This window comes from Balaenoptera musculus, chromosome 12 (genome assembly GCF_009873245.2).
Source record: "Balaenoptera musculus isolate JJ_BM4_2016_0621 chromosome 12, mBalMus1.pri.v3, whole genome shotgun sequence".
Classification (NCBI taxonomy): Eukaryota; Metazoa; Chordata; class Mammalia; order Artiodactyla; family Balaenopteridae; genus Balaenoptera; species Balaenoptera musculus.
In genome coordinates this window covers 31,047,398-31,169,293 of record NC_045796.1, presented here as the reverse complement: position 1 = coordinate 31,169,293, position 121,896 = coordinate 31,047,398, and the positions used below count along the sequence as shown (strand labels likewise).

The 121,896-nt window shown below is 38.1% G+C and overlaps 3 protein-coding genes, 1 non-coding gene and 1 pseudogene across 4 annotated transcripts; 1 reads left to right on the top strand and 4 right to left on the bottom strand.

The window, feature by feature from the left end:
- Window positions 1-15,911: 15,911 nt before the first annotated feature.
- On the bottom strand, window positions 15,912-62,156 carry STX7 (syntaxin 7). The gene is made up of 10 exons (XM_036871153.1): window positions 62,043-62,156; window positions 56,833-56,983; window positions 29,909-29,978; window positions 27,821-27,914; window positions 26,988-27,125; window positions 26,165-26,217; window positions 25,522-25,618; window positions 24,211-24,283; window positions 20,150-20,232; window positions 15,912-17,255 (listed from the first exon to the last, which is right to left on the bottom strand). Exons 2-10 carry the CDS (start codon window positions 56,915-56,917, stop codon window positions 17,163-17,165), a joined length of 786 nt encoding a protein of 261 aa, XP_036727048.1. The 5' UTR covers window positions 56,918-56,983; window positions 62,043-62,156; the 3' UTR covers window positions 15,912-17,162.
- On the bottom strand, window positions 45,692-45,798 carry LOC118905561. Its single transcript, XR_005022266.1, has one exon. It is a non-coding gene; the product is annotated as a U6 spliceosomal RNA (small nuclear RNA).
- A 24,144-nt stretch (window positions 62,157-86,300) lies between the features above and the next one.
- Window positions 86,301-87,352, top strand: TAAR9 (trace amine associated receptor 9). The gene is given in 3 exon segments (XM_036871205.1): window positions 86,301-86,897; window positions 86,899-86,946; window positions 86,948-87,352. Coding segments are annotated over 3 exon segments (1,050 nt in total).
- An 18,375-nt stretch (window positions 87,353-105,727) lies between these two features.
- Window positions 105,728-106,755, bottom strand: LOC118904980 (annotated as a pseudogene).
- An 8,247-nt stretch (window positions 106,756-115,002) lies between these two features.
- LOC118904979 (trace amine-associated receptor 2-like) lies at window positions 115,003-117,175 on the bottom strand. The gene is given in 3 exon segments (XM_036871204.1): window positions 115,003-115,625; window positions 115,628-115,965; window positions 117,117-117,175. Coding segments are annotated over 3 exon segments (1,020 nt in total).
- Window positions 117,176-121,896: the final 4,721 nt, after the last annotated feature.

Here is a 121,896-nt window from a genome sequence, read left to right as displayed (position 1 = left end):
TCCTCTTAACGTCTATAGCACTATTCTAGCTCTTTATCATTAAATTTTTTGGCTAGTGAAATTCCCTGAGTTTCCCATTTTTCTAGAAATAGTTTGTTTTGGCCCAAGTTTTATCTCATATTTACTTCTTAAATCTTATTTTGATAGAAAAAATCCTCCATATTGGAACTAACACTTTTCAGGTCTTTGAAACCAGAAAAGGGGTATAAATTTCACAACTTCACCCATTTATTTGGGCTCAGCATTTCCGCCATCACCTCACCTAATTTTTAAACTTAGGCATTGTAAATCCTGTTCCTTATAAAGTTAAATTTGAAAATACAGACTCCTACACCTAGTAACATTAGAAAACTCCAAAAAGAAAACTAAATACAAGGCTTTAAAAGTTTTTATTCCTCCTTGCATATTTAGCCAAAATGGTCTTTTAATGTTAAAGTTCCACAAAAAGATTATGTTTATTTGGCTATTCTTCATTAAAAAAAGTTGTGTTTGTTATTATAAGTATTAAAGTGGAGAAGAATGCTCATTTCCAAAAAGCAAGAATGTGACCTAATTAGACTTATTCCTTGCTTTCGTCTTACAGATTTTTCTTGTGCCAGAGAACACCAATTAAAGCATGTCCATTTATTGTGTTAAAAAGAATACAAGGAACAGTTGGTTTTTCACTTAAGCAATATTGCCCTGAGAAATGCTACCAGGAAATATTTACTTGAACAGAGTATGGAGAAGAAGGTTATTTCTATCCCTGGAGCATATGGATGTTTTAAATATGTCATGAGACTGTTATTTGGCTGACTAAAGTCAGATCTCCACATGGCAAATGCACCAAGCCAATTGCACTAGAAAATGTTTGCTGGTTTTAGATTAATTCAGCTGTCAGGGTGGTGGACAGATACAACAGAGAATCAAAAATCACTTAGAATCAACAGTATGCCTATCAAAATAGAATAAATTTTTAGTTCTCCAGGGTTTTTTTATGATAATACAGAAAATATAAAAAGAAAATATGAACCCATTGCCCACAGTATATTCTAATGATGAGGATACTATTATTGTTATTGTCACTTTCAGTGGAACAGTTAATATAATTCATAATTACATATAAAATATCCAAAATTCTCCTTTCCTTGAGATAGTCATATGTTGTTTTATTAAAACCAACTCACCCCCTCTGAAATTTTAAACTGTTTTCAGTTCACTAGAGAGGTTTTTCAGGTGCACACAGGGGCAAATGGAAACGTGTGTAAACATACATGGAGGGAAGGGGGAGGAGGGAGAGTAGATCAGCGCACCTTTCATTCCTCTGTCTACCTGCAGCCCGGAGATCAGGCTGTCATGTGTGTATCTTTTCAGCACATGGAAGAGCTTTCACTGAGTTGGTACAAAACCTAAGTGTATGTAATTTTCCTGGAGGAAAGTTCCCCAGCGTACCTGTGCCTGCAGATGCCATTCCAGTAGGTTTTCAGGCTACTGACCTCCAGGAACTATGAACTAAATTAATTTTAGATGAGCTAATGTAAGACTTATACAGAAACTAGAGCAATCAGCAATGTTTTGGGGGCCAGTAGGGTCAACAGCCACTGAGAAGACAGAGACTTCCAGGTCTCAGTGGAAGTTGAGGAGGGAAAGTCTGTGTTGATCTTTAGAGAATCCCTAAACTTGAAGGAGGAAGATGAACTCGGGTTGGTTTTCTTTACTTATTCATTTTATATATACTATACATAGGTATGTATAGTATATAATGAGATATAGCAAGGTTATTGAAGGAATGGATTATTGCAGCTGAAAAGGGAAAAAGGTCATAAGACAAGGCCAGGGACACAATAGGACCGTAAACCCTTTTACTGAGATATCCGAACACTTAGGTCCCTGGGCTCCTGCCTCCACCAAGCATAAGCCTGAGGGCATCGCAAGACGTTTTTTTCTTAGGGTATCTTTTGACACACAAGAGAAAGGGGTTAATTTCCTGATCCAAGGGGTATAGTCCCTTACCCCTACTCATATTTGTGTCCAACAAATCTTTCTCGTAGCTCTGTCTCCCCTTTTAAACTGGGAGTCCTGGAACATGAGTGCCCGTTGAAAACACTTCTTCACTAATTATACTCACTCAGCTGCTATCTTCAACCTGAAAATGATAAATATGTATCAACTGACTACATACTGGTCACTCAATAAATGTTTTGGGGATGAAGAGTAAAGGGTGAAGGATAAAAATACAAACATGAAACTCAATCCCTAACTGAACAAACTCATTCTGTTTGGAATTTTTTAAATTCCAAATGTTTTTGACTGGTAAAACATCTATATCCATAATGTGTGCTATTGTGTACAGGATTTAATACCATATTCTGTATCAGAAAGCCAACAGATAACTGGATAAAATTTTTTGTGTGTTTCTTTTGTTTCTTTTTTTCTTTCTTCTTTTTTGTATGTTCTGGATACAAATTCACAATCATTAGTTGCTCTATTCATAACTTGTTTTCCAATTATGAACCTACCAACTCTTTCACCTTTTGTTAGCTTTTAAATCATTTGTAACTGGGGAAATGTCTTGAACTCAAGTATAATATAAAAGAATTATAATCAGTGCCTGCTCTGAACATGTGGCTTCATTTAGAGTGTTTACAGTTATTAAACTTTATGAAAAATATAATTGAAGGAAAGTAATATGAACATAGAATAAAGTTTATATGAGTGTTTGTAAATCTCTTTAAATTTATTAAAAACAACTTATAGTGATTTTCTCAAATGTAAACAATGTTGATTTTCAAATGTCAAAAGTTGCTCTTACAATCATGTTCTTTCTTCAAATGGAGCCAAATGGTGTAGTAATCAACACTGTGCAATATTATTTTAAACAAAATCTAAGGCTGCAAACAGAAAATATCTTATTATTTCTGTTCTTCTTTAAAGGTTAAACGTCTCTTAACTCTGTCATTTATTGGTTTAAGGTATGCGTTTCAATATTTAGATATATTATTTCTTGGACTAGTTAACTGATTTTTTTCCCTGTGAAATCTCTTCTTTACACATCATCAACTGAATCAAATTAGATATCAAATAATGTGGCCTACAAAATTTAAAAAAGATATAATTCTGAGGGTTTTTTTACTAGGAATAAATAAGCACATCATTTAATGTTTGGGGTTCTGCTTTGGAGAAAAAGCATGTTATTACATTTGAAACTAAAATATGTATTAATTCTGTGCCAAGCTTATTCCATTTATCCTATATAAGCTTGATTTTTAAACATAAATATATTTAAGAACAATAATACCAACAAATATCCTCAAAATTATAAACCACTTAAAACAAGTTTTCTAATCTACCAATGCTAAGATTTAAATGAATCTCTGTAAGCATGGCCAAATGTACCCATAGGCACATACTTCTACAGGAGTCAAAAAGCATAGCTCAAAGGGATTTAAAATGAAGGCGGGCATCATGGCACATAGGCTGTTGAACTGATGTCAGCAGGCAGGTCTTAGGACTGAATAAGTCATTCTACTCGCTGAAGCTTTCCACTGAAACAATCACCTGTTTTCCTGAGAGATCCTTTACTGAATTTAAGAGAAAGCAATCCCTTTCTCTGCTGGACACATTGGGGAAAGCATGGTCCACAGAAGAAATTCCTGTTTTGAAGTTTTGGAGCCAAGAGAACCAGAGAAAAGCTGGAGCAGTCAGCAGGTGTAAAGAGGAGGCAACACAAAGCAATAAGCAATTGAATTCAGAATAGGATCCAGAGCAAGAGGAATACGCAACCACTGTATTAGCATCTTCCTCAGGAATCACTGAAACAACTGAAGAAAATGCTAGATTCCCCAAACGACCTAGGATGGGGACTCAAACTATTTTATTTAGAAAACATTCTGGAAGGGTGTAAACCAAACTGTTAAACACTTTTTATTGGGAAGGGGGATACTGTTTTTTACCTTCTATATTGTTACATCATTTAAAAATAAGCATGAATCATCTTTATAAACATGAAAATCAGTAAAGATATTTTCATGATCATTATTTTTATGTATTGGTTTAAAATCATAACATAGTGAAAACTTAGCTGATGGTGTTGTTTAGAAGGTATAAACTTTGTCATTCTCACTCCCTCTGCTGGCTGGCCAACAGGACCAATGAAGCAACCATCATCCCTGCCACATATTCTGGGAGACTCTGGTGGGGAGCAGAACAAGAGCATCTCTTCATTAGAGACTGTCAATTGCAGAGGAAGGACCATATTGCTGGTCATTTCTGGGTCTGGAGGGAATCAGGTGACTCTTGGTAAAGACGGTTCTTCCTGGAGAATTCTTAGTGTGAAGGCACTCAGAATATGTCACCCAATGTTCTCCTGAGGCCCATCAGTGGTATCTCATGTATGGTTGTTTTGAACCTTAAATTTTTTTTTTAAACATCTTTATTGAAGTATCATTGCTTTACAATGGTGTGTTAGTTTCTGCTTTATAACAAAGTGAATCAGTTATACATATACATATGTTCCCATATCTCTTCCCTCTTCCATCTCCCTCCCTCCCACCCTCCCCATCCCACCCCTCTAGGTGGTCACAAAGCACCGAGCTGATCTCCCTGTGCTATGTGGTTGCTTCCCACTAGCTAGCTATTTTACGTTTGGTAGTGTATATATGTCCATGCCACTCTCTCATTTTGTCACAGCTTACCCTTCCCCCTCCCCATATCCTCAAGTCCATTCTCTAGTAGGTCTGTGTCTTTATTCCCATCTTACCACTAGGTTCTTCATGACCTTTTTTTTTTTTTCCTTAGATTCCATATATATGTGTTAGCATACTGTATTGGTTTTTCTCTTTCTGACTTACTTCACTCTGTATGACAGACTCTAACTCCATCCACCTCATTACAAATACCTCCATTTCATTTCTTTTTATGGCTGAGTAATATTCCATTGTATATATGTGCCACATCTTCTTTATCCATTCATCCGATGATGGACACTTATTGAACCTTAAATTTGATAAATGGATTAAGAGCCTCAATTTACCAAGTGACAAAGTCTCAGGTCTTCCCTTGTGTCTGTCTGGAATTTTCCAGGAAACAGAAAGAGTGTGTTATGTGTAGTCAGAGCCAGCTCATTGGACACTTAATACCAGCAAATGCTTTGCCTTCAGGAAAGGCATCTGCCCACAGCCATGCTAGGAGACACACGGGGTGATACTGACTCCAGTGTGATCTTCTCGGGGCCCACTCTCCCCTGCAGATGCCAGAGCTCTTCTTTCCTGCCTCTTGGTCCATGGAGTTTCAGTGGTGCTGGCTGCCTCAGCTAAGGGATGCCCACAGCTGTGTGAATCAGAACCTGGCTTCTGCTAACCTGGGACAGATTTCTTGCTCCCATTTCTGCCATCTCCTGTCTGAGATCTTCACTCCCTGCAATATGCCTCCTGATACCCAGTGTTGACCGCTTTCTCTGCCATTTGGAAAGCACTGTCCTCTCCCTGTGTCCAGCTCTTTCAAAGAGAAGTTCTCACAGTCGAGAAATAGCCCCAGTGGCAATTCATACTGTTCTTCTCTTTTGTCCCTATGGCAGCCCCACGTTGTAAAATAAACCAGTCAAGCACTGTTACTGAGTCTCACTGCCACACAGTTTACTACTGGATATTTTCCCCCAAAGGCTCCTCTTGTGCTTTCCTGCCATCTGTCTCCACTTCTACACTCACCATCCCCCTCACCGTACTCCATCTGTCCATTGGCATATCTCCACTTGACTAAACCCAAATTCTGAACTAATTTTAAGGTCTTTGGTAGGGGGGGTGTTATGTAAATGAAAGCATGTGGCTAATTGCCTTCTAACGTTCCGTGACAGAGAAGCTTTGAGGATCTGTTTGGTGATGTACAAACACACCCTCCAGAAAGATGTCAGCTGTGGTCAGAGGTAGATTTATAGATTTACCATGTTGTTAATGAATCTTAATCTTTAGGGCCTCTCACTGTACCCGTTCTAAGGCTTGCTGTGTTCTCTGGATGACTAGAGAAGAAGGAGTGGCCCTAGCCATTGGCAGGAAGCAGGAAGTACTGGTCAGCCTGGTGGTCACCCTCTACAACCTGATGGTGGTATTGGGTCTGCAGTGGTACTAGCGGCTACCAGGAATACTACTGTATCATCCTGGGACTCCAGATATAACCTCAGGCCTCCGGACCCTATCTTTGATCCCAAGGAGATGTCTCCCTGCTTATGGGCAACTATGACTGAGAGTTCAGGAATATTTTCTGTCCATCATTTCAGATACTGCCCACTGGGAAGAGGGAGCAGCAAAGACCTAATAAAAGTGAACCATCTTCTGTGGCAGGGGTTATCAGGGTCCATATCCAGTGATATTGGAGTTTTCTTACAATTTTCTTGACCAATGCCTGAGAAAGAAACTCAGATGTGGTATTACCGGTAATGAATGAAGAAATTGCAAGAAAGCTTTCTGATCACTCAATTTCCAACAATCATGATAGAGGGAAGAATGAACTATATTTCTAGTCTTTCTAGAAAAAGTATTACAAAAAATTTTCACGTGAAGAGATAATCAAAGTGTATGCAGCCTGAAAATGCAGGAAAAAAATAGTTATAAAAGTGTTAGGCAGATTATTGTCATCATAATCATCATCACTTATTTTGTTGTGCTATTTGTTTTTTAAAAAATAGTAATTTGTTGTGATTTATTTTCTCATTCTAAATACTCACATTCACAGCTTATTTTTGTATTCATAGTTTTGTGTTCTTGTTCTTAAAGAAGGCCTATCCACCTGGCACTAGTCTGTTCAACACAAGCTGTTATCTGGTTCCCATTCAGGCTGTGACTTAGCAAGGGCTGACCCTGCAGGAACAGATGCAGAAGACAGAAATGTTTTTAATTTTGATGAAGTCTAAATTAATTAAGTCAATTGACCACAAATGTAATAATTTATATTGGGACTCTCAAGTCTCTTCCACTGATCTATATGTCCATTCTTGAGCCAATATCCCATTGTCTTGATTACTGTGCCTTTGTAGTAAGCTTTGAAATCAGGTAGAAGTCCACCAATGTTATTTTTCTTTTTCAAAATGTTTTGGCTACTCCATGACTTCTGCATTTTCATATAAATTTTAGGGTCAGCTTGTCAATTTCTACAAAAATTCCAATTGGTATTTTGACTGAGATTGCATTGAGTTTATAGATATATTTGGAGATAACTGCCATCTTGCAATATTGAGCTTTCAACCAATCAACACAAACTATATGTCCATTTATTTAGATATCTTTAATTTCTCTCAGCAATATTTTATAGTTTTCAGTGTACAAGTCTTTTATATTGTTTGTTAAATTAATTCCTAAGCATTTTACTCTTTTTGATGCTAATGTGAAATTATTTTCTTAATTTGTAGAATGTTCACTGGTAGTATATAGAAATACAATTGATTTTGTACATTGACCTTATCCTCCAACTTTGCAAAGCTCACTTAGTAGTTCTAGTAGCTTTTTTTTAAGATTCCATTTAACTTGCTACATAAACGGTCACATCATCTGAAAGTAATGACAATTTCACTGCTTCATTTCCCATCCAGATGCCTTTTAAAATAATTTTTTTCCTGATTGCAATGGCTATTAACACCAGTACAATATTAAATAGAAGTGATAAGTATAGGCATCTTTGTCTTATTCTCAATCTCAGGGGCAAAGCATTTAATCTTTTACCATTTTAGATGGTGTTAGCTTTTTTCGAAGATGTCTTTAGCAGGTTGAAGAAGTTTCTTTCTCTTCCTAGTTTGTTGAGAGTTTTACCATGAATGAGTATTGAATTTTGCCAAATGAATTTTCTGAATCTACTAAGATGATCATGTTGGTTTTTTGCTTTATTCAATTAATATGGTATGTAATATTAATTGTTTTTAGATGTAAACCAACCTTGCCTTCCAATGTTATATTTTTAATACCAAGAATGTCTTTCTCAAGGACCTGGGAGCCATCCCATTAAAACATAATCATCTAGAAAGACTGCACCTTTATCTCCTAGTCTCTGTGAAAAGGTAGGGAACTAACCTCAATAAGCACCAATTAGCAAACAGAGATGGCCTAATGGCATTGACCAACCTCCCCAATAATGCCCAACAGTACTTTCCACCACCTCACTTCAGTGCTTAAAAATTCTCTTACCTTTTGTTTCAGTGGAGGTAAGTTCAATCTCTCTCTCCTTAATTACAATAGTCTTTAATAAAGTCTCCCTTGCCTGTTTAATCTGCTCAGTGCAGTTTTCTTACATTATGATGGCTTTCATAAGGAGAAAGGAGCATGGGTTCTCCCTTTGGTGGTTTTAGCTGGGGAACTGAAGTCACTATCCACTGAAGAGAGTCTTAATAAAAGGAAACTATCTCTTTGCTGGTTAAAAGGTAGAGACCTACAGAATGGGTGATAGAAGGTTGATGTAAACTAAGAAGTACTGTGATTCAATTATAGTGTTCTCATTCTTTTTGAGAGTCTCTAGTTGCATATTATAATTTAAATGAAAACAACTACCTAGCTTTATCCCCTTAAAATATTGCTATTGATAGAAAGGCCATTTCCCCCTCTCCCTGTTAACGGCTTTCCCAACAATACCCCCATAGTTTTAAAGGAATTACAAGGGCAAAGAAGCTAAGAGTCTGAGATAACTTGGTATAATTGATGACCCAAAGGAAAACACCACATATTAGTGATTTAAATGCTATTCAACCGATAAAATTGTGCCACTGTAGTATGTGCTTGCCTGTGTGTATCCCTGTTTCTCCTCAATAATTATGCTTCAATAAAAAAGAATACTGTCTTCCAAATAGTACTGTCATTATATAAAAAACAATCACATCATTAAATTTAGATAATTTGGAATTATGGAAATAGTTGGAAACAGTCATAAGCAGAGAAATAAAAGTTAAATTAAAAGTATTGAAGGATAATGTAACTGGGGTTTTTTTGGTTTCCTCAGTGAGGGCAATATTTATTCTTGCTCTAAGATCTTGATATGACAAATGTTTTCCAGTTAATTATTCACTCAACAAAAAGCAGTCAATTTCTCTTTGCTCTGTTCCATAGAGCTTGAGGGGGTTTTTAGATGAAAAAAAAAAAAAAAAGAATACAAATGTCATATTGAAATCATTAGGTGGGAGATTTTGGTCTTTCGTTTTCTCTTAATACAATGATTTTTTTTTTAAAAGGTTAAATCATACTACTTTACAAATCATAAATAGCTTTGAGGATTAGGAAAAAGTAGACCTTTAAGCAGTCTTCTTTGTTTAGTCAAAAATGACTGGCTAACCTCACCCTAGTTCTCTGAGGCACATTACTACCAAGTCTTAGAAAAGCAAATCAGCAAAAGGCCTGACCCATGAATCTCAGTGATCCTTACATACCTAAGTGTCCCCTCCAACCATGTTTAATCTAAACCAAACATTGCACAGTACCAAAATAAGACCTACTTTGTTTTTCTAAAACCCATATTACTTTGTCAGTGTGTAATATATTTGGGATTAAAGGTTGTTCCTTATTAGAACTATTCAGGAAAAAAGTCTAGACTACCCCCAAATCAAAGGATACTGTTTGCTGTGAGTGATCAAATCCCTCTCTGAAATAATACTCTTCCCCTCCGTCTGCATTTTGAAAATTACAGAAAAATTAATAATGTAAAATGCAATCGATGCTGAATTATTACCCAACAGACTAAGTTAAGTGCTTAAGATACCAGCAAAGCAGATGAACCAGAAATTACTAAGAAATTTTAACTGTGATGAATTTATGCAGCATTTCAAAATAAGAAAATCTACAAAAAGTCATTTTAATTTCAGTATTTAGGTGTTTTATGACCTTCTGAAAAAATAAATTTTCTTTTGAATTACATATGGGGTTGTCATCACAATCTTTTTAGTATTGGGAGGTTCTAAAATTCTCAATCCAGCCCTGGACACAAAAACTCTAAACACAGAGGGTTAAGGCATCAAAGATGAAAGCTAGTACACTCACAACTATTTATATTGCAAAAGCTTTGCTCTTCTGCAAGAACATGCAGTTTCCCAAACACTAACCTCTCTTTACAAGGTTATGCTTATTAGCTAGGATTTGAAGCTCAATAGCAACACTGTTCATCCATGGTTCAATTCAGATTGTAATTTCTTTTTAAACTACCTGACCCTTATAATCATATGGTGAGTAGGTCTGATCATTCATCTTCCTGAGGCCAAGTACTTGGTCTGAACACAGAGTCACTTGTGTTTCTGAAGCCTCTCAGCATCATGATGATTGGGGTAGAAACTGCTGATTGAGAAAAGTTTGAAAGAAACCTTTCATACAATGTTTTCATTGTCTTGTTCTTTTTCTGGAACTAAAATTCCTGATTGGAAAAGCAAAAGTCTTCCTAGATACAAGGATGAAGTTTTAAGAGATGTGTCTAATTATTGTGGAAGCTATAAACAATTTCATTGCCCCCAATGTCAGAATTTGCTAAATAAGATTTTGCTTTTCCTAGGGCCCAGTATTTATTAAGCACTCAGCAAATTCTTATTGAATAAATGAATGACTCTACCCAACTTCACATCCTTGTCTTGAAGCTGTATCATCCCTCATAGTATTAAAATATTGCACTAGTGTCCAGCTTCATATCCAGTGCACCACAACCCACATGCTGTCCAGATTGGATTATAGTTTGGAGGAGAGCAATCTTTGAGCTGATTGTTTAGACTGGGTTTCTGCCCATCCCTGAACCAATCACTAAGGCAAAAGGAATGGGATGGGCTGATTTATCTAAAGTAGTGCCCACCATCTCTGGAGTTAGGTTGGAGTCAATTCCACCCAAAGCATGTGGCTGTTACCCAAGAGAGGAGAAAAAATATTCCAAAGGAAAGTCTGAGACCATTAAGAATTGGCAAGAGTTGCATGGCTTCTGGGTAGGCAACTAACACGTACTGACAATGTAATTTCTATTTTCAATATGACTCAATGAAAAACTGATGAATATATGTTAGAAATCATTCCTTCTCTCTTAAGATTAAAAAAAAAGCTCCTTTAAATTGGTTTGGAAGAAAAAAAATTAGTTACATTTGACGCCATGCTCTTGTTTTTAGGAAGGGACCCTAAGACAGGACACCATCTATTGTATAGTGGAGTTTTAGACTTTAACTAGACATTGATTAGGTGACTGGCCTTGAGGGTTTCTTAAACAGTTAACAGTGCTATTTCCAAAGAGGTTTTAAATAAAAAAGTTGTTTCTAAGAAAATTTTCCCTAATTAGAGGTTATAAAAACATTCTTTAACATTTTCCTTCTTAGCACGTCATTCCTTCTTGCATCTCAGACCTTCCTTCTAGTCATTTTTCTTAAATTCATCCTTATTCTTTAAATGAAAGTTTATTGGTCACAAATTCTCCTTTAAAAAAAAAAACCACCTAAATATGTCTTTATTTTGCCCTTGTTCTTGAAAGATAATTTCACTGGGCACTCATTCTAGATTGACAGTTATTGTCACTTAGCACCTTGAAGATGTTCTTCTACTGTCTTTTGGCTTCAATTTTTGGCACTGAAAATTCGACTGTCAATTTGTCATTCCTTTGCATGTGGATATTTAGTTATTCTGGCTGCTTTTAAGATCTCTTTGTCTTTGCTGTTCTTCAGTTTCCTTTTACTTATCTTGCTTGATATACATTTTATTTCTTGTATATGTGGATTCATGTTTCTGATTAGTTCTGGAAATTTCTCAGCAATCATCTATCTCTTCCACTTTTTTCTATTCTCCATCTTTGGGACTCTGATTAGACACATATTAGATCTTCTCATTCAATCCTTCAGGTCTCATCACCTGTCATTCATATTTTCTATCTCCTTATCTGTCCTTACTACAGTATGTCTTATTTTCTCAGTTAACTAAACTACTCATGAAAGCTTTTCATGATTAGGTCTTCAGCTATGCAAGTTACTAAAAGCTTGTATCTTACTCCTGGGCTAAATCTCTAGTTTCTAGAGATGTAAACTTGGTTTCTTTGATCCTGGTCTGACTTTAGCATTTCAGATGTACCATTTAACAGTTGATATGAAACTTCCAGAAGGCACTCACTAGAAACTGAAACTAGTATCAGTAAATCTTTGTTGAGGGTAAATAACTGCATTTCTAAGTTTCCACCAATGCTAAGAGATTTTGGAGTTAGTAACTACTGTCTAACGGTACTTAACAGTAAACACTTAAAAATTTGTACTTTGGGTTTGCCAAAGTGGGAATTAATGCCCTTTCAAGTTTATTTAAAGACTCAGTTCAGTTCTAGCAGACTCCCTCTAAAACAAGTAAGGGTGTTATGCATGTAACAACTGCACAGGAAATCTGGTTTTGCCTTCCACCACTTACATTTTAAGCAGGAATGCCATCACTACACAAAACCTACAAGAATCCCACTCTGAGTAATTAAATGACCAACCTCTTAAAAACCTGCCAGAAGCAACAGGGTCTATAAAAATCTATTTAGTGTGTCAGTTATTTAGTTCTACTTCTGCTTTTAAAATTAGAATTATTTGGAGAAAAATAAGGTTTCCTAATATTTATGATTTTCATGTTAACCGAAGGATTGCGAAAACAAAGGATTAAAATTGACAAATTGAAACAGTATTTAAATTATGAGAAAATGGGTTAATGTGAGCCATTGAGGGTGTTCTTTATTCCCTTTTGATACCAAAGAAAAAAATAATAAAAATTGCCAAGGGATAGGGCAGGGTTAAATTAAAAATGTTTTAAGGGACATTTTACTAGGAGCATGCATAATGCATTGGCTTTGAGTGCATTCTGAAGAAACATGGATTCCAAAATTCCCTTAGCTCTTTCCTCTCTTTCCAGTGCTCCTCCCTCTATTGGGAGTAATAATTTTGCAAAAGTCCTATAAATGTCAGTCCTGACTATCAGGACGCCCTAGCTCTGAATCCAGATGCTGCCACCAAAAGATGGAAGGTTCTTTCCTGGAGACAATACATACAGATCAACTTTCAAATTAGTAGCTACTTTTTAGAAAACTATCACTTTTCTAGTAGTCTGTTAACTGAGGAGAATGAAATTCAGTTACTTGGTAATGAGGTAACAGGATAAACAGGAAGCCAGTCCTTAAGAATGAGCAGTCCCCAGGTGTAGGTGGTCCAAAGAATGATGAATCCATATTCATTCATTGTTTTTCCCTTACCTCCTTCCTCTCCCACCCACCATTTTCTTCCTAACATCAAGTGTTTTTTACGTGCTTAATACCAAAATGTAAGCTCCTTGAGGGAAGGGACCACATTCTTTTGGTTCACTCTAATACCCTCTGTGCCTGGGCACGTGGCAGCCGGGCACAAAATAAATGCCAAATTAAGTACACAAATATTTATTGGGCAACAAAGGAGGGAGAGAGGGAGGAAACAGCTAGCTGCTGGGGTCCCAGAGTATATATAATACAGAGACTTTGTTCTGGTTGGGAAAATTGACTTATTTACCATTTAAAATCAGTGTTATTTTTTTCCCCCACCAAAGAACCCCTAATGGAAGAGAATTCTGTGAGGCTTTCTGCTTCACATTGTTTGTGCTCTTTCCATCTATCAGCGTTTCCCCATCATGATGGGCTGTCTGCTGTCACCTCCGCATCATTGTCCCATCCTTCCGTAGTGTTCTTTGCACTGGAGGGAAGCCAGAAACTACATTTTCCAGAACCTCCTTTGCTTTCTGGTTCTAAGTCAGCGTGGCCCAATGAGAAGCATTTCCAGAGGATTGAGGAGGCAGAGAACGGAGAGGCCACCCTCCCTTGGAGGCCATCCAGGCAGAAGTGTGCACAGGCCCGTGGGCACAGGAGTCGCAGCAGCTTCAAGATCTCTCACAGGTCACCTGCTTTGGTGCTGTCAACAGCCTAGATAGCTGGTGACAGTTCCTTGAGACTCACTGCGTTGGTGCTGCAGGCTGAGGTGACAGGAGCTTCCTGGATGCTTCCAGATTCTCACGGGCTCCTGGGCCAGCTCCCGAGATCCGCCCAGGGCGGTACTGCAGATGCACCTTCCCTCACCTGCCCTTCTGATGCTTGGTGGAAGCTTCTGACTCCCCACATCGAAACCCTTTATGCTTACATCATCAGGTGGTTGTTTTCCTGACTGAACCCAGATAGAAAGGTTAAAATACTTGAATTTAGCATGAAGAGAAAAACAGGTTTCCTACATGTCTTAACTTAGTGAAAGAGATAATGCTTCACTGAGTCTACTGACTTTGTTAAACCCAGCTGAAGTGAAGAAAGATGAACCTGCAGGTTTACATCAGGCAATTTCTTTATTTCCTGTGTGACAGTATTTTGAGGACACAGATTCCTAAAAAAGTGGGGGAAATGCTTTTATCTTCACTGATTGATGAACTATGTCTGGACAGTTGTTAAGCAGAAATGTGATGCATTCTGTCAAGGAAGTGGTCCATTGTAACACTTTCAGGCTCCTGTGCGTGCCAATCTCGCTAACCGTGTCTTCTTGCTGAGAAATACAAGGTCAAGTTGCTCAAATCTTATGGTGTACTGAAGAGGTCTGGGAGCCAGAGGTCAGTTTTTTGTTTTCCTAAGTGAATTATGAAAATACGCAAACAATTTTTTTTTCCAGGAAAGAAGGATGCCTAATGATGTTCTTTCCCACTAATGAGAAATTTTCATCATATTTAAATGAACTAAAAATGTCATTTAACTCATAACTTACCCAAACAACTCTCATCTCCTTCTGAAATTTAATTTTTTATTGTAGTAACTGATCATGTGTAAAAAATAGTCAGTTTTGCTTTTCAAAAAATAAATGCTGAATAAGTTACCCGTGTGAATTGCTCTTCACTATAAAGGCGCACAATGACCTTTTTTTCCTTTATATAGCTTTTATCTTTTATTGTGACATTCCTTTTACTACACGAAGAAACAAATGAAAATCACACCAACTAGAGAAACTACTCTGCATTTTCCTTGCTTAAACCACAGATTAATTTTTGTGGAACAAACTTTCAAAAGTCATTTCTTTTTTCATTATAAATTTGTCTAGATCGGTATTCAAAACACGATTTTTTGTGTGCAAGATTTTACTATTTTTTAACAAAAGCAGTGAAGACCCTGAAGAAGGATCCAGTGGCAACCTCTTCCAGGTGCAGTGTTCTCAGTGAGCGACACAGATACAGCTGCTGGGCACCCAGTGTACTCAGTGGGCCTGACTCCAGAGGCTGCCTCCATGGTTTGCTGTCTCAGATCAAGCTCCATCTGTGTCCATATCTGTATTTTTTTAGGGTTGATCCCATGCCTAGTAAAACAAGCTGCATTATGTTGAAACGGCACCAGTTATTTTTCTACCACTAAGCATTGTGCAAAACCAAAACATTTTCATAATATTTAATGACCAGTACAACAGCCAAACCCTTCATGCCACACTGTCATTCAGTTTAAGCAAAGAGGCTGGTTAATCTCCATCTGCGTCATTCAAGTATGTCTTCAGAACACACTAAAATGAACAATATGTGTCCCTTCATAAGGAAAGTTCTTCAGTTTGAGACTCAGTTCAACTCAAACAGATCCAGATATGTTGACAGTCATGAAAGTAAGCATCACCCTTTCAAAGAGATTCTAAAACTCACCTAAAGAAAAACTTTGTTAAGAACTTAAAAAATTTGGCTACTGTATTGTTTTTCATTTTATTTTTTCTATTCAAGACTACTCTTTTGTGGAAAAAATTGAGTTCTGATGACAAGCAAAGCAGCTTCTACCTATTAGCGGCAAAACCTTTTAAGATTGCCAAAATAAAAACTTTGAGTACGCCGGTACTCCAGCAAGATGCAGAATGGTGGCCATGTGGTTACATCTCCTCTGTTGAGATTGCGGTGGCAAAAGTGTGAGGTAAGTATCAAGTCCCACGGAAGCAGAGTTCTCCTGAAATAAAACTATCCAGACACTTTTTAAAATCATCTTTATTTTGGTTGCAAAGATACAATTTACTTAGTTACTTAATATTTTATTTGTTCCCATTTGAAGTCTCATAGCTTGCCATGTAAAACATTGCCTTCACTATCAAACTGCTATATAAGAACATTATAAAATACAAACTATAAACTAAGATAATCTTCTTTACAGTATTCAGATTAGTGCATTAAAACAACATTGATTTAAAAAGGCAAGTGAGTTAAGTGGCGAACATCCAATTCCCTTTCTAATGAAGGATGGTACAAAATGGTATGAAGGGAAACAGAATTTTAAGTGTTAGGTGCTCAAAAATGGTAACTGTGGGAAAGTTACTTCCCAAAAGTAATCTTTATTATTCTGTAGGACATAAGAGAAGGTAATTAATTTTCCATCATAACAGCTGTGGAAATACACAGCCGAATACAAGTTGGGATCTTTAGTATTCTAACACAATAGGTATTGATCTGTCATACTCTTCCTCCAAACCACATTAAACATTTATAGTGACCACACAATCCCCTGCAAACGAACGTCAGACTTAAACAGAATCTATATAAAAACAATAAAAACAATCTATCCTTAGTATTTTACTAGCCAATCTACAGCAAATGTTTACTATATACACATCAGGAGTAAGAGATATACTAGGAAGTTATTCACTGATTTCATTCAGAATAAACAAGGGTCTTAAGAGAAAAATAACAGTAAAAGTTAAATAGACAATTTGTGTTGCTGTGAACTAGATAAAAACAAAACTCCAAACACAAACATATATGTTAATTTTTAAAGTTATTGACAATACTTCCTCTGCTGGCCCAAATCAAAATTAAATTTAAGAATTGTAATTGAAGTAACACAAACATGGGTGCATGTTACACTGTGACAGAGAGGTGCACACAGAACACACACACACCTCTGAATTTACTAATTCCAAAAACTAAGTCAACAGGATAAATAAATTATAAATGAAAGGCATATACAATGTGGGCAAAAACCTAACAGTTACTAGGTCGAAAAGCATGAAGCTATGCCAGCAGTGATATTTAGAAAAACTTCCAGTATTAGAAAATATCAGATTTAATCCAAAGAAAACTTCCCCCCAAATAAAAATAACAAAGTATGGGAACCATCCTTTAAGCAACAGTTTTAAAATAATAACAATAAAAAAAACCTACCATGATTTAAGGAATCTTCCTACATAATTTACATAATGTAGTGCAATAGTGTGCTCCTTTACAATCTTAGCCTTTCACTCCCCATATGATGAGACCGATAATTACAACTCCGATAACAAGGATAAAAATGATGATGCACAGGGTTTTCCTGGATTTGCGCTGCAGATGCGAAAAAACAAAAAGCACATTTACAGATGTAGTGGAGCACCTCTATAGCAAGTGAAGATCATTTGGTTCATTTCTAGAGTAAAACCAATAGTAATTTATTGCCCTCATTTGGGCTATATTTTTTTGCTTTTCAATACATATAGCACTATGCTTTCAAGAAATATTCTTCTTGAATTAATGGCATAATTCAGGGGGTAATTATTCAACTTCTGTTGGTATTTTTTCTAGATGTGTGGTTGGGCTTAATTTAAAAAAGATACAGACAAATAAAAATTAATAACTTGAGCAACAGAGTTTACCTATGTGTGAAAACAAAAAACATCTTAAAACCATCCATTTTTAAACTTTTATCAAAAAATTGCTCTTCAAAATGAGTTCTCTGACAATATCAGCAAATGCAAATGTTTGGCAATGTTTCTTAAAGTAGACTTATTAATTTCCCAAATCATTCCCATCCTTGAATATGAACGGAAACTGCATTCAAAATCTCTCAACATTCAAATAAAATATAAAACACAAAGAGCTAGAAAAAATTCTAATACTGTCATTTAAAATATAAAGGGGTTTCCCTGGTGGCGCAGTGGTTAAGAATCCGCCTGCCAATGCAGGGGACACGGGTTCGAGCCCTGGTCCAGGAGGATCCCACATGCCACGGAGCAACTAGGCCCATGTGCCACAGCTACTGAGCCTGTGCTCTAGAGCCCATGAGCCACAACTACTGAGCCCATGTGCCACAACTACTGAAGCCCGTGCACCTAGGGCCTGTGCTCTGCAACAAGAGAAGCCACCGCAGTGAGAGGCCCATGCACCGCAACGAAGAGTAGCCCCTGCTCGCCGCAACTAGAGAAAGCCCACACGCAGCAACGAAGACCCAACGCAGCCAAAAATAAAAAATAAATAAAATAAAATAAATAAATTTATTTAAAAAAATAAATAAATAAAATATAAAGGTTAAGAGTTTTGCTCCATTATTCATTCCTGGCCCAGCTGTAGCTTTCTATATTTCTCCAATGGCTTGTATATCTCACAGCTACATGCAGGAATCCTTTTTCTTACAAAGTAGAAAAATTTGTAAATTTACTTTGTGTCAACTAGAAGTAGCATAAAATTTACAAAAAGAATATGTTCCTGACTCTGAAATTATCCTGAAAACTACTTATACTTTTCAGTATTCCAAATGGCCATCTAATTTTTCAACAGAATATACTCTTCATATATTAAACACAGTTCAAGTTTCAAACTAATCATGCCTACGTATTTTCCCCAGATTCCACCTGGTTACCGCAGACCCATATGTAACATGCCTTCATCAACAATGACAGCTGTTCCACTAGAGTATCTTTTTTCCTGGGGCAACCTCTCCAGCGTGCGGTGGTGAGTCCTGGGGTGCCGTGGTGATGAAAGCATTTCCCACCTTCCTTTATGTTCATGGTTCATCCAAACTATTTAGAAGCACTGCACCGTATTTTGCAGAGGCATGAGTTTAATATCAGGGCTGCCAAGTGGGACTACTGGGAAGCTGCTCTCCTTCCAGCCCTTGTGTTGCATGGCTCTTTCCTCATCCCTCCAGGGCCTGTGGGATTAAGGATGGGGGCAGCTCTTGCTCTGGAGGTACAACTTGGGAAGATGTGTTCCTTTTCCCCAGGGTGGCTATAGGCCTTCCCTTCCACAAGGAAGAGTAAAAGTAAAACTTGGGGATATATCTATATCCCCCCTGAAGTCCAAAAGGAAAATGAAATTACATGGAATCCCAGTCACTGATGAATCCTGCTAAACACTCTGAGCAGCTTTAACTGTTGGTATTTACAGATTACTGTGTGTGTGTGTGTGTGTGTGTGTGTGTGTGTGTGTGTGTGTTCAAGTATTCATGAATGACACCTACATTCTAGGACATGGTGACATTAGCTATCCTGAGCTGCATATCTGAATCTCATGCACAAAGAAAGTAAACATGAGTTACTCTGTCGGTGAGCACAATTGCTCGCATTAACTCAGCATCCTCTATATGCACTGATTTGTCCAGTGAAAAAAATGGCATTGAAACTAAAGGGAACTTCTAAGATCAGTGAGAAAAGTGAAAAGCAATTAAAAAATACCTAGGATGGTGATAATATCTTAGAAATTTTATAAGAAGGTAATAAGTTTCTGAGAAAATAATTATGCACAACTACATCAACAAAAAAAAATGAAGTTTTAAAAGGGAAATCAAATGCTAGAGTGGTATTTAGGGGTTCCCAAAAAGCCTGGGCTTATCTTTGTTAAATGTCAAAGATTTACATATTAAGTGATATATTAATAGTTCATGGTGCTAATATTTGTAGTCCTTTATATATATTTATATTTGACTCATACCTATGGATTCCCAATACTAACCTGATTCACTTAAGAAATCAGTTCATTCCTGGTGAAGTCTGCTGAATGCTGACAGAATACCCACTGGTCAAGGACACTCTAAGCTAATATAATTTCCACAGGACCTGAAGAGATCTTTCTGGGACAAGGATCTCTGCCTCTTTAGTCCATAGTATCATTGACAAAAAAGAAAGGTAGAAGGGAACAGCAAGAAACAGAGGGAAATCGCTATCAAAGAGGTTTCTGGGTTGAAATGTCAAAATGACATCGGAGACCAAAAGTTGTAAGAAAAGACTGGAGTTGTGTACTGCTCCCCTCAAGACTCTAAACTTCCCATCCCTGTGGGCACAACACCGGTTCAACCCTGAGAACAGACAGGCTACACGCAGTTTGAACTGATTGGCATATTTCTAGCCTGTCTTCCATGGCATTTTGAATTTTAACATCTCCAGCCACTGTAAACCTGATTTTACACACACACACAAACGTTTAAAAGTCTGAGTTATAAGACAATTTAGCACAGTTAATATTACCTGATAGTCTGCCGCCCTTGACAGCTGCTGGTTTGCTTGCTGGACGTGCACCTCAGCATTTTCCACATTGGCTTCTATGCTATCTTTAAAACAAAACATACACACAAAACAGGTGCTGATGCTCTAGTAACAGAGCTGTACCAATCACCAGATTTTATTCAAGGTAAGATTAAACATGTTCACTATTCAAAGGTTAATATTAATAGTATATGGGTAAGGCTGAGTTTTTTTTTTTTTCAGTGATACTACTTCCCAGGTGATCCAAACAATACAGAAGAATCTGAAGGAAAGAAACTTTATTATTTTCATTATAGTGCACTCCAGTTCTACCTGGTAACCCCCAAAAGTACCGTCACCAGTACCTGCATTCTGTGATGGCCAACTCAGCAGCAAGCAAGCATCTGAACTTTGGTTTAGGGTAAATACAGAGAACTGAAAACCGTCATCTGCTGGGCGGCCCTCATCAACCTCCTTCTGTGCTGAAACCTAGGCTCCCTGAGGGTCCCCACAGCCTTGTCAAGCGGTGACATTTTCCTTCCCCCCTCCTCTGACGTGGGGGTGGAACAGGTGTCCGTCTGTAGGATGGGGGACCACTGTTTCCTCCTCCTCCTTGCCAACTTTCAGTTTTAGAGCTCATGCTGTCCAACTCATTCAGCCCTCCTTGCTGCAGACATCCACAGGTGTCTTCTCTCCTCATTCCTTGAATATTTTAGCCCCCGAGTCACTGATGTTCTTTTCAATGCTTCTACTACCCTACCATATCGGTGATTTCAATATCCAGTTGCTGACCCTCTAATAGCCAGGCCTCTCAATTCTCTGAACACATGTTTTTCAAAGACTTTGCCTGTGGCGCTTTCTGAGCCACCCACATCCATGGTCACACCCCAAACCTGTCATTACCAATAACTGCAGCTTCTCTATAATCTCCGTTCCAGGTCTCACTCTCTGATTACCATCTGCTACCTTTAGAGTTCTTGCCTTCTAAGACCCCAGCCTTAGTGATCCCACCACTTTCTCTCTGCCCCTCACGTACTTCATGTCCTCACCTTCCTCTTCCCTAGCCTAGACTCCAGACACAGTCATCTGTCACGGGTTTCCTGCATTTATCCTCAGCCTTCTTCCCTCCTACTGTGGTCACAGTTAGGTGACAAAACCCCAACCTGTCCCATGCAGCTGAACATGGGTGCAAAAAAGAATCACCGTGATGACATTTCACTTTAAATTCTTGACTGCACAGCACGCCTGCCTCATCTCCCCAATTCCTGGAACGCTAAGTCATACCTCCTCCTCTCTCCCCTAACTTCTCATGCCTCGTCATGCATTGTCATTCTCCACCAGTGACCTTATTTCTAGATCGCTGAGACAACAGGAACAATCAGAAGACATTTCCACAGTCTCCTTTGATCCTACCCACTACCACATGCAACAGTCTCTGTGCTCGGACTTCTCTCCCATGGTTAGGGAGGACCTGTCCACGCTCAGCGAGAGCCAACCTCCCCATGCGTGTACTTTATCCCATTCTTTGTTGCCTAGCTCAAAGACCTCAGGCCAGCAATTTCCTCCCTCTCACTAACAATACTTCTTTCCCATCAATCCTATTGCTGCCATCTTAAAAACACACAAACAAACCCCCAAATCTCTCATTTATGCCACATCCACTGGCAGCTATGACCTCACTTGACTCCTAGAGTTATCTCCACTTGCTATCTCCAGTCACTCTCCTCCCAGCGTCTTTTGAGCCTACTTTATCATACTTTCACCTGCACTATTTCACCAGCACAGCTCTCATCTGAGGTCCCCTATGCCCTACACATTGTTAAATTCAGCAATCAATTCTAAAGCCTCAGTTTACCTAACCGAATAGCAGCATTTGAGAGAGCTGACCTGCCTTCGCTCTTGAAATGCTTTCTCCCCTCCATTCTAAAACTATACATTCATGTGGTTTTCTTCTGTATCACTAGCTATTCTTTCTTGGTCATTTTTGTTCGTTCCTCCTCGGCTCTCTAGGCTCTAAATCAGGGATCAACAAACTTTTTCTTTGTCTCAGATAATAAATACTTTAAGCTTTGCAGTTCATTCATATGGTTTCTGTCATAAATACTCAACTATGCCTCTGTTGTACAAAACCTGTTGTAGATAACGCATAAACGAATGGATGTAGTTTGCCGACCGTGCTCTAAATATTTACAAGTCCTCAGACACCCCTCTTCTCTATCTATACTTATCTCCTAGGTGATCTCACCTAATCTCATGGCTTTAAATACCATCTATGTACAGATAACGCCCAGATTTATACCCCCAGGCCAGACGTCTCCCCTTTACCCCATCTTCTCTTTACCAATGCCTATCAAACCTTTACCTGGGTGACAACTGGCCCCTGAATCTTAATATATCCAAAAATCATTGATTTATATCCATCCAAACATATGGATGTTTTTGGAAATAACATATGGAAATACAGATTTCCGCATCTCAGAAAATGGCACCACCATGATTTTTGTGAGCCAGGCCAAAACCTTACAGTCATCCTAGAATTTACTCTCTCACATCCATATCCAGATAGTCAGTAGATCTTTTTGGTTCCACATTTAAAAAATATCCAGAATCCCACTGCTTCTCACCACTTCACTGCTTCTCATCACTTCACTGCTTCCATACTGATCCAAGACAACATAGCTGCTCATGTGGATTCCTGCAATAGGCTTCTAAGTGTTTTCTTTGTTTTTGGTCTTGTCCCTTTGCAGTCTGTTCGCCTAAGTCAAATGATAACGCTCCTCTGCTCAAATCCTCCTGTGGCTTCCCCTCCATTAATACAAAAACAGTCCTCACAGTGGCTCAGGGGCCTATGTGATCTGCTCTCCTGTGACATCGTCTCCATCCTCCTCTTGCTCACTCCATTGGCCCAAGATGTCAGGCGTGCTTCTGCCTGAAGGCCTTTGCACCTGCTGTTCCCTCTGCCTGGAACACGTTCTCTTGCCTGCTCCCTTACTTCCGTGAAGTCTTCACTAAAATGTCACCTATCAGTGAGGCCTTACCTGACTTCCCCAGAAAAGCAGCACATTCCCCACCTCCTGCAGTCCTACCCCCGACCTGGCCTTATTTTCCCCGTAACACTTATCACCATCTACGTACTTTTCTTTCTGTTTTAATTGTCTCTCTCCTCCAATTAGATTATAAGATCTTTTTATCTGTTGTTTAATTTCAGCTGAATCCTCAAGGCCTAGATTTATGCCTGGATATAGTAGGCATTCAATAAATATTTATTGGATGAATGAATGGCTTTTGAAATTTTACCCTGTGATCTACTGGGGCTACAGAGGAGGGTAAGAATGGACAAATAATAATTATATTAAACTATAGGTCCAAGCATTTCAACTGAACCAAATTCAGAAAATGTATTAGATATGGCTTTAGCATACCCACAGATATCTTCATATATCAAAACGATAAAGATGATCAGAATCCTGATCAATGCTGACAACTACACCTTAAATGAATTACAATTACATTTAAAACTTAAAGGAAGTCTTAGTCACTGATTTTTTTTTTAAAGAATTTTTAAAAAAGAATTCTCTGTATCTAAGTAATACAACTAAATTAACGTATTAAAAAAGCTATAAGAATTAATGTTCAGGCAAATGGCTACTTATTCCCTCTACTTTAAAAGACAAGATAGTGTGCACAATTATGAACAGATGTTTTCCCAAAAAGTCCTTGGTGTGGTAAGAATTAAATTGGGATAAGACAGAAACCAGAGGTCCTGGAAATAAGCTAGAATGATGTTAAATGTTACCTTCCATGATCTCAGCAGCAGTAGACCCTGATTAAATTTGGGACTTCTTAAATAAATAAAGCTGGTCATTTCCACCAGTAGGAGCCAAAAACGAGATCTGTTTTAGATAATGCCAAGGGTGATGCTTTGTCTATTACAGACACTGTACTTTTGATTTCAGGAGGATTGAAAGAGAGAGAGGAAGGAGCTACCCTGGCTTGAGAAGTTACCACAGGTAAACTGCATGTAGCTTGCTTCTGCCTCATGAAATCTAATGAGTAGGGCTTACCTATCACATCTCCTTGCTCATGAATCATCATTCCCAAATCTTTAAATATTTCATTAATATCCATAATATCAGCCTAAGAGAAAAAAAGCACATATTACTGGAATCAGAAATTCAGTCCCCAATCCACAAAAGGAGAAAATTTTAAAAAACACAAACCACTGCTCATACCTAGGTGAGCATGCATCTGGACCTAATAACATATATTTGGGGAATATCAGAAAACTATTTTACTATAGGCAATCCCAAGTAAGTAGACTCTGAATCTCAGTTCTCTAAAATAAGTCTGTGATGTTAAAAATATCAAGTGATTCAGAGTGGAAATGAAGGAACTATACAATAGAGAAGGGTTGTGGGTTACTGAATTTATGTCATGCAATCTGATTAGTTTTGTTATCATGAATAGTATTTCCTCAAAAAAGTAAAAAATATTCTTATTGTATTTCTAGTAAAAATGTATATGTCAATTTGACATTTTAAAAGAATAAAACATTAGGTATAAATTCAAAGCCTCACATTAATAAATCTGAATACGCAATGGAATAGTGATGGATAAATAAGTTATAAATTTAATTTTCTTCAATATATAACTATTATTTTGCTTGATTAAAAAGTAAAGTTTAAATACTTTATTCAGGAAAGGTGGGGCAATTTACATATTCATCCTGTGCCTTAGTTTCCCCATCTGTAGAAGGGCAATGATAATGACACAGTTAATTACTTCACAGAGCTTTATGAGAACTAAATAAGACAATTAACATAAAGAATTTATCACATAGTGCTTGGTGCATGAAGCCCTCAATAAATTGTAGCTATTGTTAGCTATTATTAGCCCGCTTTCTAGGGAACAGGTAGGTTCCCTAAGAACTAAGGCTACTAAACCTTTTATACCTCTTTGATATCCTACACACACTAAAGAGAAATAAAACACTTTTAAAGCCCTTGGAAAAAGTCTTATTCATGCAGGTGTGATGTGTATCATGTGCCATGGAAGCTATCTAGACTCTCTGAACAGACCTTTATCTCTAGACTGATAATTTTCTCAATGCTCAGGTGGCTTGAGATGACTTAACAGAATTAAAAAAAAAAAAAAAAAGTTGGAGTAGAGGGAAGTATATTTTCTCATCCTTGCACAAATTCTAAAGAAATTACTTTTTTTTTAACAGAATGACTCTAATTTATATGAAATATGCCATCAATTGATATATTTATTTAGTATTCTTTCTTGACCTCTCTCCCAGCATCATCTAAGCATCTCGAGGACAAACTCACTAAGAACAGAGCAGCAGTCCAATTCTACAATGTAAAGCTTACTTCAAGTTGCCTAATAGAAGACTCTCTCTCCTGAATAAGGCGGAGGTCATCCTCTGTAATTTCTTCATCCTGCACCTGCACCTGAGGCTGAGTTTGGCTATTAAAAAGAAAAGAATATGTAAAAAAGAAAAACTGGTATGAAAACAATGAGGCTTCCTTTTTATTTAAGAAATACTTATTGAATAGAATATTTTTTCTTCAAAGTCATAGAATTGCTCACTTAAATTCTAAAAATATAACAGAAATGTTAACCAAATTTTATTCATGTTTCATTTCAATGATGTTATGTTTAGAGTTATTATTTAATTATTGGAAACTATTATATTTGGCAAGTGAGTACTTCTTGGTTGATTTAAACTTCACGTATGGGAATAATCTATATCAAATAATAATTAAGTCAATAATATTTATTTGGACAAATAATTATTTAAAGAGTATTATTGCTATACTGGAGTATTTTTATATATTTTATAATAAATAATTACTTTGAAAAATTTTCAAACTTATTGTTTTCTATTTATAAATAACTTAGGATAGTCATGATATAATATACTGAAAGCTTTAATTCTGCCCAGGGACTGTGATGTAAAAAACGTATTTGAAAAATTATCTTTTGATCTGCATAATGTTTTATACTTCTTACCTTTCCCAGGACACAAGATTCCTTTCTTTTGAGCTCTCCTCAGGAAAACCACCCTGAATAATTTAGTAACAGAATGGATTGAGAAGATGCAAAGGAAAAACACACAACACTCACATTTTACTTTGTAATAATCTAAACTGATTTATGTACACACTGGAGTGTAGGTGTAAGAAAAAAGAGAGAAAAGTTCTTGTTCTAGTATTTTAGGTCAATTACTTCAAGTAATAAAACAAATTATATCCTAAGCTGACAAAGAAGCAATTCATTAAATATTCTCAAGGGCCAAATAACAAATATTATTTGATCAAAACATAATGTAGTCTTGAAACCTCTATATTAAGGAACAACGAAACAACCTGTGATAGTTTCTAGGGAGATTTAAAATTAGATTAAGTCAAGATTCCACTCTAATTTATCCTTTATTTTCTCCAGGTGTACATTCGTTTTAAATATTCACACAATATATTCACCATTCATTTACGTCATCTTCATACAACGCAGGATTAAAGTGCTCTCTACACCAGCACGAATACAAAGTAACAGCCTCAGGCTCAAATTAGGATCTGACCCCTCATCTTTTCTGACAAAACGTTTCTATATTTTTACATAATCTTTTGTTCCACAACGTCGACAGAATAACCACAATAATACATAATGATCATCCTTCTTAAAAATTGATTAGAAACACCTGAAAATAAGTATTCAAATACCGATTTCCAAGATATTCACAGGTCTTTAGGACTCAAGAAACATGCCGCATAGCTCTTCACGGGGCCCTTGGAGGGTACCACATTCTTTTTACGGCGCTGCTTTACATACTTACAGACACTCTGGAACTGGCTCTTACTCGAGCGACAAACTCTTTCTCTCTCTCAGCAGCCTGTCTCTGCGCCTTCTGAAAGTTTGTCAGTGATGTGGTGAATTCCGCCACTAAGCGATCCTTCTGTATTTTCCTTTGACGCTAGAGGAAAGCAGGGGGGGGGAAAGAAACCTACCAGAATCAAGCTGAGAAGCTCTACAGAATTTGCAAAAGTTGTTTTGCCAGTAGCTGGCTCTTTATTGAATTCTGAAAACTTCACTCACTCTCCTATTACAGGGCCTTACTGCTTAACTCAATAACATTTTGAACAATTTGACAATATGTTCAAATACTGTGCTTATTTTACCTTGAGGCAAAAGGCCCATTAATGTTGGATTTCTCACCTCAAGTTCTCATCCTAAAAACTGGGCCATGATTTTATGTTAAAGTATTTTTTTTTAAAATGAAAATAAAACCTTTGACTCACCTAAGTAATAACTTCCACTAAGTAATAAGCAGGGTAATAAATACGTGTGCCCCTAGGAAACCTCACATCTTGAATGAGCGTGCATGTTATATGAAGTCAGTCCTGGAAGGCCAGGAAACAATTACTCAGGAAGCATTTTCTGAGCACTTACTTAATTATGGGTCAGGGCAAGTGCATGGAAATAATTTTTGCTTTATTGAACCAAAGGATACTACCTGGACAATTAAATATAGTTTTGTGTTCTGTGAACTAATCTCAAATTGATTTTTTCCCCCTAATTTCCTTTCTAGCACAACAGTTCAAAGATCCCACAATACATTTGATTTCTTTCACATTCAATACATCCACAGTGTGTCTTAAAGCTTCATACCTGGTCACTGGGGGTGGTGGGCAGAGATCCAAACTCTTTAATGTACTTATCTGTTTCTTTGGCAAGTTGGTTCGTATATTGCTGCTTCTGTTGCCTAAAATGAGAAAACACGCATTATAGCGAAAGAACTAAAACATTTCTTTAAGCTGCAACTCTGCCACCTGATTCAACCCTGATGAATAGTTTTAGAAAAATCACTTTTTTATAGACTGGCTCCAAATTTTCTCTATGAAAACAAAATTTTCAGGTTCTATTCTTTGATAAATATTGAACAAATACTATGTGGAAGGTTCTTTACTCATACATGGAGTAACCAAGCTCTGAGAAATAAATCAGCAGCCATTTAGAAAGGAAGATGACAAAAGCCAACACGAGATTGTAAAGTGTCTGACGTTTGAGATTTGGTGGCTGTGGGAGCCTTTTATGTGCATCCCACAATTGGGAGGTCAGTTGAGTAAGTAAAGAGGATTTGTTGTCTTAAACTCTGCCCAGTTCCCAGGTCTCAGGGTACAGCCAGCCTCTCATATTTCTCTACCTGAACATTTATATCCTATAGATACTTTAAAAAAAAAAAAAAAAAAAAAAAGCAGAGACATGGATAATACGAATTTACTATCATTTAAGTTTGCTGTGGAAAAAACAATAGCACTTCTCTGTAAAAAGAACAGAACACAGTAAAAGAGGTAAATTATATAGCTATTTATAGCTATCTTGCTAGCTAGCTTATAAAGTTAAAAACTAAGATCTCTAACTAAAGAAATTAACACTAAAAAAAAGCCTGTATTAATGTGATGCTTTAGAAGTCACAACATCAGTACTTCTCATATATATTATCTCTCATTTTAAACATGTATTGGTCACACTTAGGATCCTTTAAAATAATGAGATACTATGTAAAAATATGTTTTAGTATAGATATCTGTATTTGACTGATAAGGAAGAATTATACCCTACTTATATATATTTACCAAGTGCCCTATCTTTAATATGCCTTTTAAAAATCTTTAGAAAAAGTAATATAATTAAAATTCTAAAAGAAGACTTTAATGATGTCTACATATTCAGAATCTCCACTATTAACCTTAGCAAAATATTATTAACTATTAAGAATTACGGTTTCTATTCCATTTTATTTTAATAAATGATGGTTTATTATTTAGATTTGGGGCATGTTTAGCACCTTGATATCTATCCACTGCAGAAAAATGCAATACAAATTAGAGACAACTGCAAATTCCTCAAATTGTACTTCATAAAAATGTGAATTACTATTACCTATCTCTTAATTTCTTCTTTGCAATTTTTCCTTCTGTAGCTAACGTTTGGCATATCACTTATTACATATATATTACTTGAAATTTGTAGCTGTTAACAGTGCTGAACTAAGATTTAAGATTCAGGTTCAGAATAATGTTGCGCAAATCATCAAATCCGAAACAGACATGTTTTCCTTATAAGCAAAATGGAAATAGTTCTTTTACTCTATCTAGCTCACTCCAATTTTGTAAGGTTCAGATGACAAAATGCGTAAAAACACTCTGTAAAATCTGTAACACCACGAGGTATTATTGCTGTTTTCCTAATAGCATGTTAATTTATTCAAATATGTACTAAATAACTTCATTACAACTTTTTTTTTTTTAAACAGAGGCTAATGCTTTCTGAAATTCAAAGATGTAAATATAAACTTTTAGGGCATAGTTCATATTGGATATGCATTGAATCTAAGTGAAATAAAAATCATCATATGGAGTGTTAGCTATGGGAAATGAATCACACAAATAGAGAAGCTCAGAGTACCGTTTTTCAAAGCCATCAAAAACAACCTATTAAAAGGTATAAAAAAGCTAACCAAAGAAGTTCTGCTTTGATAGAGTTAGCCAGATCTTTAAAATAAAGAAAAACATCTGCCCACTCTGGACAGGAAAAAACCTACACAAAAGCTTAGTACAAATGAGGCAGCAGAAAAACCTTATTAATTTTCCATTGTTTTCTCCAATAAACATTAACACTACACACTATCAAAGGAACATAACAATAGGTGGTTTTTCCCCTCTATTTCCTTTTTGTTGTTTAATTAATACTTACAGCTGCTGCCTCAATTCAGGTGAATCTTGAGGTGTTCCAAGTTGATTCAGAGTCCTCTGTATTTCCGCAGCTATTATGATAGAAAATAAATGTGTAATTGTTACAAATGTTAGGGCAATAGAAATTAATACAAACAATAGGACAGTTAGAAAAAGAAAAACAAAGAGATAAATATAGGAAGTATTAGTTGAGAAAAAAAAAAGAAATGGTTTATTCAAATCTAATTAGTGACAATGGACTAATTTTCAAGATTAATTAAATTAAAACTCAAGATTAGAGACAATGGATTTATTTTCAAGAGTATTGTGTGGGGCCCTTACCATGTGAAACGGCAATTATGAGCCAAAAATATTATCGTCTTCCCTATTCCATCAGAACATTTAGTACAATGGCACATGGACTTTCACGTAACTATACTGGCATAAAAATTGTAAGGAAAATAATTGTTACAATTACATAATTCACTGGGGTATAAAGTGAATGAATTATAGTTAATAAATGAAGGGGGAATAACAAAATTAGAAAAATTATTTTTCAACTATCTATGTAGTAAGTGATTCAAGCAAAGATCAAAGGATGCTAAAACCACGGGGATACTCACATGACCTCAAATTATCATCACACAGATGTCACTACTTTGAATTAACTTTATCAAAGATAAATCTGTTGCTTATAAAACAAATGATCAAATTTAGGACCACCAATGGTACAAACTAGCATTGTGAGCCTCCTGACATAATGCAACAAGAAAGTCACAGTATGACTTATGTATTTTTCTTGCCAAAATATTTAACCTGAATCTAATCATGAGAAAGAAATCAGACCAATCTAAATTACGGGATAATCTACAAAACAACTGGCCTGTACTTTTTAAAATGTCAATGTCAACAAAAGAAAAAAAGTATGAAAGCAGGAAAGCTTTCTAAATTAAAGAACTAAAAAACACAAAATACTAAAACACCCAGTGTATGATTTTTGACTGAATTCTGAATCAGGAAAAAAAAAAAAAAAACAAACCCACAAAAACTACAAAAAAGTTGTGGAGACAACTGGAGAAACTTGAATTTGAATCTGGAGAGAGAGAGAGAGAGACTAAACAAAAGTTGAAAAATGTCAGCAACGGGTGAACCCAGGTAAAGGGTATATAAAAAGTTCACTGTACTATATACTTTTACTCTTCTGTAGGTTTTAAATATTTTATGCTAAGTTCACCACTCAGAAGTCTATGACCACTGTAATAAAAAAAAACGGGCTCTTTACAAAAGGGGAGGTCCTAGCTTTATGCATTCATATACACAAATAAAGTGTCAAGTAGAAACAAGCTGAAAATCCATCTCAAAGTAAGGAACTTTCACACTTCCAAGAACTAGAGAAAAATGATTCAACCCACCCATTCTTTTCATTTAAAATAATCGTTTATTTATATAGCTTAAATGCTTTTAAATAGTCACTATTTATTGATATTTATGGGATCAAAGGAATGATTGTATTCCGAAACACAGGATAACTTTTGTTCACTGAGGATGATGTAATAAATATTGGTTTCAAGTCAAAGATGAAAAATATAAATACTGGAGAGGAATCATATAGCAACTGTTAACCATTCAGCTACTTACAAAGGAATTTCTTTTTTGCCATTCTTTTCAGTAACAGATTTTTCTTTTGTGAGGTGAAGGAATTTTGTTTGCTGTTTTATAACTTATGGCGGCTTCCAATTACATATTTCCTTCTTAACCTCAACAGATTTTCTTGGGCTACCTTATAGGGGTTTAAAGCTTTTATTTTCAAAAAAAGTATGTTGATAAGACAAACTGATGCAGGCATTTATCACATATCTAGAGGGCTCTTGTCTTTTAAAAAAGGTCACAATAAGTGAAAAAAAAAAAAATAGATTGCTCAATAAATGACACCAGGAAAACTGACTAACCACTTGGGGGTTAAAACAGAGAACTCTAGCTTACCTCATGAAGTAAAATAAATCTGTAACAAATTATTAATATAAGAAACTATTAAACTGTTACATAAAACTATAAAAATGTATTTATTACACAATCTTATTTATGATCTTGGCATGAGGTATAAAATATTATCCAAGTATGATACAAAACTAAAAACCATGAAGGAAAATATATCAAACTGGCAAAACATACACAAAATTTTAAAATACTATATGAAAAATATGTATCTACATTACAAATATATATAAGTAACGTGTGTGCGTGTGTGTGTGTGTGTGTGTGTAAACGGGAGAAAATACCTGCAGCATATAATGAGTAAAGGGGTTAATATCCCTAATACAGAAAAAAATCCTATAAACTGGAAATATAAAAATAGCTCAATGAAAAATGGGTAAAAGGTATCATCTTAAAATTATAACAAGCAAAAAAAAATGAGAAATTAAACTTCATTGATAATCAACACATATCAGATTGGTAAAAATCAAGAAAAATAAGCAGATGATAATATAATTACAATCAAAAGCCTTGAAAAAAGGTAAAGACATAGGAAGGAGCAATGTCCATCATGTAGAAAGAATCAGAAATAACTGAGAAAAGGTCAGACAAGCCAGTACAAAAATGGGCCAGGAACAGGAACTTTAAAAATTGATAATATTCACTGAAAACATGAATAGCAAAAGAAAGACTGAAAAGAATATCAATCCTGGAAAGGATAAATAACTTTAATGTATGAACACTATATAAAACTGTTCCGCCCTTAAAAAAATTTAAGTAGACATGCTTCTGATAGGCCCAGTGGGAAGGAGCCTAAATCTACCAAGTAGTTATTTCCCTAGTTTTTGTAAACAGATACACTCAGAAACCCGTTTTCAACCTTTCTCCCTGAGTAAGGGCTTATATGCAAAGGAAGAGATAACCGGGAGCCCCTGAGGGCGCAATACTCCAACAAAACAGAAAACCTGGAGCAACACCTATTCTTGTGTACCGCTCAGAAATGCCTCCGAAGACCTGACAAGCTGAGCGGGGTGAAGCCTCCCCTATTCCCATTTAACTGGCCTGTCTGGAGGATGCAGAAGGCAATTATGATGGCTAGCAGAAGCTTATTCAAATGGTGACTCCAACTGCAGTGCTCCTCAAAATGTGATCTATTTACTAGAACAGATCATCACAATCTCTGGCACCCTGTATAAACCTGCTGATACAGTAAATACTTTTTGCTCTAACCTAAAAAAATAGAAAACACGAGAAGGAGTTTGTTTTCAACTGGATGGGATGGCGTAGAGCCTTCACAGTCTTATCTTAGGGTTGTATATACTCTTTATCTCTGTACTACAAGTTACTTGTCAAGGTTGTTGATCCTCTCCTCCAATGGGACACTACACTAGTCCAACACACCGCTTACATGTGCTTTTAGGATCTGAAAGGCAAGAAGCAACATGCACTCTTAGATGCCTTCGAAGGATGGAAGTATGCCAGTAGATGGAAGATAAATTCCATGAAAATACAGGACCCTGTTTCTTTGGTGAAGAATCTTGGTCCATTAATCCGTATGGATCATTGACATACTCCTGCAAAGTAAATGACAAATTGCTTTTCTTTGCAGTCTCAAATACAAATGGGGAAACAATGCTTAGTGAGACTTTTTATGCGGCTCCAACCCATTTTACTGAATGCCCCCAAAGGCTGCCAGCTCTGGCTTCAACTCCGCAAAAGAAAAGGCTATCCAGCTAGTTCAAGTGTTGGTACAAGCAGCTCTACAACTTGGCTTTAATGACCTGGTTGATCCAATGGTAACTCAAGAGCCTATGCAATTTCAGAGTTCTGTATAAAACTAGTGGCAAGTCCCACTAGGAAGAAAGAAAGACCACAGGAGTCCCTTAGAATCTTGGAGCAAAATCATGCTCTCTTTGGCAAACCAATGTTACCTTTTGAGGAACAGTTCTAGTCTTGCTACTAAGCCCTGGATAAAAAGTAAACAGTGGTATACTAGGTGACCCAGTGACCTGAGCTGCCTGCTATGTGTTAGGTGTTATGTTCTCTTGTTGGTTTATCTCTTTCTAGATTTTGTTCTATGTATGTTAACCAGCCTGACCCTCACCCCAACTTCTACAGCACTTGTTCACTGGACTAATAAACCAGCAATGGTTTAAGAATAAAAACCACATGTAGGCTCACCAACTGGACTTCCCCTTTCTCAGATTAACATGATTACTGGAAATGCCATGTACCAATCTGCAGCAATAGCAATCAAAAGTAAATATGTGATGTGGCGCCATCTATGGGGGTATGAGCCAGTCACCCAGTGGCAAGATGATGATACTCCTTCCATCGTGTTGGAGGCAGAATTTTATACTCACTGAAACAGCAGTACTATGGATTTTGTTATGCTTCTTCTACTGCCCTGCCCCCATGATTCTACCAGCTTCCTAATCCATAGGTTAGTCACAATCATGGTATTCTACACACCAGTGCTTTTGATCAAGATATTCAATTTACAGAGAAAAAAAAATTAACAGAACTTCCAAGGACAATGGGATTCCTTGGTCTCCCAGTACTCCATTATCTGGAAGCTGCTGGACTTCTAGAATTTTTAATGGCCTTTTGAAGACCCAATTACGGTGTCATCTGAGAGACAGTATCTCGGGAAGGTGAACTGCAGCCCCATGGGATCTTTACGCTCTCAAAGAACCACCACTCCATGGTGCCGCTTCACCCACAGCCAGAAAGGACACTCAGATTTAGGAACTAAGGGGCAAAAGTGAAGAGAAATAGATCACATTTACACCTAATTACTCACTTGCAAATTTTCTTCCATCCCTTGAGGTGATTTACAGACAATATCCAAATAAGGAATATAATCCCACCTCCATCTGGTAGAAGCAGAGAAGGAATGGACTGGAAATCACCCACTAGACCTGGCACTGGATGCAGGAAATAAACAGGCCTTGGTCCTACCCATCCGTAGAGATGGGAGAGGAGTTCAGGTTGTATGAGTCAAAGCGGCACCATGTTAGACAGGGGCTTTTTAATTTTTTCAAGCTTAAGTATGCAAAAAGGGAAATATGTTCATTATCGGAAACAAAAAGTATGAACTATAATGGACATTTATTTTTGGTCATCTGATACCCCAAATCCTTATTACACTGGCTCTTTTTGGTTTATAATACCATGACCACTGGGAAGTATCATTACAGAACCAGTCTTTTTTTTTTAAATTATTTATTTATTTATTTATGGCTGTGTTGGGTCTTCGTTTCTGTGTGAGGGCTTTCTCTAGTTGTGGCAAGCAGGGGCTACTCTTCATCGCTGTGCGCGGGCCTCTCACTATGGCGGCCTCTCGTTGCGGAGCACAGGCTCCAGACGCGCAGGCTCAGCAGTTGTGGCTCACGGGCCTAGCCGCTCCGCGGCATGTGGGATCTTCCCAGACCAGGGCTCGAACCCGTGTCCCCTGCATTGGCAGGCAGATTCTCAACCACTGCGCCACCAGGGAAGCCCAGAACCAGTCTTAAGGGAAAAAAACTGGTTGTTAAACTAGTCTAAGAGTCTTTGAGCTTTGCTTACCTCCACTACGAGTAATGCAGGTGATTAACAGTCAGAGTCCTAGCAACAATCACAAAAAGAAAGGCCAGACTCATAAAACAAGCTACTTGTAATCAAAAGCTAGATTTACTTAGCGCTATTTAGGTTTCATAAATATTGAAGCTCTTTACAAGTCAAATGCTTTAGCTGACAACCTTCTTCTCACTCTGAAACAATAATTTTAATAACACAGTATCTCATAAACTGAAGTTTCTTAGAAATGCAACCATTATGTTTTGCCTAACAGAGTGCATTAAATTAATGAGTGCTAGATGTTTTTCATGAATACAAATGTAAGACAAGGCCCCTTACACTCAGGCAGCATGTAATCTAGAAAAGGAGAAAAAAAAGTACATTATATAAATGTTAATGTTTCAAACAAGGACCTATAATATAGGCATTCAATTGAAGGACAATCCAAAAAGCCTTAACAGAGGTGGCATTTGTATTGTTTTTGAAGTAAGACACTAGACACTTTGTTTTGGAGATTCAAACCTCTAATACCGTACTTAGACATGACTTGAAATGATCAGATTACCGACTGGTTCCCCCAACCACAAGGGTAAACTCCTTAAAGGCAAGAACTAGGTATCCATTGTTCATTACCGTATCTCTAGAACCCACCATATTGTTCACACTCAACGAGTATTTTTTAAACTGAACAACAAAAGAGCATTAGGAAGACTGAATCCTATATAAGAAGTCATACGTATTTCTAAAACACAAGGCATATATAAGAAGAAAGCTAAGAAAGGTAGGTATGCTCCTTCATTGCTCATTCATTCGACATGGTCTGGCCATCCACTATCCACCGGGCACAGTGAAGGGTTTCTGGACATCAACACTCATTTACTTGTATTTCTTTACTTTGTATAGCTCTAAACTTGAGGATCAAGTAAAGGTATCATCTGATCAGGTGATAAAGGGCCTATGGAAACATAAATTTGAAATTACTGAATCAAATTTAGGAGAAATATTACATGGCATTAGTTCAATTCTATTATATACATGAAGTTGAGAACCAAACAAAATAACTGATTTGTCCAAGAAACTATGGCTATTTAAGTAGAAGAGCTGGGATTAGAATATAGATTTCTTAGTTTCTAAAACAGTATTTTTCATTGTGCTAAAAGGGCTAAAAGTAAAAGGCTTTTAAAAAGATTATTTCATAATCCAGGTGTATGATAGTTGCCAAAGCAAACAAAGGAAAAATAAGTCTGTGCTAACTTGGAGTAACTTAATAGGAGATGAGCTGAGATGCTTAGGTGTTTCAAGTAGTGTTCAAAGTACATTTCAAGGCCTACCAGTGGACCACAAGGATTCTTCCGCCCTACTGAAGCTGATCAGGAAATAAACACCTGTCCTTTCTTCAGGTCTTATGAACTGGCAAGATTCCAGAGACATCAATTTACATATGAGCAGTATTACCCTCTTACACCAGGGTCAGCCATTCATGGCCTGTCGGGGCTTCCAGCCTAGTTTTATACAGCCCTCCAGCTAAGAATGGTTGTTACATTTTGAAAGGGTTAACAAAAAACAAAACAACAACAACAATGAATACACAAGAGACCATATGTGGGTAGCAAAGCCTGAAATGTTTACTATTTGGCTCTTTATAGTAAAAATTGGCTGATCCTTGTCCTAAATTAGTAAAAATTACTAAAACTTTGTATTCACAAACTCAATTCAGTATGGTACTTGAGTGTACTAAGTACTCACTATGTTGTCTGTTTCACACAAAACTGAACAACGCTGCAAATCTTCCACTGAACATGCATGTATACTAGGTTAGATTTCTGCAATTTTCAGAAAGAATATGTTACCAGTACATCATAGGTGCTGGCTTGTATGGGTTATTATTTTCAATTGCTGCTCTTCTCACATTAATTTAGAAACAATTATGGTTACCTTTTCATTGTATTGGATGAACATTTTTGTAAAGTCACTATATCGTTACCAATCTATTATTTTATTACTCTCCAGTTTTTGACTATCTCCTAGTTTTAGGATAGTGGTTCATAGGATCTCTTGCCTTACTCAAGTTGACCATGTTCAAAAATGTTTAAGAAAAATTAGTTTAGAGAAAAAGAGAGAGAGACAAAAAAGAGGTTTCTAGGTAGATGACAAACAGGATGGTGATCTGGGAAAACTGATAATCATTCCTAGCTTCTTCCAAGTCATGTCTACTGGGTTTCATTTCATTACCTCGCCTGGGATACTGTGAATTTATGAAGCAGTCATATTCATTTTTATTGACATATGTCTAATTTGAAAGAAAAAACCTGTGAAACATAAAAATTAAGAAACAAATTTTTTACATAATCATAAACAGTTACTTGAAGAAAAATTCACCTGATACTGATACACTGAGATAGGATTAAACCAAGATGCACCTCTACAACAATACAATGAACAAATTATTTTTGCGTTATCCACAATCTGCAACTACTTGCACCATTACTTCTAGAGAGTTACCATTACTTCTAGACTTTACAGTATATATTACATTTTTCATGACGTAAAGATAACACTATTTCCTACACATCCAGAAAAGGCGCATTATTATTTCCACAAAACCCAAACCATCCCCTTTCTGGCTCTTCATTATTTTCAGTACCAAACACCCATTCTGTTCCATGTGAGTCTGCTGCCATCTAGTGGATGACCTAAGGAAAAAAACGCTTCACAGCAAAGGGTATTTTTTTCTGCTGTACAAACTGTAGGCAACAGTTGGCATCAGGGGCTGTGTAATGACACCACCTGTCAGAGTGCCCTGGGGACCAGGGAGGATGCTGTCTGACCACTGAGAGTGGCTGGGCTGCCTGGGCCAGCCCTAACAGGCATGTGTGCCTTCAAAGAAATGTCTCCAAACAACGGAGAACAGAATACAACTGCCTGCTCTTTTAGCACATATCTCTGTTGCTCAACCCCAAATAATTCACAGTTGAAACTGTCAATCGTAGAAAAAAAAACAATGGTTACTAACACCCTTGGACAAGTGGTTTTGAGATTCTGACTCAGTCTCACCCACATCACATTGAGGAAGAAGAAGTGGAGTGTAACACTGACCAGCAAGCAGCCTGGGAGCCAGACAGTCTGACTTGGAAACCTGACCTCACTTCTTGCTGGCTGCTGACCTCGGGCAATTGACCTCATCTTTCTAAGCTATAACTGCCTCACCAGTCAAGCAGAGGGAGAATCACCTCTTCCTCAGTTATGATGAACTTCAACTGAGGACAATGTATGTAAGCACCTTGTACTGGAAACAGAAAGAGTTCAATAAATGAGAGCAAACAGTATGAAGTGGCTTAATGTTTTTCTCCTGAAAGTCATAAATGGACAGTAAGAATATTCTTATTAATATATATTAATGTGAACCATGCTGTAGAAGGGTGTTGAAACTTAATAAACTCTGATACAGTTATGAGAATTGTAGAGATAATGATAAATATCAATTGACACAAGACAGTTATAACCCCTAATTAGGAGGGAAGTCAGCTACCACCTGACAGTGACACGTATACACACAAGTAAGAAACTGAACTAGAAAAAAAACCCAACTAAGTATTAATAAAAACAAATTCTGTTTTAGACAACTCTTTCGTCATCTATCAAACACTCTACCTATTTTAAAGGGTGGTTTGAAATATTATAGAAGATGATATATATAAAAACATTTTCAAAATGGCATAGATTTCTGTAAGAACACGAGATGCTATTACTGGTAAGTTTACTATAATCAGAGTTAGAATCATTAGGTTGGGCTCATTACACAGTACAAGGTACATAGGATAATGTATCATGAGAAAATATATCAGCTAATTGAAAATAAGTTTCAACACAAAAAGGTTCTGAGAAAAAAAATCAAGTGAACTAGGTCCAAGAAAAGGATATTATAATTCTAAAAAGCACATGGTAAGTAGAAAAACTCCTTAGAGAATCTGAAATAAAGCTACTAAAATAATTATGGGCTTTTTTCCAATAGGCTCTCTATCTCATGCTCTGTCTTATGACCTGAATAGGGAGCTTATCTTCTCTATGGGTAAAAGAACTGATGTGGGGAGGAGAAGGGTGGGGAGGAAACTGAAGGATCTTCTAAAGGATGAGTCTTGAGCTGAGAAGCTCAAGGTGAAGCCTGCCCCTCGGGGCCAAGCCTGCTGGTTTACTGTACTCTCCTTCCTGGCACTCCAACACTTGCAGGCAAGTCCTGCTTCCATGAAGCAATCTCCCATTTAGAGCACATTTAATTTTAAATTTCTCATTGGTTTTCTTTCCGAATATTTAGAGGGAGAAAGGCACACAGGCTAACAAAGTAGAAATTTAGGGCATTTTAAAGCTACTGTAGACTAATAAAGAGTTAAATCTAAAGTCATGATTCTTAAAAATGAACAAAGTGCAAAAACAAGCCATTTGAAAACTGTATGTAAACAGTACTTTGGATTTCTAAGATGGCCAGAACACTGCAAGCTCTGTCTTAGCAAAGATGTTCAGTCCTAACATCTTATCATGTGGCCCTGCTCAGCTGACCTGCTCAGAGAGAGTCTAGAATCGGGAGTAACAGAGGCCAAGAGGAGGACGTGGCCCCTTGAGTAGGTGATCTGTGTACTCAGCTAACACAGGGGGACTTGCCAGCGGGGCAGCCTTCCTCCTCGCGGTTCTCCAGCCTTCCCGAGCCCTCCTCGACCCTCCTCACCTCCTGGATGAGCTTCCTTGCTGTCATCCACCGGATGGCCCGACAGTCCTCCTGCTGCTCCAAAAGCAGCCTGAGTATTAGCCGTGTGAGGAAGTTCACCTCCAGCTCATATGGCAGTGATTCCTCAACTGTTTATCTCAGTCCCAATTTCTGATCAGTTTTATTTGCAAGACTCTGCTGCTCACGTTTTTGCTAAAACACTGCAAATGGATTTCTGCTTCCTATAGGAACATGGTACAAGTTTCTTCCTGAATCTTCCCTCTTCTTCCCTCCTCAAGCCATACAGAACAGAGAGGCGGGAAAAAAGAAAACCCACGTTAAGTTACATTTTCAGAGAAATTAAGACCACAAAAGAATTCTCAAAAATACGTACTTGTGGCCAGAAGCAACAGAAAAGAACAGATCGTGAGTGGGAAGCCATGGGGATGGGATAGGAAACAGGGGTGTTGCAGAGGAGAATTGGGGAGGCAGAGCGCCAAAATGTCACCAGCAAGTGTGCACCACCAGGAGATGATGGTGGCCCCCAAGGGGGACCGGGGCAGGGCAGACAGCAAGCAGGCACTCTGCTGAGCAAGGCGGAGAGCGGAGGCTTGGACCATGCCTGGGGCCCCAGGCTGCTCATCTCTGAAAGCGTCACCTTTCCCTAAGAGGAGGGGGATGCCTTAGGAAGAAGTGGCTATGCACTGGGGAACCAATGGAGTGACGGGGGGGGGGGGGGGAAACGTCTGGACTGGAGGGGGAACTCCCCTACGCCAGGCTAGGTTCTGAGAGGCAGAGGGGGAAAGAAACAGTGCCTCAGGGCAGTGCAGAGAGGAAGGAGCCCGAGAGCACAGCCTGGGCACCCTCTCCCTTCCCAGCTGTCTCCTGCCAGGAAAAGCAAGCTCATTCCACTGAACAACAACCAAGAGAACAGACAGAGCAGCCATGCAAAAGATTATACAAAACAGCAGAAAAGAACAGCAAAACTCGCTACAAAGAAAACGCAGCAGGAAAAAATGTTGCCACAGAAGTGGATAAGGTGAAAATTATAACCCAAAATAGCACCACATTTTTTTTTTTTTTAACTCAGTGAGGCAATTGCAATTTTAAAGGAAAATCACAAAACAGCTCATAGACAAGATGGCCAGATAGCAGGCAGCAGCAAAGCAGAAGCTAGAGGAACTCAGGGAAGAAAAGAGAAAGACAAATTCAGAAATGAAGACTAAATGACAGGAAAGATTAGACACACAGAAAGCATGAGCCCCGTTAACAGTTGTTGCCATTTTGGGTTGCTCAGGCCACAGCCCTTGAATTGCTGATGGCTTTATTTAGCTAGCTCCTAGCTCACTGTCACTGTCAAATCCTCTCTCAACTCCTGGTGATTTCAATACCCATGCTGATAATCCTGCCACCATACTCGCCTCATTTCTTTGCACGCTTTTTTCCAAATGATCTTGTCCTCCACCCTCCCGTAATCACACACTCCAAGATCTTACCGAATGCCTTCTCATTACCAGCAACCGTAACTCCTCCATAACCTTGGTTTCATACACACCACTTACAAATCGCCACCTCCTGTATGTCTAGCTCTCTCCCACTGGCACCCTGACCCCAACGAGCCTCTGACCCCCCCAGGACCTAGCATCCTTTGGTCCTGCCACTTGGCCACTTTCCCTCGCATGACCTCCCCTTCCCCCCACGTCTTCGCTTGCCTCCTGACCCAATTTAAACGCCACAGTCAGCTTAAATGTCATCATCTTCACTCTCTTGCTTGTATCCTCAAGCCCCTCTCTCCACTTATCTTAATCACTTGACAAATCCAAAACTCTAGTTAAGCCCAACACTGTGCTTCCTCTATTATATGACTGTGCCATACGTCATTTAACCAAACCTCTGTTAATGGAGATTTTTATCCTAAGCTTACAGGTCTAAAAGTTGGGGAACTTAAGCGTTTATGCTGTCTCTACAAATGAATCCTTCTGAGTTCTATTATACAGAGAGAAAATAAAGTGTAATGCTGACTAGATGAGCACATTCTATCTATGTATCCACTTTCCATTTATTTACATGCTCAAAAGGCTGGTTCTACCCAGAGTAGAAGCCTGAGTTCTTACGGTAGCCGGTAAGGCCCCCCCCGAGCCCCGCCACCAGCCCCTACTCTCCCCTCTCTGTGCTCTGCACACACCCACCCCTCCCCCACGCCTCCAACGCCCAGGCAGGCTCCCACCTCAGGGCCCTGTACCTGCCACCCCCCCATCTAGAACATTCTCTCCCCAGACACTGAAGGGTGCATTCCCTTACTTCCTTTAAATACTTGTACAACTATCATCTCCTCAGTAAGGCCTACCCTGGCTCCCTGTGTATCCCATTTAGAAATGCAGTCCCCTCTCCAGGATACCAGATCCCACTGTTATGTTTTTGTCAGGTTGCTTCTCATAACACTTAACACCTCCTTCCAATACACTCACTATTTATTTATTTTCTGTCTGTCTTCTCTCACTAAAGGTTAGCTCCATAAAGGCAGGTATTTTGCTTGTTTTATTCACTGAAGTATCTCTGGCATCCAGACAGTGCCTAGCACATCACAGATGCTTAATACTCATGGTATGAATGAATGCACATAAATGCACAATGACCTGGTACAATATAAAACATGATCCAAATGCATAGTGTTATGTGAATCAGACTGTCCTGGGTTCAAGTGCCAGCCTCTCCATAATAGTTATATGAACTTGAGCAAGTGACTTAACCACTTCAAACCTAAATTTTCTCATCTGACAGAGTTGGCTAGAAGATCAAATAACAATGTACAAAAAAACAGATTCAAAATACCAAATATGAGGCACAGAGTAAACAGTTAGTAAAGAGAGCTAAAAGATACTAACTTACATATCTTCCAGAATGAGATTTTTTTTTTTTTTTTTCAGAACGAGATTTTTGAGTAAAGCAAGGTGTACAGGCAATACTATACAACTAAAGTCACTGGATGTATCTGGGCCACCCTGCCCAGCTCTCCTCCCCCACCCCAGCAGAAAGGCAGTGCTCTGAGCACTCCCAAGTAAACAGGCCTTAGCTGGAGTTTTAGCTAAAGGCTTCCACATTCCCCAGTAGAAAAATAATAATCCACAGGCTACGAGGGGATCTTGGGGATGTCTGCAGGCATTCTCTTGGGACGTTAAATGGGATGAAGAACAAACTATTCCAGAGAAGTCGGTGGCCATACTCAATATGAGTAATATGCTACTACAACAATGGTTTCTTCAAATAATGATCATGATAATGACACTATAACAAGAAAGATGACTCGAAAAGGAAATGTCCCAAGACTTACAGAACACCATTTTGTATCACCGTTGGGTTCTTCCAAATCAATTAATATGCAAACCAATTAATAACTGCTTTAAGAAAAAAACCCAGACTGGAGTAAGTATAAAAGGCAATATACTCTTTAATGAAAAATATTGCTTACTAATTGGTGAAAAAACAACAAAAAGTGTCAAAGAGATGAGGACAAGAATTGTCAAAACCATTCCAGGAAACCAAAACTAAACAGCCCAGCCTGAGTTTTGTTGTCCCGTTCTCACACCAGCATTGAGCCAACTAAACTGTACACACAGGCAGCATCACAGGGCAGCTGGGCAGCAGTTACACAACTGACCACGAACTTTATTTAATACGAGAAGCCACTCTGTAATACAATTACTGAGCATACTGAATATATTTATAGTGGAAAAATCTAATAATAGTTAAATTAATTTTTAAATAAGAGAGTGGAAACATATATGAAAAATTTTATTGTATGATAAGCACCACATTTTATCTATACAGAACTCAGAAGGAAGGATTCATTAGGGAGGCAGCATAAACGGTAAGCTCCTCAACTTTTAAACATATAATTTTAGGATAAAATGTCCATTAACAGAGGTTTGACTTCTGAGCAGTTTCTCAGAGCTATCTGAAATGCTGTCTCCCGGGCTACAGTCCTCATTTTGCCCCAAATAAAACTTAACTCACAACTAAAAAACAAACAAAAAAAACCCAAACAAAAACGAAAAAAACACAGAGGTTTGAGATGTATGGCAAATTCATATAATAACAAATTATGCAAGCAACATAGAAGAGAGAAAAAGCAAGCAGCAAAAAAAAAAAGGTATAGTATTATCTTATTTTCATTAAAAAAAGAAAGAATGTAATTATGTATAAATATTTCTGGAATCATTTAGATTTATTACTAAATAAAAGAGTACGCAAGTTGACTTTAATGCTGTTTTCCTCAGGTTGCCATTGAGAAGAAGCACTCTGACAGGTAAGTGATTTTGGTAGGTAAGTGCTGAAAAAACAACTGATGTCACACTGTCAGTCTTGACTTATCTTTATGATCATTATCAGTGGCCGCTTCAAATGGAAGCAAATCTTATAATTAATGCATGTTTAATAAAGGTATTTCTATATTATTATCCATTAACTATTCTTCTTAACGTGCTATTTAGTAAATGAAAACATCTTTCGGAATCTTGAGTTTTTCATAAAAGTCAAAAGAAGTTAAAGTAAATACTTCTTCTCCCATTCTGTATCATGTGATCAGTAATATCTTCCTAAGCACAGTAGTGGACATTACTTTTGAAATACAATTAGTTAACAACAAAGTGTAGAATCTCAGGATTCAAAAGCAAACTTCACCATTATCTGGGTTTCCCATAACTTTAAATCCCAGTGCACCATGCCAAGGAATGCAGGGCTGTGTTTAGTTTGTGAGGTCTGCCATAACAAAATACCACAGACTGATAGCTTAAACAACAGAATTCTATTTTCTCACAGTTCTGGGTGGAGGCTGGAAGTCTAAGGTCAAGGTGCCAGTGGGGCTGGCTTCTCCTGAGGTTTCTCCTTGGCTTACAGATGGCCTCCTTCCCACTGTGTCCTCATGTGGCCTTTTCTCTGTGCCTGGGCATCCCTGGTGTCTCTCCTCTTCTTGTAAGGACACCAGTCATACTGGATTAGGGCCCCACCCTTATGACCTCACTTAACCTTAATTTCCTCTATAAAGGCCCTATCTCCAAATTCAGTCACATTGGGCATTGGGACTTCAACATACGAATTTTGGGGGGACAAAATTTAGTCCATAACAAGGACCCTGACAGTGCTTATGTGAGAGGAAGGTTAAAAAACAGTACTAATGAGTAAAAAGATACCTGTTAAGTATGTTTGACCTAAGCTCAAACACCTGTATGAATGAGTAACTTGTACCAGCCCACAGCATCCTTAGAAAGCCCTGCTGGAAGGACCACTCATATTTGCTGCAACTTCTTTCTACTTATCTCTTAACTGCCCTCCTTAATATCATACAGAAGGAAGGGTGACCCTCTTCCACCTGACACCCCTTCAATTATTTGAAGCAGCAATCCCAGCCCCCTAGAAGTGTTCCTAGTACTTCCAAATGCTGCGTGTATCAATGTATCATAGTGTGATTTCTGTACCCTTCTCATTCCCCTCTCTCTTTCCATTATTCACATGCAGCAACTGCTTCTTTTTCAGAACTGGGCTCACAGAAAGGTAGAAAGGTAACGTGCCTTTCCTTTAAGATTTTTCTTCTTTTTTTTTTCCCATGTCATCCTTGTGCAGGGGCTATGCTAATCGTCTGTGTATTGTTCCATTTTTAGTATATGTGCTGCTGAAGCGAGCACTAAGATTTCTTTACATAACTTGTTTCTTCCTCATTCAGGTGATTTTACACTGCAGTCAGGATTTCTGAGAGCTTCCCATCTTATCAAACCATGTTCCTTCCCTCCAGTGTCACATCTTGGAATCACAACATTCTTTTTTTTGAAATTTTCTATTCTATCCTTTCTGTTCTATCCTTCATCATCCAATGAACCCTTACTAGCCTCTGTATGCAAAACTCTTGAGGGATTTAATTCTGCATAAAGGTACGATAAGGTATGATCCCCAATCACAGAAGAGATTACAGACCCTGGTAGTTAAGGAAAAAAAATGCTGGCACTTACAAAAAATTATAAAGATGAAATACAAAAGAATTCACAAGCCAGCAATCTCATTACCAAATGAGTGAGGGGAGATTGCTGCCATAAGGTCAAAGGAAAGAAAAGAAATAAACATTTATAATGGCTACTACATGTGAGGCACACTTATCCCTACTTGTTGAAAATAGTTATAAATGTAGTTTAGATACATTGGGTAACCTACTTGAGGTCATTCATTCCAATTTTATTGAGGGCTGACTCATGGCCAGGCACGGTTCTTATAATACAAACAGAGCTGTGAACAAGGCATATTAAGCCCTTTCTCTTCAGGAGCTGCCATTCTAGTAGGGAATGCAGAAAATAAGTAGACAAGTGTGGTAGTTTAATTTACTGACCAAAGGCATTACAAAAACAAACCGGTTAATGAGAAAAAGAATGAGTGGAGGAACAAAAATTGTTGGTCAGGGAAAACATCTCTAAGGATGTGACCTCTGGGCTAAGACCTAAAATCCAAGGAGAAGCCAACTGTGTGAAGATTTGGGAAGATGTCTGAAGCAGAGGAAAAGTAAGCACAAAGGCCCTGAGGTAAGAAGGAGCTCAACTGTTCAAGCAGCAGAAAGGCAGCCAATGTGGCTGAAATCTGAAATCTTGCAGCTGCAAAGGGGATAGTGGTAGGAGTTGGCAAATGGGGGCAGGATCAGATCTGGAGGGTGTTGTGAGGCATGGTGGGGATTTACATCAGATCGTGAGTGCCACGGGAATCACTGGAGAGTTTCCAGCTGTGAGATGGCATGGTCTGACTGATTGTTCACCTGGGCTATAGTATGGAGAATAGACTGTAGACAGGCAGGAATGGAAGCAGGGAGAACATTTCGGAGGCTGCAGTCATGCAGAGAAGAAAGAGCAGCAGCTGGGACCTGGGTGGTGACAGCAGAGATGGAGAGAAATGGACAAATTTTGCAGGGAGAACCAATAGGATGTACACTTAGGTTGCAAATGGGGAGCAAAGACACACAGTACTAGGGATTGGGGTTGGAACCAACAGTAAGAAAATTCATGTTCAGGACAGAGGCATGTAGATGGTTCACATATAGGAGCAGTGAGGGACAGAGCTCCCTGGAGCATATCTTAAAGTTTTAGTTCATGAAACAAACAGAAAATGTTCACTCACATTCAGTCATAAACAGCACTCGTGTTCAGTCATGTAGGAAAAATCACCAGAGAGAAGAAAGGATGGTTGTTCTCTGTTCATATTCCCTTGGATAAGACATTAATTTCCACTCCTAGCTCTGTTCTATGTCAACACCTTACGCATGAAGAAAATCACAACAATGAAATCAAAGCTATTGAAGCTTTTCTCCTCAAGGGGAAAAAATTCGACCACGTTATTTTCAGATGTGTGACGTTAGAAGCAGATATAACAAAGGGCATTTTAGGGGAGGGAGGAGAGGAGGGAGAGAGAGAGAGAAGAACACGTTTTCAACTCCTTTCCCTCTGTAAACTGCCTGCCTACCCACCAGACCACCCCAGGAAACAAAAGGTAACACCTCCAATTCCTGGGTAAATACACAGTTCCAGTCAATTCATTAACTTTTCAGGACTGGAGTTCTTTTTTTAAAGAAAATTTGCCCCGGCAACCAAAAAGGAGAACTCAATGATACTAGCTTCCCTTTTCTGCAGTCATGTGTTAAGGTGCAAAACTAGTGTCCCTTTCACCAGACTGTAGTTAAAAGAACTGCATTCATTCTCAAAAGTGTAACAACAAAAGGGCTCAAGCTTTTGTAGAGATTTTATGTTTCATCTCAAAGTCCTAAGGACCTTACAGGGACAAGAGCCAAGCACTGATCCTGCCTAATAAACAAGAAAAGGACGCACACAGAATGAGAAGCTAATTGCAACACAGAGAAACCAATAATATTTACTTCAAATCTAAACAAGTCTGTGTTGGACCAACAGCTTTAATCTATAGGAGATAAATGATAAAAAATAAAACAATGAAGATTCAACACAGACCTTTTTCAGTCACCTTCTCTTAACCTTTATAACATGGGCTTAAGTTCACACATTTTAAGCCCGCCTAAAAAGTTCTGACTTCTCAAATCTTCCGGAACACACACATAAGCACATATGACATATCATGCATATTTCTGCTAAAAAGCAGAAAACTTCTGCACTTACACATTCCGCTGAGTATACTTTATAAAGTTACCAATGGATTTATTGGGTTCATTTTCCAAAGGTTAGCTTTTAGCCACTCTCTATCTTCGTTTTTTAGATTATTCTTTTTTTTAAAATAAATTTTATTTATTTATTTTGGCTGCATTGGGTCTTCACTGCTGCACACGGGCTTTCTCTAGTTGCTGCGGGCGGAAGCTACTCTTCGTTGCAGTGCGCGGGCTTCTCATTGCATTGACTTCTCTTGCTGCGGAGCACGGGCTCTAGGCACGCGGGCCTCAGTAGTTATGGCATGCGGGCTCAGTAGATGTGGCTCGTGGGCTCTAGAGCACAGGCTCAGTAGTTGTGGCACACGGGCTTAGCTGCTCCGTGGCACGTGGGATCTTCCCGGATCAGGGCTCGAACCCATGTCCCCTGCATTGGCAGGCAGATTCTTAACCACTGCGCCACCAAGGAAGCCCTCTTTTACATTATTCTTTAAACCAATACTCAAATGCCAGAGTTCTCATTAACACTGGTAAGATTTACTGTAATATGTACGTATGGGAAAATTTTATCTCAATGACTGTGTTTCATGGTCAGCTGTGGTTATTTCTATCAATTTCCTGCAATTCATAACTTAGTTACTTCTGACATGATTCACTCCAGAATCCCTTGTGACCGCAACTCTCCCACCTCCTAATACTTAGATATGTAACTCTTAGTGGAACTCCACTTGGGGCTAACTTGTGAATGACTGTTTTCATTACGGGAGTTTAAAAGCATGCATGATGGGTCCAGATATGGCAACTGGTTTCTTAATAACAAAGAGAATAATCCTGCATATGTTAGAAGAGCTTTCAGGATTTTTTACAACTTTAACTTGGTTAAAATTATAGCCTGTTAAAGTTGGAACAGACCATAATCCGGCCCACAGAAAAAATACGTAAGAATATCATGTCTTGGAAGGTAAAACAGCTTACTCAGGCCACACTGCTGTTGGATGTGATTTCAGGAAACGTGCAAGCACGCACATACAGCTTGCCTAATTAAGAGACTTTTCCTATTGTCCCATTGATTTTCTTAGCTCAGCTACATTCTGAAAGTCTGATTCTAATCAGGGAATTGCAATATACATCACAGTGGGACACAACTGTGGCTAAAATGAGTAAAATTTAAGACTATAAATGCCAAATGTTGGCAAGGATTTGGAGCAACACAAACTCTGATCCCCTGGCTGGTGGGAGTACAATCTGGAACCACTACTTTAAGTAACTGTTTACCTCTATCTACTACAACTGAACATACACATAGCCTATGACCCAGCAACCCAATTCCTAGATACACATATGAAATAAAAGAACATACAAGAATGTTCAGCATTGTCCATAAAAGCAAAAAACAAAACCAAACAAAGCAAAAATACAAAAACACTCCAAATGTCCACCAACAGTAGAAAGAATAACTAGATGTGGTATACTTGAATACAGTAATGAAAACAAATGACTGACAGCTACCTGCAACAACACAGATGAACTGCACAAACCTAATGGGAGAAAGAACTTCAATATAAAACATATTTCTTGATTCCATTAGATAAAGTTAAAAACTAGGAACATTAATCAATGACATTAGAAGTCGGGACACTGGCTGCCTCTGGAGAGTATGGAGGGGGCTCTAAGCATGAGAAGGGCTTCAGAGGGCTGGTAATATTCCATTTCCTGACATGTGTGGTGTTGTAACATAACTCATGGAGCTATATACTAATAATTGGTATACAACTCCATATATATAATATACTTCTATATTTTTAAAGTTAAAAAAACCCAATGTTTAATTATGTGATGGATTTCAATATATTTAACTGCTTCTTTCAAAAACATGAGTTCTTTCTGTGTGTTCCGTGTATCCCGAATCCATTCTTCTGTATTGTGTGTGTTTGTTCCAGGATGAAGGGCCCCTGTGAAACACCGTACTCTGGTTCACCTCATATAATAGACTCAGCATTTTCAACCCACAGAGGCTTGCTTATCCTTGTCCTATATGTCACAGGTAGGAGCCTGTCTCAAAGAAAATACAGACAGATGTTAAAGGGTAAATGAAGGGGATATGGGGATATATGAATACATATAGCTGATTCACTCTGTTATACAGCAGAAACCAACACAACATTCTAAAGCAATTATACTCCAGTAAATATGTTAAAAAAAAAAAAAGGTAAATGAGTGTATATCTCTTTTCCACATACTGCTAATGAAAATGGTACTTTTTAAAAAAAAACCTTGAGAACTAAATCTGAAGTTTGAGAACTAAATCTAAGCATGTCTTTGATGCACTATGATCTTCTAGACCTTGGATAACAATCGGTTTTATTTAGATGTCGACTCCAGTCTACTGGGAATGGTTGCCTGGAGCACTGGTTTGAGAAAGATTTAATGCTGTGTTAGGGCCAGTGACAGAGAATACTGTCAATGCCCGGGCAAAGGATGGAGCACAGACACCTTGCTGACTCAGAGTCAACAGAACACTTTCTCCCCTAGGATAAAAATAGTTTCTTAACCATTTTAAATGCTCCACAGAGAAATCTCTAATAAAGTTCTAATTTACAACATCTGTTTACTACTTATACTGAGAAAGTGATATTATTTAATACAATTTTATTTCTGTCTAATATTTTTTACATTTATGTATTTATAGTATTTAAATATTTTATGTTTAATATAAATTACATTATTGTAATGTGGTTTAAATACTTCACAAGTAAAGCAAATCAATAAGACTATAGGTTACTTTTTTTAACAAAAAGTAGTTTAACAGGAAAAACAACCCACTTAAGTTTAAAAACATTTTGTTTCATCTATCCTACTCTTTGAAAACAGAACTGCCAGAATACTATTTAAAACTCACAAAAATTCCAGTCTAATAAATGTTATTCTTGGGTTCCTCCAACAATCAAAAGTCTTTTGATTGCTATTTTTGGTATAAATTAAACCATACAACTCAATATTTTACAAGTTTTTGTTGATCTTAATCAAAGCTAAAATGAAAATAAACTTTTCCCACTGCAGTACTCAGGAAGACTTTAGCTTTAGTTGAACAGATGCACATATTCTAAGTACAAGGGGATTACCTTACTTACAGCACCTTCTCTTTAGATTTCTTTTATAAAATTAGATAAGTTGTACTGACACAAATTCAAAAGATGCAAATGCAGTGTGAAGAGAAGCACCTAATGTGGTGCAAAGTACCATCTTATTCAATCACATCCAGTATTATTAGCATTACCAGATGTAGAAAAAAGTGAACTGAAATTTCACACTTCTCCCTTTCACTTCCACGTGATTTCTGCATAGCCCTTATCAGTAATGCACACTGGATGGTAGGTTAGATTTTTAGCAATAACTTGCTCTACCGAAATCTAAACTTCCCATCATTTAAACATTGAATCTTAGAATTAAAAATATACACCATGATGACTGGTTTCACTAAATTCATGAACCCAAACCTCAAACGAGTACTCAAACTGCCACACAACGCTTCTCTGCTTCTCTGCTTCCCTTGTACATCCATTCTCTCAACTGTCAAAACTACAAGTAATGCACCTTCTCTTCTTTCCATAAATTTCTAACAACTTTCCCTTCCATTCTCTATCTGATGCCTTTGCCTCCTATTTAGAAACACTCAGACAGAAACTTTCCATCTTTACCCATCACACTCTGCACCAAATCTGTACAGTAGATAAAAGGCAAACCACTCATTAGTGGTCTATTTCCCATTGCCTCTCACCTTCAAAGACAATTCTTTTGCAAGTATACTCTCACTAGACTCTCTCTTTTGTAGTGGAAAAATGCACCTTTTCTTTCACCCTCTTTCTATTCCATGGTAGCATCTACTAGTTGCCTCCTAAATACTGATTTCTCCTTTCTCTCTGAAGTGGAGCAGTCCCCATTTTAGTGAGCACATTGCAATCCAGCTAAAAGATGCTTTCAGCTTTCCTAGCAGTGGGTGTAGCCATGTGACTGTCTCTAAATCTGGTCAATAATATATGCAGAGGTGAGTAGGATGCTAGGAAGTCTCTTTAAATGGAAGAGGTCAGTCCTTCTGCCTCCTTCTCTCCATCTACACTTGGAACGTGGATAGGAAACCACCTTTCTTTTTTTTTCTTTTTTTGAATTATCAAAATTTGTGAACTATCTTTTTTTTTTAGTTAAAAATATATGTATTTTTACCTTTTGACCCCCCCCCTTCACCCATTTCTCCCACCCCCTACCCCTGACAACCACCCATCTGTTCTCCATACCTATGAACTTAGTTTTTCTGGTCTGGGGTTTTTTTTAGATTCCACGTATAAGAAAGATCATATGGTATTTGCCTTTCTCTGACTTATTTCATGTAACACAATGCCCTTGAGGTCTAATCATGTTATCGCAAATGGCAAGATTTCATTCTTTTTCTTTTAATGGCTGAATAATATTCCATTGTGTATATCTATCTATCCATCCATCCATCCATCCATCCACCCACCCACCCACCACATCTTCCTTATCCATTCGTCTATCCATGAACTCTTAGGTTGCTTCCATATCTTGGCTATTGTAAATAATGCTGTAATGAACATGGGAGTGCAGATACATTTTCAATCTAGTATTTTTGTTTTCTTTGGATAAAAACCCAGAAAGAATACTGCTGAATTGTATGGTAATTCTACTTTTAATTTTTTGAGGAATCTCCAACACTGTTTTCCATAGTGGCTGAACCAATTTACATTCCCAACGACAGTGCACAAGGGTTCCCTTTTCTCCACATCCTCACTGAACCTGTTATTTCTTGTCTTTTTGATTTCCTTTGCTGTGCAGAAACTTTTTAGTTTGATGTAGTCCTACTTGTTTATTTTTGCTTTTGTTGCTTTCACTTTTGTTATCAGATTCAAAAAATCATTGCCAAGATCTATGTCAAGGAGCTTACCACCTATGTTTTCTTCTAGGAGTTGTATGGTTTCAGGTCTTATGTTCAAGTCTAATCCATTTTGAGTTAATTTTGTGTATAGTGTAAGACAGTGGTCCCGTTTCATTCTTTTCCATGTGGCTGTCCAGTTTTCCCAACACGATTTATTGAAGAGACTGTCCTTTTTCTATTGTATATTCTTGGCTTTGCTGTAAATTAACTGATGATATATACATGGGTTTATTTCTGGGCTCTCTATTCTGTTTCATTGATCTATGCGTCTGTCTTTAATGCCAATACCATACTATTTTAATTGCTATAGCTTTGTAATAGACTTTAAAAACAGAGAGGGTGATGACTCCAGCTTTGTTCTTTTTCCTCAAGATTGCTTTGGCTATTCAGGGTCTTTTGCAGTTCCATACAAATTTTAAGACTGTTTATTCTGTGGAAAATACCATTGTAATTTTGATAGGTATTGCACTGAATTTGTAAATTGCTGTGGGTAGTATGGACATAATATTAATTCTTCTGATCCATGAGCATGGAATATCTTTTCATTTATTTGTGTCTCCTTCAATTTCTTTCCTTAATGTCTGATAGTTTTCAGTATACAACCTTGGTTAAATTTATTGCTTTCTGATACAATTATAAATGGGATTTTCTTAATTTCTCTTTCTGATAGTTTGTTATTAGTGTACAGAAACACAACAGATTTTGAGTACTGATTTTGTAACCTGCAACATTACTAAATTTGTTTATTAGTTCTACCAGTTTTCTGATGGAGTCTTCAGGGTTTTCCATATAATATCATGTCCTCTACAAATTGTGACAGTTTTACTTCTTCCTTTCCAGTTTGGATGCCTTTTATTTATTTTTCTTGCCTAAATGCTCTGTCTAGGACTTCCAATATTTCTGAACGAAAGTGGCAATAATGGGCGTCCTTATCTTGTTCCTGATCTTAGAGGAAAAGCTTTTAGCTGTTCACCACTGAATATGATATTAGCTGCAGGCCCGTCACATATGGCTGTTATTATGTTGAAGTATGTTCCCTCTATACCCATTTTGTTGAGAATTTTTATCATAAATGAATGTTAAATTTTGCCAAATGTTTTTTCTGTGTCTATTGAAATGATCATATGATTTTTATCCTTCATTTTGTTAATGTGGTGTATGTATATCACATGGCCTGATTTGTGGTCATTGAACCAGCTTTGCATCCCTAGAATATATCCAGGGATTTATTCTTTCAAAGACACCAGTTTGCCAGATCCCATTCTCTGCTTTCATCTCATTCAGTCTGTTGGCAGCATTAGACACATGATGCCTCACTCATTCTTGAAACACTCTTTGAATTTCTGGAAACCCAACAGAGCCTGATTTTCTTCTTACCTCACTGGTCACTCCTTCCGACTATGGTGTTTTCTCCCTGCTTTCCTGACTTCTACACTTTTTTAAATGCTCCAACACTCTTCTCTGAACTCTACTCACTCCTCTGTGATTATTTTAGACCTATGGTTTTAAATACCATTTATATTCTGATGACACTCTGATCTCCAAATTCATATATCTAAACTAGATGTTTGACATCTCCACTTAGATGTTTAAAAGACGCCTCAAAATATACTTGGCCAAAACAAAACTCTCCCCACATCTCCTGAACTGTAGTTCTTCCCATCTTAGTACATACTCACCACCATCCACTTGGTTGCTCAAAGCAAAAACCATGAAGTCATCCTGGTCTCCCCTCTCCCTCTCACCCCACCCCCATGCATCAGCAAGTCCTGCTGTCTGTGCCTCCACAGTACATCCATCACTTCTCTCCATCTCCCTTGCTACCACCCTGGTGCAAGCCAACATCTCTCTCATCAGAGCCCTGCCATGGCCTTTGTGTTCTCCTTCTATTTCTTCAAAGTCTATTTTCTAAGCAGCAGCCAAAGTAATCTTTTCAAAGTGCAGATCTGATTGTGTCTCTTCCCTGCCTCTGAGAACGAAATTTAAGCTCCACATGGCCTCCAAGGTTTTAGGTGACCTGATTGGCCTCCTCTCTGACTTCATCTCCTGCCACTCTTGCCTCAAGTGCTGTGCTTCGGCCACACTGGATTTTTCCTTTTTTTCCTATTTTCTGAACACCCTAAGCTCTGGACTGCTTTTTAAGAACACCAGCTGTGGCCTCCATATAAATGCTCTTTCCCAGTATTTTCTCACTACCAGCCCCTTCTCTTCCACTTCAGAGAACCACCTAAGCTAAGGCAGCTTCTCCCTCATCACTTGTACTGTGGTCCAATCTACCTCATATCATCTGGCTGGTCTCATGAACTGATCTCTTTCTGAGAGAGCGTGACCTGACTGAAGTTAACGCTTCCTTCCTTCCAGTTCAAGCTCACACACCATCTCCAATCCATGTATCTTTCACACCACTAACCGCACACGGCTTCTGTAATCTCCATGCACTACAGTCATTCTTCATCTTCTTCCCAGAATTCCTGACACCGTTTAGCTTTCCCAAACACAGGATACCTGCCCTATCCTACAGAAAAAGACCTCCTGCCCTCCTTTCTTGGATAAAGGTCCTGATTTTCCACACGTGCAAATTAAAATTACAATTTTCACACAAGTAGCCTGAGGCAGACTAGCACTATTTCTAATCAGCAGCAAGGGAGCCACAAAAAGGAGAGGCCCTTTTGGATATGATGGGAACAGATCTGAAGCCGGAAGAGCAAGGTGGAGCCAGCCAACGCTGGTGCCCCAGGACAAACTGCAACAATCCTTGACGTACCAATCCTTTAGACCCTACTGGGGACAAAGTGATACCTCTACGCTATCCCCCTCCTTGCTCCTCCAAGGACAGCCTAAGAAAACAGGAGCTGCCCCAAATCAGGATAAGGGTTATCCTACACTGCTGTGCAGGGCAGCACTTTCTTAGAACTATCTATAATCTAGTTTTACTCCCTCTGCCTCCAAAACACACTGATATCTCATTTCAGTCATTCAGGCAGAGTAATAACTGTTGGGAAGTTAATGATTAAAGAAACACAGTTGGTCATCTGAAAACATTTCAGATGTTCCAGTGTGTTAGCATTCTGGTAAAGAGAGTAGCCTTAATGAAGTAGGCTGAAGAATAAAACTATACATATTAACACACTCTGAAAGAGTTCAGGCATGCCCAGAGGGCCAAAATACTGATCGCAAAATGACCGGAATAATCTAGGTATATGATTAGCTGTGATTCAGAAAGAAAAACTAAAAAACTCTATAGGTTCAAATCTGCTACAGGGATTTTTTTTAAATTTCATATATATATTCTGAGGAGTACTGATAGTGCTTGACAGTGCCAAACCTATGAGATTTCATCAGATCTCATTTATCTCATCTAGAACCAGATAGTTTTAATGCAAACCTAAGTATCTATCCTTTTAAATCTTTCTTTCATGAATGTTTACCAGGTGCCTTACACTCTACAAAAAATGCAGTTAAGTGTTATCTCTTCTAATATAATTACTCCTTATCTTTACTCTAAAGAGGTCTAGCCTTTTAAAATCTGCTCTTGGAGGAACACTAATTGTCCTTTTTTGAATCTCCACCAAGTTTCAAAGAAGAACTGAAAACAAACAATGAAGTCAATTTAAAAACTCAACTCACAACATTGTGTGATCTTCTGGATGTTGGAAGAAATAAGCTGGGCCAGCTGGGCGGGGTCACCACCAATTCCTGGAGTGTAAGACATAGTTGATTTGCTTGTTCCCTAATTTCATCAGCTGTTGGTGGGCTGTGCAGTTTTCTAAGCAGTCACCTAAATAACATAAAAGAAAAGTCACATAATTGCATTTTTAAAGTTACTGGCTTACACTTTCCAAATTGTCAATCTGGGAAGTTACAAGTACAAATTTGACGATCCTACTAGGGTTGAAATCTAGCTCACACAAACACACTGTATGAGGAAGTGTTCCTCTTTCTTATTTATGTACTCTCTTAGGGGTGCTCTTCCATCTACATACACAAATACACCTACACACAAATGAGTCTCACATCCACGTCTCCGAGTCACACTCTTAACTCTCTTTAGTGTCTATATGCCTTTGAAGCTATAGGAACTCGCCAACTGCCTTTTTAGCTGCCAGTGGAACTGGCAACAGGAAATCTCTACTTTGGGGAAGACACTTAGCATTTGGGCCTGCTGCCAGGATCCAAATAAGATACTGCACATCCAGGGACCAAGAACTTTCCCACTCTAAACAGAAGAAAGGTAAAGATCCACTCTTGCATCTACAGGACCAGCATCAACAGATCAGATCACTTGCATCAGGACCACACAACCACACGATTAGCTGAGGCCTGCTCTCTCCCCCAAAGAGGGAGTATAATCAGTCCTGTTGATTGCCACTTAGTATTGTAGCATTTCCCTCAACCCTCAAAACTCAACAAGTCTGGTCTAAGTCTTCTCCTGTTTTCTTTTATGGTCTCCTTTTCCCCCCTTTAGAGAATCAACCAATCAGCTACAAACTACCAGTTTTCCTCATCCCTTTACTCAAGCGCCTAAATCTGAGAAAGTTCCTGCTTGTGAGATAACTAAGCTTCATTCATCCAAAGAGCTGCCACTGTTGGACTGGTTGGCATTTCCTTAGAGAAGGGGTGCAATGGTGATTCCCTCAGCTTAGTGCTGAACGAAGAATGAAAAGAAATTGTGAATGATGGAAGAGAAAGAAAAATTCAACAAGATTAACTATAGCTAACTTATTATTTCCTAAGCATTGTGTTTAGGACTTTCACATGTATTTTCTTAGTTGATTCTTCCACCAAGCTTATGAGGTAGGTACAACAATAATTATGATTTTTCAAATGAAGAAACTGAAGCATAATGAGAATAAGCAACATGTTTAATGTAAGAAAAGAGCTAAAATTTGAAACTAAATCTTAGAGTCTATGTTTTGAAAACACAAAACCATATTGTTGCTTCCCTGTATAACAAAACTAAGGACAGGTGAGCCCACTCAATTTAGAAAAACCAAATTTATCACCTTTCTGCAGACCCTGTATGAAGTTTCGCTAAACCCACAAGGAAGATGAGGAAATAGGCTTGGGATAACTACATGCATGGATCAAGGTAACACTGTCGAATAGCTTACACCTCTTCTCTCTTATTCTGCTAACAGTGATATCTAAAAGACAACAGTGGTTGGCTCTCCTGATGATGAGATATGAGAAATAAAGGATCCAAATAACTGACTATACTTTAAAATATATGTATATAAACAGATAAATAGACAGCTAACTATAAACTGACTTAGCAGTGTACGATCTTTGCACACAGGCTACATCAACCAAGTTATTCTGATGTCTGCTATGCACATCAGTCTCCAGCACCTAGCCCAGAGCTAAGATGCACTAAAGTACTTTTGCTGTATACTTTTGAAAGCCCATTCAGAATTCCTAGTTGTATTGCTCAGAATAACAGTAACTCATTATCTATACCTGCACTATCAAGTGTTCAGATATCACATGTGTGGCCACTGGCTTGGATAGCTCACGTATGGAACATTTCCATCACAGCAGAAAGTTCTATTGAACAGTGCTCACCAAAAATCTCAATAATTAGCTTGCTATGAGAATATATAAACACTATAAAGAGAAAGACAGGAAGAGAGGATCAAGGTGCAATACTCATACTGAGAATCTTCTCAAGACTGTTTCTAAAGAGCACAGATCAAAGAACAAAGGGAATTTTAAAAAGAAACCTTGAGTGTCAAACATTACCCCTAGTTAACTACTGGACACAGTGTAGAATCCTTAAGATTCCCATTAACATAAATCTCATGCTCTATAAATCCTGTGTGGATAAAGCAACAGAAATAGTCAGTTTCACTTTCTTAATGGTGAGCACCAGCATAAAGCACAGGACTTCCCTCCACCCTGTGCTCCAAAATGATAAGTTCCCTGAAGGGCAGGTTTTTTTTCAGTTTTCGTTTTGTTTGTTTTTTTGGTCTATTTTGTGGACTGCTCTACTCTCAGTATCTGGATATACAATAGGTGCTTAATAAATATCTGTAGAATGAATAAATGTACCTATTTCTTAAGAACACACACCCAGTCTGAGGGTAAATATTACCATTTCCAAGACAGTGAACTCCAGGGCCTTCTTTCAGAACCAGGATGTCCCAGGCTTATCGCTGCCTTGGACTATTGCTTGGTGCCATTTCCTCTCCCTGAAGGGCTCTTCCCATGATCTCCATGTGACTTGCTCCTCTTCCCCAGCAAAGTCTCATCACATGCTAGAGACGCATTCCATATTCACTTTGATTTGAAGTGAGAAGTCACCACTCTGTCACTCTGCTGATCTAACCTACTACATCATAGTACTAATCACCATTTAAAATGATCTAGTTAGTATATCATTTATTATCTATCCCTATCTCTGGAACATAAACATGAGAGACACAAGGCTATCTTCTTTTTTTTTTTTGAATGTTATCTTTTTTTTATACAGCAGGTTCTTATTAGTTATCTATTTTATACATATTAGTGTATATATGTCAATCCCAATCTTCCAATTCATCCCACCACCACCATCACCACCCCTGCTTTCCTCCTTGGTGTCCATACATTTGTTCTCTATATCTGTGTCTCTATTTCTGCCTTGCAAACCAGTTCATCTGTACCATTTTTCTAGACTCCACATATATGTGTTAATATACGATATTTGTTTTTCTCTGACTTACTTCACTCTGTATGACAGTCTCTAAGTCCATCCACATCTCTACAAATAACCCAATTTCGTTCCTTTTTATGGCTGAGTAATATTCCATTGTATATCTGCACTACATCTTCTTTATCCATTCGTCTGTCAATGGGCATTTAGGTTGCTTCCATGACCTGGCTATTGTAAATAGTGCTGCAATGAACACTGGGGTGCATGTGTCTTTTGAATTATGGTTTTCTCTGGATATATGCCCAGTAGTGGGATTGCTGGGTCATATGATAATTCTATTTTTAATTTTTTAAGGAACCTCCATACTGTTCTCCATAGTGACTGTATCAATTTACATTCCCACCAACAGTGCAAGAGGGTTCCCTTTTCTCCACACCCTCTCCAGCATTTACTCTTTGTAGATTTTCTCACGATGCCCATTCTAACCGGTGTGAGGTAATACCTCATTGTAGTTTTGATTTGCATCTCTCTAATGATTAGTAATGCTGAGCAGCTTTTCATGTGCCTCTTGGCCAACTGTATGTCTTCTTTGGAGAAAGGTCTATTTAGGTCTTCTGCCCATTTTTTGATTGGGTTGTTTGTTTTTTTAATATTGAGCTTCATGAGCTGTTTATATATTTTGGAGATTAATCTAAGGCTATCTTCTTGTAGAATTCACAGTGCCGGGGACATAGAAGATGTTCCACTAATGTGACGGTGATCACTCTCCTAACAGACGTGAGCATTCTCTACATAAACTACATTAACTGCATTCATTAGCTCAGCTCCTCCATCCATTAAACTATCATACCATTTGGGTTTAGTCCACAATACCGAGAATTATTTTTCACCCTTTCACACACACTAAACTTTCAAATTAAATAGAATTATGGCAAATCTTATTCAGACTTATTGCAGGTGTTTTATACAATTTCTCACCCAGCAGCACCTGGCTAAAGTTTGAGATCATAACCAAAATTAAGATTGACTTTGAGATGGGGAGCAGCAGAAGTAAAATATCTGAAGAAAAATGTAGATGTTAATGAGCTCACATGGTATCAATATTAACTCTGAAACTAGAGCATAATTCTTAACTAGTCACAAGTCTGAGACAACCTTCTCAAAGTGGCCTGCAAAGCAGAGGCCTGTCCACATCACAAGACACAGCTGAACACTACTATCAGTCTCTGCCCTGGGGGGATGACCAGGCCAGCCTCAGAAGAAACGTCCACCCCCAAAATTACTAAACAGCACAGCATTTCATAATCATTTCCTTTCCTTCCAGAACCCGAGCAAGCTTTAAATTACATATAATCATGGTCAAAATCTGTTGATCTGAATTAAACAAAAATTAATGTATGTCTCTAAGAACCAAGCAAATGTAAGAAACTTGAGAGTAAAAAAATATATAGCATTTGACGAGAAAGGCATTTTTTTTTTCTTTTTGTCTGAATTTAAAGAAAGTAACAACCTAAAAAACAAGAGGGGTGGGGTGAGGTGGGGAGGCATCTTGGAATATTTTATGTATCTATAAAGGGCTTTATGCAAACCAACTAAGGACAGGTACTGAAAAGATCAAAGAAAGGTAGTGTGTCAAAGTCTCCAGGCCAAACAAAACCCACTACGATGAGCCTCCGAATAAACGTGTACGGTTCCTCTACTATAGAAATATATATCTTCAGTTCTTCTATACTCGGGAGGAGAACTTTAAAGCGCGTTTTCTAAATCCGTGCGTTAAAAAGAGGAAGAGGTCAATTCGTGCCCAGCCTGAGGCAGAAGCTGTTTTCCTGAGCTGGGCCGGAGCGGCTCGGGCTCCAGCCCCGCCCCCGGAGCGCTCAGCCCGCCGGTGCGCCTGAGCGAGCGCGGCCGGGGCGGCCGGGGGAGGCGGCGAGGCTGCGGCGCAGCCGGCGCAGGGCGGGCCGGGCTGACTGGGCCGGCGGCAACCAGCCGGACCGCACCGCGCACCCGCGCCGGCCCGGGGGACGTGGGGAGGAGGGCGCTCCCGGCGCTGAGGCAGCGCCGGCCCTCCGACTCCCGAAAGCCTGCAGCGCAGCGCAGGGCGGCGGCCGCTGACAACGCGCTCAAACAAGGTGGCGCGGCAGCCACGGGGACACGCGCTTTCGGGGCGCCCAGCCAGGGACACCCCCTCCAGAGACTCCTCTCTTACCCCGACCTCCTCGGCTTCCCTTCTCCTTCTTCGGCCCCGGCCACCCAAGGGCCCCAGAGTCGCCAGCTACGAGCCTCAGCTGATGGGTGGCGGCGCTGGAACGCCCACTGCGCATGCTCTCAATCACTCCCTGGGAAGGAGGCGGGGATAGCCCCCCTCTTATTGGCCAGCGGGGTTGAGTGACAGCGGCCCTTTCCCGCCCCCTCTGGTTCTAAGCTAAGGAATAGGGGTTCCAGCAAAACTGCAAGGGAGGTACTTTTTGAGGCCTGACGTGCAGATGGTGAACGCCTTATCCTGCGTGTAAAAAACAAGAGGAGGGGATGGAGAGCAGCTGTTTTCTTTATCAGGTGATGCCGGCCTCCGTAGACTCGTGTCTTCAGCCCGCCCCATCAACTCACGCATGTCTTGTTTCCTAACCCTTAACCGCAGTAGAACATATTCGCAAGTCCATTAAAAAATGCGAACGCAAATACGCAGTTCTAGCAGGAACAATGAGTGGAGTCATTTCCCTGTGCGCACTTAGTAACCAAGTTTTCGTAGCACATTCAAGTCGTTCGAAGCATCCTTGAAGGGCAGGAAGTAGTTTCAACAGGATTTAAAAAGAGCAGAGAATGTTCTCATGATAAATATTCAAACATAAAGTAATTGTTAGATAAAAAGCATCAGATGCTTCAGGTGAAAGAACAAATTAATTAATTAGGCCTTTGTATTAAGGCAATAATATTTTCTGAAAGGATCATCAGGACATCAAAAGTCCAGATGGACTAAGGTGGAAAAAAAACTAAAACCAGAATATTTTGGATTGGTACCACGTGAGCAAATTCTAGGTTGTTTGGAATTATACATACCTATGTGCATAAGTGAGTGAGGTCAACCAACGATAAGAAACATAAGAGGCTCTCCGTTTATTTTTCATTTTTCTGCTTTTTTTTTTTCTTCTATTTTTAAGAGACAAATGGGAACAAGAAAATTTTTCTGTTTCTCGTTTTTTCCAGAAGAAAACTGTGGTATAAGTGTGGTAATAAGCAGCAACTTATACTCTGCCTCTGTGAAGAGGGGGCAAGAGAGAGATGGGCAGGCTGGCCAAACAGAAGGCACACACCCCATCGAAAGGGGCAGCATGATTCAGCTAGAGCCGATTGTAGACTTTTAGGAATATTGGCCCAACGTAATCAAGTTATGTTTTGTCAAGATACAGTGTAAATTCTAATTTTTATGTGAAAAATCTTTTTTTCAGTATCCATAAGTTTTTATAAAACATTCTGTGATCAAATAAGATACGTATTTCAGCCTTTGTAATAGGCGATAGTTTCAGCCATAGAGTATTAAAGCTGGAGAAAGCCTACCAGAAAAGCTACCTCTAATTCCTCATTTCACAGATGAAAAAATCTGAAACCCAAAGAAATGTCATCAAAATCACACAAATAGGGCTTCCCTGGTGGCGCAGTGGTTGAGAATCTGCCTGCCAATGCAGGGAACACGGGTTCGAGCCCTGGTCTGGGAGGATCCCACATGCCGCGGAGCAACTAGGCCCGTGAGCCACAATTACTGAGCCTGCGCGTCTGGAGCCTGTGCTCCGCAACAAGAGAGGCCGTGATAATGAGAGGCCCACGCACCGTGTTGAAGAGTGGCCCCCACTTGCTGCAACTAGAGAAAGCCCTCGCACAGAAACACAAGACCCCAACACAGCCATAAATAAATAAATAAATAAATAATAAACCCCAAAAGTTAAAAAAAAAAAAAACCACACAAATAATTATGAGAAGCACAGATCCAGATGACCTAATTCAGAACCTTGATTTCTTCCTACCATATAATTCACTCAGCACATGTTCATTGGGAATCTGCCATGTGCCAGGGACTGTGGCAGGCACTGCAGACATTAAGATGAGTAGGATACAGTATTTTCCCTCAGGTTGCTCAAGGAGTGAGATCCTTCCCAGAACATTGCAAGAGATGCTGTGATAAAGATTTGTACACAGCACAGAGGGAGCCCAGAGATGAGGATGACTTACTGTGGAGTCAGGGACCATTCCAAAAGGGAAGTGTTAATAGGATCCTGAAAAATGTGTAAGACTTCACTGGGATAACAAGATGGGAAAGGACATTCCAGCAGAAAGGAAGAACACATAAAACTTCATAAAATCACAGGCAAGTGCAAACTCTCCGGGATCTCTTATAATTTTCATTAGACTAAAGCAGAGTGGGTGGAATGGAGGGGCATGAGACTAGAAAGTCAAGTGGAGTTTATATAATGAAAAGCCTCTATGTCATGTTAAATGAATATCTAATAGGAGTTAAACTACGAAAGCAAAGGTGTGATGTGCTCATAATTCCATGCTCTGAAGAAACCTTTGGAGAATGGGGAAAATAAAGGGAAATAAAAGTGAAGAGAGAGAGTTTTGACCACGTAGGAGGCTGTTGCAATGGTAGCATCCCCAATAGAATCTCCCTAATATCAGAGATATTGAAGGACTGTAGTAAGGCAAATAATAAGAAGGCAATATTTACGAAGACTTGGAAATCAATTAGATATAGAGATGTGAAAGAGAGGACTCCTCTTTTTAAGACACAAACTGAGCAGAACATGATGTAGCTGAGATCTAAGATTGCTGATAAAGCAATTGCAGTTTGAGGATGGAGGCGGTGAATATGAGGGAGCAAAGTGACAGTAAGTTTAGCTTGGACGTGTTGTGTTGAAGATTCTGGGGAAGTGAGACTCAGTTTGAGATGTCCAGTGCCTACAGGTATTTGAGAATGTGATCTGGAGTTCTGGATGGGGTTCTGGTTGGAGCTACGGGAAGAGATTAGCTCACTAACTCTAAGGATGGGATGTTGTGGACTTTCTGTGTTTAAGGGAGGGCAGAGGAAGAAAAACCCTGAAAAGGAGTAATCAGAGAGATAGGAAGTAAACCAGGAAAAGTGTAGTAGTAGAGAATGAAGGAAAACATTTCAAAAAAGAGGGAATGGTCTATGATAGCACATGTCACAGAAAGTTCAAGTAAATTAAGAACCGAAAGTTGTGCATTGGAGTTGGAAATTAGGAAGTGGTTGGTAAATTTCGGAAGAGGCATTTCAGTCATTCAAGGAACCATCATGCAAAGAATTTACATTTACGTCGTGTCTGCTGCACTTTCCAAACATCCTATCATGTTTGATAGAACCCTGGGCTGTGAGAGGGGACATCACGAAGCACTGTTGAAGAACTGGAGGCTTGGTGGTCTCTTCAGGTCACCCTGCTAGTTACTGACTGAATGAGGACCAAAGCTCAGCTGTCTGAATCCTCCTCCTGGGCTCCTTCCAATTTCTCATGTTTCAAAATATGAGTGGATTTCTTCCAGGTCTTTTGAAAACTAGGAATAAGATTTCACTCCTTTGTATTCAAGTGAAAAAAAATAGGCATAGTTTAGGTAGCCCTGCAAAATTTAGAGGTACAGAGGATATATGAATTCCAGAAGAGTTCCTGATATTTATGGTAGCCCACCTGAGCATCAGCCTGCTTCTTAGTGAAACTTAGCCAGGTGCCTTGAACACAGCAGGGATCAAAAATTCTGCCAATTTAACAGGTGATCATTTCACTTCTCCGCAGACAAATCCTTTATACTTGCAAGAATTCCCTATGTCTGAAGGCTTGTGATTTGGATTTTTCAGAGCTAGTAATTTTGGGAATTTGGGTCTTCCTGGAAAGAATTCGAAGGGCAATCAGAAGTAAGTCTTTGAGTGGGAATTGTTATCTGCATACTTGTGTCCTTATTAATACAAATACCACCTAAATAACCTCTGCCATGTAGGCTAGGGAACTCTCCACTGCTGTATCTCCAGTGTTTGGAATAGCAATTCTAGCAAATAGGAGACAAATGCCTGTTCACATAATAGCCCCTGAACTAAAATATTTTTTTAAAGGCCCACCGTGTGATCTTGTGGGACAGCCAGAGAAGTAAAAGACACAAAAAGGAAAATACAAAAAGGCAAGGAATTTATTGATAAATGAGAGGTACAAGTGTACCTGTGAAAGTTTGTTTTTGATTATAATGTAGGGGAAAACCACAGCTGTTTTAAGAAATCTGTGCTAGATTAAAAGGCAGTTTAGGAACTTCCCTGGCGGTCCAGTGGTTAAGACTCCACGCTTCCACTGCAGGGGGCCACGGGTTTGATCCCTGGTTGGGGAACTAAGATCCCACGTACTAAAATTCCACATATTGAGCAGCGTGGCACCCCGCCTCAAAAAAAAGTCAACTTAAATTAATATCTAATAAACTAGAGTTTGTTCCATTGTGCTTTGTTTTTAAGCACCTCTCATCTCCCTCTGCAGTCTGCTTGTTTTCTAAGACCACTCTGTCCCTAGTTATATGCGAAGCACAGAGCAGATTTTGCTCTCACTATTAAACATAGAGCTAGTAGGAATCCCACAGAAATCTTACATGGACCATCATAGCATGACGATTGGTATGTTCATCTCTAATTTTACCTCCTACATATTATCGTTGTGTGCCCTCTTCTCTCTGTGTCCCAGTCCACTACAATACCTTCCTCATTGGCATCTGTACCTCCAGTTCTACTCAACGTCATTATCTTCAAAGCCACCACTGAGTATTTGAAGCGCAAATCTGAAAACATCACTCCAGGCTTCATGCCATCACCATGATTGCCACATGCCCCCAGATGTACTCCTTAAAAATAAAAGCGCTGGGGCTGGTCAGGGGTGAAAGGTTGTGTAGATTGGGGGGAGGAATCATAGAAGGGCATCTATGGAGAAATGTCTGGAAATCTTATTACGATGCCTTCCTGAAGATTCGAGGTGCATGTTTATAAATTAAATGCTCTGAGAAGTGGTTCGGTAAAGAAACAAATATAACTTTCTTTAACCCGTATTTTCTGAATGTATTTGACCATAGAACTTTTTTTTATACTTAATGGCTGTAGAGATCTACATGGTATCCATTATGGAAAACATTGCCCTGAAAATCAAATCCAAGCCCCTTATCATGGCATATAAATAGGGTGATCATACATCCAGTTTGCCCAGGACAGCCCCAGTTTAGGCTGGTTTTTCTAGCCTTCTGTCTCTGAGCACTCCCTTTCCTTCTCAAAAGTGTCCCAATTCAGATGATACATTACATGGTCACCTTATGTAAAAGGATCTATGTGATCTGGATTCTGCCTTTCCCTGCACCAAAATTTATGCTTTGGAATATGCTAGCGTAAAGAACTTCTCCATCTCTTTCTGCTCCCACTTCCTTCCCACCAGCTCTCCAAACCCACACCAGGGATTCCCTTATTTCTGTGCTTTGCTCTAGCAGTTGCCTTTAACTAGAATGCACTTTCTTCCTCCTCATTTTTAAAGTAAACTCGATTTTAGAATAATTGTAGACTTACAGAAGAGTTGCAAAAATAGTACAGAGTTCCCTTATACACCTCACGCAGATTCTCCCAGTGTTAACATCTTACATAACCATGGTGCATTTGTCAAAGCTAAAAAATTAACATTGGCATAGTCGTTTCAATTAAACTATTGATTTGGATTTCCCTAGTTTTCCACTGATGTCCATTTTCTACTCCAAGATCCAATCCCACATTGTATTTACATAGCATGTTTCCTTTGTCTCCTCCAATCTGTGACAGTTTTCTGTCGTTCCTTTTTTGTCATGAACTTGACACTTTAAGAGTACTGGTTAGGCATTTTGTTAGACTGTCCCTCAATTCAGGTTTGTCTGATGTTTTCATGATTAGACTGAGTTACAGATTTTTGAAAAGAATACCAGGGAGGTGAAGTGTTCTCAACATATCATTTCAGAGGATACATGATATCAGAATGATCTGTCTTCTGGTGATGTTAATCTTCACACCTTGGTTAAGGTGATGTCTTTGAGTTACTATTTTTCCATTTCTATGCTATACCCATTAGAAGAGAATCACAAAGTCCAGTCCACAATCAAGAGAAGGAGAATTGAGTTCTACCTCCAGAAGGGAGGAATATTAAAAATTTATGAACATATGTTGAAACTACCACAAGAGCTAATAAATATTTGCACAGAGATCCTTTGAGGCTAAACCATCAGAGACCACAGTTATTATTATGGAAAGAAAAAAATTTCAAGTGGATAGTTATAGAAAGTACCTCTCACATCAGATGCTTGATAATAAGAAAAATTCTCAGGCTCCACTCTACCTAATTTCTTAGGCAGAAACTAAGAAACTGCTGTGATTGCTTTTCTCAACTTCATGTACGTAACTAATTTTGTTTTTGCAATTTTGCCTTCTTTTTCTAAAGAAAGATCCTGACCGTGAATGTTTCATCTAGCTCTTTACACTTTTGAACCTCAATTTTGCCTTCGTGTATTCTCTTCTGGTATTGCCATACTGCCTACCGCAGTTAATACTATTGTGTTCTAAAGGTGATTTTCTATTTCCTTCAATTCTTCTATGAGGAATATTTGTCACTTCTCCCAAATTTATTTATTTCTTCAATCATTTATTTATATCACTATGAATTTATGGATTTTTATTTTGTTCTTTAGGTTATAATTAAGTTACCTCTCCACCATTTCAGGTTTTTTCAGGTTGGTTCCTGTGTCCTTTTGGCAGACACCATTTTTTTTTTCCCTAGCACTTCCTTACTAGTTAGTATAACAAGATGCTCCAGGCTTATCTTGTATCTTCCTTGTTCCAGCTCTAAAATCAGTCATTTTGGTGTGGAGTCATGGTTCCTTTTACCAGAAAATAGTATTTAGAAACCAAGATCTGGACACTAGCCTTCTTATTGCTACTGGGGTGTCATTGCTTCTGTGCCCTCTCAGTGGACAGGACTAGGAAATAAATGTCTGTGTATTAGCTCATGTATACACATGTATCTATAAGTTTATCTGACTTTATTGAATATATAAATAAACATGAGTTCATACATACAGTTATTCCAACTCTCATCCAGCATCACAGCATTCATTCTAGCCTTCTCTGCTTCCTTATTGTTGTTTTTTTTATATATAAATTTATTTATTTTATTTATTTATTTTTGGCTGTTGTTGGGTCTTCGTTGCTGCATGCGGGCTTCTCATTGTGGTGGCTTCTCTTGCTGCAGTGCACGGGCTCTAGGCATACGGGTTCAGTAGTTGTGGCGCACAGGCTTAGTTGCTCCGTGGCATGTGGGATCTTCCCAGACCAGGGATTGAACCCGTGTCCCCTGCATTGGCAGGCGGATTCTCAACCACTGCGCCACCAGGGAAGCCCTGCTTCCTTATTGTTAACTTCCTCTTCTGACAGTGAGGAACCCAGCCCCAGTATCTGTCATCAATTACTTATTTGTATAATGTAAGGTAGTTTCAGAACTGCTAACTCATACTCCTGTGAGAGAAAAACTTGAGAACAGTTGTGTAAGGACAATCTTTTTGCCTTAGCCTTACAGTACCGAGTCAAAACAATGTTTTCCAAAATTGCCAAGATCAGCTCTTTTTCCTCACTCCCTTCAGTGAATGTATATGTTTGTATTGCACTTTGGTTCATGTTACGTGCCTGTATTCCATCTGGATCTCACCAAACGTACTGGTTGATTTTTTTTTTTTAACTTAAGTAAAGTCACTCTTTTTGGTATATATCTCTATAGATTTTTGACAAATGCCTGGAGTCATGTATCCATCACCCCAATACCATACAGAGCAGTTTAATCTCCCTAAAAGTTCCCTTGGCAGTAACTTTTAGTCAATTGTCCCCCAACCCTTGACAACCACTTATGTTTTCTCTCCTATAGCTTTTTTGCCTTTTCCAGAAAGGTATAAAAATTGAATCATGCAATGAGTAACCTTTTGGGTTTGACTTCTTTCATTTAGCAGCATGCATTTAAGATACAGCCACATTGTTCTATGAATCAATAGTTTTGTCCTTTCCTATGGCTGAGTATTATTCCGTTGTCAGGATGTAATGCCCTTTAGCCTTCACCTATCGGTTGTTTCCAATTTTTGGCTATTACGATTAAAACTTCTATAAATATTTGCATGCAGGTTTGATACAAGTATAAGTTTTCAACTCACTTAAGTAAATATCTACAAGTGGAAGTGTTGGGTCATATATGTTTAGTTTTATAAGAAAATGCAAATTGTTTTCCAAAGTGGCCTGTATCATTTTGCATTCCCACCAGCAGTGAATGAGGATTTCTGTAGCCTCTAGTTCCTTGTCAACATTTGGTAGTGTTAGATTTTCTCTTTTAATTTTATCTATTCTAATAGGTGTGTAGAGGCATCTCACTGTGGTTTTAACTTCATTTTCTTAATGATGCTGGACATATTTTTATAGGCCTATTTAAAATTCATATGTCTTTTTTACTGAAGTGTCTGTTCAGATCTTTTGCCCATTTTTTCGTTAGATTATCTCCCTGTTGTAGAGTTTTAAGTGTTCTTTATATGTTCTTGATCAAATATGTCATTTGCAAATGTTTCTCCCATTTTGTAGTTTGTCTTTTTTATTTTCCTTACAGCATCTTTCACAGAGCAAAATTTTTAATTTTGATAAAGTCCAATTTGCCAAATTTTTCTTTTTGTGGATCCTGCTTTTGGTGTTGAATCTTTTTATTAGCAAACCCAGAGTTACACAGATTTTCTCCTATATTTTTTTCTTAAAGTTTTATAGTTTCACCCTTTACATTTAGGTCTACAATACATACTGAGTTAATTTTTATGTTTATGTGAGGTATATATCAAAATTTTGCTTGTTTTTGCATATGGATGTCTAATTATTCCAGCACCATTTATAGAAAAGACTATTCTTTCTCCATTGAGTTACTATCGCACTCTTGTCAAAAATCAGTTGAGGGAATTAGCAAACTTAACAAAACTGAGACTTTCAATTATGACACAGTATATCTCTGCATTTACTTAGATTTTCTTTTATTTATTTATTTATTTATTATTATTATTTTAAATTTATTTATTTTATTTATCTTTTTTGGCTGCATTGGGTCTTTGTTGCTGTGTGCGGGCTTTCTCTAGTTGCAGCGAGTAGGGGCTACTCTTCATTGTGGTGCGCGGGTTTCACATTGCGTTGGCTTCTCTTGTTGCGGAGCATGGGCTCTAGGCGCACGGGCTTCAATAGTTGTGGCACACTAGCTCAGTAGTAGTGGCTCGTGGGCTCTAGAGCGCAGTCTCAGTAGTTGTGGCACACGGGCTTAGTTGCTCTCTGGCATGTGGGATCTTCCCGGACCACGGCTCGAACCCATGTTCCCCGCATTGGCAGGCGGATTCTTAACCACTGTGCCACCAGGGAAGTCCCCTTTTATTTACTTTTAATCAGTGTTTTATAATTTTTAGTATACAAATCCTGCACATATTTTGTAAGTCATATGTAATTTATTCATTTGTTTTGGTACTATATAAATGTATTTTTTATTTCAAATTCCACTTGATCTTAACTGATATGTACAGATCATTCACATTTAAAGTACGCTTGAATTAAATCTATGATATGTTTGATATGTTTGAATTAAAATCTACCATCCTGATAATTGATGTTTATTTATTCCATTTATTCTTTCTTTATTCTCCTTTTTCTTCCTTCCCTGAGTTTAATTAAGAATTTTTAAATGATTCTATTTTATCTCTTCTATTGACTTATTATATATATTGATACTTCTTTTAGAAATATTTTATACCTCTTTTTAGAATTAATCTGAGTCTACCTTCAAGTAATATATTTCTAAGGACATTATAACAGTATATTCCTAAGTCCTCCCTCTCCTTGTGCTATTGTCATACATTTCACTCTTACATGCTATAAAATATATTTTACTATTTCTGATATAGTTATCCATATCTTAGAGTAATTTAAAATGAGAAAAAAATTTATTTTACCTTCTTACATTTCATTTCTGAATCTCTTCATTTCTTTGTGTAGATCCAAGTTTATGGTCTATGTCATATTCCATATACCTTGATGACTATTTTCATCTTGGAGTGAAAAAGGCAAGGAAAGCAGAATAGGATGATTTGTATTTTTGATACATGTAGCAGTGGAGAAAAAATTTTTTTCTCTACCCTCTTAAGTTCAGTACCTGGGGCTTGTGAATTAAACTAACAAACGACAGATTAACAGGACAAAAGTTTAAGTTTGGGTTAATGTTTGTCTATACAGGCATGAATGGTCTTAAAACTAAAACTCCCTTGGAGAAGGGATTGGAGGTAGGTTTTATTTGAGTTCTCCCTTCTGGGAGTAGATCTGCACTGAAAAGGAACTTTATAGCAGCCTAATTTCCTGGAAGTTGCTACTTTTTGTCAGGTAAGAGGAGCTTTGAGAAGACTTTTTTTTTTCTTTTTCTTTGTTTTTGCATCTGTTGAATCTCAAATGCTTTCAGCTTAAAACTATCTTTATGTCAAAGTAGTATATTTTGGGGTGGCATATTCTGTTCATCTTCACACAAAAATTTATAATTTCTTTATTAAAATCATAAACAAAATGAAAGAGAATGACAAATGAACAGAAAATATGTGCAAGCTCTAACACAAATGGTTCACATCCTCATCACTTATAAGAAAGACAAATCTCATGTAGAGGATGCTATTGATTCTCCAATCAAATTCCCTTTAACTGCCACTGGAACCAAGCCACAGTTGCTGTACCTGCTAAGAACAAATCACAACCGCCTTCTTTGGAGAGTTACCCTTGGTCCAAGGTGAGCAGCCCTACTCAGGAGTCAAAATCCCCTGACCCCATAGACTCAGTCAATGACTGACTGACCTCAGCTCCTGGACTTGTGGAAGAACAGATTCTCTGGTGCAACTTGTGCTCTAGAACTTCCCTGTGGGATGGACTGAAGCTGGTCTCTAGCTGAGACCACATTCTTAGCTTTTCCCGTGGCTCAACCTCCTTTCCCTATTCCCCTTCTCTTCTGAACTTTATTCTCACCTTCTCTTGCTCCCCACTTTAGTTTCTGCATCTAGAAAAACTAACCTAAGACATCACACTAGAAAAATAAGCAAAAGCTCAGCATAGACAATTCACAGAAGGGTCTTAGTCCAAGTTTCCTAAAAACTACAGCTTAGGGCTTCCCTGGTGGCGCAGTGGTTGAGAATCTGCCTGCCAATGCAGGGGACACGGGTTCGGGCCCTGGTCTGGGAAGATCCCACATGCCGCGGAGCGACTAAGCCCGTGAGCCACAACTACTGAGCCTGCGCGTCTGGAGCCTGTGCTCTGCAATGGGAGGGGCCGCGATAGTGAGAGGCCCGCGCACCGCGATGAAGAGTGGCCCCCACTTGCCGCAACTGGAGAAAGCCCTCGCACAGAAATGAAGACCCAACACAGCCATAAAAAAAAAAAAAAAAAAACCAAAACTACAGCTTAAGGCAAAATTTCACATACTAAACCTTTTTTTTTTTAATTGAAATATGTTTGACATATAACGTTGTGTAAGTTTAAGGTATTCAAATGTTGATTTGATATGTTTATTATGGCACTATGATTGCCATCGTAGCATTAGCTAAGACCTCCATCACGTCATGTGATCACCCTTTCTTTTTTACGGTGGGAATAATTAAGATCTAGTCTCTTAGCAGTACTGAGATAAATTTCTAGGCTCCAGATGGAGACACTACAGCCCAGGGGGCCACGTCATCAAACCAAAACTTAGATAACTTTCGCATCCCTGTAAGTGCTCCTCTTGACCAGAAAAGCAGTATATCCAGTCAGCCAATCCCCAAGCGCCAAGCCACCAACTCTGGGTCTTCTCACTCCAAACAAGATTAACTATGTGGCCCCAGCCAATCAGATATTTTATATTTTTCTCTTCCTTATTCTTTACTCTTTAACCTATAAAAGTTTTCCGTCTTCCATCCCATTTTGCAGTTTTCTGAAAGGAGAACCTTGTGAAGTGTTAAGTGAAGTTTGTTTGTATGGCCTAAATTGTCTTTAATCATTTAGCAGCAAGTTTGATGTTTATAATACAAGATTGTTGTCTAAAATCAATATACTGTGCATTTGATCTCTAGGACTTATTTATCTACTAGTTGCAAGTTTGTACCCTTAAACATTTCTCCTATTGCCCTTACTCCCCGCCTTCCCCACCCCATACTAAAGCTTTACAGTAATCCTAGGGCAGCAAGAACAAGATGACAGGGGAAGCGAGGCAGGAAAGGAGGGAGAACAGATACAAAGTGGCACATCACCAAGAAAACATGGCTTAGTCCCTTAGGACAGGGGACTTGGGGTATCTTCCAGATAGGCCTTGTAGAACCACTGTGCCTTGGAACAAAGTTTGGAGGAGTGTGTTGGAAAGGGGAGAAGGGAGAGGTATTTACTTTTACTTCCTATCCTTATCTCGATGCTTGGGGATCAAAGATCACCCCGTGGGGCATCAAGTTCCCCTACATTTTCAGGTTGTGTTACCTAGGTTTTCTAGAAAGTCAGATCCGAAACCTAGAAGTGCACATTGTTTGAGGGGGAGGGTGGGGGTAGGAACTCAGCTTTTGTGGATTGGATTGGTCTGGAATTGTGTGCTAACGTTGCCATGGCTCATTTGGGTTGCATCGTGGAGGCTCTGCAGAAGCCCAGAGTCATGGCAGGAAGGCAGAGAGGCGCGGCGGTGCTGGACTGTCCCAGCGGCGGGGTGTCCGGGGCAGATGGCGGAAATCACCTGGGACTGAGCAGGTCTGGGGAGGTTCTTAAACTGCATGAAAAGAAAACAAAATTGCCAATAATCGTACTCAAAAAGAGAACAAAAGTACAGGAGGAAAAGCAAAATCAAACAAGCTGTTTTGTTGTTGCTGTTTTGACCTGTCAAATAAAAACCAAATGTGGACTTAGTAAGAGACTTTCTTTGGAAGTTATTGCAATGGAGGGAAAGGGACAGTTGCAGTGAGGAGAGCTCTTGGATCATAAGGTCTGCAAAGGTCTCAGGAGTTAGGCAATAGGCTTTTCCTTTAATAGAGGGCGGGGGGCGGGGGAGGGGGGACCTAGGCTAGGAGGAATTGGGTGTGGGGACTTGGAATGAAAGGGAGCGACAAGATCAGAGTGTTTTATCCTGAGGCCAGTCTATTCTCAGGAGAAGCTGTTAAAGAGGGGCTGGCCATTTGTTGGCTAAGGCTGAAGATGGACCTAAGTTCAGGCACCTGGGAGAAAGACAGAATCTTAACCAACATTCGAACAAAACAAGCATTTTGTTCTGATTGATTCGTAGAGACTGGAAGTTCAGTTAATCATTTATGAGGCTAAGAATGGCCTTGTCATAGGTAAACAAGGGGGGCATCTATGAGTCTTATCTGTGTAAAAAAGGGCTCAGGTAAAATTCAACATTGTCAGACATAAGAGACTGGGAATACGAGAAAGAATGATACTACACAGTGCTGACCGGGTAGGTATATGGGGAAATGGATACTCTATTACAATGTGGCAGCTCTATAAATTGACACAGCCTTTCTGCAAACTTTTAAATGCAATGCATTAACTCTTCAGCCCATCAACTTCACCCTTAGAAATCTACACTGAGGAAATGCTTGAACAAGTGTGCTGAAATGACTTATATCACAATATGATTTTAAATATCAAGCACTTGGGGGACTTCCCTGCTGCTCCAGTGGGTGAGACTCCGTGTTCCCAATGCAGGGGGTCCGGGTTCAATCCCTGGTCGGGGAACTAGATCCTGCATGCATGCCACAACTAAGAAGTCTGCATGCTGCAACTAAGACCTGGTGCAGCCTAAATAAATAAATAAATTAATTAATTAATTATTTAAAAAAAATATCAAGCACTTGGGAACAACATAAATATCTGTCAGTGGGATTCACTAAGGATATTTGCACACACATTTGTGGCTTTAATAAAGATAATGGAGAGGCAGAACGTAGTGTGGTGATTAAGAGTATGCTCTTTGGAGTGAGGCCGCCTGGGTTCAAACCCCAGATCTTGCACCTGTAGATGTGTAATCTTGGGCAACTCATTTACCCTCTCTATGACTCCATTTTCTCACCTGGAAAATAAAGATGTATCCACCTCAAAGGATTGTTGGGAGGATTAAATGAATTAATACATGATAGCATGTAGTGCTCATATTGTAATATAAATATAATAGTATAGCTAGTATTACTAGGTTTATATTAGTGACATCAAAAGGTGTCTGCCATTTATTAAATATAAAAATCCATCTACAAAACGAAATACGTGTTATGATACCACTTTTGAAATACAGATATAGAGAGAAAAGGAGAGAAAGAAACAATAATATCTGGAAGAATATACATGCAGATATTAACTTTTTACTTCATATATTTCTGAGCTGTTCAGTTTTTTCTTTTATAAAAGTCCATTTCTCTAGAATGCAGTCTTTTTAAGTTTAAATGGCAAACTATATTACAAAGTTATAATAATCAAAACAATGGTATTGTCATAAAAACAGACACATAACAGAATAGAGCCCAGACATAAACTCATCCATATATGGTCAATTAATTTACAACGAAGGAATCAAGAATATACAATGAGGAAAGGACAGTCTCTTTAATAAATAGTGCTGGGAAAACTGCACAGCAACATGCAAAAGATTTAATGTAAGACTTGAAACCATAAAACATCTAGAAGAAAACATAGGCAGTTAAGTTCCTTGACATTAGCCTTGGCAATGACTTTTTGGTCTTGACACACAAAACAAGGGCACCAAGAGCAAAAACAAACAAGTGGGACCACATCAAACAAAAAAAGCTTCCATACAGCAAAGGAAACTGTCAATCAATAAAACGAAAGGCAACATATGGAATGGGAGAAAATACTTGCAAATCATATATCCCATAAGGGGTTAATAACCAAAACATATAAAGAACTCATACAGCTCAATAGCAAAAAAAAAATCCAATTAAAATATGGGCAGAGAACCTGAATACACATTTTTTTGATGAAGACATAAAGGTAATGATGCAGGTGCATGAAAAGGTGTTCACTACTCATCAGGGAAATGAAAATTAAAATCACAATGAGATATCACCTCATACCTGTCAGAATGGCTATTATCAAAAAGACAAAAAAATAACAAGTGTTGGGGAGGAGGTGGAGAAAAGGGAACTCGTGTGCACGGTTGGAGGGAATGTAAATGGGTGCAGGCACCGTGGAAAACCGTAGAGAGGTTTCTCAAAAAGATATCTGCACCCCCATGTTCATTGCAGCATTCTTTACAATAACCTAAGTTTCTATCCACAGGTGAACAGATAAAGAAACTGTGGTATATGTAGACAATGGGATATTATTCAGCCGTGAAAAAGAAGGAAACCCTGCCATTTGCGACAACATCCGTGGACCTTGAGAGCATTATGCTAGGTAACATAAATCAGACAGAGAAAGACAAATACACTGTGATCTCACTTATATGTGGAATTCAAAAACAACAACCACCCAGCTCACAGTACAGAGAACAGATTGGTGGTTGCCCGGGCAGGGACGGGGGTGGGGGGCATGGCAGTTGGGCAAAATGGGTGAAGGTGTCAAAAGGTACAAACTTCCAGTTATAAAATAAAGTCCTGGAAATGTAATGTACAGTATGGTGACTATAGTTAACAATACTGTAATGCATATTTGAAAGTTCCTAAGAGAGTAGATCTTAAAAGTTCTCATCACAGGAAAAAAATTGGTAACTTTGTGTGGTGATGGATGTTAACTAAACTTATTCTGGTAGTTACTTCGTAATATATGCATACATCAAATCATTATGTTGTGCACTTAAAACTAATAAAATAGTATATGTCAATTATATCTCAAGTTTAAAAATCTGGTGTTAATTAGAATGAAAGATTATTGAAGATTGTTAAAGAAAAAGTGTAAATGTTAAAAATATTGAAGAAATTTTTACAACAGTTAATCGGCTAATGTACAGTTTAGGAAATAATCAGCTGAGCCTTGGCTTCAAATATTCCTAGTTATGACCTTCAATTGATATTCTCCTCAAAACTTGCTAAACCACTCCGCCTCCACGTTCTTTTTTCCTTCTTGAAGTCATCAGTATAATTTTGGTGCCTCACTTTTCTCAAGCCAGTGAATTAAGGAGGTAGAGAAAAGGAGGGACTAAAAATCTGTCTTCAGATAGCTTACAGAAAGAGTAGAAGACAAAGACACAGGTTTATTTGAATCCTAGTTCTGCCACTTATTTTTCTGTGAATTTGGGTACATTACTCAAAGTCTGTGTACCTCAGTTTTCACATGTCAAGTAGAAATTATAATATTACCTCATACAGTTGTGATGATTAAATGAATTAACAATGTGAAACATTTGTGAGAGTACCTAGCACAGGGCAAGTGCTCAGCAAGTGTTAGTTCTCACTGTTGTAGGAGTCACGGCCAAGATATTCAGGAAGGATCTTGGAAAGAGGTGGTTCTTGTGATGCTGGGCTGTAAAAGAGGAAGAGTTACTGAAATGTGGCAGTGGGATTAGGGAATCACTTGTCTTTCTCAGTCTCCCTCCATCTTTTCCTTTGTCTTTCTATCCTTTGCCTTTCACTCTATCTGTCTGTTGATCCCATCTCCCCTCATCTCACGTTATCTCATCCTATTTTTCCGTTTGGACCTTTCTTGGGTTTCACTAAAGTGTCATGATCAATGACAAGATTAAACAAAAATGCGTTATAGATCTCTGTCTGATAGTTTATTGTGAATTATTAATGAAATACAATGAGCGGTTAGAACCTTACCTGTTTGGGGTGAAAGAATAGCCAACTGTTCTTCCTAAGACATCTGGATCACATATATAAATAGCACCGTAAAACACTGGGTGGGAGCTATTTGGAGTCAGGGAATGACATCTTGTGGTCAGTCCTTGTACCTGTTACAAACACTGTCACGAGTGTAAAGTGTAAGCACACTGTCAAAAGTGAAAAAAAGCCCCAGAAAGAGCCAAACATGTATGTAACCACAGGTATAAATCCACATTATACATACCCTGTCTTTTTCTCGTACAAATAACAAATTGAAACCCAGAGAGTTTGAAGATGTGTTCAGGGTCAGAGAAGTTAGAAACTTGAATGCAATCTGTCCTTACTAACTCACTTCAGAGTCTCTTTGACTGGAGAACTTTCTACAATAAATACCATCAACCTGGCTCTCCCAGGGTCCTTCCCTTACGCCCTCCTTGTCCCGCTGAATACTCCTCCTCTCTCTTTCCAGAGTTCTTATCTCAGAGTGCTGTAATTGTTTACTTGGCCTCTCCCAAACTAGACTATGAACAGGCTAGGGGTTGTGGCTTTTATCTGCACTCTTAGCACCTGGCATGGATGCCTGGCTCTAGAAGGATCTTAGCAAGTCTGACCGGAATGAATGGACTTGATTTTTCTGACTGAGTTTAGAGCACTTTCCTTTCTAACAGTGCTACTTCCCCTGCGGCAGTGTTTCTCAAAAAGTGTTCTGTGGAATGGCGGAATCATTTGGGGTGCTTGATTTAAAAAAGCACATTTCACCTCAGTCCTAGAGATCGGGACTTCTGGGTGCAGGGCCTGGAAATCTTAAGCACCTCATGCGATTCTAATGAAGACAAGTTCAAAAACCTTTCTTTGACTTGTTTGTATGGAGGGGTAGCTTGGAAGGGAGAAAGTGGATAGTCCCTAACTGGCATGCTTTCAAAGTGTTCGGCCTGGGCCTCATTTTGGGGAGGTGGTAGGGTGGCGACTCATTTTTGAACAGACACTTCCCTTCTGGGCTTTTACTTAATTATCTTTTGTTTGGTCAGCCCAATATTGCTCAGAGTGACCGCTAAGGGGCAGCAAAGTACAGGGGAAAAATGAGAGGGTCATTAAAACAGAATGGAGACCTTTGAAATAGATCAGTAAGAAAGACCTGCCTAGAAATAATGAGTTAAGATGCCCCAATCCCCTTCATACTTTTACTTACTATTTTAGGGATTTAATTTTCAAGCATCATAATTTATATTTTGTTAAGTAAATGATTACTCAATTATGGACAAAATTCCCTCAAAACCAAGAAAATAGTGTTTAGAAACACAGTTTTTCTTAAAACCAAAGAGACGACTATCCCAAATGAAGATATGTTCTAACACTGATAAGAAGTGGAAATTTTTAAAATAGTTGTAAAAAACATATTATATCATTTGAACTATGTGATGGAGCATATTGTATCCTAAGATTTTGATCAAGAAAGAATAATGGAAATTTCAGAACCATTATTATACCTAACTTGTTCCATGCATTATAAAACAAATCTAGCATCTTGGACAATTTTATTCATAGTCTGGAATTGTAAAGTCATTAATAACTCGCACGTGATCTGAGAAAAGCAATTTTATCGTGTTATAGTGGCACTTACTAGATGCCTGACACACAGTGGATTTGTAATGAAGAATCATTCCCTTAACATTGTTAGTTCCCTGGGTGATTATGATATATGATGATGGCCCCAAATAACTCCCTCTAGTCTTTTGAGTTCTACACAGATTTATTCACTAGTCCACTGGACAGTTCCCAACTTAATTGTCCTTAAACACCTCAGCTTCATCATGTCCCAATTTGAAATCCTCTCCCCTCTCTACGCCCTACCCACACTTTCTCCTCCACCTGGTATCTCAGCCTGAAAGCCAGGAATCATCCTGGAATCCTCATTGTTCCTCACTCACAACATTGAATCCATTTGTAGGTTGTTTTATGCAGAAATTTAACTCACTAGAAAGATTTAAGGTAGATCTCCAAACCTACAGAAAGGCAGGAGAACCATAATTTGGACATGCTTGAAGGACATGGGTTGGCAGGGAACTTGTGGGAAAACACAGTCTTTCTGGCCTGGAGATCCAGGGTAACTGTGGTGACTGGGAAGGGTGTGGGACTCAGAAAGAAAAGAGCCAGATTGGAGGATCCCTAAATTCTGTCCACCTACAGCTCTGGTTGACGCCTGAATGACACATGTGCCAAGCAGATTAAAACAGGTTAGATAAAGACAATGGGTCTGAAATAAGAGGAGCTACACCCCAGGAAATAGAGTCTACTAAAACAAAAGAGGTAATACTCACCAGAGAAAATAACTCAGAGGGTTAAAACCAAAAATAAATGGAGACCAGCCTTGAAAATTCCCCGAGCAGACAAAACCAGTTTAATCATACAAACAAAGCTTAATTTAGCTTAATTTGCAGCACTAACTTCACCTGGGTCTTTCTTCCTTATGCCTCTAGGAAATCATAAGCAAGCAAAACTTGAACTATTTCCAAAATTCATATGAGGTAACCACTAACCATTCCCCATCATTTAAGAAAATTCTAATACTATAACCAATCACTGTGAAGAATGAAGTCACTGCCTTCTGGATAGATAAGCTGTTTTGAAACAATATACTCCTGAGCCTTATTCCAAGTTTTGGGTTGAGTGCTCCTGGCTCACAACTGTCTTTTGATGTGGGCACAATAAACTTTATTAATCACTACTTTCGTGATTTGTTGTTGCTTTTATTGATACTCCTGCTATTTCTGAACGTTTGAGGAGAGGCTCCAAAATTTAATATTCACAATGTCTGGAATACAACCCAAAATTATCCAACATACAAAAAACTAGGAAAATGGGACACACTCTTAAGAAAGAAGAGAATCAATTGAGACCAACCCTGAGATGACAAACATGAACTAGGAGATAAGGAGGTCAAGGCAGTTGTTATAACTACCCTCAGTGAAGTAAAACAAAATATGCTACCCATGAATGAAACATGGGAAATCTCAGCAGAGAACTGAAAGCAATAAAACACCAAATGAAAATTCTAGAACTGACAAAAATATAGTATTTGAAATAAAAGATTGCTAGAGGGGGTTTAGCCAAAGGGAAGTTACAGAGAAAATAGTAGTGAAGTTGAAGATAGTTCATGAGATATTATCCAATATTAAGAAGAGAGAGGGGGCTTCCCTAGTGGCGCAGTGGTTAAGAATCCGCCTGCCAATGCAGGGGACACGGGTTCAAGCCCTGGTCCGGGAAGATCCCACATGCTGCGGAGCAACTAAGCCCGTGCGCCACAACTGCTGAGCCCGCGCTCTAGAGTCCGCAAGCCACTACTACTGAGCCTGTGTGCCACAACTACTGAAGCCCGCGCACCTAGAGCCTGTGCTCCGCAGCAAGGGAAGCCACTGCAATGAGAAGTCTGTGCACCACAGTGAAGAGTAGGCCCTGCTCCCCGTAACTAGAGAAAGCCCACGCACGGCAACGAAGACCCGATGCAGCCAAAAATAAATAAATTAATTAAATAAATTTATAAAAAAAAAAAAGAAGAGAGAGGGGAAAAAAGATTGGAAAAAAGAATGTGGCCTCAGAGAATTGTTAGATAATATCCAGTGGTTTAACATAGTGTAACTGCAGCCCTAGAAAGACAGGAGTAAGATTGCTGTCAGACAGGAGCAGAAACAAGTATGTGAAAAAATAACAGCCAAATATTTCTCCCCATGCCACATTTAGGATTTCTAAATTTCTAAAAATTGAGGTTCTGAATACTTAAGTACTACTACTTGAGTATGAGTTTTTCTAAACCTGAGGTCTGTGTTCTCCCCCCGCCGCCCCACCGAGGCCTGTGTCCTTAATTACCCCACTATTCTGCCTTCATCATAGGTGCTCACTAAATTAAAAAACAAACTTTGAAAAGTGAAACAAAATAATCAATACTATTTTCAGGGCAAGAAGTCCAGTTTTGCTAGACAAAATGACCTAAATAAAGCTTGTATGGTGAAACAGCTCTCGAAATTAAATAAGTGCTGTGATAGGCCTTTTTTGTTTTGTCCCTTTAGCATAGACCTAATCTGCCCAATACAGTTGCAACTAGCCACATGTGGCTATTTTAACTTAAATTTATTAAAATTAAATTGAATTAAAAAAACAGTTTCTCAATTGAGAAACCACATTTCAAGTGTTCAATAACCACATGTGAATAGTGGCTGTCATATTGGACAGTGCAGATATAGAATGTTTCTTTCATCACAGAAAGTTTTATTGGATAGCTAGCTCTGGGCTAGACTCTATGTGATTCAACTCAATTAACTAACAAGAGCATTGAATCAACAAGGACATGAAACCTTGTTTCCTCTGATCTAAAGCTTCAAAACTTGTCCAAGAATATTTTAGGGAATCATTAAGACTCTTAAGCAAATGTTAAAAATGTAGTGTAACAATATGGACCTGATACTTGGCATATATTTTCTTTGGCATCCCTCCTCTTAGGGACGCACTGTGTTCCTGTGTTGTCCTCTGACTGCTCTATGTTTCAGGGCCACCCAACAAACACTTCTTTTCTGAACCTTCTGTTGTACAATGAACATGTCCAGTTTCTCAGTCTCTATGCTAGGCAAGGATGGATTGTCTATGGATATAATGTGATACTAGATATGAAAAATGTTCTACTACATTGCTCCTCACAGTAAAATACACTTTCCAGAGAGCTCTTAAAGATGATGCTTTGCTAAGAATTTCCAGCATCATGGAAAGACAAAAAGAGTTTAAAGGAGCTATTTATCACATCTTGCCAAGGAGGACTGGTGGCATTACTGTGTCTGTGCTCTTCCTAATTAATCATTTATATCTGTAGAAAATAGTTCTGTTGCATTGGTTAGACTCTATTTCAAAATGCTTTTCCTAGACTCTCATCAAAATTCCCCTCCACTCCCACCAGATTTAGCATCCATTGATGATTCTCTCTGAGTCAATATTATTGTGATGGTTCCAAAATCATGATGCTCCAACTCCAGCACCCTCTCCATATGTATCAGTTGCACTTGGTATTCTACTGTAATAAAGACCCCTTCTTTATCTACCTACTGATCTATCTATCTACAGTCATCTCTCTCTATTCCTTTTTCTCTCTAATTAATATGGCCTCACAGTTTCTCATTTTTTTCTAATGGTTTATAATTTGTTTGTACTCTCGCTAATTATTTTAGCACTCAAATTGTCCCATATTTGGCCAGTGGGAGCCCATTCATGCTGTAAAAGCATCCTTATGAAAGTGCTCCAACATTAAAAAAAAAAGTGTCTGATATAAAAATATGTTCCAGTTTCTTCCTGTACTTTCCCCGTCCCATGGCTTGGATGAATCATTTCTTTGAGAAGCTCTAGTTCCTTTTACGGGTGTAAAATATCAAGCACCAAGATGTGGGTCTTAGGAGTGCTCATCACTCCTCAAGTGTCTGCTTCTAGGGAAGGGCAAGATTTAAGACACTCTATAAGACTGAAGGCTGCTATGTTAGGGCCCGAGTGTAAAGACCTGAGGAAGGGGTCTCTCTCCTTTTGCACAACAGCAGCATTACCAGTGAAGTGGGGAGCCTAAAGCTTGGGGAGATAAGCAGCCTTTACATAGACACTCAGACTCTAAGGCAGGACACCATCTATGGTGGCAGTGGTGAAATTTCTTTAGCCAGCTCTAGAATGAAACAAGAGATGTGGTGGACTTTATCCGGAGAGCTGGGGCAGAAGAAGAAAGTATGGGGTGTCAAATGGTCTTTTTATTGGGTACACTGACTTGTGGGCACATGGATGCACCCACCTTGGGAATCCCAGAAGTAACTGCGAGATGCTCTCTAAGGAGGAGACTTAGATTTATGCCATTAAACCAGTGAGGGCTTAAGGAAGTATAAACTTGAGGAATAAAAATAAAAACGAGGGGCTTCCCTGGTGGCGCAGTGGTTGAGAATCTGCCTGCCAACGCAGGGGACACGGGTTCGAGCCCTGGTCTGGGAAGATCCCACATGCCGCGGAGCAACTAGGCCCGTGAGCCACAACTACTGAGCCTGCGCGTCTGGAGCCTGTGCTCCGCAACAAGAGAGGCCGCGATAGTGAGAGGCCCACGCACCGCGATGAGGAGTGGCCCCCGCTCGCCACAACTAGAGAAAGCCCTCGCACAGAAACGAAGACCCAACACAGCAAAAAATAAATAAATAAATAAATTAATTAATTAATTAAAAAAAAAAGTAAAAATGAGTTGATTTAAAATTCATGGACTAGTAAATCCTGAAAGTACCACAGGCGTATATACACACATACCACACATACACAAACATTTAAATTCACAGATTAACAAAGCCTATTAACTAGAGAGTATAGATATATAGATAAAAGATACACAGGTGTGTTCACATAGCCTTTTTTAAGAACCTGCACTTTCAACAGAGGACAGAGCTCTGGTACGGGATAATGGCAATACAAGTAGTCTAGTCTCTAGTTCAGTTAAGATATAGATGCAAGGTTGTACATTTTCATGGTTAAATGAAGTAAAAAAATAATTAGTCACTATTGTTTGGTGAGCTCTGTAAAGTGTTTGAAGACTGTATTCCTCAGTATAAAAACAAACAAACGGAAACAAACACCGGGAGAAACCAACTTGGTCTCTACTTGAATTTTGGAGCACTTAGCATGAATCCATTCCCACCAGAGACATGGCTAATCTAGAACCTCCCTCCCCACCCCGCCCCAAGACCATCCCAGGTGTTGCCTACTCCTCTGTGGTAGGTTTAAAAATATGCTGTTTTTTAAGGATGAGAAGGTAAGGGGCTAGGTGAGTTATTACTTATTTTAATCAATCTTACTGATTTTTGACATCTAAAACTGGCTAGCAGCAGGGAAAATACTTACACACTGGTTATATATTAGTATCAGTCTGGTAAGAATAGTTCTCCAAATCATCTCAAGCTATCCAGACCATGAAGGAATACAAAAAGAAAAGAAAACCCCATAAACTCTGAAAATACAAGCAATAGAAGAAATCTATTCTCCAAATAAGTTTAACAAGCTATTATGAGTAAATGCTTCCTCAGTCTTTACAGTCTATACTATAGGGATTTTTGAGGCTATAATTTGAAGAAGATGTAATTTATTTCTTCCTTCTTGAAAAAAATGAAGTACAGTTTATCGTTACTGCTGAAATGACTACTTAGGGGAGATAGCTTAGTAAATAAAACAGCCTTTGGTAGCTTAATTAGTTCTCAACTCAGGTGGTTATGGGCAAGATTTCAAAAGATAAAGTAACACAGAAAAGGGATTTTCTAGTGATTAGCTAATTACATTTTATAAAACATATCATTGGACTAAGTATGTTGACTATAATTTTAATGACTTTCTGCAACAAGTTTTCACTCTAAATATATTAAAAACTTGGGAATACTTTTTGGAAAGACCAAGAGGTTATCGTTAATATGCCCCCCCCAAATGGGAGAAAAGTTACTAGCTTTCATTTTAACTAGAAATTTTTTTCCTCTTACAGAAGCTTTTGAAATTACCATCTCCTTCTTGCTTTAAATTGTTGAAATAGGGAATTTGAGAACCTTGAAATCATTCAAACAAGAAGGCAATGGTGAAAAATTTCTCCCAAGCTGAAGCTGTGGAACTCTGCTACAAGAACGTGATCGGGTCCTGTCTTAAGACTCCTCACTCACCAGGTCCTCGGGCAATTCTGTATGCAGTCCTCAGTTTTGGGGCCGTGCTGGCTGTGTTTGGAAACTTACTGGTCATTACTGCTATCCTTCACTTCAGACAGCTGCACACGTCTACAAAGTTTCTGATCGCATCCCTGGCGTGTGCGGACTTCTTGGTGGGAGTGACTGTGACGCCCTTTAACACAGTGAGGCCTCTGGAGAGCTGCTGGAACTTTGGGGAGAGTTACCGTAAATTTCATACATGTTTCGATAATTCCTTCTGTTTTGCTTCTTTATCTCATTTATGCTGTAACTCTATTGACAGATATATTGCTGTTACTGATCCTCTGACCTACCCAACCAAGTTTACTGACTCGGTTTCAGGAATATGCATTGTTCTCTCTTGGTTCTTTTCTGTCACATACAGTTTTTCTATCTTTCACACAGGGGTCAATGAGGAAGGGGTTGAGGACCTAGTAGTTGCTGTCACCTGTGTAGGAGGCTGTCCGGCTTCACTGCATCAAAATTGGGTATCTACTTTGTTTTCTTCTATTCTTTATACCCACTGTTGCCATGGTGTTTGTTTATATACGGTAAGGTATTTTTGGTGGCTAAATATCAGGCCAGGAAGATAGAAGGTACAGCCAGCCAAGTTCAGCCCTCCTCAGAGAGTTATAAGGAAAGAGTGACAAAGAGAGAGAGAAAAGCTGCTAAAACATTGGGTATTGCTATGGCAGCTTTTCTGGTCTCTTGGCTTCCATACATTATTGATGCTATAATTGACGCTTATATGAATTTTATAACTCCTCCTTATGCTTATGAGATTTTAGTGTGGTGTGTTTATTGTAATTCAGCTATGAACCCCTTGATATAGGCTTTCTTTTATCCATGGTTTCGGAAGGCAATAAAACTTATTGCAAGTGTCAAAGTCTTAGGAAGTGATTCATCAACAATTAATTTATTCTCTGAGGAAGCAGATGTATATTGATAAGATTACTGTAGGGACTTTAAAACTAATGTGGATTAAGGTCAAGTGCAAAATTAAACACTTGGATCTAGAGAGGCAAGTGTAATCATTTGCCAACTAGGAGGATATTAACATTCAACGGTTAATTGTTCTAAAACATTTGTTTTCTTCATACATTTTGACATTTTTTTAGCATTTAGAAATAAATGAATAGGATTTGCTGATTATTTTCCGTTTCATATTCTTTTTTGCTTTTCTGATTCTCTACCTTTGTGTCTGAAATTTCTCATTGTTTCTTCAAATAATTTGAATTTTGTAGATCCTTCAATCCTTGTTACCAATGTTTATTTGTCCAAAATATATATAGGGGGAAAAAAACTCTTGCCTAACTTGAAGGTAGATTTTGGGGGGACAAAAATCTTCTTCCGAAGTATACTTTGTTTGAGAAGTAAATACAAGATTATAAATTCCTGAAACTTTTGTTAATCTACAAGGACTTTAGAAAAAGCTGCAATGGAAACTTCCCAGTGAATTAAAGATTGAAAAGCACTAAAGCTCTTGTGTTTTCCAAACCCTGGTGATGCCTCCTCTCCATTTTACAGACACTGTGTTCAAAGAACATGTACAGTGATTATATGATTACACTGCATTTTACTTTTGGAGGACATAATTAATTACGGTCAAATGAGCATGTGGACAAAGAGATGGTTTCTGTACTGCTTTTCTTTAGCAATTTGAAGTAAAATAAGAATTTTATAAAAAAGCTAATTCAAATTAACATTTTTTTCACTTTTGAGTTCGTTCTTTGTACTAGACACTGTATTTGGCATTGGAAATATAAAGCCGAATGACCCAAATATAACCAAGAATTATTTCAAATTAGCAAGTACCCAAACTGGTATTGTAGACTCTAGGAAGAGCTTCAGTTTTCTCATCTGATAATTTCTTAGTCACATGAATTTTAATTCATTTTAATTAAACATATACATTGAGTGTTTAAGATAGAGTAAAAAATTTGAAAAAAACTAATAATAGGGTGATTTGCCTTTTCAAGTCTTCGAATCACAGCCTTAAATCTTTGTTATGTAGCTAGCTGATTTTCACAGACTATTCTGTAGCTAACTTGGTTTTTTTTTTGGCCACGCTGCATGGCTTGTGGGATCTTAGTTCCTGACCAGGGATCAAACCAGCCCATGTCAGTGGAAAGCGCCAAGTGCTAACCACGGGACCGCCAGGGAATTCCCTGTAACAAACTTGTTTTATGAAATGAGAAGAAGAGATAACTAAGTAAATAGAGTTACATAAACATTATGTGTTACATGTTTTATTAATGAACCAGTTTGGAAATACTTTACACAAGATTAAGCTGTTTCACATTTGTGCATTAATACCTTTCAAATAGAGCTGACAGTATTTAGGAGAAGAAAAGGTAAAGGTAAAAGAGGATGAAAGGTATTTGCAGCAGAATACCTGTGTGGTTCAGACCATGACGTCATGGAACAGGTCTACTGGTCACCTTTCAAAAGAGCACAGTTAAGGTCTCCCACACTCACTCCCCAAGAAGTGTCCCTTTGACGGTGAGTCAGGATTGTCGTCTTCATAGAAATGTGTGTTCCTTCCGTAATTGCAAGTGTAAACTGACACTGACACACAAAGATAAGGAAAACCATTTGGGGGACTTAAAATATATATACACTCTTCTGTTCACTTGCACTATGTAGAGTATAATCTTTAGATGAACTGATTGCAGAAATAAATACTGTCCAGTGATGTTTGTGAGCTCTTATTCACATCCGTAAGTGAAGAATACACTTCAAAGGTACTCTTTCTTGTTTATTTTTCTACTCTCCTAGAAGTTCTTCATAAATGAAGTCTTTTGATTAATAAAACACACTTGGTTATTTTTCCCCCAGACTATCTAGATGATTACTACAGCACCACTCCTTTCTTCTACATCTCATTTATTTATACAAATATATTAACTTCTTGGCTAGCTGCATACCAAATTGCTGCAGAGCCATGAATATATTTGGAACAAGACACACTGAAGATGGAAGTAGGCAATTACTGCAAAGATATAATTAATCCACTTATGCCCGGTGTGTAGACTTCATAAATACTATGTCTCTCACATATATGTACTATTATTAAAATATGTGTTTATTTTTATTAATAAATACACATTTATTTAAAAACATTACTGAATACATAATTACTCTTGTCCAACATGTATTTTCTCAACTGGTTGATACTAAAAGTACAGCTGCTACTTTAAAAACATATTGTGTATTTTTAAAAAATATTGAATGGAGTGTTCAGACCATAGAAAATTACAGAACAGTTGCTGTCATTTGCCTCAGTGTTGGTTGGGATTAGAACAAAGTTATAAATTAGCGGCAAGGCTGTGAATAATCCTTCAATAACAAACTACAAAGACAGAATAGACCATCATTAACACCTAGGTCCTCTTGGAGAACTACCAGTGTCACTGGGCATTGCTGTACAGCATTTCTTCATTTGTTACTGATGTCATAATTGATGCTTACCTGAATTTCACAGATTCCCCATGTGTTTACAACCTTTGAAGGTGCTATGTTTATTTTTCTTCAGCTATAATGCTCTTGACTTATGTTTTCACTCTTCGTTTTTGACACATTACAACCTATTTAAATATCAGTCTTGAAGAATGATTCTTCAGTACTACATTTGCACTTGAAAAAAGCAGAAACACTCTGGTAAATTACCATATTAATTAAAAAGTCAAATTAATTAAAAGTGAGCATTAAAGGTAACTGTGCTTTGACACGCAGGAAATTTATTTTGATTACTATATTTTAAAACTAAGTTTATTACAGTACTTTAGCAATAATTTTAGATATTTTCTGCTTTTAGACAGATATCGTCTTATATTTTACATATCAAGTAATTCGATGTTTACTAAGAATACTAAATTGCTGTGTACTTTTTATTTGCTGATAACTATTTTTCCACATTTTTCAATACCTAGTACAGTGCCTTGCACTTAGTAAGCCCCTAAGGATATTTTTTAAGCAAATGAAAGAGTAACTTTTCATTTTCACCCATCAAATAATTATCTGTTATTCTTTTACATTAAAAATCTGCCTCCTCCTTTTTAATTTGATTTCCTAAAGTAGAAAATTTTTAGTAATCAATGTTTAGGAAATATCCAGCTTTAGGCTCTTGATAGGGCTTGTCTAACCCAATCACTAAAAAAAATTTATATTTAATGAGAATAAGTGCTAGAACACATAAACTTCCATAATACTGAGTCTCCTTACCTGAAGTGGGAATACATAAGGTGATACCTCAGAGATTTACTGTCTGAATTACAAATATCTATAGTTGTTTTTGGAAACATGCACCTTCTTTTATCTGTAAAACCTACATATAACATCAGAGTCCAGAGTGAGCTTTTAAAGACAGGCTACCTGGGTTTGAATCCCATCTCTACCATTTTCTATCTTCAACTTTGGTTAAGTTACGTACACTTTGTATATCTTAGTTGCTTACCTGTAAAACGAAATTGATAATCTAGTATTCTCACTGAGGTCTTGTGTAAAAATTAGCATGATTTAAAACAAGTCTGTAGATTTTGGAGATCAAAGAGCCAATAAACAAACCACTATCACATAAGTATTGTTTGTTTCATATTTTATAAATCTTCTCCGTAGAAAGAATTTCATTAGGATGTTTTATTTGATACATTTTCAGAACACTTCTTTATAAGATTGATCCTCTGAAGTCACACAATCAAGCTTTTTAACCAAAAGGGCCACTTGGCTCTTGTACACAGTGATGGAAAACAACATATTATTTTATAATTAGTTCAGCAAAACAACAGCATTTCTCAGAAATGAAAAGGATAGACTATATTCCCAGGTATTAGATAGAAGCTGACATTTATATTTTATTCTGATCACACACACACACACCCCAGTTATAAAGATAAGTACTCAATTGTGTCTAATGCTAAAGGGCAGTGTTTCATCAGTTTCTAAGGACAATACAAAGCTAAGCAGTATAGACAATATTAAAGATAAGAATAGATAAGTTTTCTGTTATGACTCATCTTTGCTAAATTTATGAAGCAGGTAAAAGTCACTCTAGGGTTTCTCACCTGCCCTGTCTCTACTTTCTACCATCTCCTAGGAACCCCATCCCCTTCATAGGAGATGCTAAACAATAACTATTGGCTGAATGGAAACATTAACAATAAAACATAGCATTCTCAGAGGGTTTCCCCTTTGAGTTGGTAGTGGATGAAGGCACAAGAGAAATTTTAAGGGGCATTCAGAGAGAAGTACTTTGTAAAAAGAATAAAATGCTAAGAGTGAAATTTCAAGAAGGGAAGATTTATTCAGTTGGGACAACTTCCTGGTGTCCTTCAATTAGTCAAAATTAAAGACCTTCTTATAGAGAAGAGTTCCCTCTCCACTCTCATCCAAGACCAATGCTGGGCAAGTTTTATAATGAAACTACTGTCCATTTTGTTTTTGTACCTACATACTGGCTTGAGTCTGCTGGTTAAATGTTGTTGCCCACCCTGGGCCTGGTCTGACTTTCCTAAGTACTAAATGGGAGATGGGGCACTGTCTTCAGTGATGATAACATTTCAGAGGGATGGCTCTCAGGTACTTGAGGGAGACATTCCTGGGTTATAAAATTGGCAAGAGGCCTTTTAAAAGATTTATATCTCAAAGGCACAGAGAAAAAACTTACAATTACAAGCTTTCTGAGGTAAATGCTCTAAGAATAGAAGAAGGCTACCTATAATTTAATCAAGCTGAGGAGACCATTAAGGCCATCTTGGTCAGTTGTAATAATTATGTAATATAAAGCAAAGGTATCATTTTCACTGAGCTTCTATGTTGACATCCCAAATCACCTCCAGTTTACCCTATTGCTAAGTATATGTGTATCTTAGTCAGCTCAGGCCACTATAAAAAAACTACAATTGACTGGGTGGCTTATAAACAACAGAAATTTATTTCTCACAGTTCTGGAGGCTGGGAAGTCCAAGATCAAGATGCTGGCAGTTTCAGGTCTGGTGAGGACTGACTTCTTGGTTCATAAATGGGATCTCTCTGGGTCCTCTTTAATAAGGACACCAATCTCATTCATGGGGGCTCCACCCTTATGACCTAAAGGTCCTACCTCCAACACCATCACATTGGAGATTAGGTTTCAACATATCAATTTTGAGGGGACACAAATATTCAATTTATAGCAATATGTTACCATGAATAATGAAAGTGAAAAAGACTGGGGAGCAGAGACTCAAACCTAGGTGCAAATAAATTATTTCCCAGAAGGAAACAACAGCCTCTATGGAGGTGTCTACACATTTCATAGTGATTTAAAGGCTTACTCTCTTCATCATATTATGAGGCTGCAAGTAGAGTTTCTGTATATGTCAGCCATCAACAGCAATGTTTTCTCACTGAACTTTTCACTAGAGCAAACTTCTTCGCTTATGTACTGACTTACTTCTGGTCATAATTTGTAGCAGGAAATAGAACTGATGGTGATTTAGAAGGAAGATTGTACACAATATAAGAAAGGCAAAGAGAAAGATCATCTACTAGATCCCAGCTCAATAAATGTTTATTTATAGACTACTATACATTTTCCATTGGATTGGATATTCTAATAATAAACAGGAAAGAAGTAACATAATACTACTCATAATAGCATCTACTGTTATTAACATCTGAATCACCTGCAGGTGTTTATTAGAAATGTAAAATTTAAGCTTCCACCCAAGACCTCCCAGTCACCATCTGTCAAGGAATGCATTTGAGCAAAAGATTTAAATAGAAACATCACCAAAAGTTGTACTTGTCTTTGTCAAACTGTACTATAAAATTAATTCCTTCCAGAGTATTTCATGTTTCAGTTGTTGACATTATTGGCTGTATTTTAGCATTACATTTTGTCATGGGATTTGGATTTTTGTTCTGCTTTCTTATTTTGGATGGACAGGTTTGTTTAGTTTTTATTTATTTCTCTTTCATCCTCCCCCAACCCCCAAACACACATTAAGTCTTATTAGTTTTGACGTTGTCTCCATCCAGCCCTGAAGATCCCCAAATACAATTATGCTCTACATTAGTGCTTTGGGGTTCATACTCTGTGGTCATACTGGAAATGTCACTGATCCAGGCAATCAGCCACCAGACAGCTCAGCTCAGTTCCTGGTTGTGAATTATATCTGAGTCTTTATTTCTCCCTAGGCTAGCAGCTTTCCAAAAGCCAAAGTTCTAGGCAGAATTGGGGCAAAGCCATTTTGGTTCAGCATCTTCTCATGTGTGCTGCAAGGTGAGGAGCCTCATCTCAGCCCCTGGTTTCAAGCGGTGAGCTGTGCACTCTTTCCTGTGTGGGATGGAGCACCCTTAGACCCCTTTACAGGAGTCAAAATCCTGGATTCCACTACTGCTTCTGGACCTGGAAACCACTAGATCTTCATTGTTAGTCTTACATTTGGTGTTCGTGTTTTTTTGTTTGTTTTGTTTGGTTTGGTTTTTGCACAGAGAAGATAATCTCATTTATGAATTTTGCTGTATCTTATCCCCCCTTTTATATGCCTCCCTTTCCATGTATTTGGAGCACAGAGGTTGATGAATGAACTAACTGAGCCATTTTGACTGAAAATCCTCATGAAATCTTTATCTCCTCAGGAAAGTAAAGGTGGTAGAGAAAAAAAACCTGTTTTATCTGACTGAATACATTTTCTAATCTTTAATTTTTTACTTACACAAGGTTTTTGGTCTTAAAAGGTAAGGAATTTGAGGTTTTGTTTTCTAGCTTCTCTCCTGGTGAGGGGTGCTCTTCCTTCTAACTTTACAGATCTGGCTGGGTGCAAATGTTCAGAGACAGGCACCTCATAGCGGCAGCAGGAGTAATGGGACACCATCGTCCATGGATCACACTTCAGCAGAAGTAGGTAGATGCCTGTGGTGGGTAGAATAATGCCCACCCCCATGATATCCACATACTAATCCCTAGAACCCATGGATATGGCAAAGTGAACTTTGTAGATGTGGTTAAATTAAGGATTTTTCAATGGAGAAATTATCCTGGATTATTCATGTGAGCCCAATGTAATCACAAGTGTCATTAAAAGTGAAAGAGGGAGGGAGATTCAGTGTCAGAGAGAGATTTGAGGATGCTCTGCTGTTGGTTTTACCAGGGAAGGAAGGGGCTACAAGCTAAGGAAAGCAGGTGACCTCTAGAAGTGGAAAAGACAGGAAACATTCTCCCCTAGAGCCTCCAGAAGGATGGCACCACTGTCAATGCCTGGATTTTAGTTCAATAAGACCCATCAAATTTCTAACAGCCAAAACTAAAAGATAATACATTTGTGTTGCTTTAAGCCACTAAATTTGTTGTAATTTTTTACAGCAGCAGTAGGAAATTCTGACTAATACTATGTCAAAATCCTGAGTTAGGCAATCCTTGTATGCCAGCAGACACCCCTAGTCAGCCTGGTACTTACCCAGCAAGCAAACCCAGGTTCCATTACCCAATCAGCAGCACTCAGAGACCTTGCTTTCCGAACATAGGGTAGTTCATGGCCCTTTGGCTTTAAGAAACCATCCCTATTTCTACTCTCTCTACTCAAATCTCCCAGAGCCTATATCTGTGCTTGTTTGCTTCCCTGTTGGCAGTAAAAGTTTTCCAATCAGAGCTCAGTCTTTGGTCTTGTATTCTTCATTAGCCTTTCTTTAGCACCCCAAGATAACACACAAATCAAATCAAAACAAAACAAAAATAGCAACATGGACATTCCCTGAATCTATGTTTCCTGATATCCACTAGATGTCTCTTCTCCTCTTTATAGCTGACATTAAAATATCAGTCATTGCTCATAGTTTCCTTGCCTTCCTTACTCATTCCCATTCATTCTCAATCCACTGCAGTTTGGATTCTATCTCCAACATTCCACCAGAAGAGGTGGAATCATGTTCATTGGTGGTCTAGTTGTTAATGCCAACAAACAATTCTCAGTTTTTATTTAACTTGACCCATCATCAACCTTTGACATTCTTGGCATGCCCTCTTTCATGAACCTCTTCCATCCCACGGGGGTCTGTGGGACCACTTTTTCATGTTTTCCCATCTGTATTTCTTTGCAGGCATAACTTTGAAGTTGGTACACATCCAGTTCCTTCCATTTTCACTGTATACATTCTCAACCAGTCAACAAATACTTGCTGAGTATCAGATATATCCTAGGCATTATGGCAGGTGTATAACACGCAGTCATATTTACTCCTATGGCCTCAAAAACACCAGTATGCTGAGGAATCCCAAATGATTATATCTGTAACAATTTCTTTCCTGAGCTAAAAATTTACAACCTAAACTACCCACTGAAGAACTCCAGTTTTACGTCCCTCTGACCAAACCCAACTTAATCCATCATCTTTCCCCCACCAAGTGTACTCTTTCTCCTACATACTGTATCTTTCTCGTTGGCAAGCTAAAAACCTGGAATCATCCTTGATTCCTGCTCCCATTATGCAAGCCCAAACCTCTACATCCTTTCAGTCTTTGAATTATGTATGTCATATTTTCAGAAAATAAGGAGGCAAGGTTACTGAATAAGAGTGGGGTGAAATCAAGTTAGGTTTGAGAATTGAAAGAGAAGAAAAGATAGCACTACCAAGAAGAATTTGGTAGATGATTAACTGAATAATTGTTTTCAGGGCACACCTTTAAAATCTGTTCTTTGATTGCAATGTATTTTCAATATCTATATCTTAAATGGCAGACCATGCTTCTATTTTCAAGTACTGAATATATTTAAAGGAAAAAATTCTTCATCACTTCTTATTTGTTTTGTAGGAACACTTCCTATTTTCTTTATAGGGTCAAAGGCAGCTATTTTCCTCAGATTTGAAATATTTGAATGGGGCTTTCAGTCTTTAATCTGACTCTTTAATTCTCTGAATTCCTGTTAATACTGCAAAGGCAAAACTCTGTGTCCAGAAAGGCTGGTACTGTCAGAAGGGTCTGGCCCTCAGCTTCCATGCTCACCCATCTGGCAGTTTGGCAGTTGCCTCCATTTGACTTTCTTTGCTTCATCATTTAGTTGCTGTTGCAAAGAGATAATTTAGTCTCAAAGTGAACTAGGCAGGGCCCTTCCATTGGCTTGCGACTAGTCCAGTGGCACTGAACACTGTTCTTGTGCTTTGATGTCTGTAGTTGTAGTTTTGGAATTCTTAATAGTTTTATCTTTGAATTTGAGTTTTGTATGTGAATTCCGAAGAGACCATGGCGCATGCTTGGGGGCTTGGAACCTGAAATTACCTGTGATTGTCTCCCATTAAACCACCTTCTCCCTGGGATGGGTTCTCATCTACCTGCTGCCCATCCCCTGGCTCCTTGGGCCCACTCCAGCCTCCCCTTTCTCACCATGACTTACTAGCACTGCCATTCCCTCCCCACCCTGTCCGAGGACTGGATATGATGCGAGGAGGGTTGCCATCAGGTGTGCACTTGGCAGGCATGGCAGCTGTCATCCCATCTCAGGCTGGTAGGGCTACAACATGTTCCATTAGGGTTCAGCGACTCCAAGCCCCTCATCCACCCCCAGTTCAGGTACTGAGTGGGTCCTGATATGGATTCTGCAGTCGCAGGGGGGTTCCTGCCTGCCTTTGGTTGAGGTGGCAGGCCCAGGAGAAGGGCAGATGCCTGGATCAGCTTTCTCGCCCTGACCTGAGCATGGAATATTGTTTCAGCGCTTGGTGGGAGGGAGAGCCTGGCAGTGGGTGGGCCACTGAGTCGCAGGGCAGGGTCTCCAGGCACCTGTGAGGATCTGCACTTGCCCTGCTAATATCTCCATGCCCGAGGGAGTGAGACATTCCATAGCAAAAATCAAACACCATGGCAGGTAGAGAGAGACTGCAGAGAAAAGAAAAAGTTTGATACCTGAGAGCATCTTTTTCCATATTTTTGAACAAAGATTTCCACATTTTTATTCTGTCCAGGCCCCTGCAAATTTTGCAGCCAGTCTTGTAAATAGAGAATAGGTAATATTACTGGCAAATACTGAATGAAACTATTTCAGAACAGTTGAATTTAAAGAAATCTCTTGGTTGTGAAAATCATAAGTGTTTCTATAAAATAACAGAGCACAGAGAAATATGTTTTATAGAACTTTTAAATTATAATTATCAAAAGTAAGTTTCCTTCCATGAATCACACCTTACACTATAGGGATTGCTTGTGAGGAATTTATAATGGGCAAAGTTTATTGGCTGGCTTCCTAAAGCATCCTAGGTGTTAACTTCTCAGACAATGTGAAGGTGGAAGTCTATTAAGAGGTGACTTCTTAAATTTGGAATTATTACATGTGATTATCCTTTGCAAGGAAGAAATTCACAGGTGTAAATGACCAGGTATTTAAATTTCTTCAATTATTCAGATAATATGATTTCTGGACTGATGAAAAATCATAGAAGATTTGCTTAGAGTTACCTATCTGTGAGATTTAGACATAGTTACAGAAATAATTATGTAAACACAGAAAGAATAGATTTCTAAGTTTTAAAAACTTAGGATGAGGAAGTTGGTTGGGGAGTGGAGCTGCTTGAAGTGGGCAATGGAAGGTTGCCCAGCATGGTCATCACTATGGCATTGACCATGACAATGTACATGGCACAGGCACTCAGCCCAGACTTCACATTTCTACGGCATGAATTGTTCACCAAAGCAAAGCAAAATTGTATTTCTGGGGGGTTCCAAAGGTCCGATGAATTCATTGACTTTGTCTTGTGGGTATTATGAGTCTTTTGCAGAAATACTGTGTTCCTCTCTTTCCTGTGAAAGAAAGAGGAAAAAGCAGTAAAAATCGTTGGCTGTGCAAATTTTCAGAGCGGCCCAGCTAGCGCATTTTCCATCTCAGGATGAACTCCCTACTGACCTGGAGCACTGCTTCCCAAATTTAATGTGCATATGAATCACCTAGATGTCTTCTCAAAGCACAGATCCTAATTCTGGGGTGGGGGCTGAGAATTTGCATTTCTCAGCGGCTCTTGGGAGATGCCAATGCTTTCAGTCTAAGGAACATCCCTTGACTAAGGAGGGACTAAAGACGACTGAATGAATATTGTCACCCAACCTCTAAATAACCCAATTAAAACCACCTAAGTAGTCCAGGTAAATGCATGTTCTTATTGTACTAATGTGTAGCCCTTACTCAGGATTCCGAATCTGTAGGCAGATCAAGAATTTTCCCTGTTCCACTTGTGTGAATCAATTAGCTGGATATATCCCCTCCTGGGGAACTATTATTTAATGTTGGGCCTAAACAATAATTGTGATCTAAAGATTGTGCTTTTTTTTTTTTTTATTTTTCATGTAAATATTTGGAAATGTTTGGATCCTGCCATTTAATACATACTCTTCAATTAAGGAAACATTTTTCACTCCAATGTGAACAATATAGATTTTAGAATTTAGAGCAATATACATAAACTAAAAATATGCTAAAGCCTACAAGATTATACAGGAATCACCTCACAAAAGGGGAAAATGCCTCAGATGATAGGTTGTGTAATTCTTGTGGGTTATCTCCTTTCCTTTGGCAGCCGCATTCATTCATGAACTCAAATTCAGGTTGAGGTCATCTTGTTCACAGATTTTAAGTCTCACGTTGGCAACAAATTTGACGTATAGGGTGCTCATTGTTTAAGCAGTCACCGTATATAATGTATGCTATTGTCCTTAAAATGTGAAAATAATGGGACTGACTCACCCAGAGTATGACATAGGTTTGGTTTGTTTTTCCAGTGTTGGGACTGGATGTGTAACTCTGATGACCAATGACAAGCGTTAGTGAGATCTAAGGCCAGGTCGGAGAATGGACTTTGGCCCGAGAAGAGATTAAATCTCACTGGTCCATTGGGAAAATGAACCCACAAGCACATCCTTGCCAGATTTACTTGGAAAAGATATTAATGAGAATGCATGTACCTTTGAAAATTATATTTACAGTATTTGCTACCATAGCTCAGCAATTTTTTCCAATGTGTATCATTTGAAATCTTAACATTATGGCACATTTAATTTGCTCTGGGTATAGTGATTTAGTTTCTTAGATTAGTATTTTTCTTAAGATATATTTTAATTGGACCAATCAAATATTATGCAATTGAGTTGAACTTGAGAAACCAAAACATAGGGAGTAAAATGTAAGAGGGACAAAGTCCTATTCAACTGCTTTATAAACTGCAGAGTATCCATTTTGGAACACACAACACAAATTATTTGATTACTTATCACTTTGGTTCCTAAGCTCTCAGATATTGAATATAATGAAATCTTAAACACCTGATCACCTTCTTTAATTAATTAACTTTATTCTGTCTTTTATGTTCTTTACTTTCATGAATTAAATTTTTTAATTCTTTTAAAAATTATCTTGATATATAGCTAAAAATTACCACAAAATAACTTATGCATTTGTCACTGTATATCTGTAGACATAGCATTCCTAATACAATATAGTATACTCTTCAATAATTCATGGTACAATTTTTGGAGTTTTAAGTTTCATTTTTGAAAACTTAATCTCTGAAAGGATATAATTTAACCTCTTAGGTTTGTAAAGTGAACTTTATTTATTTTATTTTATTTTTTTGGAAGACGTGATGAAGCAGCTGCTGGAAATTAATAGTATTATTTCATGTTTCTGATGAATGGTTATGTATATTAGAGAAATGTTTAAAATTTAAGTATTAGATAAAGACAAAAGGATAGAATAAGACACACATTTATTTAAAAAGTTATTACATGGAAGATTTTTTAAGGTAATGCGGAAGATAATGAGCCTTTATCTTAAGCTTTTAGCCAAAAATTACAAAGTAAGTAAGCAAATGCAAATATGACTGCTGGTTTACTGCTTTGTTAAAAAAAGAAATTGTCATGACATTAAATGCACTTGGGATTTTGTTTGTTATTTAAAAACTTAGCAAAATAGAGATTCCTTTCCTTTGAAGATTCACCTCCAGAAAAGACACAGTAATTTTTTAATAATATAAAGTTAAACCCTCTATGACATCTCTCTTTTATCATGGGACATTGTTGTTATGCCTTTTTTTTTCTTTTTATCAATAACATTTCAACAAAGGATCAAATTAATGACAACACTGCAAACAATGACCTAATGAAAGTGTAGAAAATTGTTTATTTACCAGGAGGCAAAAAGAAATATTTGCTAGCAATTCTGGAGAGGAGCAAAAATTGCATTATTTTTTAGTTCAAATTTCATTCTTTCAGAGAAGAAAATTACAGACAGGTAACAGACACAAAGACTCTGAAATAATGACTTTGGAAGTATAAAAGTTTCTCAGAATTTCAAGGAAAAAATGAAAAAGAAATTACATAATAATTTTTCCTCAAGTATTAAATACCTAAAATTCTATGAATGCATATGTATTTTACTCAAATAAGAAGGAAAATATCCAACAAGCTCAATAATATGTTGCAAACAAAGTGGAAAAAATTAGGAGAGAACTCATTATACTTGCGTTATCACGAATGATTTTTCTCCTCTTACTGGTTACATAGCTCAAACACTCCACCTCTGAGACCATTTCTCTGAAAACAGTGATTTTATCTTGCTTTGCTATATCTCACTCAAACAATAATATCCTAGGTAAGAGAGATTACTTGTGAATTAGATGTAAGAAAGATCTGATGTGGGTCTTTCTATCATTGCCTCTTTAGAATTTTAGTGATTTTTAAAAATGATCCAGATTTGTTTTTACAGATCAGTATTTTAAGTTTGGTTCTTTTCAACACGAAATAAATAAATAAATAAATACATACATACATACATTTGATTTTTTCCCTCTCTTAAAATAGTCTCCTTTAGTTTATCAGAATTTGTTTGGCTAATTTGGTAATTTGGAGCTAAAATCACTGAAAGGTGATTATTTGTTGTGCTAAGGTTTCTTACCATGAGAATGAGCATTATGCTTCACCACTCTCTTCCCTGCTGATTTTCCCCCCAGGAAAGGCACTTAGGCCTGAGATCTTATTGGTAGGCTCATGACAGGCTGTGTTGTCATAAGTATTTACACACAGAATACACCTCCTGGGGCTGCTTTACCTGCGTCCTGCTTTTGACAGGTGTGTTCTTTAACAACTTCAGTGTGCTGGCAGCAGCAACGTTACATCAAGTCACCAGAGAATTGGCTCTGGGAGAATGAATCAGTTTTGTGCAATCGTCCCCATGACTTCAAAGGAACAACATGGACTAAACTCACACAAGGCCAAAGTGGAGAAGAATGAAAGGGGGAGGAGAAAGGTGGGAGGGAGGAAAGAAGGAGGGAAGGAGGAAATTTCGTTAAAATCCAACAAAGACTCACTATATTTATTACCAAATGCTAGATGTTTTCAAACAGTGAGTTCTTTAATTCCTGTGAAAATCTGACTAATTTATATCTTTTCCTTTTGCTGCCATGTACAGGTGAGTGATATGCATTCACACTGCAGTGCTTTAAGTCTATTGTGGTGGCCCCCAAGCTGTAAGCTTATTCAGCTTTCAGCTTTCTGGAGAACTGCTTGTCTCTTTCTTGGTATGCACTCCTGACGCTGCGGTATTGAGCGTAAAAAAGGAAAATGGCTTGCGGCCAGTTTCGTTCCAGGTGCCTGCTCTGGATCTAAGAGCCCCTGGTTGTTCCCCAGAAGAAGGACGTGCTGCCCTGAGGGGGAAGTCTGTATCTCCAAAGAATGGCCCATAAGGCATGCTGACGCATAGATAGTGGCGCATAGATAGTGGTGCATAGATAGTGGTGAATAGATAGTGGTGCATAGATAGTGGCGCATAGATAGTGGCACATAGATAGTGGCGCATAGATAGTGGTGAATAGATAGTGGCGACAGAATTATGTGGAAATACAAGGTTTACTGATTTATTGTCTAATATTCGTTCCGTACTAAACCTATATATACATTCATGCTCTTTGAATAAACTTGCCTTGCAACCATCAGTTGTCTTGGCCCTTCTGACCCCATACTGGTGCTTTTCAGTTCCTTACCCCTCACTACCAGGAACTTCTACCTCTCTGCAGCCGGTCTGCGGCAGTCTATAATTTTCTGAGCCCAAACAAAAGGCAACAAGAACCATGTTTCAAAACAACCAAGTGAAAAGGGAAAACTTCCATCACCATGTGGGTATTTTCATAATCACTGGGGGGAGGTGTATCCGTTAGTGCTCCATAGTTTAAAACACTAAGCTTCAAGTAGTTTAGGATGATAGTTTTATCATCCATCAAGACCACAAAATTGTTATATTTAAATACCCAAAGCTTAGAGGGCATCAAAGCTTAAGTATTTATAAAAAATAGAATCAAATTATCTATGTTTAAATTAATTAGTAAAAATTACCTTTACAGACTCTGAGGATTTTCTTCATAAAATGAATGGGAATGGTTGGAAAATATTGTTTTCTTTACACGCTCATCTGGGTTTACAAAACTTCTCTTTAGAAACATCTTCCCAGATAGATGAAGCAAATCAAACACATAGTATTAATATAGTTTGTGTTCAGTTTAAAAGTAATCTTTGAATATTTGTCATTTTCAGTATTTTGTAATGTTTAAGAGAATTTAGCATTTACCACAATAGCTTTGTGATTCCCACTTAAAATGTTATTAAATTATTGATTTAGCCATGATTTTTAAGTTGAGAGGAACAAGTAAAGTTTGCTAAGTTTGTAAATGGTATTATAATTGTTAAGAAGTTAAAATTTACCATATTTGTAAGTAAGTCATTAAATTTACAAGAGTTATTTAAGTACTGGGGAATGTTTTATGTATGTCTGACAATTAAATTATCAAAAGGGGAGTTTGAAGCTTTAATTTGATAAATGCAAATAAAATATTAAGGGGATTCAATTACCTAGGCTCTAACTGCCCCTTAAAAGATGTTGTTAAAATTTACTAAGTGTAGAATAACTTATATTCTGTTTATAAGTTAAATAAATTTCAATAAAAGTTATAAGTTAAATAATTTTTAAAAGAAGAGGTAGTTTCTTCAATATTATTTTCTAAATGAAATATTAATTCTAAAAGCCAAAATTACCTCAAATAATCTTTTTTATACACAAAAAGGATGCCAGAAATCTCGAACTGACGACTGATCTTCAAAAGAAAAAGAAGTTTGCCGAGTGGAGGAGAAGGGTGAGTAGCCCCCAGGTAGGGCGAACGGGGGGAATGATTTATTGGGGGTGCCAATGATTTCTTCAGAGGAAGGTAGACTCCAGAGGAGTGACTAAATGTAGAAATACAAAGAAAGGCCAAGTCGGGCTTGTACAGACTTGATGCCTTTGAGGAGAGTTTCAAAACTTTATCTCAGAGGAATGAAAAGCTACATTCATCCTGTGTCCAGCAGGAAACAGATGGCACAGTCAGCCTTGATGATTGAGGAGAGTTTAATAAAAGAACTATTTACAAAGATGTGGGCAACGTTTAAGGAAACCAGCGAGAAAATTCTGGTACCCAGGAGCCGCAGTAGTGGGGAACCACCACTGTGGCTGGGCCCAAATTGACAGGGGAAGAGGGTGGTTACAGGAGTTCTAGAGGATGGCTGTATGGAGACGGGACTCTGCATGGCCTTTCCTGGAGGACACAGCCAGCCCCAGGGCAATTTGGCAGGGAGGTGGCCTGGGCTAAGTGGCCCTGATTTCCCCCCTTTCCACCCTCTGATCTCCTGCAGATGTTTCCCATTGGTAAAATGCCATCCATCGGACACCCCAGGGCAAGAGAGCGTCTAAATCCTAATCTTAATCTGTGCTTCCTACACAGAGTGCATGGAGAAGCCTAGGGCAAACAGAAGGGATCTAACATAGAAACCATGTAAGATATTTAAGAGGAAAGTGTAAACTTCGGATAACTGTGCAGAGTAGATTGGAAAGCTGTGAAACAGGAGGCAAGAACGCTAGCTAACATGGTGGGAGGGGAGGCATACGTTAAGGATTAATTCTGAATAAATATTTATATCCTTTATTGAGTACTTAATATCTATCTCAGTGAATATAGACAGCTTTCCTATAGCTTCATAGCTATATATTTCATGCGGCTGGCTAGCTAAGTCTATTCTAATAGATTATCCCATTTATATTTAGATAGATTTATATCTACAGTCTAATAATCACATGCCAATGTTCCACATACTAGAGCTGGCCGTCCTTACACCACTCCCTCCCCACTTTGAAAACCCCTAGTGCTGCTTCCATGAGAAGCTTATGGACACAAACACACATACACTCAGACACACAAAGACTCTCTCCTTTGACCAAACTTTAATCAAGCTCCTATGATTCCTCTGCTTGACTAGACCAAACTTGGCCTTCCCTCTTTGCCCTGGTAGACTCTAGATTGAGCAAGAACCCTGCTAAGTCAGATTAGCAAAAATCCCCCACCCTTGGTATTTGACCAACCTCACTATCTTATCACTATCTTATCTGGCCTGCCTTCAGCAAGAATTCAGATGGGTCAGCCTAGCAAGAATCCTCCTTAACCCTGATATTTACTCTTAGTCATTTTCTATCCACTACCCACAACCCAGTTCATTGGGTATAAATCCCCACTTGACCTTGTTGGAGTTGAGTGCAATCTCTCTCCCTTACTACAAAAACCCTATAGCAGAAGTTCCCCTTGAATAAAGACTGCCTTACAGCCTTTAACATGCATCATGAATAATTTTTTTTTTCTCTCTAACACACACACACACACACCCCCACCATGAAGTTTTTAGAGTAAAGAATAGTTCAGAAGTAGAGCAACAGACAAGACTTTTAAAAGCAGGAACGGAGAGAAAGCCAAACATAGCAGAAGAATCACTGGACATGAAGTATCTGTCACCACTGAAGGGGGGCAATTCAAGTTTAATGTCTTCATCTGTGAAGGGAGAGGCATGATAGGGTTATGTTCATGGGCTTGTGAGACTCTCAGGAAGAAGGGTCCCAGCAGTGTTCCTCACAACCTAATGTCTCTTCCTGGACACAGACTAAAATGTTCACTTCAAGACTACCAGTCAGATGGGGTTAGTAAATATTCTTTGGTAAACATAAAAATACTCATTGGCTACCAATCATACGTTTATTATGCACATTTGCTTTTCTACCAACAAGTACAGGGAATAAAAACTGTAATGAGGGGAGTAGTCCTTATTGAACATTATGCTTCAAGACACAAGGTGACCCTATATATTTAAATTATATTATTAAATTACAGCTGGATCTAGGATTACTGAAATTTAATAGAATAATATTTGCAGTGATCTGGGGATGTGAGGTACATGCTTCAGGTCAAAATAATAAGTGTTATTTTCAATATTTTATTCACTTTTGTAATGGCTTTTTTATGAATGTGTTTCAGGAAACAGATTTGCAGTTTCTGAATGGGAGCTAAATATTTTTCCTGACAATATGTATTTAAGAGCTTTCAGAAACCATGGATTAAAAAAAGCCAGGAATGAGAGGATTGCAAGTAGAGTTGAAGTACCCAAGCCACACTAAAAATCAAGTACTATTATGGGAGTAGAATAGTCTGGATATGGGTCGATCAAAACAGCAAAAAAACAAGGCAACCAGCAAGCTAGAAACACGCCCATTACTATGCCCATGGTCTTAGCTGTTATCCGATCCTTTTTCTTAGATAAGTTTCTTTTCACTTCCCCCTTTGTGTTTTCAAGCATGTTGCTGATAACTCGAGCATGTCATTTGGAAACAATAAAGATTTTGCCATAAATACCAACCATAATAGAGCCAGGAGTAAAAAAACATGTAGTGAACAGTATTGTCCCCCCAAATTTGTTGAAAGTAAGTGCACAGAAATTGAAGCAAGCAATGAGAATCTCATAGCTCTGCATACCAGAAACATTGGCCTTAGATAGAACTAAACCAAAAGAAAAAAGAGTAGGGGCTGACCAACAAAATGTCAACAGCCGCTTTATCATGGAGGTGGTCATTCTGGTCGTGTAGTGTAGAGGGTAACACACAGCATAAAATCGATCAATTGCCATGGAACAGAGGAGGAAAATGGAGGCCAGACTTAGCATCATGTCAAAGCTTGTGTGGAATTTCCAAAGCCACCCCCAAAATACCAGCAGCTCTCCACTGATCACACCATGCTGTATGGCATAATGACCAAATCCAGCAGGAAGTCAGTGGTTGCCATGGAGAGGATCAGAGTATTTGTAGGAGAGTGAAGTTGCTTGAAATGCGATATGGAAATGATTATAACCAAGTTTCCAAATATAGTGATAAACATGACCCCAATCATAATTGAGTACATTATTCCTCGGACATGAAAATGGCAGTTGGTGGGAGGACAGGATTTATTTCCAAATTTTGGACAAATGGATAAGTCTTCAGGAATATAAGTTAGATCCAGGGTGTTTTATCACTTCAAATTACTTTCTAGAGGATAAGTTGGTGTTTCTTCTCTTCTTAAAATGATTCTAGTAAATTTCAGCCCCCGAGAGTACAATAAAGTCCCCTGTTATTAATTCATTTCAATTATATTTAAATATTTAAAATTATATCACTGGTGTTTACTTTCTGAGTTATTTGCTGCATTTGAAAATGAAAAATCTCAACTGCTCACTCTTTCCTGTTTTAGTCTATTTTATTATATTTCATCCATCTATTCATTCAAAATGGGTTTATCTATTGGCTGTTCTATTCCCCGTAATGTATTGGAAGCTTTTCAGTGGTTTACTCCACTTACATGAGGCATCTAAAATAGTCAAACTGATGAAGCAGAGAATACTATAGTGGTTATTGGGGGAATTGGGTAGTTGTTCAGTGTGTATAAAGTTTCAGTTATGCTAGATGAATAAGTTCTAGAAGTCTGCTGTACAACATAATGCCTATAATTAATAAGATGGTATTGTGCACTTCAAAATTCATTAAGATGGTAGACCTCATGTTAAGTGTTTGTACCACAAAGAAACAAACAAAACAAAGGGACATAAGGAAAACTTGGGAGGTGTTGGATATGCCTAGTACCTTGATTTTGGTGATGGTTTCACAAGTGTTTGCATATTTCCAAACTCATCAAATTCTGCAGCTCTCAGTATATCAATTATACCTCAATAAAGCTGTTTTCTAGAAAAAGAGGGTCAATTTTCACCTTAAACTGACACTTCCCTAGAAACTCCTTTGAACTACAACATAAAAATACTTAATCCACAAAAGCTAAGTGAAATCACAATGTTTTCCTTCCGCATTCTTTCAATAATTTGAAATCTTCGTTTGTAAAAAGTCTGTGGGTGTTTTAAGTTATAAATGGCATGCGGCTATTGAAATACACAGAAAGCCATGTACCTACCGGCTAAACCATAGCTTCTGTACTGTCTATGCCCTTCCTCTCCTCTCCCCTTTCCTCCTCTCCTGTCTTCTACTCTTCATTTCCCTTCCCTGTATTTCTTGAGTCTTCTTCCTTATCTGAGATTCTAACTAGTGGAACCATGTCACATACTCCATCGCCGACTGACTCATTACAGCCACAAATTTCCCACGCACAGACTCAGACCAGTCAAATCTCATGTGGCTCCTACTGGTCACAGACATGCCTTTCTGATATACGACCAGGAGGCAAAGAACTAGTCTATCTTGTTCACCCCTGGATTCTCAGTACTTAGGTTAATGTTTGTAGCAGGCACTAGATACATATTTCTGAATGAATAAGTTTATACATAAATGGTAAGTTGCAGTTGTTTTTTTAAATACCTGCATTGTTCCAGTAAAAGCAATTGATTCAATATGTTTGAAACTTTGCTGAAAATGAATGGACTAGATTCAGGAGCTCAATTCATGACAGTATCCTCCTGTATTAAATTGCTTCTGTTGTTGCTATAAAAGAATTCCTCCCAGAGTAGCATTTAGACAGGCAGAGCTGAGAGATTTTCTATGAACGTATTTTACTGATCCCTTAGGCTAGTGAGACAAGAACTAAGGATCTTGAGTCCAGATAGATACGAAGGTATTAGTAAAAGAGAGAAAAAAAAAAGCTGCTGAGTGTTTCAGCTAAATGCACTTGGGAGATGGTGGCAGTAGTGCCATAAGAGCCCACCCAGTGGTCCACGGTTATGTTAGGATGGGGTTTTACTGGCTCATTAATGTCCCTTATGCAATACTTGGCGCCTTACCTACCACTTTGCGGAGTTGGGAGTGTTCTTCCCGCTGAAACTCACATACTCTCAATAATTAAAGAAAATACTGTGTTGGAGAGCACATACTTAATTAAACTTGTACATATTTAAGTCCATGAATATGTAGGCAGTTAAAGTACATTATTACCCAGGAAACTATGTGTCACACCTCAATTGCCCATATGATTTCAATGATCACAGCCATGACATTGAACCAACCTCACCTGGGTGTTGCATACAAGTAACTTCTCCATTTTTTAAAGATTGAGAGGATTCTAGAAGGTGTTTCGATGTGAGACCAAATCTTCCACTATGCCCACTTACTATTTATAAAAGGGAAAATTCAAATACTTTCAGAACTGGAGAAGCCCTCAAACGGAATGTTTACAAAGATTTATTATGTGATGCAGTTTCCAGCCTCCTTTCTCCTTTACATTCCACAGTATGGCTTTGAAATCAGGCAGCCCTGTGGTTGATTTTTGGTTGCACCACTTATTAACCATATTATTTTGGACAACTTTCTCAGGGCTCCTGAACCGCAGTCTCCTCCTTTATAGAAGAGGGAGAATAGACCCTATTTAACATTTTGTTTTAAACATCGTTAGAAGCATGACATCTATCTAGTAAACACTTAATGAAGCCCATGTTAACCAGTTTTAACAAATAATGACCTTTTGGAAAACTGTATTCTGATTTCTAAATCGCTGATTTTCAAAGAAACTTTTGTTTCCTAACTTGCTTATAAGTTTAAAAGTTGTCTATGAAGATATTTAAGGCCATTAGCATTATTCCTACATTCCTTCCTGTTTTTCCTCATAAGGATTATGACATTTCTTTCAATTTTATACTTTTTTTTGAGTCTTCCATGTAAACTACAACTGCAACTTACCATTTATGTATAAACTTTATTTTAAACCCCGTAATCTTACCATTTATGTATAAACTTTATTTTAAACCCCGTAATCTTGATGAAATTGCCATTTTTGTATGTTAAAAATGTCCAAATATGAATAATTTCCCATGGGGATCTTTTCCTTTTTCCCCTCAAGTTTTAGTTTCAAGCACTGACAGATAATAAGGTTGGCACATCTCCAGTCATGTACATTTACAAGGAGTCAGATTATCAGTGCTAGACTCTATCATGGAACTAAAGCTTATTGAAGAGAATCTCCAATGGGCTGGACACATTCATTTCAGTAGGAGGAAAAAGTTCGGTTCAGAATCTAACATTCACAGCCTTAAAGTATGAATGTCATAAAAGATAGTGGTAGAAAATGGAAACTTATAATCCATGGTTCTAACAGAAAGAGGCAAATATTTGCCCATGCTATCTATGAGGCACCAACTAATGCAAGTGTCAGCTTGCTATAAACATGTTCCCTTCTTCTAGAACCTACCTTCTCAGGTAAGGAACTTAAAATCGCCATTGCCACGTATGTCTGTGTGTATAAGTGTATGTGTGTACAGATATATAAATTTATCCAAATTGTGATTTTTCTCCTCTTTATTTGTGGGAAAAAAATCATATCAGAAGGATTAGCAAAGGAAAATATAAATAAGTGTTGTTAGTTCTTTAATATACTGACTCAAATTAAATGCAATAAAAAGCAAGTTTTAAATTTTTTTATTTGAACTTAAATAATGTTGATAAATAATATGCTTTCTTTTTCTCCTTTAAATTTTGATTGCTCCATGCTTCCTGGAACTTAAGGCTGAAGTCTAAAGTATTTCAGCTGTTAGAAAACTGCTTAAGAGAACCTCATAAATTTTCCAACCAGCCTCTCAGAACACAGGCTCTTCTGAATGTCTCTGCTCAAGGTGTTTCAGTTAGGAGAAAGAGACTTTCACTGAAACCGGCACCAACTTAAAGACCTGGAACCAACACCAACAATAACTGTTTCATCATTTCTCTTGCCACAGGTCAGAAAGTAATGTCAATTTTTACATAGCCTATTAAAAAACTGGTCTTAAACTTCCAAGTCTCAAATATAAATTCTATTTTTAAAGCTCCAAAATCATTCTTAGCCTAAAAGCAGATGCCATTCAAAGAGCAGATTTGTGTTAATTTTCAATTAAACTTGTTAAATAAAGATTACAGTACAATTTTATGAGTAATTTCAAAATTTGAACTAGTATCATATTGCCAAAGTGTAAATGGTGTACGTAGTATAATAGGAAAGATAAGCAAAGGTTGAGATTTATGAAAACCTATGATGTTGGATCTTTTCTGGTTAATTCTCTAATGTCCATCATAGACCATAATGAATATTTAAAGACTAAAATAACAGAAACTACTTGGAAACCATGCCAGGGATGACAATCAATAGACTGCATTCAAATGCTGCTGAAAGCTAAGATAAATTGAAGAAAAAGATTTTTTTTTCTATGACTGATTTCTATGACAAATGACTTATTTGTTCCAAATAAATGAAATCACAGTTCATAAGTAAGCTTCATTAAACCACATGGCAGTTGGCATTGGGCAGAAATAACATCTTGAAAACATTGTCTTTTTGAAAACAGCTGGGAGCAGGAAAAACAATTTAAGTAATAATAAATACACACACAGAACAGGCAGAGTGACCTCCATGTCAGAGAGCAGGGGCAGAAAGGAGAGTGAAAATTATAACCATAGCAAAGCATCTTTGTTATAATAATCTATAAACTATAGCATTATTTGAAAACAAACAGAAGAGAAAAATCTTTACTAAAGCTATCAGAGAAGTAGCAGGCCCAAGGGGAACTGATCTAAATAAATCTTTTATCAAGACCACATATGCTTTTTTTGGTGGATACAAGGAAAAGGTCTGAGAAAACATGCCTTGGCTTGAGCATTGGAGCACCGGCTTGCCCCTGATAAATGTATCTTTTCAGCATCTGTTGGCATGGTTGTAATCTTTCCTCCCTTCAGTCTACAATACTCCAGCAACCTTTGGCCACACAGTCTCCCCACAAACGTCCTGGCTCGGCCAACCCCCTTTCCTCCACCTGACCCTTTATCTCGGACAACCTGAAGGCTCAGCTCAAATATCATTTCCCTCCAGAAACCTTTTTTCACTCTCCTTGGAGTTAATCTCATAAAATTATAGACTATTGAGGTGGCCGAAGATCTGAGAGATAAGTTGCCCACTTCCTCATTTTACAGCTGACTTTCATTTCCAATGCCTTTGCTTCCTTCTTCTAGCACACCACTTTAAAAAAATACTTAATCTTAATTTACAGTTCAGTCCCTTGAGAAATTTACAGTTAATCAGATAAAATGCCATTAACCGTCTAAGCCTGGCAACACTTAATGCAGAGCTGTGTACATGGCAGGCAAGTAGTAATGGCTTGCTGAATTAAGTAGAAAGAAATTAATTCCAACACAGTAAGGAACCTACTTAATAGCCATCTGGTCTCATGGTATTAGAGACATTTAGTTTGGGAAAGATTAAAATATTAGGGAAACAGTAAATCCTGTTTGGAAAGTAGCTAATACCCACTCCCTAAACATACAGTATTCCAAATGAAACCCACTCAACAAAAATTCTGAATGTTTTAAAGTTTCTAAGTTACTTGAAAGGCATATTTCTACTGCATTCTCCCAACTCTTCCATGTATAGATAATAACTAAGGTCTTGAGGGAGCCATTGCTACTGAATATTGTAACTAACATTACAATCCAGGTCTTCGGGTTCCCGTTGCAATAAACCTCCCACCATCACTTACCATCTAATAATGGGAAATAAAAATAATAATAACAGTAAGAAAGTCTATGGCTTCCTCTGTTCATAGTTTCTCCCATACAGTCCTCGCTAATTAAAATATGGTCCGTAGACCAGCTACATCATCATCTCCTGGAAACATTTTTGGAAGTGAAAAATCTCAGACTCATCCCCAAATGCACATCTTGGAAAGATACCTGTGTTATTTGCATGACCACTGAGTTCCAGGAGAACAGTTCTAGACAATAAAGAAACTGCGTTTTTAACTTGGGCACTCTTTGCACCTGAAATAAGTGAATAATTTTGAGGAGCAAAGAGCAACAGAGCATCTTCAGTAAATGCTGCTTGCAAGAGAAAAAAGTATCAAAAGTGAAATACGTGGTGTCTGGCAGTGAATTAAGTGGTATAAACCAAGAGTTTTTTATTTAGATATACTATCAAAGAGGAGAGTGCGCTTTAGCATTATTGACATCCTTATGTAACTTACGTTTACTAAATCATGTCTTGCATAGTTCCTGTACTCTGCAAAAGCATTTTTAATATGCCAATACATAGAGATTTACAAACCTTGCCAAAGAAATTTTGATGGAAAATTTAAGACCTTTTTTCCATAGCAATCTTTTTCCAGTTAGAAAAAAAATGCTACCTTCTCTCTTGCATCTTATTTGTAACAATTTCTGGTTCTTTATAATATTTAATTATCACTATTCCATTATTTTGGAGAAGAGAATAAATCGGATTTTATTTTAAAAAGGATAGTACATTTCTAGTCCTTTTTATTGACTCAGTACTTTCCCTTTCTTGAAAAGTTAGTTGTAAATCATTGCGTCTCTTCTGGTGGCTTTGCAGGCATGAGGTCAGGACTGTAGAAAGTGTAGTGTCAAGGACTGAGATATCTGACTCATATGAGCTTACCTCTGCTCTCAAGAGAACTGGAGTGAAGAACTCAGATCCAGGAGCTCCAAGAGAGGCACTAAGTGCACAGTGCAGTGGAATTGCTCTTTTAACTCTCTTTCTTGGGGGATATTGAATGATTCTGTCTATTTTTAATGTCCCAGATAGTTTTCGGTTCTTTTTTTTCCAAATAAAGGATGACAATTTCATATCAATTTCATGGTCCTTGGGGCTTCATTCTGGTAAGATAAGGTATTAAAACTTCTGTATCTTAAAAATATATAGACATATGTGGCTAAATTAGATGTTGGCTGATATCCAAAGGAGGGATAATTGTCTGAATCATAAAAGGTTTCTGTTTACACTTTGATTCCTGGATGAAATGAGAAGATATTGGGATGGGAGAAAAGTATTAATTTCTGCTTCAGTGATTTGTTCCAGTTTGACAGAATCCTTAGGAAAAAAAAATTTGTTCATTCATATAATGTAATGGATAAATGAAACAAAAAACACTTCAATGAAACACAGTGTGCTTACATGTACAAAAACACATATACAAACATATCCATGTATAGAACTAAAATTAAAACTTCATAAGGCAATATTTACCCTCAATGTAAGTCATGTATTCTGAGATTATCTATTTTCTTCTCTTCTAGTTTTCCTTTCATTAAAAATGTTATTTGCAGCCAGTTTACGGTAAAATAGAACCACTCGTGTCCACTTGCAAGAATAGGGTAACTTTTAAAGAATTTTCAGAGCCAGTTGACATTACATTCATAGCTTGAAATCAGCTCAATGAAAAAAAAAAACATCAAATTCTACAAATCAGGACTCTTTTTCCTTTCTTTTCAGAGCCAGATGTTGAACATTTTCTAGCGCATCACTGGTTGCAGACCTCTAAGTGGATTTCACAAGTTACTAATGGGTCTCAACTTACAGTTAAAAAGTCATTGAATAACAAATATAAAGTTCCTTGTGCCCAGAGGCACCCCCATAAATATAAGTTTTCTTCTTTCCTTCCTCCTCTTACTAGTCTAGTATTCAAAGTATATGTATACACATTAAGCAAAAAGGAGTGATACATTCAAAACACAACCTTTTTTTGGTATATACTTCACATTTATTAAAAAATCAGAACACCAATTAATAATACAAGGTGAGAATGAGCCTGAGAAAGAAAGGAAGGCTCTGACTGGAATCCTCCTGCTAAAAAAATAGAAAATTGCCAACTGGGATGATTAAGATGATACATGGATGAAAACATGGGTGGAATCTGGGGCCTTAGTTACACAGTTTCCATTTCTTCTTTTATTTAAAAAACATTTTATCTCACAACTATAAAATCTAGTAAAGGCTTAACTTTCAGCTACCAATGACTAATTCCTGACAGAATATAGCTTTTTGAAATTGTTATTTCCATATTTACTCATCTATAATTTTTAGTGGTCGATGTTTCAGAATACATCTGATCAGACTCTGAGGAAGAAAAAGTAAATGGAAATATCCCACAAAGTGCGTGTGGTGGTGAGAGGGGGAGAAATCCTCAAGCTTAGCTGGTGTTTTGTTCCCTTCCAAATAGTATAAAACTTTTTGTGTGTCCCCTTCATCCCATTCCTGGCTTTTCCTCACCTTCTCTTTACTTTTATCACTTTCTTTTTTTTTTTCTACCTAGAAGTATTGGGTGTAGGAAGTATTCTGAAAAAAAGGGATTTGGGGTGGAAAGAAAAAAATATTTTTTCCCTCAAGTCTTAAAAACTAAATGCTTTGCATTGTAGCCAAACACACACACACACACACACAAACACACACACACACTTTAAGTGACTTCATTCTTCTAAATTCCAGTCTTTTGCTTCTCTCCACTCATACAGAATAAGTCTATTCAATTTCTTTTTCAATAAACAAATTAGTATCATGGAAATGTGAGCTGAAAATTTTACCTAGCAAAATGTACTTCAGTGCTCTGCGAAACCAGGGATAGAAGAAACCATATATTAAGGGATTACATGTGGAGTTAAAATAGCCAAACCACGTCAAAGCATCAAACAAAACTACAGGAGTAGAGAAGTTCAGAACGGGATCCAATAAAATTGTGAAGAAAGAGGGAAACCAACATAATTAAAAAAAACCCATCACTATCCCTGAAGTTTGGGCTGCTTTCTTCTCTTTCTTCATTTGATTATTTTGATTTTCTGGCAAGTTATTGATTGCTCAAGCATATTTTCTGGATACTGCAAAAATTTTCCCATAAATCCCAACCATCACAGACCCAGGAGCAAAGAAACCTGCCATAAACAAGGTGGTGCCCCATAGCTTGTTGAACATCACTGGGCAGGAACTAGAGCAAGTGACCAAGATATCATAGCCTTCTATTCCATCAGCAAAGGCCTCCAAGAAGACCACCCCGAAGGCAAATGCCCCGGGGACTGACCAGCAGAGAACTAGCAACTGTTTAATGACTGGAATTGTCATTTTGGTGGAATACCGTAAAGGGTAACAGCGTAAAATCTATCAACGGCCACCGAACAAAGATGGAAAATGGACGTTATTCTAAGCATCAGGTCAAAACTATAATGAATCTTGCAAAACATAAGCCCAAAATACCAACAATTCTCCACTGATCTGATCATACTATATGGCATGATGGTGAATCCCAGGAGGAAGTCAGTGACTGCCATGGAGAGGATGCGGAAGTTGGTTGGTGTGTGAAGCTGCTTGAAGTAGGAAATGGAAAGGATCATGGCAATATTGCCAAACACCGTGATGAATATGGCTTCGGCCATAAGTGAATACAGGGCAGCTCGGACACCCAGTGGCCTTTCATTTTCTGGACAAGATCCACTTCCATTTCAGAGCAATTCAATATTTTCTTCAGAAAAAGCAAGAACACATGAAATTTTGTCAGTTAATAGACAAAATATTGTGTTTTATATATACTTTCATAGAAAAATTCAAAAAAGACATAGAAGACTTAAGGAAGATAATTTATGCTGAATTATTACTTATGATCTTTCTTATTTATCTTAACCTGTATTTGCAGCTTCTAGAATTCTAACCGAATGAGTTTTAGTGATCATTATTTACTTTATTCTTGCCTTGATTCAAATTATACCACCAACATTCAGTAAGCGCTTAATTTATGCCAGGGTCTGACATTAGAAGGGGAGGAAGAGGAGGAGGGAGGTGGGGAGAAAAAGGGAAAGAGGAAGAAAAGAGGAAGGGGGAGAAGGAAAAGAAGAGGAAGAAGAAACAAGTTTATCATTGAACTTAATATAATTGTTCCTCCCTGTGTGCACAGGAAGAATAGATACTTATTAGACGATGCATTCACTTCTTCTTCAGATGAGTCCAGAACATATAATCAGACTTTGTTTGATTGGGGTCTATTGCCTTATGGGACCAGGAGGTTACTATTTGAAAGAAGTTTCACTCATATGTTCTATTATTCTCACTGTGCTTCTATTTTTTTCATGCTAAGGTTGTTTGAAAGAGGAAGAATCATTTAAGGATGTCTAATGATCTGGTAAATCGTCCTCTTTAGCCAATCATGGAACCTTGATAAGCATCTCACCAGCCAGAGCAGCTAAATCAGAGGCCAAAGCTGGACCACCCTCGCTTCTTTGTGAAGAGCAAGGGCACCTCACCAATGTCTCTCCTCAAGCCCTGAGCAAGCACGACAGGCAATAATGACAGCCAGACAAGTTTCAGTGTGCGGGTCACATGGAAGAGCTGGGAGTGGAGGGGTTAGTGAACTTTAGGAAAGCAAGCCAGTTCTAAGCAGCACATACCCTCCATGTGTTGGCCCAGTATCTTCATTTTACATATAAAATCTTCATGCTACCATTTATATGTATACTTGGAATGGAACATGTTCATGAATTAGGATAACTTTCTTCCTTAAATGTACATTAGGGGAAAAAGCACTACCTAAATACAGAGCAGAACTACTGGTATTGCAGAAAGTCTTTGTTCATCAGTGACTTCACACATACCAGACCTGACCAGTTACTAACAGATAAACCAATAAATCCTCAGCCTCTGTGAGCGCCATCACACACTGAGCCATAACTATTTATTGAATGCCCACAAACCTTGAGACACAATGAAAGGAACAAGAAAGCATGAACTAGCCCCTGGCTGCGGAGAGTCTACAAAACAGCTGAAGAGACAAAACACATCAACACTTAAAACCCAAATGATTCTGCACCACAGATCAAAAAAGCAGCTGTGGCGGTGAACTGAACAAAGAGAGGTCTAGGCAAAATGTGCATTCAAAGATCAAAAGTAGACAAGAGGCATTCAGGCTGGGGTAGACAAGAATGCCCCAGTGAAGCTGGGACTTTTGACCTGCCTCTCAATAGGTGAGTAGGATTTGAACAGAAAAGAAAAAACTCTATTCCAAGAAGGAAGGGTAAAGAAAAGACATGAGGTTGTCTGGAGACCTTTGAAAGTCATTTCTCAAGGTCTCTGAAACACAGCAGAGAAAATTGGTGGTGGAGGAGAGGATGGAGTGGGAGAAGGGCAGGTTTCTAGTTTCGCTGTTCCCCCAAGCTGCTGTTCTTAGCCAGTATACAGTCAAAGGAGATTTCCCACTTTGTCCTCAAATTTAAGCAGTGATTTTTAAAAAGAAAAAAATTAAAGCAATTAAGTGAGCTACAGGAAAATGAGTACAGATTTGAAATTAAAAGCTTTCTCCAACTGATTCTAAGTGTCGAGTCCAAGGCAATTTTATCCTCCTTATGCTTCCTGCTCTGGGGCCGGGTCTCCACGTGTGGAGAACTAATGGCCTAACTGTGTGATGGGACACACTGTAGCAATGAAACTGAGAATGGAGAGGGGGGATGTGGGTGATTACAGCACATGATAGGTGCGCTACCAAAGTATATTTTGGGGTCTCTGCCCACTGATGTCCTACACACTGTTTACAGAAATGACAGAATTATTCCTGAAAGTTTTGCCAAAACATTTTTATGCAAAAATTTCTAAAATGTGTACAGCTGATTCTCAAACTATATTCATTTTCAGCAGCTACCATGGGGCTTCTAATACGTATATAGCATTCACTTTCTTTTCCTCCTAACATCCTCACAGAAAGAAGGTCAGAGGAAAAAATGAGAGGCAAGGAATTTTTCCCCCTGTTGGTACCAAGTTTTTCAGCTAATTACCATTCCTTGTTAGCTTTCTCCTGGCCAGTTAAGCATCAGCACAGTTAAGAAAGTCCTGGAGAAAATGTAGTACTAGGAAATAGAAAGGAAGGATTAATCACCTTCACTATGCACATGAAAAAGCATAGGAGAGCTGAAGAAGATTTTGCTGATTTAACTCTAAATCATTTTACTTCTTAAAAAGTAAAGCTAAGAGAAATAACTTCGTTGTAATGAAAATGAAGCGAGCGCATACGTACACCCACAATATTCTTATGCTAAAGGCAACTCCATTACAACAACACATTTTAAGACTTAATTGCAAACTTCTTTGTGTTCGTGGTTTAGGGGCTTTGATATTATTAATCATTCTACCGTCCCACTTTTGGAAAAGCCATGCTCAATCCTTCTGAGCTTCAGGTCATGGGGTGTGGAGTCTGACTCCCTTCCCTTTAAGCATTCAGGAACTTTCATCAGCCAATCAACTCTAAGAACTGTAATAAAGTTCTTTGAAACACATAATAGGATGCCTGAGTTTGTATTTGTATTTTATTCCTCATACACCAGCCACAGAGCAGGAAGGCGCACTATTTGGTGAGCTCATCAAACAACCAACAACTTTTAAATAAATTCCACTTAAGAATCATCATTCTCCATGGTGTATTTGGCATGTTTCTGGCATGTGACATCCATCATCAGCTTAAACTTTTCAATGGTCATATCTTTCACATTTTTCAGATTAATTATCTGTAGAAAGCTAAATGCAAAACCCAATATTTTCAAGACTATATTCTTCAAGTGTCATTTTTTATACTTTTTAAACCTATTAATGTAAGCACATATAGATACAAGGATTGCAACAGAATCAAGGAGGATGTCTTTTGTTTCCACAAGAAGCTCAAGCACAAAAATTAAAGATTTGGGACATAATGAATTTCTCACCCATTCAGCGTATGTCTGAACTGTCTTCTACTAAATTGTCAAATTAAAAGTGATTTCTACATTCCCTAAGAAAGTGACTAAACTGCAGGAGCAGACCATAATAATAAAGAATTTTCTGATTGTTCTCATATGATCTCATTCCTTTTTACCTTGTCATTAAATTTGTTTAGTGCTACCATATTAAATATTCCACTGCTTTAGTACCCACTATTTAAGGCTTTTAAGGGACTTTAAAAAGTCCTTCTTCCTGATAATCATTCTTTCTGTTTTCATCAAATTATTTTGCCCTTACCCAAGCAATTGATTTCTTTCAGTTGCTCAATTTCTATAAAAAATTCAATGTTAATGAATCTTAACATATTAAATAATGCATGTGAACAACTGTAGCACAATGCCTGATATGTAAAGAACACCATCAAAGGTGACTTTCCTCTTGTCCTTCCTCCCTCTCTCCCTCCCTCCCTCCCTCCCTTCCTTCCTTCGTTCCTTCCTGGTTGGGATGAACACCACATTCAACATCAAGAATACATTTGACCAGAAAAGATTTCCCCAAAGTAAGTAAAGGAATGGGATTGTATGTAAAAACCCAGGTAACTGCCTTAACCCTCTGCTTCACCTAGGTGAACACTTGTGGTAAATGATTTACTCAGCTGCTTATGAAGAAATAACCCTTTCCACAATTCTAAATCTTCTTCCCAGGAAACATGTTGCACCGCCAAAAGGCACACATTATCCTGTTTACATTTTTAAAAAGCTCTGCCTTTTATTACAAATTTATATTAAGTACTGCACCTATAATCTTCTGCATTCCTACACTACTCTTTGTACATGACCAAGATGAAAAAAAGAAGAATCAATCCACCAGCAATGCCACTGCATTATTATAGTGACAGTTTGCTTCTTAAGAAAACCCAAGGAAGAGAAAGTGCAGATCTGTCCTTCTTAATCCCTTCTCCACATACATGTTGCACCGCAGAAGATGACATTGTTAATTAAACTTCTTGTTCAAGGGACTGTATTTCTTTGTTTCTTTTCTAACTAGCGTGAATGCTTTTATGGAACTAGACAACCTGAACTATGTGCATTGTGTTGTTTTACAACTTAACAATCAGTCTCAAGGGAATTGGGTTTGAAAAATTAAAAAAAAAAAGCCAAAGCAAAACCTTGTCTTTCTAAAGTTTAACAGCTAAATGCGCCTAAACCACTCCTCCATCCTCTCAGGAATCTCTGCTTTCTGAAGTTTTCATCACCTACAGCGCTGAAGGCTCTAAATCCGCTATTTACTGGAACAACTATAAAAGTCAATCTAAACTGTTGAGTTACAGGTGACCCTAAGGAACCTGACTCAGTTACACATGGATGAGATCAGTAGTTCAAGTAGTAGAATGGTTATATGCCTTCCATCTCTAGGAAAATCTGATTGTCACAGCCCACACATTGTCTCACATTCCAGTCACTAAGAAGAGGTCTTATCACCGATCGTTTTTGTCTTTTTTCCTTTGTTTAAATGTGACTAAAAGAAGAAGTCGCATAAACCCTCTCAGGGGAATGAGGCATAATTATTATTTCTTTAAGGAACTCACGTAATGATGCCAAAATCTCAGATGTTACCGACTTAAATCTACTCACATGATGAAGGACCTACCTTTTTATTTGTGTTCTTTTAAAATGTGAAAGTTCATTTTGCACTGATGGGACAGCCTTGGAAGGCAACATACCACAGATGTAGACAGAATATAATACTGGTCACTAAAAACAATCAGTGTCTGTTTGAATTAAAATTATAGCTACCCTGTGATTTCAGTCACCTTGGCTTAGGGCTGCTGCTTGGGCATGCCACTTGTGCAGTCACATGGGGTCACACAGGGCCCTGAGTTTCAAAGGGCCCACGCTTGGTTCAATGGCTCTGCTGTTGCCCTATTGAAATGCTTAATACTTTTTTAAGAAGTGAAAATGCATTTTCATTTTGTTATGGGTCCCTCAAATTACATAGCTGGTCCTGCTCAATCTCTCTCAGGAGCTCTTTTTGAAGAAGAGAAAGAAGAACAAAAAGATCTGTTTTCATTTCAGAGCATATTCATATTTATATTATGATACGACGAGAAAATGTGTATGAAATTATTTTTAAAGAAAACATTACAAATATCAGCACAGTTGCTTGCCAGGAAGGTAGAACTTATTTTAATAGCAGAAGGCATGGCTACTCCAAGGTTGCCAGCAAATTCTCTGTCTTCTGAGGAAGACAGTAAGTCATTTTGGATAAACCTTCTTGGTTCTGCAAAGAATTACTTAAGCATTCTCTTTTAATTATGTAGATGGGAGACATGTAGCAGAGGACGGTTAGAACATAAATTGTTGTTTGTAAAGAGCTAAGGAGAAAAAGGAATGAGTCTTGTCCTCTTCCCTTCTGAGGTTCACTGCGATCAGAATACATCTAATGAGCTGAAATATACCATCTGAATATATACCAGATTAATGAACTAGCCTAATATACCAGCTGGCAAGAGAGAACACTAGGGCTTTCCTGAGCAGGACTGACCATGGGAGAGGGCAGATGGACGACTAACCCTTGAAAACTCTTCTGAACCAGCCTCTTTAATCCCAATGGAAAGATGTGAAAGTGAGGGCTCTTTGGTGAATGTAAGTGTCGTGAGTGCCAGCTCGGTCCTCTTCTTTCTAAGCCCTT

Bases quoted from the DNA above. Each gene is read 5' to 3' on its own strand.
- STX7 (XM_036871153.1), bottom strand. From the start codon at position 56,917: ATGTCTTACACTCCAGGAATTGGTGGTGACCCCGCCCAGCTGGCCCAG. The intron at 29,979-56,832 runs GTGAGTTGAGTT...CTATCATAATAG, and splicing joins CCAGAAGATCACACAATGTT to CTGCGGAAATACAGAGGACT. The intron at 26,218-26,987 runs GTAAGTATGTAA...TAAATTATTCAG, and splicing joins GAGCCAGTTCCAGAGTGTCT to GGTGGTTTTCCTGAGGAGAG.